The sequence below is a fragment of the Patagioenas fasciata genome, chromosome 4 (assembly GCF_037038585.1).
Source record: "Patagioenas fasciata isolate bPatFas1 chromosome 4, bPatFas1.hap1, whole genome shotgun sequence".
NCBI lineage: Eukaryota > Metazoa > Chordata > Aves > Columbiformes > Columbidae > Patagioenas > Patagioenas fasciata.
In genome coordinates, this window is record NC_092523.1 from 38239998 (window position 1) to 38384176 (window position 144179).

Sequence of the window (144179 nt, forward strand, 5' to 3'; positions counted from 1 at the left end):
TGGGAAATCCTCTATTTCTTAGATGTTTCTCCTGTTTTGAAGAACATCTGTCCCATTCCTTGCTATGGAAAGGCCCCTCTAATATTAGTTGTCCCAGTCTCCTCTGGAACAAGTGTGTTCATTATTCCTGCTGAGCAGATCCCAATAAAAGTGGTTGCTTTGTAGACAGTCTTTTACTTTTCTTACTGACTTACACCCAATACACTGAAAAAGATTTATTTTTATTCTTCCAGTTAGCTGCATTATAGGCAGTTATTAAAATGTTTTATAATACAGAATTGCATGTGGGCTGCACCACTGGCACTCAAAACAAGATCTAAAATAACTACCCAAGTAGCTGATAGCAGCCTTACAAAGGATCAAGCTTACCTCACTGTAACATGATAAGCAGGCATTTAGCAAAATGTTGTCAAACTGAATAGCCATTTCCTTCAGACACTCACAGAAACTGATTCCAAAAGATATATTTGAGTTCTACACAAATTTAATAAGTATCACAGTACCTAAAAAAAACACTGTAAGACTATTTTCTCATTTAAAAATGTTTATTTGAAAGAAAAGGAGATCTATACCCAGATCATCAGGAGAAAAAACAAAACCAAATTCCTCAGTTTTCCCCCCAAAACCATTACACTGCAATTTACCTTTCCCTTAAGTTTCAGCCTCAATGATTAAAAAAAACAAAAACAAAAAACAAAAACACCACCCTAACCTTTCATTTCCTTTTCCTATGCTGTTAGACCTGAGGAAATTAAGTACCTTTCACTGAAGGGTTGCATGGGATGTGAGAAGAACCGACAATAAAATTTATTCACAATATACAGGTATAAAAATATCTTGCTTAGGATTCAGTATTATAAGTTAATAACTTTTTGGTGTTTCATAGGTATCTGGGAAAGGTACAGACACATGTCCTGATCCTGTTACAAGAGGTAGAATGCCAGCATTTGGTACAACATTCCAGGAGAGAGTCAAAGTAATGTTCCTGTTTCCCCTGCAAAAAACAATAAAGACTATCAGCACAAATACTCAAGTTAACCGATTTAATGAATAATAAATATTAAATAAATTAGGATAAAAATTGTTTTCCTGATCCAGAAGTATTTTCAGATAAGATTTTTTTTTTTTTTTTTTACTGTTACCTAACTTTGGAGTTGAATGCATCACAGAACAAATTCTATACAGACAAGAATAATAGAAACAGAAACCCAGAAGCCTGTTACTTGTATTAGCAGTGCATCTTCTAATCTACAGAAGAACCAGGATATTTTGTATCCCAAAGTCATCTTCTAAGAATCAAACTACAAAGATGCAACAGACTGTCAGAGTATCAGATAGAATGTAAGTACTTTATCACAGCAATAAACATACATATAAAATCCAAAGTATGCAACTGAAAACAAGGCACCATTAATAAGAACAACACAAAAGGATTTACTTACTTCAGACCATTTCCATCATCAAAGAAAAAGTACTTTGTCTTCATGTCTTTTAACAACAGCCTTGGGTTATCTCCTCTCAACATGATCTTGTCCCAAAGGACCACCTGGTTTAGAGCCTAAAAATACAATTGTAATTTAAGTCAGCAAGGTACCTTGCAAGACCATATTCAGTCACTGGAATTTTGTATCATTATTCATCTAAAAACCCTGAAGTACATACTTGCAATCCACAACTCATTTAACAAAACCATGCTTTGCAGGGAGGGAAACTAGTACTACTACACACAGAGAGTGGCACAGAATAAACAGAAACAACATTTCAGTAAAACAGGAGAAAGCCATTTTTTAAAAAGTCGTAAGCTTTCAAAGACTTAAAAAGTATGATGGGTTTTCCTTTTGAATTGTAAAGGTAACTCACTTTTTAAAGCCGTATTTAGACTTTGTTTCAAATAAAGAACTTAAATTGAGCTATCATGACACTGCCTAGGTATTTAACATTTTTTCAGCTTCAGTGGAAAAAAAATCTCTACTTGAATTGCAAGTGTCACCCCAAAAATTGTATGCACAATTCAAAAGATGGATCCTAAATTCTTAAGTATTTGAAACTTCATACTGTTCTTTTAAGTAGTAAGGTCCTAAACAGTCTTACTTAGTACCTTATAGAACAATTTAGAAAATAATTTCTCAGTATTTGTGAGAACTAGTGATCTATGTCAAAAAAACAACTAAAAGGTAAAACAAGACAGTGAAGTCCCAGGCCCTAATCGAGAACCCTAAAAACCATGCAGTAGATACACAATGTCCAACAGCACGTATAAAGTAACTGGTATTTAAAAACCCTAGCAAGATAGTTTTCTGCAGCACGTTAAGAAAAAACTCCAAGCCTTCACTATATCCTTGCATTATGACCATAGTAGCTTGAACTAGAATTCAGTGGTACCATGACAGCAAGGTGTTTCACTATTTCCATAAACTGTTCCACACAGCTCCTAACAGACTAGTAAAAAAAGCCTTCAGCTATCCAAAGTGAAATATCAGCAGCAACCAATTTAAAGGAAGCAGCAAGGCCAATCACTTTGAGAAGTATGACAAGATAACATAAATGTATTATGAGGCCACAGCAACTGCTACAGGCAAACACTTCTGTGATCTATGAACAAAGATCAACCACACCTTGCCAGACCAAAAGCCACTACATCTTGTTTCTAACAGCAACCAACTGCAGAACGCTAGGAAAAGTAAAACAGACTGAGCAAATAGGTGAAAACACTATTTTACATACCACTATTGTACATGAAAAACAAGGCATGTGTTACTTTTCTCCCACTCTACTGGGCACATATCAAGATTCCTCAAAGTGAACATCCCACCCTGCAGTTAAACTGTCACGAAAATAACAACCATGAAGGCCACTAAAAACAGTCCGGGATAGTAGGAAATGCTGGTCCCCAAACTGTTCCCAGCAGAACTTCAGAATGTTAAAAATAGCTGCGGAATACAATCGGTAATTGCTTCAACTTTCTTTTTGATACTTACATTCTTTCTCGTTGAATATTCTGCAGTCAAATATAGAAACAATTGTTTAACATTCCAGTCAAATATACTCTGCAGATGTATGTGAGTTAAGAATAATATCATACTGTACTTACATAACCTCATTTTATTTTTACTAGATCTAAATAGACTATGATAATTACAGTGAGATCTTATATATCAACATATCTCATCTTATTTATAAATCTGCACTTCCAGGAGTTCTAACATAGATTTTAATCATAATGAAGCAACAGGTTTTTAGTTGGTGTGTATGGGTGGGTTTTTTTTGTTTACTTATTTACAAAATCTAACAGCTATTTCCTCCATTGATTTAAGAGTTCTATATTTGACAATGCAAGCTAGTAACCACAACCTGCTGCTAGGCAATCTATTAGAAAACCTTCAACATAAAAAGCAAGACTGAATTCTTCAGTAAATATCATCAAAGCAATTATTTATACTATCAAAGAATCTGGTATCCAACTGTGGATTGAGATACAATAGCACTAAACAATATATAAATACAAAATTGGCAGAGTGTAGAGTTCAAAGAGCCTGTAACACCCACATCAGAGAAATTAGCAGGTGGGAAGTATTTCATATTGGAAGTGACACCAGGCATTAGCAGATTTAATTACCTGCTGACTACAAAGAAAACCAGCTTATTAGACTGGAACAAAACTGCTCAGATTTTTGATCAACAGTAAAGAACTGATGACTGCCATTTGAGACTGTCAGTATAATAAAGCTGATATTCTAAATACTTGTCTGTTGTTTATTTAGCAATAAAATATATCATGTGTGACTGCTAAGGAAAAGACCTCTTAACTCACAATAAAGATCAGTTGCAACCTGTTATCTCACAGTTCTCTTTTGATTCTACTTGCCAGTATCTCAAAAAATAAAGAGATTCCGCAATCAGACTAAAATCTGTTCTACGTTGTTCCACTCATCCCAGGACAGAATCATGTTTTTAAGCCTCTAATTAAAAGGTCAAGTAAGGAACAATTTAAATAATTGACTGCTGTTGCTGCAAGAATAGCTGGAGCTATTTTACTTGAACATTTTTTGTCATCTAACTCAAAACAAGATTCAGAAGATCTCCTTTGTGGGATTTCTTCATGCTTGATAAAGTTAGCCATGAATTAAGTAAGTTAAAAGGAGTCCTCGAAAACTGCCTCCTTCCCTTTCCCTAGCTGCTTTTTCTAACTGTCATTTTATTTTATCTTCCTAGGACTAACTTTTTTTTTCCCCATCAGTTAAGAAAGCCTATGTACCAGTACCTCTTTACAAATTCTGTCAAAAAAACCCTACTGGAAAGTTGTATTTTACAACTCTACACACTGCAAGATTTACACCAGGCACGAAAGATTAAGTCAGTTCGCATTAAAAAAAAAAAAAACCACAAAAACCAAAACCAACAACAAACCAACAAAGACCCAAAAAACCCCTCCTCCTACTATTAAAAGTCACTAAAACATAAAATCTTTATGTCCACATACTGTGAACTAATCCTCACATAACAATATTTCTTTCAGAGGTCCTGTCCTGCCTTGCTCTACTTCTATTCTCACTCTATACACACTCTATACAATTCAACTCATCTACTTACTGAATTTTAGTCTCTGGTTTTAATATGTAAAACCATTTCAGAGGTAAAACTCAGACTTGGGAGTTTACTTCTCCTGCCTCCAGCTGATAAAAATAATCCCTCTTATCCTGTGCAACACACACCTGCAAAAACCTGATTAACATGTTTATCTGGTGTTCACATGCATTCAAGATTTGCATTTTGTTTGGCTTGCTTACACAATGTAGTATTCTCCAAAAGAGGGAAACCAAAAAGCAGAGGTAATCAATGTCTTGCCTAACAGAGTGACAAAAAACAGCAGACAGAAAAATCCCAGGAATCTCAGCCTCGCTGCAAAGCAAGGCAAAGTGTAATCACCTGAGGTAAAGCATGCTGCCTCATATTTGGTATCAACTTCTGTAGAAAAACACTGAATATTTTTCATGTCAAGACCCTAAATCGTAAGAATGATTCCCTTCTGTTGTTCAAAAAGCAATGCAGAACAAAATGAAACAAAAACATTCACACCAATCCTCTTTCCCCAATGAAAACTAGACTAACAGGGAAGCAGGGAAATGCAAGTGCAAAGTTTCAAAAAGGTAACAGCAAAGAGAAAGATGCCAAAGTAATGTGATAAATGTTGTGGTACCTCATATGCTTCCCAAGGAATTTCATACTATTCAGTGTTGAAGATTCAATAGTTAAACATCTAAACAAGTAAAGGATCACAATGTCTTTTTATTTCTAAAGGAAGACAGGTACTTCTACGACCTATTATGTTGACAGAACTTTGAAAGCCTCTCAACAAAGGGAGTTTGAAAGGTGCCAAGAGTTTCTAGATTTAGTATGATGGTCAAAATAGTATGTTATATAAACTCTGTAATTCATTTCAACTTGCTCTATATCATCTACTAGAGACAAAATAGCTATTCCTAGTTTTATTTTACTGCCCTAACTATGTAAAATACTACTTTTCACTGCTTTAAATTTAGATTTGAAAGACAAATTCCTACTTTTCCTCAAGTTCTGAGTATCTGAAGATTATAAGGTAACAAAAATAGATGTCAAGATGCTGTTATTTCACAATGCTTGCAAACCATTTTTTCCATTAAGGATATCTGCAGTAATGTCAAATGTGATGAATCCCAGATCACTTCTCTCTCTAGGTCCAGTGAAATCTTCTACATTTTTTCTAAGACAAAACAAAACAAAACACAAGATTATCCTTTCTCATTTTTTTCTCTCATGCATTAGATAAGTTATTATTCTTGATACATATTTCTGCCATCCATTTTCTGTACTTTCTTTGAAATACTTTTGGCTAAAGTATAAAAACCATTACAAAATAAAACCTGTCTTCCAGAGATTATGGAGCCCTAGTTCCGAATGACAGGCCTTGCCACCACAGTAGTCTAAGTTATACAAAAATCTGTAACCGTACATAAAATGCACTACATTTCTCTTCAGTAAAATATGTGTCAGCCATACCCAAATATATAAAGCTGCCTGGAACACCAGAAGCACAGCTGTCTGCTGGCAACCATTTTCAATATTTTTTTTTTTTTTCTGATGGAAAGTTGGAAAAAAGCTTCTAGTGCTCAGTCTCCAACCATTCTGATAAAACAGAGTTTAAGTTTGCGGTTCACGCAACTTACAAGATTTCTCCCTGGAATGTATTTAAGTAGCAGTATAAAGAAAATGCTTGTTTTCTTCTATATACGGAAAATCATAATATTTTGGAAGACTTTATTACACACCCATATTTGGAGGAATGGTTGACATAGCCGCACTTACACCATATTAGAAAAAAGAAACTGGAAAATAACACAGATACAGCAGATATTTTCATAGGTTTATCAATTTACCAAACCTGCCCTCTACAAAAAAGAATACCATAAGCAAGTTAGCAATCAGCTAGGAACCTTAATCTTCAGGCAACAAAAAAAAAATTATCAGCTTCTTAGTTATGTTTATTCCATTTTGAAAATTAGTCTATTAAAATATCATTTCATTAAAACTAAGCTTGTTAATCTCAAAGAAAAAAACCACATATTTTTAAGTAGAATCCCTTATCTAGTACTTCATTTCTGAATCAGTCCATCTGGTGTACTAACAGGCCTTAAGCCTGGGGTCTGCAGAACTCCTCAGAACTTCCAGAGATGCAATTAAGGTATGACACTTCTCATTAATACCAGACATGTGCATCACTGAAGGGACTGGCAGTACAAATTTCATCATAATTAGGCATTAGTATGCTACCTCATATATGTCAAGCTCATTTGAACAGTCAAAAATATGCTTTTAGGCCACTTTGATGCTGTTTGAAAGCCTCAATCTAGTGTAAATAGGTTTATTTTCTCCAAGGTATGAAAGCAATCCAAAAAGAGATGGCAGTTCCTACTCTTCATTTGCACTCATCTTCCCTTTCAAATGCTGCTGCCAGCCATCCACTCCTGTCCCTTATCTCAGGGTGGCCCCAAAGCTCCATGAGCTCCTTTATTTCACTAATGTGGCCAAAACCAAATCAAACTCATCAGTGAGTTCAAGTAAAACATCCTATGAGCCTCATTCCCCCGTGCAGCTCTGGTAAAGCACCATGTAGATCGAAGCAGAAGCAAACACCTCTGCTTTCTGGTGACAGTAGCAGCAGCTGCTCAACAGCTTCTGAAACTACAGGGCTCCACCATCCTATGTACTTGACAGTTTCCCCTTTTTTTTTTTTTTTTTGGGAGGTGGGGTGGGGGGAGAAACCCAAAGTCACAACAAAATTGGAAAAAGGTTCCCCTGGCACAAGTTGGCATCAGTGCACTGTGTGTGGGCAACACTCTTTTCCCTTTATGTATTGCACACCTGGCGCATTTCACGGGAAGGTAAGCCTCCTCAGTCTACTGTCACAGGCCTCAAAAAAACCCAAGAAAAATGTGTTACCAGTGAAAAAGTTTAAGGGAACTACTAATTAAAAAAAAAGCTACTAGAGAAATAAAGCGTGTTCATTTAGGTCCTTGCATGCCCAAAACTCAGAAAAGCACTTCGCTCGACTCCCTTGTAAGTCGCTTTCCCGTTACACAGAACGCACCCAGTGCAATCCAGCCCGTCCCGACACACCGGCCGGACAGTGGCACGGAACCGCCCCACACCGGCGGCACCGCCCCAGCTCCCGCCCGGCCGGGCCGCCAGGCGGCGGAGCGCCGTCGTGGGGCTCCCTCATTGGCCCAGGCGTGCAGCGGGCAGGAAGCGGAGCTGCGGCGGCCCCGGCCGGTGCAGCCGCCGGAACGGCAGCGGTGCGGCCCCGCGCGCCCCTGCGCCCGCCTGCAGCCGGGCGTTGCCGGCCCCTCGCGCGTCCCGGCCGTTACCCGCCCCGCAGCGGCTCCCCGGCGGGCAGCCACTGCCCGGCCCGGCCCTCCTCCGCCACTCCCTCCTCTTTCCCACCCACACTCACATCGATACCCGGGAGACGGTGATGCCGACGGGCACGCTGCGTTCCTTGAAGGCGGTGGTGATGAAGCAGCCGAAGGTGAGCGCCGCCATCACGCTCAAACAGAAGGCGAAGAGCGAGTTAGCCCGAGACAGGACCGTGTTCATCTCCCCGCTCGGCCGGCCGGCCCGCCCGCCGCGCCGTGCACGCTGCAGCCGCTGCTCCGGGGGGCGGGGGGAGCGGCGGCTCCTAGGGGCCCGGCGGCGCTGGGACGCGGCAGGAAGCGGGCGGCGGAGGAAGGGGCGCGCGCACGGGCGGCGGGGAGGGGGCGCGGCCTCCCCGAGAGCCCGCCCAACCGAGGCGGGGCCCACGCACCTCCCGCACCGCGGCTGCGTCGGCGCTTCCGCCAGGAGTTGGGCGGTGCCGCGGTGTCCCTCGCGGCCGCGACGTGGGGGGAGGCGGAACTGGCAGCCCAGTTACTTAGCGGGAGTTCCCCTGCAACCCCTCGTGTCTGCTCCTACAGGCCAGGCGCTAGCTTTGCGCCGCGATGCCTTTTGAGACCCGCACTCTCTCCGGCACATTCCAAATGTGGGAGTCTGGAGAAAGAAACATGTCGTGCCCCTGTGGCTGTCGCTTATCAAAGGTGACTGACTTTCATAAAGCAGCCTATGCGGTGTTTCTTGTGCGTCCGTCTGGTTTATAGGAGAAAAAAAAAAACAAAACAACAATCTGCAGACATGACGTGCCCGCTCGGTTGTGTCCTGTTCAGCTAGGGGTGGCTTGTCGCTCCCGTGTGTAGCCGTCGGATGGTCCCTGGTGCCCACTCACAGCCGTGACCCTGCAGAGCAGCGTGGGGTGGAGGTGCATCTGTGCCCTTGGGAACGGCCTCCGACGGAGAGCTGCTTGGGGTTGCTGTGTGGGATTCTCACCATCACTACTAGCAGGAGATATTCTTGTCCTAGTTCCTTCATAACTTAAGAGGAAAAAAGAGTTTTTAAGCATTAGGGTGTTTTTTGTGAATTGTTTGCCAACTGCTATGTTTCTAAGGCATTCCTTTTTAAAGGGAACTTGGTATTTGCAGCTGTGGTGGGTTTTTGTGTTTATATAATAAAATGTAAATAACATTTGAAGTCAGGTTTTGGTTTTTTTTTTCACTTGATGTCTGTACCTGCTTTCACTGGTACTGTGCCTTGACATTCACTACCTTGTTTCCTGTAGGATGTTCAGTTCCACTTTATTACAAACATATTCAGCATGTGAATTGTCTTGTCTAGAAACTTCGTTTAGTAACTTGGCATGGACCTCTTGGAGAGGGTTCAGAGGAGGCCATAAAAATGATCAGAGGGCTGTAACACTTCTCCTATGAGGACAGGCTGAGAGAGTTGGGGTTGTTCAGCCTGGAGAAGAGAAGGCTCCAGGGAGACCTTATTGCAGCCTTTCAGTACATAAAAAGGGGCCTTATGAGAAAGATGGTGACAGACTTTCTAGCAGGGCCTGTTGCAGTAAGACAAGGGGTAATGGTTTTAAACTAAAGAAGAAGAGATTCAGACTAGACATGAGGAAGAAATTTTTTACAATGAGGGTAGTGAAACACATCCAAACTATTCTGTGTCATTGGAATCCTTTTTCTTTACCAGATGGCTCAGTGATCCTACACAGTTTGCAGGGTGGGGCAGTCTTTCCCCTTACTCCTCTGAGTTGGTCAAAATTTCACTTCAAATTGGTGCTAGCGAAGCTTAGCTTATGTGGTGTGGTGGTTTCTAGCTCCTGTTCTCTGGCCCCTGCTTGGCACCCATTCCTGCTCCCTGGACCAGCAACATTATGTGTCTTGGAACCAGGGGGAGAGAGAGTTTCTACAATGTGGTGGGTGGTAGGGATGTTTGTTCGTTTTTTAAATATATTTCACTGTATTAAGCACTCTAGGCCTGATTAACATAGATTTCTCGGGATGGACAGCAGGTGTCAGCAGTAGCTCAGTTATATTTAACTTCCTTGTGTTATCGTGTCTTTTTAAGACAAGTGAATAAATATGGCTGTTGCTCATGTAGTTTGGGATTTATTTTAGTACAGCCCTTAAATAAATATCACTTAAAAGCACATTATGCAGGGGAAGACAGATGATATAGTTTATTCAAGGGCCGATCCATTAATGTTTCAGAACAAAGGAACCTTTTGTGTCTTTTTAATTACTGAAATCTTGCAAAATCAAAAGAGGACAAAAATATTCATGTGAAGGAGCCCATTGTGAAGGAAGAAGGGAAGAAGGTTATTCACAATAGATGTTTGCTGGTAAGTTCCAAATTGTTCTGTGGAAAACATAAGATATGTTCTTTTTTAAAGAATAGTGGTATAATATTCATGTCAGAAGTCACTGTCAGCTAAGTAAGTTGTGTTAGTCTGAATGGAGCAAATATTATAATTATGAAAAAAAAATTATAGAATCCTGGGGAGGCAGAAATGTTTGGGACGCCATTTCCAAGATGTGGTGGTGAAAGCTATTCAGGATACCTGAGCAGCGTATTCAGGTCCAGACCAGCAGAGCGCCTAAGCCATGGCAGTGCTCAGGCTGGTTCTTATTTCAAGAAAATTTGTAGTTTTTCGTTACAAACTGTTTGAACAAAAGACAGAGATGGGATTGGGAGCAGGTCTGAAACGTAGAATTCTCCCTTCTTCTGTATTTCCCCAGAATTATCTGTCTTTGGTGGTGTGTTCTTATGCACTCTTTGATCAATTAATCATATGTTCTTTTTTATAGTGTCGGCACTTCAACAGGATTGATGCCAGTCAGCAGCTGATGATTAGAGTAGTCTTCTGAGAGAGAGCAGCATTTCTTTCTTTGGTTGATGTATTTCTACTCTGATGTTCAAGCTGGTGAGTGATTCCTTTAATCATCTATGAACAAAATGGCAAGTGTTGACATTGACCATCCACAGAGATTGCCATGAGTTGTTTGTTTTCCCATTGAAGGTAGATTGGTTCTAAGATTGGTTCTAACATGATACACATACATAGGACCCTCGAGATGGCTGACAGTTTGGGGTGTATGGCTTGTGAATTCCAGGTGAAGGGGAGGTGTTAACTTCAGCTGAGGTGGTAGCACCTTCATTCTTCTTGGAGCTTAAGCTTCTAACTAAATTTACAGGTGAAAGTTTAAGTGCCTGTGGCATCTTTGGTTCCTAGCTAGTTAGATGAGGACTGTATAGATAACTTTTTTTTTAATCTAGAACCTTGTCTATACTTCCTAAATTTTACCATAAATGTCTAAATCCTTTATTGAATTTGTCTTCTATTAATTATTGAAATGTTAACTCTTTAAGAGACAGTAGCAACACACAGCCTTTTAGGCAGCTCTGGGTATTCAGATGAAGATAAATGTGACCATATGCAACTTGGAGAATATTTGTCTCTATTGGAAGAGACCCCTTTCAGTTAGCACTTCTTCTGGGTGGGCTATTTTTACAATTTGTGGAAAGGCTGTGGTCAAGAGAAGTAGACTTTCTGGATTGCACTGAAGGGGTTTTGCTTCTAATCTTCTTCTCACCTCCATTTATTTGCTTTGGATCTACAAAGTATGGAGAATAAGAAGATAAGCAAACAGGAATTTTCACTTGCCTCTGTATTCTTATTGCTAGTCCTCCAGTAAGAAAAACTCAGGGAGTTTTAAATTTCTGATTTTGGAATTAACATGATATTTTACAACAGCGTCTCATTTAGCAACATAAGAATGCTGCATTGGAGATGGAGCCAAGTATTCTTGGCCCCCAAACCAGATCTAAGTATGTTTTGGAGCCAACACAGTTCATTTTTGGCTCCTGGCAGATTTTCTATTGCCCATTCCATGGCATATGAAGACATGTTAGGTAAAGTCCTCTCATACATCACTGGTATAGCTGGAGCTTTCACACTTGATTGTGCTTTGCATTCTGTGGCAAGAAGCCTGTGTGCTAGGGATCCACTTCATTCCCCAAATCAGTTTCAAGTTCTTCCTCACAAAGTATTTTTATGTCTCTTGTAAAAGCACCAAGCAGACACTGTCATGCCTCGGCTTGAGGAAAAGAATGTTTTGTTAGCTCTGTCATGATGATATCACTTAACTGATGCCAATTTTAGTGGATGCAAAAACCTTTCTGATATGACTACCAGCCATGAGAGTCCACATACAGTGACATCTGCTTGCAGAATAATTTAACTCTGATACCTACCAAGTGATGAGACTAACTTTGTAATTTCCTTTTACTAATACCATTTATAGGCACCAAAATATACCTTACCCATAAAGGAGGCAAATCACTTTTACTTAGTCTAGAAGAAAATCTGGCAAAACTTTGAAGAAAGGGGATATAAAGTTAAAGGAAACAGGTGATTCCACTGTTTTTAGAAACAGTTTCTAATAACCATTTAACCAAATGGTTTTTTCTTTAGAAAAAAAATAAAAGCCAGACTATAATGTGGAATAAAATCAGTTTTGAAAGAAATTCAAATTGGTGACAGAAAACATTCACAACTCAGAGATAGTATTTCAAGGAAACATGTCACCTTAGACTAACTGACAATCATCCCATCTTGATGACATAAATTAAAGGCCTTACACATAAATAAAAAATCACCATGGATCCAAAATAATGTCATAAGTTCATGTATTAATTCAAACAGCTGAAGAGGTCTGTCCATGTTTCAGAATGGCAGAGAAGTATTAGTTACAGGTGCAAATCTGGTCTTTCGAAAACTGTTAGTTGAAACAAACTTTCTGTCAAGTTCATTTCTCATGTACTATCCGTGTATGTGATGAAAACCAGATCTGCACATCATGGCTCTTCTGGGATTTATTTATTTATTTATAGACAGTTATTTAATAAGAAAATATGACATTTTTGCAGTGCATTAAAGAAAATATTAAGTGTAAAAACTGCAAAAATACCAGGTTCGGTTACATTAATTTAGATTAACAGGGTGTTTTCACCACCTACTAGAGAAATGAGAAATTGCAAAGTTACTTCTCTCAAGCAAGTTCAAATATCAGAATCATAGTAGCTGTAGTACCACATACCTAAGGAAGAGGGTGAGTTAGTTGCTTAAGAAGGAACCTGTGAAGTTCTAGACGTGGTCAGTGATGAAAACTTTTGGACCCAAGAAATGAACTATACAAAGGGAAAGAGATGCAAAATAAGGAGGGTCTTCAAAGTTTCACTGATACAGCCATATTAGTCTATTGAGCCATCAAAAATTACAGCTAAATACCTGTATTAAGAGGCAGCTTGTATGTGCATTTTGACATTACTCTTCCCTCATAATTTGCTACAACTTTTTAACAGGAGGTTACTATCTCTGTAGTAGAATGGATGGTAGAGGGAGTGGTTTTTTTCAATGTGAAGTCCAGCAGGTCAAACTCATTAACAGTTTAAATTACCAGATTTTGAACCGAAGTGGCTGAATACTCATCGACATTCCTTTCTGCTGATTTCTGGGAAGGAGAAGGAGGGTCAGGAACCTTTAGCTGAGGAATGGAATGGGCAGCTGGGGGTGGTAACTTTTTGAACTCCTGGGGGACAAGACTAGCTAGAGTTTGTCTGTCAGCAGGCAGTGTGTGCCTGCTGTCTGACACGTTTCTGGTTTTAGTAATGTCTCCAAGTACACACATGACGTATTTTGGAATCTTCTTCTATAATGCTCTTAATGATTGGGTTGTGTTAGGTATCCAAAGGGACCGCAATAAATACTATAGGACAAACTTATTATGTTTCTTAGCATAACTTAGGTTGAATTTACTTGTAAGCAGGTCAGTTATAACTGCTTCCCTTCTGTACAGAACTTTACTGTCAGTGATTATTAGATGGTCTGGTTAAGCAGATCAAGCGTGCTCATATGATAATATTGCTGATAGCAGGAATTGTTTGATACTAAACTTGTAGTTGAAATGGAGTCTATCACCATTGTGAGAAGCAGCTACCCAGTGGCTGTATAACAAAGTGATACAGCTTTAATATTTCTGGGTGTTCTTTCAAAGAACTGAGAAAGTTAGAAAACTGGAATTTCGTAATCGCTTAAATATCTGAGTTACTTTTTATACTTTTAAATACGTGTTACAGAGAGTGCCCGATATGTCTGGAGATACTGATTGATATTTAAGTCCTTGACCAGTAATTCCATTTGCTGGAAATCCAGATATACAAGTCTGTATATTAGAACTGTGTTCTAAGATAGGAGTGGTATTTTCAACAAGCAAGAAAGACAAAACACCTTAATAAAAACAATTTAAATTCATTAAAAGTTAGCAGTAGAATTAGCAAACTCTCCATGATGTTACAAATGAAGGGTTGCATCATTCATGTACCAGAAGAATTTGATTTGCATAGAACCTAAACTATATCAGAGCACTGATCTTAATACAGTGGAGGAAAAAAAAGTACTACTGTATCCAGCCAAAAGCCTTAACTTGGACTTTCTGGACCAATTTGAAAACTGATGGAAATAATGTGCTACACCAAAATACAGACAGAAACTACATATGTAACAAAATTTGTATAAGATAAATACTTGTGTGTTAAAGCTTTCTAAATGAACTGGAGTGTTTCATAGTGTTAGAAGAGTAATTGTGTCAAAATACATAGCTGCTCAGTAGTGTCAAAAGTCAAAGCATGACTACTAAGAGGAGGAAGGTGACATATTTTACAGTAATTATTCTGATTTTCCTTGTTACTGGAGCATGTCCAAAGAAGGGCACCAAAGCTGGTGAAGGGTCTGGAGCACAAGTCTTATGAGTGGAATCCGAGGGATCTGAGGCTGTGTAGCCTGGAGAAAAGGAGACAGAGGGGAGACCTTATTGCTGTCTACAGCTACCTGAAAGGAGGTTGCAGTGAGGTGGGTGTTTGTCTCTTCTCCCAAGTAACAAGCAATAGGATGAGAGGAAATGGCCTCAAGTTGTGCCAGGGGAGATTTAGATTGGATATTAGGAAAAATTGCTTCACTAAAGGGGTTGTCAGGCATTGGAACAGGCTGCCCAGGGAAGTGGTTGGGTCACCATCCCTGGAGTTGTTTAAAAGATACATAGATGAGGTTCTTAGGGACATGGATTAGTGGTGGACTTGGCAGTGTCAGTTTAATGGTTGGACTTGATGATCTTAACAGTCTTTTCCAACCTAAATGTTCCTGTGATTCTATGACACTTAAGATGTCATTGCATTGCATTTTGAAATAGATTTTTAGTTGAAGTCTTTAGCTGGGTGATCAGGAGACTAGCACAAATTAAGAGAACTGCAGAAAACTGAATGAAACATAACTTTGGATATCAGTTATAACTCCATGCTGCTTTGTTTGTGTAGATTCTGGATAGACATGGCATTAAGGTACTTCAGGAAGAAAAGCTGCAAAAAGGAGATGTAGGCCTTATTAACAATGTTGTGTTTGCTTCAATTGGGCAACACAACTTTTGGGTTTTTGTGCTGAGAATGTGGCTTTGACATGTGGTTGCTGTCGAGGGTTAAGATTGCGGGGTGACAATCAAACCCTGGCAGATGTATTGTTAACCTCCTTTCCCCCCCACTTCCCCCTTTTGCCCCTCCCTCTCCCCACTTCCCACTCAGGACAGGCGATCGGGAGGGAAAGAAGGACAGAGAGAAGAGAGTTGGAAAAGTTAAAGATGTTTTACTAATGCTACTAATAAGAATAGAGAAAATAATACAAAATATACAAAACCAATCTTGTAAGTCTCAGCAACTGCAGAGCCAGCACCCAAAGTCCTGGATTATATTCTGTAGCCAACCGGAGCTGGATTTAGTCTCTCACTAGGCCTCAATTTGCTTGGACAGCTAGCAAAGCCCTCTCCTAATGTTGGCCATAAGCAGAAGGGAAAAGGAAAAAAGGATGAGATCCTCGTGATCTCCCACTTCTATATGAAGTATTCGCGTGGATGGAATGTTATAGACAGTTGGTCAGTTTCTTGGTCACCGGTTTCTCGTTGCCCCTTTCGTGAGATGTCCATCCATACTTATCAATATAAGTTTGCATTCCATTGCTAGGTTTACCAAAACATGTATCTGGTTCTCCAGGAAAATGCAGCTAATATGAAGGTTTTAGCTGACAGGCAAAATTCACTAGAAGAGAAACTTGGTTTTTAACAAAACCAGGACAGTTGCATAAGCCTGTAGAATTTTTAAGGACAGCAGCAGGGTGCAGTGAAAAAGCAGTTCAGATCTGAACCAGGCCTGGTCATTTCTGGACCAAAGTTTGTGTTCTCTCACTTTTCTTCTTTTCATTCCCCTAAAACAGTAGCACAAGGTCTGTACTTTTGCCATGTCTTCTCTTCATACTTTGCAAAGAAAGAGTAGTGTCTGGGTTGTGCTAATGGACTTGAGTTCCTGTTTGGAAAAGGACTCAGCAGTTTTTGAATGTCTTCCAGTAACTCCAGTTTCTTAATTTCTTGTAGCTATGAGGTAAATATGATTTGTTTCTTTTACTATGCCTAAGCATAAATGCATAATATTCTTATGAAGGATATTATTTAAAAGAATATTTAATATTTTTTGAAGATTGTTTTATGGTATGTCTGTCTTTTTTTGACTAACCTTCAACATTAACTTAAGGTAACATTTTGCATAACAATGTAAATGAGCAAATGCATTTTAAAATAGTTGCTCTATGTCTAGATTTATTCAGTTCAAATGTTTTGAACAGGAAATAGTAGAAAAAATAAATTAATATATGTCAAAGAGAAAATGCCATAGCATTCATTAACTTCAGATGAGTCAAATAAAATCTTAAGTATGGAGAGTTAGCATCTCATGTACCTACTAAAATACAAGTCAGCAGGTCACTAAGCGGCTCATTTTTCATGCTGAATTAAGACATTGTCTTTTTAGTAGTTCAGACTTCTCAGCATTTTTGAGTCCTTCAACAAGCATTACATGCTTACATCAGAAACTTGCTGCTAGAACTAGTGGCTTCTTACTGTTTTTATTTTAAATTCTTTCTGTTTTGAAGTCATTGTTTTAGAAGTTTCTGCTGGTGGGTTGTCTATAATGCATAAAATAAGGTAATCTTCAAAGCACCAAGGAGTTCCTGTTCTTCTGCCTGGCAGCCTATGTCATTAAATTATATTCTATTTGTTATTAGCCAGAAGTTTGAAACCCAGGATGACTGTCTTAACTTCTTGTGTATTTTTAGCCAATTCTCTTATATGTGGAGAAAGACTTGCAGGTGAGGTGTCATACAAATAATTCCTTATACTGTATTGCATATCTTGTCTTTAAAAAGACATTTTCAGTTTCAGACGTTTAGGTGCATGTCCAAAATACTCACTTAAGTTGTGGGTGAATTGCACTAGATTTCACAGATTGGATTAGTGTAAACAGGTGCCACTGCTGAATACTTTCTTTCTGCACTTGGCCACTCCATAGTAAGGCATTAAAAGGCAGCTGCTTTGAGCACTGGTGTTTGAAATAATCCACTTTTATAGTAATTATAAATGTCAATATTGCTATCTTGACTATACTGGTTGTGTTCTTTAGAAATGATAACTGACCAAGCTAACTTAAAAAGAAATTTAAGACCATAAACTCCAGCGTTTGAAAAATTTTAAATGGGTTTAAAATTAAAATAGTTAATTGGCATAAATGGGGAAAACATGCCAGAGAAATTATTACATTGTTCTTGTTTTATTTGCTGGGAATATCTCAGTAGGTCAAGCTAGGGGAATCCTTGTCTGTTGCAGTATTACTAGGTTCTTAAAAAAACAAATGAACAAACAAACAAAAACAAACCAAAAAGCCTAATATTATTTATCTGCAGCGTAGGTTCATGCTGTTTTCCTGTGTGCTGTGATAAAACCTTAAATGTTATAATAATTTTACATACTATCCTTTCTGTAACCATTAAGTGAATGAACACTCGGTATTTCATTTTATTTAGGTTTGCTATGCAAACTTTGTATTAAAAAAATATTAGATAGCTAATTGGTTTCAATATTGTTTTCACCAGAATATCTGAGTGTTTAGTTATCAGCAATTAAATAATCTGCAGAATACTCCTCTTGATTGAACCTTTTTTACACTCTTTCATGGCATCACATTGACTTTATTCATTTACTTAAGCTTCTGCCTTCTGCTTTCAGTTACAACATCTGTAGCTTTCCATTCCTGGATCTACCATCCTGCCTCAGCTTACTCTCAGCTATTTTATCTTCAAGTCTCAGTATTCACATTGTTGAGTCTTCTAAAATGCCGTGTGAGCATTAACATCGGAACAATTGTTCTGTTTTCATGACTGGGTGCCTTGTAGCATGGATTTGCCAACAAGCTGTAACGACAATTTCTGTAGAGCTTTAATAGCAATAGGTTTGGATAAACTTGGTTTTTCTGAGCAGCTGGGGGAGTTTCCAGTTAAGCTGGCACATACAAGCTATAGAGCTTTAAAAAAAGAAGGAATATTATTAGGAGAGTAATTCTGCCAGCTTCTTATGGCAATGTGTGAATGGAAATTCTCAAAACTCAATATTTCTTTCATTTTTATGTAGTTTTATGTATGTTTAGGTAGTTTTATGGCTGAGGAGGAACATTTTTGAGAGGATAGAAGACAAGTTTTGATACAAGAATAACCCCCCTGCTCAGTTTTCTTTTTGTTTCTAAAAGCAAAAATGTTACAGATCAGTGAGGATTTTTGAAAGATCACTTACAAAACATTACATGCACCCAAAGCCTTATTCTTGAAAAGGTTTTTGTTATCTTTTTGACTCTTTATGGAAAAATTGAACCTGAAGAAGACAACTAAAAATTGAGAAATTTCTTTTCAGTGATTTATCTACTGCAGGTAGAAGAAGCAGAAAACAGTATTGTAAGGGAAAGATTAACTCTGAGCGGTGCTGTGAACTCCAGCTGTTATTTATAGTAATTGCTACTTGGATTTTTGCCTGTACAAAGAGAGGCTATTTTGTCAATTAACGAAACAGGGGAGAAGTTCAGATGAGAAAGCACAGTTACTAGATGATGCAATGTGGAGCTAGGAAAAAAAGGGGTCAGGTAAAATACTGTAAAGAAGAAAAAGTTTTAGCATGAGATAATTATGATTCTTCCTTATTCTGCGTGGTAAATTTGCCAAACAGGTACTTAAGGTGGCTGAAGAATTCTGCAGACTGATGGAGTTAAGCTTAATAATACTAGTAGAAATATGGAAGAAGAAATTCCAATACTGGATGTGTTACTAAGGAAAATATCAGTTCTATTAATGATTGAAACGGAAATTGGCAGTGTCTCTCAGAACATAATGCCTATTTATCCTTATGGAAAACATGACACCTCAATTCAGTGTCAGATAACAATGTGCCAAATATAAAAAGGGATTTTCATTTGGCATTTTAAGTACTCACTCCTGCTTCTAACTATGGTATGAGGAGAGCAGTTCCTATTCTGGCTGGATGAGAAAATGTCTATAAATGAAATTTAGGAGAAAATGCATGGTTTTTTTTCACAGAGTAATATAGTTTACAATATAAACTGCTTTTTAGTTGCCTTTTCTGTTTACTGTTTTAACTTTTATGTGGATTTGTTTTTTTTTCAAAGAAAAAAACTGAATTTCTGTTTCTCTTAAGATAAACACAATTCAGTTCCTGTCTGTTAAAAATCTTGATATTTATTTTCAAGTACACATCCTTTTATGACTGTTTTTCTTCATTTGTATAGGTTTATTTGAATGTAGTTTCCAGAAAACATTATCGTTTCTTACACTCCTGGAGCCAAATGATAAGAGGTTCTTTATTTTGCCACGTTCCTTTAAGAAATATGATTTTGTATCATATCCTTCATGGCTGCTGTGCTGTTCGTTGAAGTCTGGGGATCTGTTCCTGATGGACAGTTGCCAACATTCTAAAATTTTTGGGTGCTTTTTGTTTGTTTGTTTTTGTTTTTTTCTGACTGTCAAACAAGAGAATTCAGGGAAGAAAAGAAAGGGTGTTTCAGTTTAAGATTACTGTGGGTAGAGTATTTTAAACTATAGTTGAGATGCTATTTCTTTTATTTAAAAGGAAATATAAACATTTAGAACAGGACCCTTTCCTGTGCTGCTGTGACTTTTTATTTTAGGGTTATAGCTTACTGAGGAATCTAGTTCTGTCCTGCAGCTCCTCAGTTTGTATCATGTTGTGACACCATTAGGTACTCAGCAATTAATCACACTAATGGAACAACTTGTGCGTAACTGCTGATGACTGTGAGTAATAACTTTATGGCATATAAGCAAATTAATTCTTAAAAAATCTGAGGAATTTAGATTCCCCTCTCTAAAACTGACCAAGAAATAAAGCCTGTCATGTTATTGGCTTAAAAGAATACAATGCAGCACAAAGAAATGTGTATCATAAGCATTAGAAATTTTTCATGTCTTATATTTAACATTGTGTTTATTTTATTTTAATTACGTTTTAATCAGTTTAAATGTAGGTGATCCAGGATCTTATTTATAAAAATATTTAGCAGTTTGATTCTTAAAATCTGCTCTGATTACTGTTTATTGTATACTGAATATTCTCATTCAGCCTGAATAAAATAATAAGAAACTGTCAAAACAGGTATATATTAAATCTCTGTTTCCTTATTAGTATGTATTTAAGGCATTTACTGATGTGGTTTTAGTTTTGTAAGAAAAAAAAAAATACTAGTCTGGCATAAAATGAAGTAGCAAAAAAGAGAAATTGTACTTAAGAAGCAGGAGAACTTATTTTAGCAAAAAATGGTTACCTGAGTTACCTGGTTTAGTACATGAAATTGTAGTTCTTAATAATAATACTTTTGGCACTGTATTTTTAAATGTGTATTAATAGGGTAAATAAATGAATTAGAAAAGCAGAATTTGGAATGAAACAGACCTTTTAAGTGGAACAAATACAATCCAGGGTCTTGGAACCTGTGTCTGTTATATTCCATCTCACTTGAATATCAGCAGGCTAGCAGGAGTGGTAGTGAACTCAATACTATGTACAGTATAAATAATCGTCATATTTTGAGCAGCAAGCATCATGACCAGCTGATATTTTCGTTCCTCAGGACCAGTTGTTCCCAAGACTGCGTGGCTAGAGCCATATGATCTTATCAACACATTTGAGAGCCCGACCCAAACACTGAGAGAGATTTTGCTGCAGCAATGACTGTCATAGAAGAAAGTCGCCCTTTTGCCCAGCAGCTATCCAATGTCTACTTTACTATACTTTCACTTTTTTGTTTTAAGCTTTTTGTGAAGATCAGCCTCGCTATACTTAGTCATTTCTACATTGTGAAAGGAAACCGTAAGGAAGCAGCAAGGATAGCTGCTGAATTTTACGGAGTTCCTCAAGGACAAGGTATATTTGTACTTACTATCTTATCACTACTCTTTGGGATTTTTGTTGTTACTGGGTTTTATCCAGGTAATTACTTATCTGCTAGCCTCATTTGTTTTCAGTTTGTGAAATGATATGTGGAAGTGTTTCTTTAACAAAAAAATATCTGAAGAAATGTTGTTAGATTATTTAAGCTTTGTGGGTTTTTTTTGTTTGTTTTGTTTATGTTTGTTTGTTTGTTTGGGTTCTTTTGGTTAGTTGGTTTTTTCATTGGTTCTCTTTTTTGTTTTGTTTGTTTTATTGTTGTTGTTTATTTTTATTTGTTGTTGTTTTGGTTTGGTTTTTTGTTAACGCTAAGTTCAAAATAAAACTGAAGTATTAGAGCAAATATCCTGTTAGGAGAGAGGCCTTACTTAAGATGACTGTATTTCAGATTGCTGAATGCTTCCCAATCTAACAAACACTATTTTCCCTATTGCTTCTAAGGTTCCCCAGCTTACTGATGCAGGGTTGAATTTTTCCATGCTTGGCATGTGATTATTTTGCAACTAGTCCAAATATTTCTGAGAATTATTTCTTGCTTAAGTTAAAATTTTCTAAAATAAGTTATTTGAGAAGATATAGACCTTCTGTACTTCAAAGTTAGTGTCTTGGCACATAGCAAGAAGCTTATGGTTTGTCAGGGTGAGCTTTTGAGCATCTGTGTGGAAACCCATCAACTTTCACTAGGTTGAAAACTCTTGTGAAAATTCCTTTTTCTGTTTGCTCAAACAGAACTTTGGTAGAGCTGGGCACTACTGTTCCCCCGACTCATCTGGGTTGAGCCAGGACCATTTTCATTCAAGCATTTTGGGTCACAGAGCTCAGAAATCTCTCTTCTCAAGTGTGGTATCCTAGTGCATGGCTGAGCCGTGCTTGTGCTCAGCTTGGGATCTCTGCTGCCTCACCTGTCTTTATTGTTGTTCCTTGTATTCTGGGAGGAAATCACATTTGTGGTAGGCAATGGAACAGGAAGACTTGTCTTGCCTCTTATCGCCTTCACCACTCATCCCCAGGGACCATGAACGAGAAGTAATAACACAAGTTAAATAAAAAAAAAGAGAAAATATAGAAGCAAACCAGAAATGGTTTCAAACCTGAAGATCTTTTCTGTCTTCAATGTTGGGACAAAAGCTAGACATTTTCTGGGTATGTGTTTAAATTTGTCAACCAGAGAGGCTTACATCCCAAAGCAGGAATTAGCTTGCTTTGCTGAAGATTTACTTGAGGTGGATTTATATCATGTGTTCTCTGCACAATTTAGAAAGTTCTGAAACCTGGTGTTTTTACATCTGAATGTGTTAATGGCATCATTTGAACTACTATGCTTGTGTGTTCATGTGTGAGTATCTGTACAGATACATATATATGTGGGGGTGTGTATATGTATGTACTCATTACAGTAGGTCAGCAAGGACTGACTGTCTCGCTGGCAAAAGTACTCATACAGAATGTGTTAGCTCTCTCTTGAAACCAAGAATTTTTTGTCAGAAACTGCTGGCTGCCTCTAAGGTGGCTCATTCTGGGAAGAATTATGCAGAATCTGAGTAAGGAAGGAAGAAGACTGAGGAAAAGCTAGAGGGAAAGGAATAACATGCATCAGGTTGAAAAGCAAGAGAGTCCCTAAAATGTTACCTGTTGCTGAATCCAGGAGACTTTAGTTTGGTCATTTGTCAAATGTCTTAGCTATTATATCTAAATAAATGTATGTTCAGCATTCTAGTAGCTGGGCCATGCAAAACATGAAAATATATCACTCTTGCAGGTTACTGTTTTTCTCAGGTAGCAGAGGTTGATATTGATTTAAAGGCTCAAACATATGGTAGAGTTTCTGGTTTTCTGCTTGGTTTATTAAAAGAAAATAGCTAATGCAGCTGTTTTATGCTTAAACTGTACTTTCTCCAAATCAGCACCAGTGTGTCTTAATTTTTCTCTGTCCAACTCACAATGTTTGGGTCTGGATCTATAACAGTCTTAAGCACATGTTCAGCTAGTGTTACATAATCTGCAAATCCAGCCATTTTCTTGTGATTAACAGGACCAATCTTTGCTCTTTGGGATGCAAATAATACTCCTCAAAATTACTGTTTTATCTTTTCTATATCTTTGTTCTATGTTTGTAGGAGGGGGCAATTTACTGTCTGAACTCACACCATGTTGTGAGATTTGGTTTATGTTTGTGAAATACAGCACAGAGGTACCTCAGTAGAGTGTATACAATCCATGTAGCAAAATATCATGTTCAAAGCATTATCTAGAAGACGTACAATAAGCAATGTGAAGCTACATTTTGAAACCTTAAATACTGAGTATCCTCTTAATTAGTGATCCTATCTGTGTTTTTTCTTAAGCAATGGAGAAATCTCAGCAGAAAAAAAAAACAACCCCAAAACAGAAAATCAGCCTATTATTGCCTAACTGAGGTTTATAGCATTTCAATAAGTAATTCAAATTAGAGGAAATGCTAGTTTTCATTTTCTAGTTTTAACCTGATTATGTACTCTTAAAATTCTGTTAATGCTGGTATTTTCAGTTTGCTTGTAGTAGTACAAAATTATTTTTTTGCTATTACAGTGGCTTGCTAGGATAGAGTGCTATAATTTGGAAGAAGGAAAAGAGCCTTTGGGAATAATGTGCCGCTAGGCACCGGCATTATTCCACGTTTACTGAATTGAGCTATTGACTTAAAATAAGCCTTTCTTTTACAAAACCTGCATAATTGAGGACATTTTAGGTGCTGAGCAGTAGTAAGGTGCACAGGTCAGTACAGGGTTAGAGGCGCAGGGATCACACGTTTTGTGTCTGACTTCCTTTGGTTTGTGGCTTATTCCTTGTTGAATACGAGGAGACAGCTTGGCCTGGCTCATCTGCCTCCTGTGGTCTTGTTGCTATGTATTAATAGTGAAACAGGTCATATTTTGTTTCTTAATGTTTCAGGAATATTTTCTCTCCAGTTTGGATAGTCCTTTGGATCTTGTGTGTATGTGAACAGCTGGATAGGGATAGTGTCTTAATAACTAATTAGAAATTACTATACCGTGTATGTGGCATTAAAATATAAGAACTAGATCAGTACTCAGCATCAGCTAAGACCAGAAAAGTGCTTATAGATGTTTTACTAATCATAAGTCACATTAATTTGTTTATGGAGATGAAGTCTGAGTAAAACTGAAAGGCACCTTTGGGGGTAATTTGGACACTCTAGGATCAAAAATACATGGTTTACCTGGCAAATGTTTGCCTAACTTGTTTTTAAAATGCTTAGTAATAGTGATTGCTGCAGTGTCCTTATGCAACCAATTACAGTTTCTACTGTTCTCATCACTAGAATGCTTCCCACTCTCCTCAAGACATACCTAAGTCTTTGTTTCTGCAAACTAGATACATAAAATATGATTAAGGTATTTAACAGTTTTTCTCCATCTATGAAAAGTAATCAATTTAAATGTTATTATCACGTGTCTTCCTACTTGCACTATTTTTGGCTTTTTCTAGAGCAAAGAGAAAAGGATTTAACTTAGTCTGTCCTCCTAAGTCTTGTTTTCTGGACCTGAATTACTGTAGTTTCTCTCCTTTGGACTTGTGCCAGTTCATATACAGTTCACAGACATCTTTACTGATGTCTAATTCCCCATGTTAAACAGAGTGCTCTAACTGAGACTGTATTAGTGCAACCAGTGGAACTATTTGTTGTATAAAAGTGGAACAGTTATGTCATGTGCCATATATATGATATGCTATGTAATACCTCCTGGAATTGTGCTTTTTTTTTTTTTTTTCCCCCAACAGTTAAGTATTAAGGATACAGTCTATAGCATTTAAACCCCCCATTAAAACAGAGTCAATGTATTACGCATTTGCTTTTTCCTAAGTGTAATACTTTGTACTGGCCTTCAGGTAGCTTCATACACTTGACATCAGACAGTTTCTCCATTTTACTCAAATCTGTTTTGAACTGTTTCCCTCTGAGCAGTTACAGCACCTGCAGTTTAGTGTCATTTACTAATTTTATAAAAATACATACAATAGTCTATCATCCATAATACTGCAGCACTGAATAGCAACAAATGCAAGATGGAACTCTGCAGTTTTTTACATTTGTTTAAAGTGATTTAAAGACCTGTGTCTTAATAAACTGTCAGAATTTAAGTATTTTTTTCAGTGAAGTCAATGGTATTACTACCATAAAAGAGTTAAATGAAAAAGGGATCAGTTCTATTATAAAGGTCCCATTTACTGGATTATTTTTAACTTTGGCACTAATTTTGTAAACACTCATGTACACATGCTTGCCCCATTGAATTGAAAGGGACTGATAGTTGTTCAGAGCTAAGTGCTTTGCAATCAGGGACTGTAGCTGTGTTGTCAATAGATTACAGTGCCTAACTTTCCTTTTTTTATTGTGTTGAAGTGAACGTGTATTTATCCATTACACTAGAAAATTCACAAAAGTCATGATTTTATTCCTTCTCTATGGAAAAAGTCATAGCACATATGTGTTTATTCAATTTCAAAATACTGTGCCCTACAAAACTGACCTAGTCAATGAACTTATTTGCAAATTAACCAGATATAATTAGCTCTGTAGCAGGCAATCTGCAGTGACAGTGATCTGCACAGTAAGATTTTTTCTCTCACTGTATTTCCAGAGCTCTGAAGCATTAATGATTCTAAAGAATTTGTATTTGTATTTGAGTACAGCTTCTCAAAATATATTATACTGTTTTTACAGAACTGGAGAGGTGAATATGTCCTGATTTCTTCTAAGTTTTCAAAAAAAAGTCTATTCTTGAATGAATACAACAAGTTCTAAGCCAGCCATCTTTGTTCTATCTGCCTTGGCCAGGCATGGTAGGAATGCTCAGTGCACTTGTTATTCCTAAATTAAGCTGTCCATGGGATTGTGGTAGTTCAAGTCTGGAGTCCCTATCTCCTTTCAGGGTTATGAGGCTTGTAAATAGTACGAAGCCTTCTGTTTCCTTCTTTTTCTTAAACGCTGAGTGCTGCTTGGATGGACCCAAGAAATTGGTCCATTAAATGCAACTCATAAATAGGAAATACTGTTATGTTTCACTGTTAGAGATCTGCTGTTTGAAACACTTGACTACATTTTTGAACTCTAGTGAATAATTAGAGCACAGTTTTCCTATTATTTTATTTGAACAAGTTGCAATTGATAATGTCACTCAGCAACAGTTGTTAGGTAGAGAAGATAGGCATGAAGCATTTTCTCAACTTGCATTCCACAGAGATCACAGTTCTATTAATAAAAGCCATATAAGACCTCTACTAGCTTCCTGGATACAATAGAGATTCATTTAGTCATGACAAGAACATTGTATGGCATACCTATTGACCATTACACTTGGTGTAAGACACCACATTTAGCATTTGTTTTTCATATGCAGAACATAAGCTAATGGTGTCGAAGTGTTTAAGATAGTGTGAATGATCTTTTTTGAAAGTTCAGAAGGGAGTTTCTTTCATGGAACTCATCAGCTTCTCTTGTATGTTAAAATCTTTGCCTGGTATGACAAGCAGCTCTCAAATAAATCTCAAGAACTAAGCAAATGACACCACATATCAGCACAGTACCAGAACCATTCTCCTCTGAAGAATACAATCTACCTTCAGGGGATTTTGGTGACAGTTATAGGATGTAACCAGACTGGCATGGCCAGGGCCCTGACCTCTTTGAAGCAACAAAAACCAAGCACATCTGCTGGCAAACATTGACTCTTCCCTCACCTTAAAGAAAATATGCGAGGCTACAGAAGCTTCTAGTGAATATATCTGCTGGAAACGCCTATCCGTATTTCTATATCAGAACCTCTTTGAGAATAACGTCACCACAAGCTGTATTTTATGGTCAGTATTATTAATGTATGCCTCTGGAAATGTGTCTTTCCTGAAGATGGACCTTAACTTGTCACCAGCCTAGGTCCTATTGGCTTGCTTGATGTGCACACTCTCTATCTCACATGGAAATGCCATCATCCACTGATTATTTTTGTGGGTGAAATGAATAACAAGGTTTTGAACTACAAATGAGTACAGAATGGAACATTATGAACTCTGATGTTGCTTAAAACTTGGGGTTTTCAAGGTGCACAGCAATCAGACTGAAAGATAATCCTGGGGCAATCTACCTGTAAGGCTTTAAAAACAACTGTTGTTAAGGAGAGCTGTTAGGACACTTCAGTACTGGACTGGGGCAAGCTGAAACTCACCATCAGCATTGGTCTTTTTTTGCAGCAGTGAGGTGTAAGGCACCAGGGGCAGACCAAAATAGCATAGCTCCCTGAAGGTGATGTTCCTTCCCTCAGCCATGGACTTGTTATGGCCAGGGTTCTGCTATTTGCCCTCCTCTCTTGTAGAGGATGTTCTCAAGCATTTGCAATGCAGGCAAGTGGCGAGTGAACTTCTGCCAGGGTGAGATAATGATGGCTTTGGGGGAATGCATTGCGTGCCTAAGTACTGAGCTCTAGGCATGATTGCAGCAATGCTGGCTGCTTGGTCATAAATCCATGATGGCATGCTGCATCTGTTGCACTAGTGGATGTTACTCTTTGCTATGTCTAGAGTCTTTCTGGCAATTTATGTGATCTTTCTCTTTATGGCTGTTCTCAGATGGTAACTGGCTGAAGATTCATTCTGTGGTGCTCTATACCACTGCGACTACTAGTCTCATGACTTGTGTCTTTCTTCTCTGTCAATATCTAAAGCTCAGGCCTGCTTGGTAACTGATATGGCTAGATCATCAGCATGACTGCTGTGAATTGTTTTACTTTAGCCCACATATGAGCAAATATTCTGTGTTACCACTGCATGAAGGGGTCTGGGGGGTACACACTGCAAATCCATTAGCCAAGAAATGTAGTATATGTGTTGTTGTTCCATATTTGACTTCTCTGGGGGCTGAGACAGAGCCTTTATCATACCAGAACTTTTAATCTTTTCTCAGCCTTCCATTCTGATTCCCAGCATCCAAGGATACAAGGCCTAACAGGGAAAGAGGTATGGAAGTTGCTAGCCATCCATGCTTTTGCTATCTCATAATAACAATAATAATATGGATTCCCGGGTAAAAGATAGTGTTGATACTGTATCAAGAGCAAGAGGTTGTAATCAGCTTTTTTAGTGCTTGTAGTGCCATAGAGAAATGTCATTTTATGCTTATATAACTAATGACCACTCAAGTATTATCTGCATATCCACTGACATTTGTCAGGACTGACTGGTGACACCTGGGTAAAGTCTGAGCTTCTGGTTGACTGCTAATGACTTATTGTATCAGCCATGAAGTATGGCTTGATGCAAGAACCTGTTTTTTAAAAAATGTTCTTCAAGTCCTTTCCCTGTGCTGCTGTTGGATCTTTTATCAGTGTACTTTTATGGTGCATTTAAGTTTCTTGGCATTGAGCTGGCACTGCAGGCTGTAACAGTGGTCACTGTGGCCTTTTAGGATGCTATGTTTTTGTCAGTGACCATGCTTCTATAATTACTACTAAAGCTTGCTTCGTCTTAGCTTCTCCTACAGGAAGGAATGTTCAGGATCTCTGCTGGTTCATTTCTGACAATGTCAAATGACAGGCAGCTCTTGGGGTACTGGCACTGAGGATCCAGGGAGCCTATCTTATAATTTCAGCTTCATGGTTGCAGTCTGTGGATCACATCAGCAGGATGTTCCAGAATTTTATGTGGCAGGTTCCGTGCAGTCACTGTGACCCCGTAATAGTCTTGGTTATAAAAGCAGGGTGAATCTGAAAGTACAGAATGGTTTGGGAAGTGAGGTGGCTCATCAGCCGGCTAGCATGAGGAGGATTGCACACAAAACACTGATCTGTGACATTTGAAAATAGTGCAATTTTGTCCATTTTTTCCCTGAGATAAATTGTTTTTATTGGAGTTTGGACTGTATTGCATTTAGCTGCATCATGTGTTGAAAGGTGTGGGAGCCTTTTTGTCATAGTTATTTTTGTTAACACTTTTTTTCTTCTTTGCATATTATCACAATTGCATCTTTATTGCCTTAAGAACAATAGTTCTTAATAATAAGAATAATTAATTTTTAATTAATAAGAATAGAATGAGTTCTGCATCGAAATGGAGGAACAAAAATTTCTTTCTGTTTAGATTCCCACCTGTTAAGGACTGTTGCCCATGTAGATTAAACTCAGAGCTATTTTCTGACATGTTGAAACTGTACTGACATAAAAATCTGAATAAAAAAGATTGTGAAGAAAATCACTTGGAAGTTTCCTTTAACAGTTCTTCTCCTCAGTTATAGAAGTTGAATAGAACTGATTATTAGTGAAATGCAACATAGTGGTTTATTTAAAGCTTGCCTGCTAAATTAAGTCAGAATTCCAAACTCATCAGTAAAATTCTCCAGTTTCCTTATTCTCAGAGTGTAGTGTCTGCTCCTTCCTCTGGCTGCTTTTTTTGCAGGTAGCTGCATTGCTTCCATGATTAACTATAACTTAATACTGTCCCTAATTGCTTGTGTGCCAAGGCAGGGAAAATAATGGCCTGCTGTATTTTCTTCATACTTGGATATCCACTTAGATTTCTGTTATAGGTTTTCTGTTGGATTTTGGAAGTGTTTGAATGTGTTCTGTAGAGAAAAATCTGAAGAACAGAATCTGAGTACCAAGCCTAGGTAGTTTCAATTACTAATAATTTTATTACCTAATGAAGTAAAGAGATACTGATTTTTGTTATGTAGCTAATGTAACCCAGTGCATGGATGGCTGACTTCAGGAAGTTCACATGTCAATTCTGTGTCAGAGGAGTAAGTGAATAGCGAGTTCTTCAGTTTTACTCTGCAATTTTAACAGTATGTTCATCCCCTCTTTATATCAACATCTCAAGTATGTTTTGAATACATTTTCAGTTGATTTCTGATGTCGTTCTAGCTTTCGTTAAGAAACAAAAACAAACAAACCTCACTTTTGTTTATGTGCCAGTTTAGTAGGACTTTTTGATGGCTTTTGCCCAGAGGATGAATGTTTGTGCCTAGCAGAATTTAGAAAGTTCCTTCTAGAGTCCTGAATCATATAAGTTTTGCTTTCTTAAAAGCATGAAAAAAGTGCATATTTTTCATACATTGCATTCTGATGTCCTCCAAAGTATTCAAAATAGGTTAACAAAATGAGTGGCAACTGTCTATGGAATAGAGATAGTTTTTCTAGTACCCTTGCCTTGAAGGCAGCAGATCTTTGAACTGGTCTAGCTCCATTGGTAGCTCAGTGCTTCCTATGCAGGTCTCTGGAAGTGAATGAGCAGGTGCTCCTGACTCCCCTTCGAAGCCATGGCAGCTGCCTGTGTATCTACTGGTTCCCTCCCTCCTCCTTCACACCTTTGAGACCAGTAAGAGAGAATGGGGAATGGAATATCTGTGGAAAGCAAGTTGTATGAACTACTTCCAGGTTTGTACTACTCTTCTAGAAGGACCCAGCTTCATTCTCAGCTGACAGCCTCACCCACGAAACTCCTACAAAAACATGTAGGTCTTGTCTTCCCAGCCCACTGTTAATCCCTGCCCAACAGTGGCAGATGCTTTGCTTGATCTTGATCCTTACCACCTTCTCCTGAAAGTCATGAGATTCCATTCCAAATGGAAAGGAAGTGTGAAGATGAGATGAGCCTCAGAGCTGTAGCAAGTACAGAAATTGTCACTGGTTATTTTTCACCTGCAGAATTGTGCTGATATCATCCTGAGACAGACACATAGACACATCCTTAGTAAGTTTTCCTGTTAATTCATCTTCCAGTATTTATTTACTTGAAGAAAACACTACAATTTAACGAGTAATTCTAGTGTCACAGTGAGATATTTATAAAGTGCCCTTTTCTAATGAGCCCTTCTGTGAAAGCTCTGTTGAAGACTTACTTGCAGAGTCAGATTGGATGTAGAAGTGTTTATTTCAGTCTGTGAGATATTCGGGTTCATTCAGCTGGATAAAACCTGAGGAAAACAACTTTCTGAAAGCAGTATAACATCTGGGAGAATGCAGTTTTGTTCTCTCTTGTGAGAATAGTAGTAGCCCACCTGCTTCTGTTCTATAAAGAGTGTCGTGCCATTCCAGTTGGGTAGTTCTCATGTGCTGTAATTTCAAGGTGAAATTTGCAGCTGCTCCTTTTCCCCCTTCCCCTACCTAACTATAATCTTGCCTCTGATTTTCTCTTAAAGAAAGACAAGACTGATATAGAAAATTTCATTAAATACATGTGTATTATTTCAATATCTTACTGATTAATTTTTGTCAGGTACCTACCTGAAGAGGAGTGGTATTAATGAAGACCAGTAATCTTAATTTCTTTTTAAAAAGTTTATAAATGGCTAGTTTTTATATGAGTAGAGGAGGGTAGTGAGGAACTACTAGAGGAAGTGGCAGGGAGCTAAATGTGGCATCTTAGCATGTTATTAGCACAGAGAAATCACTGTCCTCTTTATCCATGCTGGAATTTTATCATGGACTGCTTGTCCCTGCAGATTTCTGTTGTTGAATATCAGCATGATACATAGTAACAAACAAAAAATTTCTACTAGTAGTTGGTTGCCCTTGTTTTTGTTATAATGAAAAAAAAAATATTGACTTGTGCTACTTCTAACAATACTACAGCCTTACTTTCATAACAGAATCAGACTTTCAAAATAAGAAGTGTTTTTTTTTTTCCAATCAACCCATGATGTATTTATTCAGGATGTAGTTTCTAGTTGACAGCTGTAGGATGTCTTGTCCCCATTTAAAAAATAAAAACAAGGACAAAACCAAACAAACAAAACACCCACAGACTGCAGTGCTTCATAGTTTCATGGATTCTTCTGAATTCCAAAATCTCTCTTACCTGCAAGTTACGGATGAGTAAAGCCTCATGCAGTAATAATTGTTGTTTCTTTTATTAAAATTATCATCATTATGATAGAACAGTTATAGTTTTTCTGGTTTAGGTTGCCTGTTATTCAAGCAACAAAGCATTGAATACTTACGCTTTAAGAATCTGTTTCTTTTTTTGGTTAAATGCTTAAAAAATTGACACCTTCTTTCCATTTAAATCATGTAAATAGTTAAGACTCATGCTGTAGCTAAGCTGATTCTTTCTCTGTTTTAAAAATAGAAAATGCTGGAGCAGTCTTTCCCTTCCCCCACTATGTACTCACTAGTCCAAGCTAGTAAATGTTGCTGAATGGATTTCAGTGTTGTAGCCATTCTACAGTAAGTACAGCGAGATCTCTGTGAAAAAGCGAAAGGAGGAAAAAAGGTACTAGCAATCCATTTGCGGGCATTCGTCAGACCAGAGCACCTGCACCAATGACAGACAGGCTTTCCTCGAGAAACAAGTAATGACAACAAACACGGCTGTTCAGAGGAGGCAGAATCTCCCCAAAAGACGCCTAGAAAGTGTAGGGGAGTGTCCTGTGAAACGAAAAGCTAGCTGGGGTATTCTGACCAGCCAAGGTTAGTATAGCAGCCATTTCAGAAACCTTGTACTGAAATACGCTAAGCTGACCCAATTTGTCATGTTCTAGCTCTAAACTGTTTTTTCTTTCTAGCTGTAATATAAATGCATGCTTATGTTAGTGGCACTTTATTGTCTTGCATGGGTTAACACAAGGGTGATGAAGCTATTTTTGGTCTTTCTGCACTCTTATCAGCTGATCTAAAATATCTTTTCTTCTTTATCTGCCCTATTTGTTTTATGCAAGCGTTTAAGGCTTGACTTACCAGTCTTTTGCTGTCCTGTCACAAGGTAACTGGATACCGAAGGCTAATTGTTTACAACAGGGAACTGGGCACTGAAAGGAGGGGGAGAAGTAAACTTCGCATACAACTTCATATGTAAAGAGAACTTTATAGGTAGCTGAAATAGGAGGTGATGGAGGAACTACAGATGACAGAATTATTGTCCTGTGCTAAGATACTAAAGACAAAGATATAATTGTAAGGATTTGTATAGAGAAATACTTAGGAGGTATTTAAGTTGCTTGACACTGACAATTTCAGTGATGAGGAGCAAACTATTATAAAAGAAGTGTTTAGGACTGCTGTTGTCTGTGCCAGATTTTCCTAATTTTTTCGTAATGCAAGTGTGTGAAAGGGAGATTTTTGTAATTGTGAGAGTCTAATAGGAATTTTTTAAAAGAGTGATCATAATTCCAATTAATATCGACCATAGCATAAAGCTTAGAGTGAAATAAAAATGAAAATAAGGAAATCAAACTTCAAATTCTTGATAATATCACATAAAATTAAAACCTGGAGGTGTTAAAATAGTCAGAGAAATGAGGAGACGGGGAAGAGAGATTTGATATATTGTGCATAAAATAATTATTAATTTACTATGAAAAACACAGTTATATATTATAGGAATCAGAATTACTCTTAAAATACCTTTGTTAATTTCCAGTACTGCCAGTTATAGAATTAAGCAGTATTAAAGAATTTAAGCAACAGTTACTATAGCTGAATGCAGTGGCACTGTAAGGTTTTATTTGTTCATCAGTTTTAATATGCACTGTATCCCTCATATTATTCCATGCTTGGGCTAACATTTCCTAATCTATAGTAACTTCTATTTATGAACATTTCAGCTAGTTATGTCAGTAGTTCCCAAAAAGAGAGGACATTCTCCCTCAGACTGAAAAGAAATTTTACAAAAGTTTATCAATGTTAGCACTACCCACTCCTTGATATGGTTCAGGGTTAGGCTCTTTTGTTGTTCTTTTAAAGAAATAACCACAGTTAGTCCTAAGTTTTGAAATTTTCAAAATCACAGTTAAATATGGAAAGTAATTTTTCCTGAAGAATCCATCTTATTATGGTCTTGCAGCCTCTTTGTGATTGCTAAACTGAGTGTATGTATTTGTTGATGGACATCTTGAAGTACTGAGAGACTTCTTTTGCAATTCAGGCTTCTGGTTGTTGTAGTTCACTTGAATGACAGGTATATCCAATACCAAATCTGAAGGAGACTCTTCCCTGTCTGTTCCCATTCCTGGAGGTATCCAAACCTGACTTTGTTCTTCAGGCTGCCTTGAAGAGCAAAGGAAGAGAAAGTCAGACTGTGATGCAGTATGTAATTAAATATGCATATTGGAAAATGGAGTAAAAGTGATGGGGAGGGTGAAATATATCATGGTAAGGTTTGGTAAAAGGGCGAAAGGGTAGAGTCAGGCTATAGGAAAAGGTCTTCAGCCTACTGGCATGAGGGTCCACAACCAGCAATCAGTATACTGGGCCCAGCTTTGCTGACCAGCTGGGTACTGCCCGTAAGGCCAGGGATTAAAACTTGTGCTGCATTCACACCCTGGCAGGCTGGGAAAACACTGAGAATTCTGAGCACAACTTGGGGAAAATTTCTTGCAGCCTGGATTAAGGCTGAGACTGCATTTGAGGAGTACAATTATTCCAGGCAGAAGTCCTCCAAAGTCTGAACTCAGCTCAGAATGTCTGTATGCCTTTTTTGTCACCTTCTAGTTGGAAGGCCACTGAAAACCCCTTACTTTGTTTTAGTGAATTGACTAAGGAAATAATAACAGCCTAAGACTGCTACCAACTGCTTCACATACCAAAATTGAATATGATGTGGGTCTAACATATTACTGAATTTAGAGGCTGATGTGATTTTGCACCTTGTCACTCTAGCTACAGCGCACAGTTTTCAAGATACTTTAGGCTAGAAAAATATCCAGCTGCTCGTTGATCCTTCAAGAAGATGGAAAAAACCAGCCTGTGCACGAACAGTGGACAGGGGAGTTGTTGCTGTGCTTTTATGAGACAGGGGAGGGGGCCTGATGCTCTTTTTGCTGTGTGTGCCAGGCCCGGCACAGAGCCACAGCAACAACTGCTGCTGCCATCATCATTGCTGTCGCGTTCACCTCCCGTAGTGCTGCTTCTGTTGGGAAATACACGAGTCACATTTGGATAATGCTGTTGTGGGCATTTTAGGGTTTCTAATGTGGTTCAGTGGCTTGTGTTTCTGTGTGAAAAGTATGTTAAATTGCAATGCCAAAGCACTTAAAATTTAGGAATTGTTAAAAGGAACATTGCCTGTGACTTGCTCATTTGACCCTCTAATGCATTATAACCCAGTATTTGACAACACAGTCACATACTGTACTTTTCCACAAAGCCCCTGCTCTCTTGGATGTGCAAGATGGATGACATTCTGAGAATGCATTAGGTTAATACTCAGAAAAAATAGACCTTGTATTTTCCTGTATGTTGCAAAGGTTAGAAGATATATAGTGAAGGGTAGGGAAAAAGGGGCAAAGGTTTTCATGTCCCTAAAAGCAAATTATTTTCTTGTCTTTGCTGTGACACCTGTGTGTTTTAAGACAAATCATCTAACCTAAAGGCTTCTTGACTGATCATGGTTATTATTATCTAAGGCTGAAATTCCAGAAGCTCAAAGCTGTCATAACCATGATTAAACTATGCTTTCAGTGTACACTCTAATGCTTAAGTACTCTGGAAAAAATAAACTATTAGATTGGTTTTATAATTTAAGCATTAAAATTCTCGCTCTTTTGGTTCTTTAGTTATAAAATAGTATGAATGAATGATGTTATGAAGATAGATTCAACAAGGGTTTTTAAGTATTCTTTCATTACTGGGAGAATACCATGAAAAACTATAAAATGGAATACCATGAAAAATGTAAAATTAACAGTGTTATAGTCAGTTTATAGTTTGGATAGCATGTCTTAAAGAGCAAGAGGTCATACTAGATATGGAGATACAAAATAATTTGAATGCTCACACATTTGCTGAATACAACACTGGAATGGCAAAACTCATGTGTGGTCCTGTAATGTGAGTGCATCATAAACAGAACTGTGTGGGAAAATAAATTTGCATGGTTTTCAAGAGTAGGAAATAATTGGCATTTGTATTTGGGTTGAAATCCCCAAGTTTTGAAAGTCTACATGATGGTAAACACTGTAAAGTGTATTGATTTGAACCAGTCAAGTTTTCATCTTTTGTATGCATATGTTTATATACTTATGTGTATATATGTATATATTGTTATAAATTATTATCTATTTTTCAGTCAAATGAAAACAAAGATTATTTTAAATATTGAAATGAAATATTTAAATGCAACTTGGACTATATATTCTCTCTCAGACATATTTTAACCATCTATAGCCTAAATTCAGATTATTTTTGAGTCCTTCAGTGTTGATTGATGGAATTTCATCAGTTAAAAAGAAGTGGCTTGTGTTTTGCTGGTCTTATCTACTCATAGTAGTTAAGCACCACAGATGCATTCCTTAACTTTCAAACCCTTGGCCTTTCAAGAGTTTTTAACATCAAATATCAATTAAGTGCTTGAAACACTTTTTTATCTTGCAAGGGCTTTAGACAAATGGGGAATTTTATAGTGCCACAGTAAAAATATCAGGCAGTTTTAACAACTGGAGTGAACTGAATCTGTTACCTTGGGACTATGTTACAGAGTTTTTCTGTTACAGTTATTGATCCTGTCACTTTCATTGCTACAAACTGAAACATTCAGAATACATCTTAAAGAATAAAAGATAACAGTGATGAACTCAAGACATAGCATTTGTTAGTTTTGCAGACATAAATATAAGCTACAACACTTTCCAAATAGTCTGCGTTGGGCTTCTATTTTCAGTTCTTTTCTGATGATACCGCTTCTCTGAGGACTGGTCACCATCTATTTACCCTTAGAGCAGTATTTTTTTAAATTGCTGAACCCTGGCATAAACCTTTGGCCGGTGAAGTTGGTGAGAAGACTTTCATTCACTTCCAGTCCTCCTTGGTTTGAAAATCCAGCTTTCTAATATACTTTTTATATTGTTTTTGTTTGTTTGTTGACTACACAATTTTTTAGAATTAAAAACGAATTGAATGAGTAGAGTTAATGACTTTTACAAAAATATTTTAACTTAGTATTTTACTTCTATGATCATAAATACAAGAATGACTTACAGGTTATTGCAGGTACATATAAAGGAGTGAAGTCCATGTGAAAATGTGAAGAAAATAACATTGATGACTTAGAAATGCATCAAAGCTAGAATTGCAAATCCCTGTTTTGGGGGATTTTCACTGCTGAGAACAGTTATCCAAACCCCAATTTCACAACCAAATAATTGTTCAGAAGATAACTAAAGCAATAGTGAATGGCTACAAGAAAAAAACAGTTCAGCATACAGATCAAATAGCATTTGAAACATAATCAGGATATCTTTATGTATTTATTTTCTCAGTATATTATGAGTAAGTAGTAAAATAACACATGAATATTTGGCAGTGCTTCCCTTACAAATCTATGTACTAATACTGATTTTAGAGGAAACAAAACTATATGTCTCATTGTATGAGATTAAAAAAGGAGGAGTTTGTCCTGCAGATCTTTTTCTTCTCAGGGTTCTCTTAATTTCACTGTGAGTTTCTCTTGCATTGAAATTCCACTTAACCTGTATTGGAAGGCAAGTGCACACATATTGACACTTTGAAAAGATGTTAAAGAAAAAGAAATGTGAAAAATGAACAAAAAGAGCCATAGTCCTTTAGCATAAGAAAAGAAACTGGCAACTTGTGTATGCTGGTATCGTCAAAGCTGTATTTACTGAAGGGTGAAAGTTCATATTACAGTGAGCTGCTGATCTCTTTCCAAACATAGCTGGAGTGTATTAAGAACAGGCCTAATTAGCAAGAGCAAATTTTTTTTTTTATTATTTTTTTTTTTCCAGATTGAAAGCAATGAGTAGGATTTATAATTGCAATTGGCTGGAAGTGCCATGGGGAGATGGAGATTTAGGTATTGTATGATACTTTGTAATTTGTTTTTTATCTTCACCTGTTAATATAGTGAATATATTTATTCTTTCTTGTTAGTGTTTACAAAGCAATGCCTTTCCTGGTAAATTATACACCAGAGAACTTGGAACTAATGTGGCTTCTAAATATAGTTAGACATACTTTGTCTTCAGCATCTGTCAGAGACGACATCAGTAGGGAATTAATGCATTAACAGGTTTGGAATAGACCGTGTTTGCTAGTACTGCTGTTACAGACAACAATGGATGAAAAATGTCTTCATTTATATTCTTATTAATGCTTTCTAAGTGAGAGACATAACAAGTTTGTAGATTAGCAGAAGGTAGGAATCTAGCCAAAGAATTTATTTTAAGACAACTTTGAAGTTAATTTATGATACGTATTTATTTTGAACATATTATTGTCCCTGTGGTTTTTATGTTTACTGATATGTTTACTGATAAATCAGTTGGAATTGGAAGGCTTTTTTCCAAACTTAATTTGCACAAAATGTTTTTGCCGCATTTTGCTTATAAATTTTACTTCCAGTAGAAGTGATACAAGCATTTTGCTTTTAATGGATTTAGCAGAAACAGAGAACTGCTGCATTTCTCTACATGAAGACAGGGATATAAGGTGGGTCTAGGTGCAAAACAGAGCTCGCAATGGGATCTGGCATCATTTGTATCTCAAATGTCGCTGGAGTTATGACATTAACAGACATTCTTCTGACCAATTCAAGACGGAAGGAGGTGAAGGAAAGAAAACTGGAAAAAGTGTTGCTTTCAGATCCTACCTGCATCTTTGTCCTGAGTTATACATGCCTACAAGAATGTCCAAAGTATGAGCATAAAAACCTCATGATACTACAATTTTATTAGATTTTTTTTTTTCCATATAATAGTTGTGTCTTTTTCTCTTTTCTTTTTCCCCATATTAATTTAGGAGTAAAATAAATGCTTGAGAGAGATGATTCTCATCTGTAGAGACTGGGGCAATATTTCAAAAGCAGCCTCTAAATACAGCTTTTAATTATTTTTGAGGAATTCTCCGCAGCTGCCAGCAGGAGAACTTAATGGATTTAATAATTTGAATTAGAATTACTTGAGTGCTGGTTCAGTTACTACTACAGAAGAAGGAAAACATTGGTCAAAATTCTTATAGTAACTGCACACATCCAACCTACAACAGGATAAACACAGGATAAATACATCTGAGCTTATTGGGATGACAGAGAAAATATTGATATTTTCTCAAAATCAGGTCCCTTTAATATTTCTGAGGTCAGATTTTGTGGTATAATACCCCTTAAAATCCCAGTCACTTTGTGTATGGGATGGTGGGTTGTCCCTTTGTTGTTTTTTTTTTTCAGCTGTTCTGACTAGCAATAAGAATTGCAAAATCATGCATTTAATAAACCTAAAGTAAAAAGTATAGGCAACGATCTACGTGCATGTACATACACATGCACAGACAGCTGATCAGAGTTTAGTGCAAATAATTCTGGAAGAGTATTGGAAGCTGGTTCTCGCCTATGGTACATCTGCTCCCACAGATGGAAGACTACAAGAAGCTTCAAAGATACCGGATACTCTGACATGACAGAAATCTCCATGCTTTTTCAAGATCAGGTTTAATCTCCTATATTTTTTAACTTCTGTTATCAGCTTTGTATAGTCTTATGATAATTTCAATACTCAGCTGTACTTTTGTTTTGCTAAGATTTTGATTTGAATAACATGCAGTAGCACTGAGTTCCACAGTGTAGTCTTATATTCTGTGAGAATATACAGTCTTAGATCTGAGTAAGTTTTAGTTTTATCTCAATTTCCGTATTGTACACTATTTCATATGTTTTTAACTCTTCTCCGATTTCTTTTCAGGTTGAGCAGTCTTAATCTTTTCAGATATTCTTCATGTTATTTGAGGGAGTTGTTTATTGGAACCCAAAGTGTACTTTCTGAAACAGGCTAGTGGACAGGAGGAGTCCAACAGGAAACAGAAACAGGGTCTATTTCTAGTGCGTAGTTACCTGAGAGCTTAGACACATGATTGGCAGTGACTGAGCAATAACCGTCTCATTTAAAATTCATGGCCTTGGCACTGAGATGCAGTAACTGGCTCTGCAGGCGGTCACGCTCCATCGCAAGGGACATGGCCACATGCTTTCATGCGTTGGAAATTCATCTGCTTTTGTTATCGAATCATCCCACATGGCTAATTCTCCCTACATTTCTTCAGGGATTTTGGGGGGACTGAGTGACTGTATTAGCATTTTATAGTCCCAGTGATTTTCTTCTTACAGGAATAAATACCAATAATTCATGATATATTTTGAAGATGGTTCTTCCTTGCACAATCTCTCAAAACTTGATTTGCAGAATTCAGACAATAAGTTGGTATCAGCTGTGCTTGCAACCCTGTGTGGCCAGAAGGGACCTGTTGGTGGCCACTTGTCTAGAGGAAAGGGCAGGTTCTTCATCTGGAGCCATAGGATGACTCTGGGACCTGGACTGGGAATTGCAGGGGTTTATGTGTGTGATGGCAGAGTGGTTGTTTGGTTCCTTTTTTTTTTTTTTCCCTTTTCCTTTTTGGAGGTGGTAAATAAATGAAAATAAATGCCAAACCTTTACATTAAGCATATCTATTTTTAGCCCTAATAGTCTATTAGAATGACAACTTAGTCTTAATATCATATTTCTACTATAGCAATTTTTTTAGTGCGATTCTCATGGTATTTCTCTCCTTGCACTTGTGTAGTAGTTGCAGATTAATCTAATGATACATAAGGATTTCCATATTAATTTTCATATACATCAGCTTTTTCAGGACTTTTCAGGCAAGTTTATGTCTGGCTTAAGTTCAAATATCAGTTTGTTGAAGTTATAAGTTTTTATATGCCAGCTGCACAAGTAAGTTATTATTTAAAAAAAATCAACAATGCAAAAATAGAAGTGGGAAATATGGCAATTAATTTATTACATCAGATTACTGAAATCAATATATCAATATTTTGTCCTCTGTACCACATAATTTTTTATTAAAGATTTTTACAGTTAATAATAGAGCAGTTTTTATTGTCTAGAAACTGATAATTTTAAATACAGGCTCTAAAGACGAAAAAAAATCATAGGATAGTTGACTTCATTTTGTGCATTATATTTTTTGCTTTGCTCTGTACATTACAAAATCCTTCTAATTCATGTGGTTTACTAAATAAATGTTGTTATTATATAGGTTCTTGGGCAGATCGCTCACCTCTGCATGAGGCAGCCAGTCAAGGACGTCTTCTTTCGCTAAAGACTTTATTGTCACAGGTGAAGGCTGTATTCTTAAAATTACTTTCATTTTAAATGTTACTTTATTTCTCAGCATAGATTATTAATGCAGATTTAGTATGCTTTGCTTCTTTCACTTGAACCTTTCCGAGCAATACACATTTCAAAAATTTTTATATAAGATACAAGTTAATATTTAAAATATTTCTTCTGTATGTTTTAAAACTTCCCCCAAAATTATTTTTACCAAAGTTGCATCTAAATGTATGGAAGTCTTCCTCTCTTGCATAGTGTAAGTCAATGTAGTTCCACTGCTTGAAGCCCTCAGGTGAATTGAGCTAGTCATAATGAAGACACTTGTTAAGGGCAGGAATCACTGAAAGGTTCTGGTTTTTGCATAGTTGTAATTTTAAAAAATACATGTATATATAGGTAACAGCAAAGGGTGAGACTGTAAACTGCTGAATTTTAATATTCTAGTATTGTCATATTAGCTACCACAATACTGAAGATATATACTATAGAATACATTTGATGAAAGCCAATAGATGCAATTATTAGTTCTTAAGAATTAAAAGACATCTACTGCAGAAAATATCAAAGGCTTGATGATTTTATCAGTCCAAGAAGTGTTCACATTGCTAAAATTCAGATATATCAGACCTGAAGCCAGAGAATCATAGAATCACAGGACAGTTTAGACTCAGGGCCTTGTTGAGTTTTGAAGATCACCGGGAGCTGAGATGCACTAACCTCTCTGGACCCCTGCTTCAGGGTTTCACTGTCCCCACAGTGAATTTTTTTTTTCCATGTAATTCATTGGAATTCAACATGTTCCGACTCATATCTGTTGCCTTTTCTCCTATCACTGTGCATCTCAACAGTCTGTTTCCATCTTCTTCACATCCTTTTATTCTGTTAGATACACTGATTGATGAAATATTCTTTTTATGCTCATGGAAGATTTATTTATTACAAGCAGAGTTTTAGGCCTATTTAGAGTGTTGTAAACTATTCATTTGAACTACTCTTAACAGCTTATGTATTATATTTATATGTCATTCATGTCTTGTTTAGGGGTACAATGTTGACACACTAACAATTGACCAAGTAACTCCACTTCATGAAGCCTGCCTGGGAGATCATGTAGGATGTGCAAGAATCCTTCTTGAAGCAGGAGCAAATGTAATGTGTTGTTGTGGTTTTTTTTCTTTTTGTATATGAAGTCCAATGCTAACCTTGATTTAACTGCAAAGGATATAGTCCTTGATTTTTTTTTTTCTCCGTAGTCACCCTATTGATTGCATTCATATCATTTAATTACAATAAGCCACCATCTGAAAGCTAGCAAGGGAAAGTGATGGGTCAAAAAAACATCATTACAGAGATGTTAGGTTCAAAGTAAACCAGCCAACCAAACCACATAATTATATGTGTAAGAGTAGATGTCAAACTGAAGAACAGTAAAAGGGAAAATAGATGGGAGTTGAACAGACACTGAGACAGAATCACAGAATGTTAGGAGCTATGAATTGAAGATAATCTGCTAGCAGTATGTCACCAGCCTTATTTCTTTTGTGAATTTCATTACATTATTTCTCTTAAAAAATATGGAATGTGTCCCTCTCCTTTACTGGTTTCCTATTGCTTCGAGTGGCTTGCAGGAGACTCTTCTTTTAGTTTCCAGAAGGTCTTTGGTCACACGGTACCCATGTGCTCTTAAGATCCTGTGGTCTGAGTAGAAAAAAAGCTCTAGTGTTTTTCTGTTCTCCTGTCACAGGCCATCTGTCATCCAGAAACAAAAATGGGACTTTACAGACCACTTTCACAACAATCTCTGCTGATATCAGAGTTCAAATGTGTAGTTTCCCAAATCTCTGATCTTTGTGATAGGAATATTTATTGTCCTTAGTATTCATTTTTAAGAACCATGTAGAATATGTCTGTGTTAATACAGAAAAAGAAAAAATAAGTTTCCCAAACAAATTCCACTCCATTTCAGCTAGCACAAGGATCCTAAAGATACAAAACTGTAGATACTATGGACAAAACTAGAAGAACAAATTTGATTTTTATATCTGATTTTTTTTAGTACTTTTAATTGTTTTGATGGGTTTGGGGGGTGCATGGAAAAAGATAGTCCAGAGTCTTGGTAGAAACCCTTTCCTAATACTGGTGCTCCTTCCTGTAGTATTATCAGCCCTCACAAATTTGCCTAGTTCCTCTCATTTTCTCACACTGGGAATATTCAGTTAACCAGTGAGGTGGTGAGGTTGGTATTAAAACAGCGAGCCTGTGCTATTAGCTTTGTCTCTATCCTGTGAAATAGCACCCCAACCTGGAGATTAAAACCACAGAAGACAATGGCAAATAATTCTCGTATTTAATACAGAGTTTGCATTCTTGACAGAGCTGCAGAGAGAAGGTTCCCATTTTCCCGTTACTACACAAAATGTAGATTTTCTGTATCAATGAAACAAGCTAAGTACAATAACTTTTGAAAATTATTTATTGCGCAAATGTTAATGTGTGATCTTTAGTATTCCAGGTGTATTTTGCTTTATTCAAAATAGTTTAATAAGAATAATAATAAACTAATTTCAACTGAGAGATGTGGTGAGAGGAAGACAGTAGCACAGGGACTGATCAGTTAAGCTGTGCTATTCTAATCAGTAATTTTGTGTTTGAATGCAATTTCTAACTATATATCCTGTTTAAAAATCTACCTTTATTTCAATTCTGTTCTTAAATAGACTTTATATATTCCAGGTAAACGCTACAACAATTGATGGAGTGACACCTTTATTTAACGCATGTTCAAGAGGCAGTGCGGCATGTGCTGAGCTCCTGTTGGAGTATGGTGCCAAAGCTCAGTGGGAGTCCTGTCTCCCATCACCAACTCATGAAGCAGCCAGCAGAGGTAGGAAATTACCTGCTGAACTAACAGGGAGCAGCTGACGAATGTCTCAGTAATAGTGCAAAGAAACATGTATGGTTTTGTCTGTGAGACAGCTTACAGAAATCAAACACACTGTCATGCTTTGTTCTTCCAGGGCACAGTGACTGTCTGGAGGTGCTGATCTCCTGGGGTATAGATGTTGACCAAGATCTTCCACATTTAGGAACACCTCTGTATGTAGCATGTGTTTCACAGCAGATCCATTGTATTCGAAAGCTTCTATATGCAGGTATGTCATGATTTAAATAAAAAAATATTACTAGTTGTTAAAATAAGCACACTGAAGTGAGTCAATGAAACTAGAACGCTTGCTTGCAAGGCTCTGCTTCTAAGTTTATTCTGTGATGCATGTTTTCTTATAATAACTTACTGTGTCTTTCATATTTTTCGTGGCATAGCAAGCATAGGAGGGGAAAAAGGAAGGAAGACCAATAAGAATATATGTTTGAAATTTTTAGCCTCTACTTCAGTTTTGTAGATGTTCATTTTCTGTAGGAAAAACAAAGGTAAAACATCAGCTTTGAAAAAGGAATTTTATATAGTAATCATTGAGCTTTCAACAGAACTTTTTTAGCAACATAGTCCTGCCCTTTTTCATTCTCCAGTCTGTTCTAACTGATCTTTTTACAAGGCAGAGAGGCTGAATTGCAGAGACAAGAGGTAAGGTTAAAGGCATTTGACCCTGAATTTCCCATTATTCATTTGATCAACGGGAAAGATACATTGTTTCAGCACAAGTCTGGGGACACAGTCAGCATAGCTAAAGGATCATTTGCTGTGTTTCAGGTGATGACATACAGGGCTTTTGTGTCCTGCAGCCCAATGAATGAAAATGTATAGATGAATAATTACAGACTTGCCATCACTGCACTGGAATTTTTTTTCTAGTTAATTGCAGGTTACTTAGAACTTAAACAAGCAGTTAAGTTGTTTCTCATTAATTCAGTCTCCTTATATGATTGATTATCCTATGTTATGATTTTTATGTTTAAGAACCCCAGCAGTATAATTAGCATATTTTGGGCTTCAAATACTATCATACATTAAAAACAGTAACAGAAGGGCATGTTCTACATTTGTTGGTGCCATGAAGTAGAAAAGGGTATGTAAATTGAGAATATAAGTAACTACTTATGTCAGTCTGAATTTTTCATATTTTTTCAGTTTATGAGAATGTATTAGAAGTTGAAAAGCAAATAGACAATGAAATAGGCAAGCGAATGATGCTGTGGAAGTATTCTCAGATTGTTAATACTGAGAACACTGAATTATTCAGACTTCCAATTTAATTGCTAGGCCTCTGATATTATTGTATTATTTTACTCCAATGAGAATCAAAAAGGCAAAAAACATTGATTCAGAGAGCAAGCTTGGTACAGAAGCCAATTTTTGATCTCACAGATCAGTAAAGCTCTCTTAAGAAGACTGAGTTGTTCGTCTCCTAGAATAATCTAGAAAACCGTTGGGGCAAACCCAGTTTTCAGGGGACTAACAGCTTCACTGTAAGGGAAGCTTCCATACTAGCTAGTGTTGTTTAACTCTTGTATGAATAAGTTTTTCTTGAATAGGAATGCCTTATTGCAAATTAATTTAGCCCATTTTAATTTAAAATAAATTAGCAAATCATTATTAATACAAAAGGGTAGTAATTAGAATCCTGTGGACTGGGAGAATTAATGGATTGGACTTTTTTTCCCTATTAGCTTTCCCATCTGTGTACCCCACCTTAATTAGAAAAATTCTTGATAAAGGTTGGATGGGGTGGGAATCTATTTCAAACCCTTTGCCAGCTTCAACACATGAAAAACTATCAAGCGTCCAAGTTAGATTTCTTCTTGAGTTGGTGTATTTACAGAAACATAACTACTAAACTTCAGTTTAGTGATACTTTCTAAAGACTTAAACAAGGAAAGCATATTTTTATGTAGTGCAAATTTTCTTAAACATGTACAAAATGTACTTCTTTTATAACAAGATCAACAATGATGCTCATATGACCTAATTTCATTTATTTTCCTTCTTTTTATAAAGTATTTTCCTTTAAAATGTAGTAGTGCTTAGGTAATAAAACCTGGGATAAGTGTATGCGTTCAAAAAATCTTACTGATATGATTAGCTGTAGTGCTATGCAATAAAACTAATAAAGTTGCTAAAGTCACTGTGGCATTCTAGGACAGTGGGGTTTTTTTGCTTGTTTTGTATAACAACATCATCTTTACTCAATGACAATTTAATTAAATATCTTTTTACATCTCTTTATGTGCATCTACTGACCAGGTGCCAATGTACAGAAAGGAAAGCATTTGGAAACTCCACTCCATGCTGCTGCCCAGCATTCTAGTACAGAGATTGTAAACTTACTCCTTGAATTTGGGGCAGACATAAATGCCAAAAATACAGATTTTGAGAGGCCTGTGGATTTAGCTGCTCCAAGCAGTTTAGTGGAGAGACTGCTGCTCCTCCATGAAGGTAAGTTTCACATGTGTGCGTTTACAACCGTAACTTGTATTCTTAAAAAAAAACCCAAAAAACCAACAAAACAAAAACAACCTAACCAGCCCTCCAAAGAACCCCAACAGCCCAAACGATCCATGTTACAGAAGCTAACATTGTGCTTTATAAAATGAATATTTTAACATTCAGGTAAATTCATGTCTAACTATAAAAATACCCAGTAATATCATCTTCTCTTTATTGGGTGTTTGCACAATTAGACATTAAAGCTACATTTTTATTGGCTGTTACAGACCTTGTTAAAAAGAAACAAAATATTTCAGTTTCAGATTTGAGATATGTTTAGTTTTGGCCAGCTGTTCCAATATTTAAAAAATATATTTTAAGTGCATATAAAGCACTTTATTTTGATTGTAAGCAAAAAGTATAATAAGTTTAATTTTCTACATTTTCTCTACTGAATTATAAGTACCTGAGAAATAGGAGTCAACACTTAAGAGTCTCTTAAAACTCTTAAAGATCTTTTGCCTTAGAGAGAGAGAGAGAGAGAATATCCCACAGGGAACTGGATTTGTTCAGACTGGCCTATGTACAGTGTAAAAATAAACCACAAGACAAAGGTGGGAAATAAGCAGAGAAACTATTGCAATAACCATGGGCATCTCTTTAGAGGTGAACTGTTAACTACATTGATTAGTGTTTTCCTCCAGAAAACATCTCTCTAGTCAGAATGCTGATAAAAAAACCCTCTAAAACCAGTCAGTTACCACAAAGTTACCCAGGCTAGTAGGATTTTTAAAAGCCACAGCAAAGACAAAAAAAAAAAAAAAGAATTGGCATGAAATGCACGTGGTTTTATTGCCCAAAGAGAGGAATGTGTTCATTGTGAGGTGTGGGGGCGGGGGGTGCACAGGGACAAAGATGTCACCTTGAGCTGGTAAGACCACTTAAACATGATCCAGGACCTGGGTATTTTGCCAGCTTATTCTTGTTGCAGAGATGCATTGGTAGTGCAGCTTGTAGTGGTGTAGCATGTATCTCACCTGTCCTATGTTTTTTAAAAAAAAATAAATACTGCGGTTTTTAAAGTTGTGGATATCAGATGTTTTCTAGGAGCAGGTTTTTATTTTAAAAACACATAGTATTTGCTGATTTGAACTTGTTTTTAAGTATTTCCCTGACTATTAATAAGGCTTCAGTAGCCCCAGTCTTTATCTTTGAGGGCAAAAGGCAATGAAGGAAAAGGATATATTTGCAAAATGTGAACATTTTTTCCAGAAATCCCGTTACTGTGCAAGACTGTTGTAAAGCAAAGTACTGGCTTTTATAGTTGTATAATTAAACTCCTTTTTCGTTTGCAGCCACACCACCTTCTCTTTGTCAGCTCTGCCGACTACGTATCCGAAATTATCTAGGAAGAGCTAGACTGCATCTTGTTCCACAACTCCAGTTGCCAACGATACTGAAGAATTTCTTACAGTATAGATAACATAGTAATTAACCTTTAGAAACTTGAATAACATATATTTTTTCTTCTGTTTATTCTACATTTTATCTAAAGAACTGCTGGGCGGAAAAAAAAAAAGCCTTTTGCATATTACTTAAAAAAATAAATGTATCTTTGACACCTGGTGTTAGTATGTAATAATAACTGGGAGCCATTCAGCAACTGGTACCAAGGTGCTAATAAGGCTGAATTGAATAAGTGTGCTGATACTCTGGGAAATGATTGTGTAGCTTTAGCTTAACACTTACTAAATAGCTTTAGTGCTGTTAATTTTAATTGTATTTATACTTTAAAATCTGTTTGACACACCCGAACAACAACGGGTTTCTTCATTATTATTTGTTAAGTTTGTCCATTTGGAGTCATTATTTTATGTGTTTTTAAATTTCTATTGTTTATGTACGTAGAAATACTTGGTGATAGGTGCACTATATACACTGATAAAAATAAAACAAATATATGTCAATTTTTCTTCTTTTTCTTTGTATGGACAATTGATTAATGACAGTAAGGAACTTCTTTTATTGTTCCTCACTGTCTGTGCTGTGAATTGGAATTATGCTGCTGCGAATATAATCACAACTTTTTCAGCTATGCACAGTTTACATTGATTTTCTGGTTTTTAGTACAATTAGTAACTTTAAAAGCTCCAGAGGAATATTCCTCAAAAGCCTTAATGCCGAGAAACTTTTGGTCTCCTCTTGTGAAACAGAATTATCTGGGGTCTTTTCATAACAATTCTGTAGCACAGCTCATGGGCATCTTGAATGATTCTTTGCCTCAGAGAAAGGCATATATTATTGTGTAGTATCTGTGAGGTTTCTGAAGGCATATCATGGAGATGTGGATACTGAATCTTCAGCCTCAGGTTCTGGAGGTGGATTTAAGGCTCGAGAAATAAATCAGTTCCCTGTATCAGAATAGATATCACTCTGAAAAAGGACATTATTACTCTTGCTGTCTAGTTTATGAACAATTACCCAGCTCCAAAGATCATGTTGCAGAATCCCAGAAAACTCCAACAGGAATTTCTGTGATCAGGCTGAAATGTTACTGCTGAACTCTCTAGCCAGAGGAGTGCTGACACGCCCAAGAGACATTAGAAAAGCCAAAGGATTTCTGCCTCGCTCATGCCCTTGCATGGTGATGATTGCCAGTCACATCAAAAAAAGGTGATCTGACTGCTTCATCGAAATGCAGCCCTCTTTCTCTCAGTCTTTTCATCTGGCCTTCCTCTGAGAACAGGTTACTGCCTCAGTGACTGATGCTCAATTCCTGCAAACCAAAGCATGAGACAGCTGAAAATTTACCACTTGCCCTCGGTGATTCATCCTCTTCCATTCTTTTTCAGTGACTCCTTCCAGTATTTATGTTCCTACTGGAAAGATGCTGATTGAGGAACTAACTATAGAGGAAGTATTCACAAAGAAGAATGCTTACTCAGTTGCTAAATAATATCCACCTAGTAAAATGCAGCTCTCTGGCACTTGCCCTTGTTAAAAGTGATCTTGATTTGCTTTGGTTTCCTGCAAAAACTCTAGTGAGGGCCTCTTCTGGAGTCCCTGTAAAGTCAGATGCAAGTAAGAGGAACTGCTTAGGAGGCCATAATGTACATACTCTGTAGTGGAGCAAGCTGGATGGTTTTGGTTTTCATCCAGACACTAATAATTTGTATTTTTATGTTCAATACCATGGCTCTGTATTACTTCAAGAAACAAGGAAGTGCTAAAACAACTATGGCACTGCTGCACTTCTCTGTGTTGAATGAGATCATTTAGACCCTCACCTTCAGGTGGGCATAGCGCTTTTCAAGATTGACTCAGGAGACATGTAATTGAAAAAAAAGCTCTCTCATTCTATACAAGATTAGTTTTCAGGAAGCGTGGTTATTCTGCAAAACATCTGTTTGAAACAAAACTAGATGACAGATATTTTGCTGAGAGTCACATCAGAATCCAAGCCATCATCTCATCACAAATGGGTGGTGTTCATACTCTCGTGGCATTTGCAATGTCTGTTCCCACTGATCCTTGCTGTCATCCAAAGAGCAAACAAGACTGTCAGAGTTCACAGGTATTTGGTATTACTTTTTAGTTCTATAGAATGGTAGACTAGCCAGAAGAGTAATCCAGAACTAGCTGCCAGCAATATTATTACTTCAGTCTTGGGCAATATGCAATGCTCTACATAATCTCTTATCTTTTGCTACCAGATAATTATATGAAAATAGAGTCACTTTGGCAAGCTGAGCCGGTTGGATGGGCATCACTTCTGTTACTATGTAACAGGAACAAACAAAATAATAGGTAATGGATGTTGTTGCTGGGGTAGGACTAAGTACTGGAACAGGTCTCTGGCAGGTCAGACATGCTAATGCCACATACCGAAAACATATACTAATGAAATACCTGACATTAGTGTTTCATAAAATTATTTTTTAAAAAATGATCCCTTCTTTAGCAAGAAATGAAACAGATTTGTTCTTGTTCCCATTATGTGGTGTCCCCACTACAATGTAGCTATGATGGGTTGAATTCTTAGTATGAAATGGAACAAAATATTGGGAACCAGGATCTGAAATACACCTTGAAACATGTCAGAGCACTGTTAAAGACTACTACAGCACACCCACTTTTAGAAGGAGCCTTCTTTACTGGCTGAAATATCTCGTTATATGATTTATTATTATACCAGCAAAAACGTGGCTTTAAAGTGCCTTTAAGACATTTTTCGGGGTGGGGAGTGTAAGTTGCAGTGTAATATCTCAAAGAAATTCAACTGTGAAATCCTGCAGGCTTGCTGAAAAATAAAGCACCCAACAGACGCACACAGGACACGGCACCGCCGCCTTAGAGAGCACACGCAACACGAGATTTTCCGCGCCTTTACCGCCGGTCTGGCACCGACACCGCCATGACGGCCCCGCAGGCGGGGCCGGGCTGCGCCGGGGAGCGGGAGCCGGTGCCAGCGCTCGCTTGTGCTGTCTGTGTCTCGGCGGGGACACCTCCCGTCGTGTCCGGAGCCGAGGGCCCTGTGGCGCTGCTGCCCCCTCACCGCCGAGATCGCGGCGGCTCCCCGCGGCGTTGCGCGCGAACCGGCCGTTAGAGCGGCCGTTGAGGCGGGGCCGCGGTGCCGGTCTAAATTCCGTCATTTTGAGTTCCCACGCCACAGGGATGACATACAGAAAACGCACACACACAAGCTAAAAGTGCTTGCTTTTGGCAACATTTGTCATATTTTTGTATTTGTACAACTTAGATCTTAGTACTGTCAGTCTCTGCGGGTGACTTAAAGGGTTTTGGTGGGGTCAACAAGAAATCTCAGTGTGGGTAACAAAACCATCCAGACATCTCCTTCACCCCTGCCCGTGCTCAAAACCTTTTTCTTTTTTCCTGTTGCATAAAGTTTTTTTTCAAACCCGCAGCTGAAGCTCCATGAGAGGCAGGAGCAGCAGGAGTGCTGGCACAGGCTCGTGCACAGTGCCAACTGAGGGAGGGCAAGTCAGTGGTGCCCATGGGCAGTTTTGTCCCTGTTCATCACTACAGCTGGCCTGTTACTCAGTATCTTTCATATCTTGCCCTAATTTGGCAAGAAGTAGCACAGATAAAAGTGAAAAACGTGTTTTAAAGGGAAATCTGACTGGAAGACAAGTTTCAGAAGCTTTAACCTAGTGATAGTGCTCACAGGCCTGGATATCAACTGTTGTTCAACTTCCTTCAGCTTGACCAAATAGCTTTGGTCAAGCTATTTAAAATGATTATATATTGGTTTCCCTGGTTTCAAGATGAAATTAATTATATGTTATAGAACTGTAAAAATGAATTACTACTATTTTTTTATTTTTATTTTTTTAAAATTATTTAATCAATTCCCGAACACGTTTTTCTTCAGAATTAAAAAACTTCAAGACAGGGAGGTTGATTTTACAGACTACTCTTATCAGGCAGAGTTAGCCATGGTTACCAGATGACCAGCTCCAAAGGCTAGCAAGAGTAACATCAGTTTCACAAAAATAACCATGGAACCCAGTACTGACAAAAACAGTACTGACAGAAGGTTGATGCCATCATTAACATGCACATGAAAATGAGAGTGCAAGAGAAAGAAGAGAATCCATGTGAGTGTTTTGAATGTTTGCTTTTGTTTTCTTAAAAAGCAGAAGAGTAGGACCAGAGCTTGGGACAGTCGTATTTTACCACAGCAGGGGTGCTAGGTTTCAGAATGACAAGTGAAGGCAGAGAGGAGCCTTCCGCTGCCTTTGTCATGTGTGACTAAACATGGTTGAGGAGTGCCATGAAAACCCTACGGGCGAGAACATGAACTGGGGCATGAGTACAGTCTTCTGAATTTTTCCCAGTGTTTGATGACTACTGTGTGGCTACACTCAACATTCCCTGGGGTAGTGTATCAGTGTTATGCTACTGGAGTAAAATGTAATTAAATAGCAGATCAATTTTTGGGGTTTTTGTATATATTTTTCCCTTTTCTTCCCATCAACAATGGTCTACACTGGTTCAAATAATCATAGCCTCAGAAGATGGTAGTGCTTCTACTTTGTGTACACATGCAGGGGTAAAATGCTGCCTTCCTAAGTGAAGACAAGGCCTTATTTCACTGTTTAAATATAAAATTGTACACTAAACTAAAAGATGATTTAAACAGCATTGTCACTTTTAAGTTACTTGGAATCTTCAAAGCCACTGTTTCTTTTAATATAGTTTTCCAGTTCCACCCCCTCCCCCCTTGCATCTAGATTCCTCAGAAACAAGAGGCAAAACAGGTCCTCACTTTAAAGAAAACCAGGCAAAACAAGCTGACAGATCCTGGTACGATGGAATTTTGGTACCTCCCAGGAGACCACTGAGCAGGTCACCCAGGGAATGGAACTTTGGAACACAAAGCCCATTCTGACAACAGTAGTGTTGACTGTGTAATCAACAAAAAGAAATTTAAGTTTACTGTCCATTAGGAAGCAATTCTGTTTTAAGCAAATAAATCAAAACCCTCTTTGAAATCATCACATTCTAAAATACAGCTTTTGTTATTATTTCTTAATATCTGCAATACAGTAATTTACTTGTTTTTATAGCATTGCCTAGCTTCCTTTTTGGCTTCATTTCTTCCTAGAACTGGCTTACTGTTTTATCAGTGAATTTTTCTGACACAAATATTACTGATACAACATTAGAAGCTACAAACTATAATTGTTGTATTAGTAATTTTCACTAGGTCTCAAAGCATACTTCATTTCTTCATATTTTGACCTATTGTGCAAATGCATACTGGTCTTCACAACTGCTTTTCTAAATCTATTCCCTACTCCATGTTTTTAGTAAGTTTTATCTTGAGCAAAGATGATCTGGGATTTAATTTCACTCCTACATAAATGTAAAAGCTTCAAGGTTTTTTTTTTTTAAAACTAATGCCTATTCTAGAAAAGGTATCTAGACTCAGTTTAGTTTTGTTTTCTGTGTAAAGAATGAATGGATTTTCTTGCATTAGTGTAATCTTAAGCTGTTGTAATTCTGGATTTAAATTATTTTACCCAATGAAGAAATTAAGTAATGTGGATTTAAAGTGTCACATCTCATTTTAAAGGCAGTCTTTGCAATGGGAACAGCTTATAGCGTGACAGAATTTTTTGTATTGTTTTGGAACCCACCTGAGGAAGTCTCACATGTGACTGCAGCCTGTGAAGCTTACAAACATCAGTAATGTTGGCCAGATTCTTTCGATAGATCAATTAATTTAATTTGGTGGGGATAAAGTGATGTTACACTTAACTGAGATTTAAGAGTAATTGGAAAGCACTAGCTGTTCAGTTTGATAAATTTCTTCATTCAAACAGAGGTATGACATTTACAAAAGAGTCAAACAAACATTTACAGACAAAGAATTCTTTAATATTAAGGGGAAATATCTGTTTTTGACTAGCTGTGGCAGACAATGAAGTCACACATCAGCAAACAATCTGAAAGTATTTTTGAAAAGGATGAATGTATATTTTAACAGTTGCGACCACAGTTTTAGCAATAACACAAGTGCAATCCCTTTTGCACATTCCCCTCACCACATGGGGTACAACCACCTTACAGAAAATGCAACCTCATGTTATTCACAATGACTGTTACCTGATGGATTCCCAATGTAACAAGCACCCTTTGACTTAATTTTTGTATTTGAGCAATGAAAGAGTTCTTAACCCTCACTCTCTTATTTAAAGAGGGAGTCGATTTGTCTAAGATTCCAAGTAAGGCACAATTCATGAGCAACAAATCAATGCAGTTATACTACATAGCATATGATATTTAAACCATGAAATATTGGTAAAAATCCTTAGGATAGAGCAAAAAATTGGAAATATAGTAGAGTGGCAGTTGAGTCAGTCCTTCAGATCCCAATCATTGGTCATAGGGCTGCATACTCAGGTTTTGCCTTTGCTCTTCAACTTGATATAAACAACTTTTACATACAAGGTTGTATAATTTATGTGCTAAAACATCTCTAGTCTTTCATTTGACATTTCATTGAAACCCAACTCTCATTCCCCAAATTCCACAGGGTTAAACAAAGGAAAACATTTCTCTGAACACCACCTGCAAAAAGTAAAACATTCTGTTCCAACATCCAAATAAGTACAAAAATGTTTTGTATAGGTTAGAAAACAACTCAACTTTCCCCGCACCAAATATATTCTTACACCAGAGACTCTGTAGTAATACTCTAGAACACTGACAAAATGAAATTTTAACTTTTTAAAGAGGGGGAAGCGGGGGAGGAAGGGGTGGGGAAGATAGACAGGAATTTTTTTATGTCTGATCTCCATCACAGGTTTCCAGCATGGTAGCATTGTTATTTCTAGTTAAATGAGGGCACTGCTTGCCTGTATATTGAGGATTTTGTTGGATAGGTTCCGCTAAAAGAGACCTTGTGTTATTTCCAGTTTTGCAACAGTTTCTCTTGAAATAGTTCTGACAATTTTTAATGGTAACTTCTTCACATTTTATGTAACTATCGGGATTTTAAAATTTTAAAGCAACGGCAAAAAATATAACAACAGATCATGTAGGTTTCTGCTTGTGTGCCACCAATGAAGCTAATAAAGAATATTATAACTAAGGCATCTTTTCCACAGGTGAGTAATTCTGATTATAAGAATTATTAATAAGAATAATTATTAACAAGAATAGGTATAAGATTTGCCTTATGGTTAAATTCCATACTATACACAGCTTTAAAATTTAAATATGCTCTAGTATTCTATTGCCATACTTTTCTTTCCACTTGAGCACAGCTTTAGTAAATAAAAATATATGCACAAGTATTTACTTCTAATCTGTCATACTAATATGCATATTTATAACTAATACAAAATTTAAAAAGAAAACAAGTATTTTAAATGTACATAACATAATGAAATAATTTCAATACATTTGCTGTTTGTTCCATACAAACCCTTTGTTTAAAAAAAAGAAAAAAAAAGTTTTATAAATACATTTAGCTTCCAGAGAAACTATAAGGGGGACAGCTGTTAAAGATGAACTTATGAGAAAATAGAATTTTATAATCTAGATATTCAAACCTATCTAAACAAAACATTAGTAAACAACTTTGTACTGCTATTAAAGTACAATAACTAACTGATGAAAAAATAATATAAGCACTTTTAAAATTTTACTTTTGCTATAGAATCCTGTGTGTAAAAATTAGTTAAAATTAAAAAGGGGGACACAATGTGTGAAAGAGCCACAGGATTCCAGTTATTGTAAAAATGAGTTGCAGTGGCTATCAATAAAGTAATTCGTTGACTACGTATTTGAAACTATGTTTATGGATTTCACAGTTTGCTATCATTATTTTGATAATGTGCAGATAGTAGCTTACTTCCTTTACAAGGCATCTGTTTACACAGAGTTGACTGAAGTATGTCTGTATTGTCTGACAACACTATTCTATCTAAAAAAGACATGGCTGTCTATGAAGTTAGGACTTTGTTTTTCTTTGGATCCTCAAATAACTTTTTCTTTGGATTATCAACAAACATTTGTATAGAAATCCTTTTCTTGTTCGTATTTTACAATTTTTAAAGTCCCTTCCAGAGGAGTCAACTGACATCTTTCCGCCCTTTAAAAATCAAGGTTAAATCAGCATTAACCCCCCAGAGTGTTAATTTAAGCACTACGAAGTACACAGGAAAATGCCTCATCAAAATGGGTTCAGTCGTATTCCTGTTCCTAGCGGTGAAAAAGGATTCACTTTGGCCCACATCAAAGCATCATTCAGCGAAATCGCAGATTTTCCATCTTCAAGGAAGAACACTGGACCCTGTACAGCAAAAGTGTTTGGGGAGGGAAAAGAAAAAAGTTCACGTGTTGTGTAAAGGCTACCACAACAGACAACACAGTTTGTTTTATCTCAGAAGGACGTGAAAACCTGATTTATAACTAACATCTATGTTACTGCAAAAATTATGCCCCACTAACTAAGAGCTTTGATAATAGATAAATATTATCAATTGAGTGAACTTGTTACGTTCCACGATCTAGAGACCAAACATTTAATAATCCTTAAATATTTACTTGATTTTTAATAATTGTGGTATCTGGGGCCACATCCAGAGACCATTCGGATGTGGAAGTGTTGGCAGCAAGTTTTTTTAGACTTGATGGTGTGCCATTTTGAATCCTGTTTATCTCAAAAATCCCACCAGCATTTTGCAATCTCCAGTTTCCGATGCAAAACTATCCCTCTTAATTCCTGAACAACCCTTGGGCTCCTTGGGCTGACATCTTGCACTGAACAGAGGAAACAGACTCAGCCTCATATAAGAGAGTAAACTGACACTGAGGCACTGTCTGGACATAGGGGCCTGAGAAGAGTGTTTGAGGCTCAGTCAATTTTCCCTTTATGGAAATAACATTTACCAAAGAGGTGTTATAAGGGCTAGTATGTTTTGCTCATGAAGCTCTATGTGAGTGATGAATAAATATATTTGAATATTTAGTCTTCTAATATCTGGCTTTAATTAACCATGAGTTACAAATTTGATAGCATGCATTTCCATAACGATAAATACTAACAACAGAATAATGTTAGTATGGGGTTGAAGACAATTTTTTGGGTTTTATTCAAGCTGTGTTGAGGTAGTAGGCAATAATTTACATGCACTTCAGACAGAACATTTGACAAAAGAAATCTCTCCCATAGAAATTATAAAGTTTTGGGTTGGGAAACTGAGCAATTATTTAATTGGAAAATCATTCTTTATATAGCCTTTCTTATATAGCAGATGTCAGCATTTGGCCTCTGACTTCTGCTGCTGTGCCAAGAGGAAAAACATTTTTCCTCCCAAATGATGGGAGGGACCTAGTCAGTGCTATCACCAAGAAAGAACACCTTAGCACTCTGAAATCGTACCTGTATCCTTAGCCCTGTCAAACAAGAGATGTGAACATCAGAATGACTAGGAAGATTTGATCCAGTGACATAGTCTGGCCCAACCATCCCTTTCAGAGGCTCCTCTTGCATTCGTGACTCGAGTATTGAGTACACTGTTCTGTGCAATTCCGATGGCGGGGTGCATGGCGATTCATCAGTAGGCCTATGAGCAACAGACACTTGTTTTTCAACTATACATCTTAATTTGTTTTAGAAATTGAGAGCCACAAAGTACTCATTTTTACATTAATATTCAGATTTTACAAAGGAAATAAATACTGTATTTACAACTAAACATTTAAAAACTAATAGTTTCATTCATGGTAATTTTATATTTTTCCACCTACTTGTTCAATTGAGTACAAGCTCTCCATGCATCTAGCTCCTCAGAAAGCTGTTCAATTTTCAAAGGTACAGATACTTCCCGCCTTTTTAAAAGCTGACTGAAAAGGAATGCAAATAAGAAAGTCCAAATTAATTCTAATATTGAGTATTTTCTTACAAGAAAAACAAGATAAGCAATAGTAATATAAAACTATGTTTCACTGGATATGGAAATAACTTTATGGAAATAAATTGATCCTTCAAAATAATCATTATATTAAAATCTTAGAAATATTAAATTACTAGATATAAAGTATATAGTTTCATATAAGTTTGGTTTTAATTATCCCTATTTACACCATCTTATTTAAATTTGCCTTTAATTGGCTCTATCCTTTTTTCTTTGAGACCATTCTGTATTTTAAGGCTACATGCGTTCTTCTTAATAATGACGACTTTGCTAAAATTAATATCCTATTTTGCCTGTATATAGTAGATATGATAAAAATACAGTCAAGAGTGACACAGTTCAATACATTTTCTCGGATAGCCTTGTCTCACCTGGTTACTTGTGGAAAACAGTTTCAAAACCCTTGCAGTGAATGCATTTTTTATTTATCAAAACATAATACAGGGCACAGTTATTACCTAACCTAATGCAGCAAACTTCCACTTGTGTTGGGATGCCTTAAAAATGGCCAACTTAAGTATGTAAGTGTCCAGTTTAAAATCAGATGGAATCTAAAAATCTATGAATCCTGAAAGTACTGGGCAATTTGGAATAAAAAAAAATAAATAGTATTGTTCTGTGTTTTTTAAATCCCAGGAAAATGTAAAGCTTGACAGCCAAAGTATCACAAACTGAGTCTCAAAAATGTCTTGTTACTAGTCTATTAATTTCCATCTCAAAATAGCCCTTCTGTAAAAGCTCATATTTCATCTTGTTGTTTTCCATAGATAAGTCTGGTGGCCCAAAAACAAAAACCAAAACAAAACCAAAAAACAAATCCCCAAAAAACCCCAACAATCAGTTGTTTCCCCTTTTCCCTATGCTCTCACCAAATTTCAGAGATCTGGTTGGCTAACAGGAAAGGAGTGCTCTTGAGGAATCAAAGAAAAGGGGCATAGACACAGATCTAAGACATGCTAAATTTATGTTGTTTAATTATCCTTGGCAGGCAATTCTGATAAAATATCAGGAGGTGTAGGAAAACTCACAATTCTAGTAAGGTGTGAAAGGACCCAGCAACATAAGGCAACATTTTTCCTTGATGAAGAGATAAATGAGCCAATATTGTTATCAAAGCTGCAGTGGTCAGTTAGAACAGCTAGTGGAGCAGTATCAGCTAGAACAGTGCCAATGCAACCATGAAATCAGTGACACCTCGGAGCTGGTCTTGCTACCCCGCAAGTTAGGGGACAAAACCAAATGGGTCTGACAGTCTCAAGTTGTGAGTAAGAAATGGAAATTAGTCAGCTGGATAGCAGTACCATTACCAAATCACACAGGAAGACTAAACAACAGTGGTTATACCTGAGAAAGGAATACTAAAGTATTGTATATAAGCCTGTTTTATTTACCAGATAAGATTATTGATCTTAATCTTTCTTTTAAGTCCAAGTTGGTCAGTTCAAGTCCATGTGGGACAAGTGGGGTCAAGTCAAGTGTACTAAGTGAAATCAAGTAGGGTCAAGTGGGTTGGGCCAAACTGGATTGGGCTGTGTCAAGCCAAGTCAGGTCAAGTCAAGACAAGTCTGGTCAAATCAACTGGGCCAAGTCAGGACACATCAAATGAATCATGTTGAGTCAAGCCAAGTCCAGTCATGTCAAGTGGACCAAGTCCAGTCATGTCAAGTGAGTGAGGTTATGTCAATTGAGTCAGGCTGAGCTGGTTCAAGTCAGTCAAGCCTAGTCAGGTGGGCCCAGTCATGTCAGGTGAAGTTAGGTGAATGGTTGGGGTTGAGCTGTGCCAAGTGAGCAGGACCAGGCCAGGCCAGATCAAATGGGCCAGGTTAGGTGTATTAATGCCTGGGAATATTAGCTCACTGAGAAACAGAAGGTCAAGCCAAGTTTCTTGGTGGGAATCAAGATAGTGCCCAGTTATGAACTTTAAATTCGAAGCTTGTCCTTGTTGCTCTTGGCTCCTTGAGTAGGTCTCGGCAAATGGTCTACACACAGATACAAAATTAGAACTGTCAACATATAATAATGCATGGAGGTAATGCTGAATACTCAGGTACTTCTAAAAATTGTCTTTCCTAGAGAACTAACGAGTTTGACTGAAATTCTGGATTCACAACTTGTTGCATTACTTCAGAAACTCTTATATGTATGATGCATGCAGAAAGTAAAGAAGGTTCTATATACTGGCATGGGTATATCCTTATAACTTTGTAACAGAACTGGGAACTCAGATTTTTTTAAAAATTTTTTTATTTTTTGTAAGGGGGAGGTGGAAATAGGGACAATGTATGGCCTACATCATAAGAGGGACTGAGATTTCTCAGTGTTACTGAAAACATAATATTACCTTGTATACTCATAAAGTGCAGGTACAATGCTATTGTACTGTCTTCTGATAGCAAGTAAAGCACCAATATAACCACACAAAATCAGCAACTCATTCCGAAATCTATAAATGGACAAATATTAATAATGAACAACAAGAAGCATTTGCAAAAACATTAAACAAACTCATATTCAAGCTATAATTTTACAACCTAATTTATATTCTCCACAAAAGATGGAAGGATATGTTTGACTATGCTTACTTCTGTATGATGTAACTTAAAACAGACGCTATTTGCTTTACATTTATCTCAGTTATTAAATTTTAGATAACGTGTACAACGCATAGTTATTGAGCACAATCATATGAAGTTACAAAAACAATGTCACTCAGAGCTTTTAATATGATAAAACTCTAAATGTAAATAAAATCGCCCCAGCTGTTATTGTGAACTTCAATTTTCCCAGGTTTCCCCATACAGCACAGATAATAGTTAGGCTTTTTGCTCCTTTTAGTTCTTCACACATACACCTGTGCAGGCACACAAGCCTACCAACAACCACCTGCCAGGTGAGCTACAGCTATCCAACTATTTCAGAGTTAATTCTGAGAGTGACAGATCACATTTCCTTAACACTTTGACATAAAACCCCTTATTATGTGTGGTATCACTGCTCCTTTTCTTCAGGAAACTAAAACCAGAGCTGATCAAAGTGAGATTCTTCAAATAAGACAAACATTGGTTTACTCATTGTAAATGCCCCACAGAGAAAGAAGCAGCAAGATATCTTTTTTTTTTTCTTGCTAAACCTTGAAAACTTAAGAAAATTCTACACTCTTGTCTCCTGATTGCCGAACTAGCTTGCTTGTTGCAATTTTTTTGTACCCCTCTTCTGGAAAACAAAAAATTGATACTAACAGTGTGCACCTGTATTTTTTTTTTTTTTAATTCCAAGTTTCCTTTAATGAAGCCTCCACTTTTATAAGTAATGAAAATATACTCACTCGCTACATTTATGCAACACTAATCGTTCAGTGCGTATGTAACTTAGAAGATCAAGATATGGACAGACTGAATCTAAAGTCCAATCCGAGCCACAAAGTTGTTCTGTTGAAAAATAGAAACAAGAGATCTCAAGAGGCAAACCATACAAATGCCTTATGTTTTAAAAGGTTTCTTCATCCAAGAACCTACCTTTCACATACTGAATGCCAATAGGAAGAGCCTTTTCAGGTTCTGTGCTTAACAGATAGTACTTTATAGTTTCAAATATATCTCCATCTGCCTGACTTGTTTCTGCCAATCGCATACATTCTTCTACATCAGGAAGATTACACTGGAAAACAAAGATTTTGCCAAAGAATTATTGTAATGTTCAAACAATTCTCTAAGATGTAGAGAAATACTGAAGTTTGCACACAACAACAGGATCAGACTCTCTCTGAAAGAGGAGTAATTGTTTGAAGGACATACCTGCACACAATGCACATTAAGAAAGCCATCTAGACCAGAGAACAACACAGGAGGAGAAGATCCTGTAGCTGTAATTTAAGCAGTATCAGTTTCCATTGCTAATGTGTTTGTGAACTTTTTACTACTGCTCAATAGATGTGCAATATAAGTTGAACGCTAAAGGAGCTAGTGGAGCAGACCCTTCTACTGCTGAGGAGGAAAGGGAGGATTTAAGGAGATTACAGACATAAGGTGTAGAACAATTCAGGTTAGTACAGAAAGCTGTTCTACTAAGATATGATTAGGCTGCACTTCATAGAATGCATCACTTCAGTGATAAGGAGATTATAAATCATACTGACAGGTAATTCTCAAGATGATAAGCTATTTCAGGAAGCAACCGATGTCATGGAAAGACTACACACAGCGTAGAATTAAAGAACTAAAGTTTTTCTTGTGCAATACTGAAAAAAACTCAATGAGGCCTAAAAGAGGTAAAAGGGATATATAACATTTAAAACTGTTAGTGACAAATCAATCCTACAGATTTATTGGACCTTAGGTTTACTGAAATTAGTAAACAAATCAATACATAATCTCTTGCTAGTATTCAGGTAAATTATTTTTCATTGTACCTTTTCATGAAGGTCATTTATTTCTGCTATACATCCAGGATAAAAAGCACACAGTTTCACTAACTGCAGCTTGTTATCAGGAATCATCATAAGAAGATCAGCTGCTAAATCCCTGCACAAACAAAAGATGACATGTAGTTACTCTTGATGGTTTGTAATAGGAGGAAACTGTTTTCTAAAGAAGTTTACTGAAAAAAAAAACTATTTCCAGAGAAGAGCAGAAACAACCTCAGTGTCTAAGATTATTTTGGTGCAACAAATGAGGCTTAATCTATTAATCTTTTCTGGAAAGTCATGTGCTAGTTTTTGCTTGCTTTAGTTGGTTGAATTAAACAGCTGTGTGATCCTAAAGCATCAGAACCACCTCAAAGTGAGATAGATGGATATGTGAGTAGGGAGGAGAAGTGAGAGTAGGACCGAACCAATCTGAAAGAAGATGTCATCCTCAAACTTCCAGGCTTTTAGAGCTCCATGACATCAGCATAAAGCATCTCTTAGTCATCTAGAATAGCTAGTGCTTCTGTGACATTACAAAAGAGAGATCATACAGGGAAAGAATATAATACCTATTTTCATCCTTCTGAAAATTATGTTTTAGCAAACTTACATTCTGAAATATTGCTAATTTTTTAGCATTTGTTACCCCTCCCCTAACACAACAAGCAGTTTGAGGGAACACATGTAAATACTAAGAAATTATTTTGAAACAGTTACTATATTGAGTTTTTAATAAATTATTATTCTGGTTGTTCTGTGACTCTTTTATTCTTTCAGACAATTTCTCCTGTGACTCACAGGAGTGACTTGTGCAAGGTAAAAACTCCTGCCAAGTTGCCCTGGATTTTCAGAATGTAGTACTTGGCTTAACAATGTTCAAGTTAGCTACTGTACAATATTTGCAACTGCTTTCTATCCCACTTTCAAGTATTGATCACAACTAAAAAATTATAACATTTAGTTTAAGCTTGTTTTTACCATTAGCAATGTCACATGCTTTTCATATCTCTTTCTACAAACTAGTAAAATACCTGTATCCAAGTGATGGAAAGCTAAAAGGAAGACATTGAAACAATAATGAATAAAAACCTTATTTTGTATTCTTACTTTACAGAGGAAAAATCTAACAGAAAATAATTAAAATACAACAGCAAATATAAGGGTCAGATTAACCAACTTTAAAAATAAACAAAAAAAAAGCTTTCCAGTGCCTTTAGACAGCATAAAGAAACTAATGCCAAAAGGCCATTGGAAAAACCTATTATACTATTACCATGCAGTAGCCATTTTTTCAAGATACAGAAAGGCTCTTTCAGAATATAGCATATTTTATAAGTTCTTGAACTATTTTCAAGGCAAGTTACTCACAGGTTCTCATCTTCATAGGCAACTTAAACATTTTTAAGAGTCAGCCCAACAACTGAAATAAATTTTTTATTAAAAGAAAATCTAAAGAAGCCCTCATAAAATGACCTCCAAATTGTCTTACCTTGGATTTTTTTCAAGAATCAATCTAAAGCCACTGTCAGTATAACGAAGAATTTCTGGTGGCTGAGTCTGAATACACAGAATTCAGTATTTCAAGTAAAATACCACTAGCCTTCTGAATAGCAGAAGGTTTAGTTTTGACTTTTTTTTGGTTTGATTATGTATTTTAGCACACTTCTAAAGCAAACAAAACAAAGCCAACAAAAACCAATCAAACCAATCAAAACTCAAAAGACATTTCACCAATAACTGATGTCATTACTGACCCATCAAGGTCCTTCCTTATTCCTTGAGGAGTGAAACATTTTCAATTGATGGGTTTCCGAAGTATAACAACCAGTAAAAACAAAAAAGGGAGCCCTTTGAATATCAGAGGCCCCTGAACTCCAGCTTCCCCATATTTGATCTTATATATTCAGTGGACCATGGGGTACTGTGCTGTGCCAGTATCTCTATAATACAAAATATGAAGAGATTCAGGAATCCCTGATCTTTTTCTACAGAATATAAAAATAAGCTGTAATGGCAGCAAATCTGAATCCAGGATTGCAGGGTGTAGCTGTAGGAGGTGTTCAGTACAGCATATGAAACCCACTGACAAATCCAGATATATACTTGGGCAACATGCAGTACACCAATTTAAATTTTTATCATGTATACCCATGTAGACTTCAGTCTACACACGTCATAAATTTGCAGAAGTTTTATGCACATACACATAAATGCCATGCTATTGTAAGTTTTTGCTACAGCACCGAGATCAGAAAAAACTTTTGTTACAGAACTGGAAAAAATATGCAATTTTCTTCTTAACTGTTCATTCAGTGCTTCCTATCAGAGGTTACACAAAAATCACTCTACACAGTGAAGGCAGAGAGATCAGAGAAACAGCTTCAGAGACTTTAAAAGCTGCAGATGGAGTTGTAAAAACACCCCTGTTAGAACTGGTGCAATGCAGACATGCTAAATCATCACAGAACCAGAGAAGTAAGTCATCCATTTCTTTATTTTTTTTCTACAATGCTTCATTGTCTAAGGCAGGCTACATGCTCTGTAGTGAGGAGTCCCACTACATTTTTCTCATGCTACCTCTGGATGCTTAAGCAAATACCAACTGTAGCAGAAAAGTTGATGGTTAATTGCAATATCTGTTTAAGCATGTTTCCTATGAAATGTTAATGCCAAAACATCTGTAGAGCTGCCAAATACACTTTAGGAAGATTTTCTGCTTTCTATTGGTAGACAAATAAAAGACTAAAACTGTATCCTTCAAAGTAAAACCACTGTGAGAAGAAGAAGAAAATTTAGCAAAGTTTCCCCTATATGCAACACAGAAATGATCTACTCATATGTAATTAAACAGTACTCCTGTTTCATCCTTACATCTTGCCAGCTGTCTGGTATTCCCAACACCAATATAAAATAATTCCTCAGCCCCTTAGGTTTTTATATTTTTCAATCAAGTACTTAAAAATCACTTTACAGATCCTACTTAAGCTTCTGTTCCTTTTGACTTTACAATTCAATTGTAGTTTTACTTTGTCTGAAGCAGTGATTTTTACTCAGTACAGACTAGGACTTACTATGCTACCTATTGCCCAAGTATCTAGGTTTCTTTCAGCGGGTTTCATACACTGTTTGACAATGGCTCTTCTCTCATTTACAATGCATATATAATGTATTTTGAGATTAAAGAACATTTGCATGCCCTGTGCTTCAAAGGTCTAATATAGCAATTCTTATTCAAGCAGCAATTCCTATTCTATCTACCCATGGTGGTTCGGTGTCTATGGAAGTTTCAGAATGAAACACCTTTATCGTTTTGTCAGGGGAAAAAAAAAAAAAAAAGAAAAAATCTTCTTTGCATTAAGAAATCTTACCATGTTGTTACTGTCATACATTTTCTTGCTAGTAATTCTAGGGCATAATGTGTTGCTTGTGCTGCACTTTCTCCTAAGACAGTACCCACACTGATTGCCAACTCCAGTTCATTTCCACGAATCAGGTTTGCCATCGCAAGCTTGCTCAATGAAAAAAATTATATCATTAAGGGACACAAACATTTTGGGGGATTCACCATGTTGAGCATATGACATTCATTCATGAGATTGCTTTTTATAGAAGGACAAAATATGCATTGATTAAAGCAACATTATATATAATATGGATCTCTTAAATAAGTAAATAATAATGTAACACATGTTAATTTTTAAAATAACCAAATAGATTTCCTTTGGCAGAATCTTCCTTTATTCAACTAAAGAGATTACATAAATATCTTACCTAAAAAGCACAATAGCAATTACTTCTAGTCTTAAGTAAGGACACTAGCTTTCAGACTACACATTTCCCCTCTCTTTTGATGAAAGGAGACTCAAAAAACCCCACACTCAACCAGGAGGGACTCTCCTGTCCTTACCCTGTCTGAGCAACTCGAGTTGCTGATAGGCATAGCAGAATATTAAACAGTAAGAGACTACACAACAACCTGAAATATGTCTATTTTGAAATATGGCCATCAACTGATTATTGCTTTCTCTCTGAACAGCATATTAAGATGGAACTTTACTCATTTTAAGGCATAGAGGAGGAAGAACATGTTGAGTCAGCAACAACAAAATCCAGAGAGAATGAGGAAAAGAAACAATTTCTAAAACTACAAACAAAATTAAAATCTAATAACACGTTTCCTACATGTCAGCCCTGGTTTTGTACTGAGGGGTAGGGTTGTGGTGTTTTTTTTTCCTATTTACTTCATCAGTTAGACTGAAAATTCTTCAAGGCAGAGATTGCATCTTTTGTAGCACAATGAAGTTCCAGTTCTGAGTGGGTCTTTTGAGTCACCATAAACAGTAAACAGTAATATACATATACACGTAAGTATATACAAGATACCTAAGTATCTTACATTTTCTAATATAACATAATACTGTATATATGAAAATACAATTAAATATTACCATACTACTTGCTGTGCATGAGAGAAATGGAATTTAATAGTGGAATTCTGCTATTAACTTCAATATTTTAAGGGTCAAAGTCTCTACATAAATATATACAAAGCAAATAGCAAATAAAAATAATGCATTTTAGAATGTGGTACATACATTTTAAAAAAACACTTAACATGTGAAGATGTAAAAAGGAAGTTAATGTTGGTCTTTCCATAATTAAAGAGAAAAAAAAAGTTACCTCTATATTTTCAACAGCCAGATGGCAACATGCTGCAAGCACTGCATGGCCATCCTGGAAATACCATTCTGCCAGTTCTCTACTGACATTGTGCAGGAGTCTGCAAGAACAAACCATGAATTCTGCAAAGTCACTTAAAGGCTGGAGTTCTTTGGCTCTTATTTTATGTACAAGTCACCACATTTGCTTCTGTACCCTACAATTTCTATTTGACTTACAAGTAATGATACGACAAACTTTCAAAATGCATTCAGTTTGAGCTTCATCTGTCACTTAAACTGGTGCATATTCAGGTGGGTCAGTTTCCCAAAATCTACATCAGTATGGAAATGTCTCTTCAGATTGGCAGAAGAAAATATCAAATATCTGGATATTCATTCTGTATCTGTGAACACTGCATAAATATCTAATTGCTCAAAAACTGCATATGTAAACCACACAGTCTCCAAGGTTCTTTTGCTATCACACATATAACTTGATAATGTAATTTAGATTTTCGAGCACTGTTCTAAACAAGGAGACATGTACGGTTTCTTCAATGGGCACATACAACTAAAATATGGCCATTAGTGTACATTGTCAGAAACTTCACTGATGCTGAACGGCAACACTTCAGGAGGAGAAGATGCATAAAACAGGGTCTCACAGATACTTGTTAATGCTAAATCTTACTCTACTGGCCAAAAGTTCTAAGTTAATAAGCTACATATTCAAGTGCATAGGAATGCACCTTAAATATCAAGCAAGTGAAAAGAATATTTATAATTATAGTACATACATATGAAAAATCCAGGAGGAGGCATAACAGGGAAACTATTTGGCTAGTTGCCAACTCCATCAATTAAGTATCAGAAGACATAATATTTTGTCAAATTCTAACACTGCTGATACCAAATGAAACCTCTAAGGTTTGTTTCCTTGATGACTTTACATTCTACACTAAAATGAGGCTTTACATATAAACTAGAACAACTTACTCGTTATAATCATCTGTACTGTTTCCACCAGAATTTGAAGATCCACTTGTTGTGGAGAGAGTTGACATCTGTATATTTCCCTCACAAGCTGCCTAGAAGTGAATTAAAAAAAAAAGGATTAATGTACCAATCAAACTAAATATGAAATGTGACTTTTCAACAACAACAAAACAATCTAATATCTATAAAAATCCATCTAAAGCCCAGTTATAATAAAGGAAATGTTTAAACCAACGAACTTATTCATAGCTAAGTCCTGGCCTAGCTTTATCCAGCCATACAAGAAATTCTACAGAAGCAAGAAACCTCTTCCTTCCTACGCAAGTTGTACAGGATTTCCTGAGCATTCGAATATGCTTAAAATGGACAGTGGGGGCTACGACCTTAATTTTTACATCCAAAGCAGCAAGTGTCTGTGAGTGAAGGACAAACTCTGTAGATACTTCTCAGTAGGTATACCAGCAAATCTGGAAAGGTTTATATAGTAGCATAAGCTGAACCTTTTTCATGTCTGGCAACAAATGATTCCTAACATTAAGTGAGAAGATATCAGGGTGGGTTAAAAGGAATTTCTTTCATGTGTTTTAAGATGTAGCTGGAATAATATTAAAATTCAGTGCTCAGCTAAAAGGAAAAGCCCTGGTATTTTATATTGCCTGATTAAACCTCTGAGACAAAGACTATTCTCTGAATTGTAATAAAAGCAATCCCTGCAATGTTTCTCCTTGAAGAAAAAGTAAGATGTTTTTAAAGTTTTAAGGTGCTTTAAGGTTCAAATATTTTGAGTTTTTAAATTATGCCTACATCAAAGCTCCATTCTATGCACTATTCAGCTACTATTAGAAGAACAACATATACAGATAGACAATTTCTAACGGACAAATTCATGCATGAGATACCTTTTGGTGATTTCTGCAGAAAAACTGGTCAATACAATAAGAAAGTAAAGAGTAGGGTGTCATTCAGAAATTTTGCAAAAGTGAACAGAGTGAGCCTTTTCAATATGCTTGTCATCTTTAGAGTTAGAAACAAATAGCTAAATACTTCTCTCACACTGTTATATGTAATACCTGTGCAACAAGCAGAGCCTCTTTAAGCTGGCCTCTTGAGGTAAAGAAAGAAACTAATTTCTTCACATCTCCAATAGCTATACAGTATGGGATGACATCATCATTTTCTTCCTGAATTAACTGATCAGTTCTCCTAATTAAATAAATGAAAAAATAAACAAGAAAGATCTACACATATATCTGGTCATTAAGCTTCTTTCTATGGTGTAGGTGTTAGACGAAGCCATAGAAAGTTCACTGAAACCCATTTACCTTTCCAGACTTCAGAAGACTTACAGACCACAGATATTGTACTAAAGAGTTTCCAGTTAAAGCAGCAATTTATGCTCAACTCCTTAACTTGATTCCTGTACATAAAGTCATTGTTGAAATCCTCCACAGTTCCATCCCAAAGCTTACTCCACAAAAAATAACATAACTAGAATACTGTAAAAAAAGCCAAGTACAACTGACATTAATTGCCATTCTTCCTATTTGTCCGTGTCCTTTTACGAACAGAAGTGACAATTAAACGCATTTTTATTACCTTACCTTTGCATTAGCTTCCTCCAGTAATTCATCGACACGCCAGGTGCAACTGAGAGAGCTTTGTCCCACTAGAAGAAAGCAGCAATACACTTAACCCAATCATTTTATTTTGAGGAACAGCTGTATTTTTGATGAGTTTCATGTTTCTTCTATTAAAAACAAATTTGTCAAGAGGTTAAATAAGGAATAAGCTATGCATTAGACTGCATATGTTAAAAATAATATAATTGGAGCAATATTACCCTTTTCTGGACTTGAAACCCATTTTGTTGCTACCCTGTCTTTGCTAGGGTAGCAGGTTTTCATATTTTATTGTTCAACAATGTTCTGATATTTTACCTCTCCAAGTTCTACCATTAGTTCACAATATCGCTGAATTTGTCCTAATCTTAAATGTATTTCTGCAGCTTCTTTAAGCCTCTCCTCTTTGCTTGGTGCACCAATACCACCTCCGAACTTGGACATTTTTACTGTAGTCAGTTCTTGTGCCTTGGACTAAGGAAAAAAAAAAAGTTAAAAAATATAGTTTTCTATGATGAAAACAAGTTTTCTGAAGAATGAACCAGTGTCAAACATTAAAATGGCATATAAAAGCTATCACTTCAGACAAAAATCCTTTTGAGAAAAGGCTAATTGAAAGAGATTACAGTGAACTCATTAGAGCAGCTTACAATGAGATTACAGTGAGCTATTTATATTGTTAAAATTAACCGTGTTAATGTTTTGTTGCACACACATTTTTCCTCAATTATCTTCTTTAAATCTCTTTTATGTAAGTTTTTAATTCTCAGTCATTTATATAATAGTAATTCACCCAGATGCCCATCTTGATATTTGTGAAATTTCAAAAAAATATTTGTGAACATAAAATACACAGAGCTGGAAATTATATTAATACTTATTACCATTATAATGATATCCACTTAAAGAAAGAATAAAGACAGTAGGCTTAATGTGTGTCCTGATCAGTCATATCCCATTAACCTTATGGCCAATTTATTTTATATTCCCAACCACTGCAATTTTTGTAGTAGTTAAAGAGATAAGACTAAATTTCTCCATCTGGCAGAGTTTGAGAAAAAAGCTGCAACAAGATCACATTTAACATTAAAAAAAAAAAAGCAAAAGAAGCTTCACATTTCAGAATTCTCATTTTAATTCTAACCTCAACGTACATGTGATAGTGTTTGGCTATTCATGGCTCTATATATGAAGAATGGAGAACAAACTTTGAACATTCTTCACCAAAGTAAACTGCAGAAGACCAGTGGCAGTTGCTGATACAGGAAAAGGATCTTGAAAAGGATCTTGTTTGGTTGGTTGGTTGGTTTTGTTTTGTTTTGTTTTTTTTAAAAACCTGTGTTACTCTTTTACTTGGCACTTCTATCTTTGTAATTTTGATGCTGAATTCTCCAATATATCCTCTCTGTTCACTAGAAACAGAAAAGACACACTTGCCCTAGGTCCCTACTTCATTCTGAAATGTCTAGGTACTGTGATGCCATTACCCAGTTTCCTAAGGAAAAAATTGTATCAGCAGCCACATACAAGCAGCTGGCATCACCCTAACCCCTGTTTTCTCTTAAAGCTCTCAAGCAAGTTTCTGAGTCAGCAAAAAGGGGACAAAATGCTTTCAGTTAATGTGAACACTTAATCCAGATCCACAGAATGATCAGCAATTACTGTAGTTAATCTATGTAATCCAAGTTATAAATGCATGAAATCATGTTGCAGGGATAAACGGACTGGTTGCACTGTATGAGTCGAGAATGAATTTCTTCTCATGCTAACTGGCTGAGAAAGCTGCTTTTTGGACACATAGACATGTTCCCCCTCCCCCTGGCCCTTTCACAGTATTAACAGAGCAGTTGCTATTATTACAGTTAATGTCACCAATAAAAACTTCTTTTACTTAAGATTCATAAGGTATGAAGGACACTTTTTAACAGTCTGTGATTTTGCAAAAGAGACAGCCTGCAACAGCAAACACCAGGTGATATCTGGCAGGTATTCAGCCCTGGGGGTGGAAAGTAGGGAGTTATGCATTTCCTGATCCATGCAATAGATATGTCTCCTCTACTTCCAACCCAGTCATTAGAGTATGGGATTTTTCAGTATCCCTAAGAAATCCCTGCTAAAACCATGCATTCCCATAGTCTGTGCAAATTGTATGACTGGTTGTATATTCATATACGCAGCTACTCATAAATTCATGGCCTAGTACTTGAATTTCATGTTCACATCTGAGTCACTCTTCAGTTGCATATCTGTGCTAATGACAGGTTCTTGTTATTGCACTCCTTCTTCCACACAGCTACATGGCATATTTTTCTGACTCTCCTCCATTTTCAGACATGAATTCCTCTGTCTCTGCATCTGAACATAACTAAAACTTCCTGTTTACATACCCAAATAATTTTACTTCACTGAATATAAAAGCACAGCGTACGTAATAGGGAAGACAAACTTCCTTTGTAGCTCAAGCTGTAGTGATGCTTGCTTTGTAATTTTTTTTTCATTATTTTGAAAACTGCTTTTCTAGTTAATAAATGTAACCTAGCACCAGTGAGTGTGCATCAATTCACACAGACTTCCCTATAGATGCTGTTGTTCTAACAGACTAGCATTGCACAGTTAACTGATATTGCACAAATATCTTTAGACATAAAATAGACTGCAATTTTTGTAACACGTTAAATGTTATTTTTAAAGAGTGAAAGACTACGTGGGTTAACAACTATTTCACATACTATTTATGCCTCACTTACCATTCTAAATCTAGTGAGATGTTTCATGTGCATAATACCTTTGCAGTAGTTTTGTGGAAGCAAAGTGTCATCCTGTCCTTTTATTACAGCAACTAAATCCCACAAATTTTTGCTGCCTCCTGGAGGCTAAAATTGTTAGGGAAGAAAAGAGTTGTATTATAGTTATGTTCAACAGAGAAACTTGAATTCATAAAGACACTGGAAAACATGTCAGTCAATTCCAAGAAATACAATTTCAGACCATTTCAATATTAGAAGCTTTACTATGAAGAAATGAATTAGTTTAAGACATTACAACACCTTCAGTCTTCTTGAAGGCTGTGAAGACACAGCAAGATCCATGAACATTAGTATTTGATATGTGTGGACACAGAGGAAGGTTCATGTTTTCCATTTTGCTCCTAAAGGAATACAAGTGATCTGGTGGCTACTGCTGGCATAAAACAACATCCAGCTGCTGGGATGTAGGAGCTGCCCCAGTAATTGTTTAGCATTTTGTGTAAAGCAAAGGTGTGGGCCAGGTAAAAAACAACTTCAAGACTCGAATGTCACAACCTGTTTTACTATTTTAATATTAAATCTTAAAATACCCACAAATGGTATATCTGTATATGCACAAAATCTTGCAGGCTGTCAAGGTTTTGTTTTGTTTTGCTTTGTTTTAAATAATTTTAAGCATTTTTATTGGTTTTACATTTGAATCAATCCTGTAGAACTAGGACAGTGGTTTAACATTCAGTGAGGTCTAGAAGAGACTAATTAAAAGCTTAAAAATAATCATTAGATCTTTGACCTGAAGGAGCTTTTCTAAGAATAACAGGATCACAAATTTAGAAGTCTAATTATTTCTGAGCTGGTAAAAAGCAGAAGATCCTACTAGGAAAAAAAAAAAAAAAAAAAGAGACCATTCCCTCTTTCACAGTCTGTTAAAGCTCTTATACTTGACTCTCCATAGTTTAATCACAACACTTGATTTTCTGGACTCAAAAAATACTGACCACAGTTGATCACAAGAAATTTTTGTCCTTTGAAAATTTTAATATTCTTATAATGGTTCTATCATTGAATTGACATGGGACATCAAAACGTATAACTTCTGTGAAACAAGGAATCTCATAAAAATATCCTTTAATAAACCAGGAAATTTCAAGATTTGTAATTGAGGAATATTGTTTCAGCATTTCTAAATCATAGACTTCAATTTAGCTAGAAATCAAAACTAATATTTCAGATGAACTAGGACTTTGTAGATCAGTGTAGTGACTTGAATTACAACAGTGCTTGAGACAGCTGTGGTTCTTGGTCATTTTTGTCCTTATTCTACCTCAAGTTCAGCTCCTATGCAGGTAAGCACTCACAGGGACCCACTAGTTTATCTTTTTAACTCAACTGCACAGAGATGCTGCAGTGATTTAAGGAAATATTACTGTGCAATGGAGCAAAGGCTCCATTGGGTGGATACTGGAGCATGATTCATCCAGATCTACAGCTCCTAGAAGGTAATACAGCAGTTTTAGCACATGCATTTGGGCAGTTCGAACATCCATCTCTTCGATGGATTAAAATTTAAAACTCCAATGTAGATTGATAAAATACATATTTTAATTTTATTCAATAGAAAATTCTTGTCAAATCAAACTTGCACTATGGAAAATTAAATTATTCCACCTATTGCACTTTGGGAAAAATTTGTGTTCACAACTGACGAACAATTCAGTCATGGACACTTCTACATGTGTAACTGTTAAAGAGGCAGAATTGATTTTTTCATATTTTTGAGCTCCCTTTAAGAGAAAAAAATGGTAGAAAAGAAATTTCAGTTTTGGAGACTGTCTTCAGAAGATAAAGTCATGCACACTGACAACATCCTTACATTTGCAGAATACTTACTGAAAAACATTCTGAAAACCACCTTAGTTTTTTTTCTCGAGGATTTCCTGACAATTTTTCCAGTTCTTGTTTAATATCCCTGGAAACTTTACCACACAGCAAAGGAGGAACACCAGATTCTACAGCACGATCTAAAACACACAGAGGTTTATACATGAAAATTAAAAAACAACAAAAAAAGGTAGCATAATAAAATACAGAAAATTAAAACAACTGTATATACAATTTACTTACCTGTATTACCGATAATCTCATCCCAACATCTATCTGCTAAGATATTTATTTGTACCGGGTTTATAAGAGGTGTCAATGACCAGAGCCTCACAGTGGAGTCACGAGAGCAAGATGCCATAGTAAATGGACGACTGGGATGACAGGTTAATCCTAGCAGAGAGGGCATTTAAAAAACGTAGTCAAATAATTAGGTTTATCTAATAACCAGTTTGATTAAATTATCTTATATTTTAAAAAATATTTTAAAATGGATTTCAATACAGAAGTAAACGAAATTTTAAAATATTACCATATACATCTGCACCATGATCATAAACTGTGTCCAAACATGTTCCATCTCTTGTGTCCCAGACTCGAATTGTATAGTCCCAACTGCCAGATATTAGAAGGTAAGGGATTTCAGGATTCCACAGCAGTCCCCGTACTGGAGCTGTATGTCCACTAAGAACATTTATACACGTATCCTGTGTGTAATCCCATATTCGAACAGTACTGAAACAGGATAAATGAGACCTATGTCCATCAAATCACCCACTGAAATATGATTTATCTCACTTCTTAATATTAATATTAAGCGATATTCTGAACTTAATTTATCAGAATATTTATTTGCAATATGTTGTCAAAACCAACAAAACTGAAATACCTAACACCCTTTAAAAATCTCCACAGATTATACTTATTCTTTTGAAAGACATCAAATAAGAGCAGGCCTTGCACCCATATTTTTAGACATAAGGTAAGCATGTGGTATCCTCCTTGTAGCATTCCTAGGAGTAACATGTATCAGTCACTGACTCTGTTCTTGGGAAAGCATTTGGAAAGTTGCATTGCTACAGCAGTTATGACAATTTTAGGTAATTATCCTGCTGCCCAGCTATATTAAGCTAACAGTAAAGCTACAGCCTCAATTTGAACAAGGCATAGATTTAGATTATTATATTATTCACAGAGTTTTTGAAGGTGTCAGCACTAAAGATCATAAGTTCCTCTAATAATCTCACTTGAGGTTTTAAGTCTTCTAAAAGTTCAGAAATACACACCCATCATCAGAGCCACTGCAGAGGATTCCTTCTCTCAGAGGAGACCACCGTACATGAAACACCTTGGCAGTATGCCCTGTAAAAACTTTCAGTGGCTGATCAGAGTTGGTTGCCAAGTAGTAAACACGAACATTTTTATCCTCACAACCAGTAGCTATCATATCTCTGCAAAACAAAAATAGTAAAATCCTCAGTCTCTGAGATCACAAGTACCTATGTTTAACAATAAATATTACGCTGATTTTGCAATTTACTTTAAAAAACAGCTTAGTTTTGCTCCTCCTTTGTTTTTTTTTTTTTTGAGGTAATTATTGATAAACTAACTAAATGTGCTAAATCAGAAGAAAACCTGATAAAGATCCATTAGTTGCAACAGGGAATAGTATTTGCACTAGTTTGCCCAAGCACCCAACACACGACTATTAAGAGATTAAATTATTGTATAACTGTTTTTTGACTAAAAGCTCTCGTCCTGTTATTAGGAATTATCTGCAAAGTTAACACATATCATGGTGTATTTATAATAGTTGCTTGCTATATCTTCAGCTTAGCAGACATTAACAGAAAGCCAATCTAAAACTTCCTTTCCTGGTACCGAATGTCTGCTTTTTTCCCCCTATTAATATCCAGAGAGATAATTATTTTTTCTCCCATCAATATGAAAATATTCTCTTTTGAAAGTTAAGTAGCCCTTGTTCTACTTCCTACTCCACACATTAACATGATGGCCAATGAAATACAGTACTAGGAATACAGAGCTGCTACAGACATATCCTACTGTGGAAAAGAAACAATATCAGTGCTCTAACATTACAGTAAATATCACATTCTAAATAACACTGTTATTTTATTGGTAAACAATTTAAATAGTAACTATTATCAATTATTTGTGTTGATTTTTACTTACTTGTTGTTTTGGCTCCAGTCACAGCCAAACACTGCAGCTGGATGCTTGTACTTGTGAAGAACCTTGCCATCGATAGTTCGAATAATACTGAAACCAATTACAACATAATACTATGAGGAAAAAAAGCATTCTGAGTAGGCTATCCAAAAGTCAAGTTTGATTCTGTGCAAATAAGTCAGATAGCAAAAAAGCATACAGAAAGAATATGAGATATCTTTACTCCTACAACCCCTCAACTACAAAGCTAACTATATATTTCCCAAGAAAACATGTAATTGGATCATGTTTCCTTGTTCCTTCAGAGGAGCTGTAAAATGTCCACTCTGGTATCTCCCTCCTTGAAAGGATCCCTCACAGCCCAAAAATCTAAGTTGTAGCTATGGCCTTACAGTACAAACTGATCTTTAGGGTTAAAGAAAAAAAAGTTGATCGATTGTTTTCTAAAATTCATGCTCTTGTTATGTTTGAGCTGAAGTAGCATGGGTAGCAAATGAAAAGAATGATTTAAAAATATACTGAAAGACAAATGCAAAATCAGTCTCAATCGGCATTTGCAAGTTTTTACGATTTATATATTTTTACTTCTATGCTCCTGTAATAGTAGAATTGCAATTACTTTTTTTTTTTTTCTAAAATAGTGATTCCTAGTCCTTGAAATAACAAACTTCAAAAATTTTAAAAATTAAGGCAAGTAAAGTGGGATAGCTTTTGTGTCCTCCATATCTACAGAAAAAAAAAACCCTAGAAAAATATTATTGGCTAAATAAAAATCAATATTCAGTTTTACTGTCAGAGTATCTTAGATGTTATTCCTTTTGCAAAAATGTCCTTTTTTTTTTTCTTAAAATCATGAAAAACATATTCTAAAAAATACAGAAGATTAATACAAACCCAGTTTTGGCCAGTAGGAAGAGTGCTAATATTATTCACTGATAGTACTGTCAAAGTTTACTGACTTGAAAAGGGCATTTAGCATTTTGTTTTTCTTCCAATAACACTCACCAAAATCCATCACTGCTGCAGGTTGCTATTCTTTTGGAATCTTTATGACTCCAGGCAATGCAGAAGATTCCATTCTTTCCATGCTTCAAAAAATGCAAAATACCTATCAATAAGAAATAATTCACCCCTTTTTCTCTCATCTATTGACTCATCTTTTTGATTTTATTCTCCTATGGGCTTCAGCCCTTTTCTCCCAGGAAAGTACACTGTAAAAAAACACATTCTAATGAGTCCCCAACATAGCTGGGATATTTGAGAATCCATGTCCAAAAAAACTGGACTGGGGACAGATACAGTAAAACTTCCATAGTGTCCGGGATCCAAGAGACAAAACTGGTTTAAGTTGAAGAATCAGCAACCCATAAGTATATGAACCTGAAGCTTTAATAAAGCTTAGCTACTTGTTGGAATAATGAAGTTAGTGGGCATGAGTAATTGTGGTATGTGAAAACTTAGGTGGAATGTATACCAGGATAAGTGTTTGAGAAAATACGTTTAGTAGCACAAGTGCAAATCTTCTGAGTGTTAGAACTCAGGAACTCCCGAATATATATGAAAATCCATTTTCTGCCCCTCCCTCTTCCACCACCCAGTCCCTATCTTCTTAAAGAGCATACTTTGTCCTCTGATACAGCTGTCACAATTATGTCTGTAGAATCTGAAGATTACAGCTATATACTAAGAATACAGAAAACAGCTCCAATATGTTACTGTTTAAAGACTTGGGAGTGCCTGCACAGATATCAGGTAATACAAGGCATGATGCTAAATAAGGCAAACTGTTTAGTGTGCTGCAAAATTGAGCTTTATTGGTCCAGACTTCAGGGACTGAAACTTTTTTCTGGGCCTTATGTTTGAAAATACATAACATCATTTTACATTTTGATACCCAGTTTAAGTCTATATATCCATACACTTATACACATTTAAGAAAGAAGAAGCTATGCTTTTGCTGTTTGCCACTAAAGGACCAATTTTAAGATAACAAAGACTATCTGGTGCTTCATCATTCTCATGCCATAAACCCAGTCTGAAGAAGTAAAAATACTTCTGCTTCAGAGACAGATTGGCAACCACAGAATTCTTTCTATAGGTTTTCATTTTATAGCACCTTTTAAAAAACATGAACTTTGACCCATCTTTATTTGTTGACATTAGAAGGAACAACTAACTTGCATTTCATATAGACAATAAAGAGAAGTAATCTCATCTTACCTCACTGAATCTGGTTATCATTTTGCCTTTTAGGACATCCCAGATAAAGCCACCATTTCTGGATGTTGCACCTGCTATGCAGTTCAGGTCTCCTTTAGAGAAAGATATTTGTAAGATCACAGTATTTTTTGACGAATATGTTTCTACTTAAATTCAAGAAATGTAATTTAAACAGAAGACATCAATGTCACATAAACAAGAGTTTTTCATAGTTTAAGGCCAGCATTTGATATGAAGTCACAAGCATCAATTTCAACAAAAGCCCAACCTGCTTTTCTACATTCCTGTTTTGAGGAAAGTGTAAAATGAAAGTTGTATTGTTACAAAAAGTATTCTCAATGCCCACTGAAAGTCTTGCAGTTAAGGTAAAAAGAAAATAATATCCATGATGCATACGACTCAAACTGAAAAAGAGATACAATCTCATTGTTCTAAGCTTAAATTTGTAGCCACTAGAAAATTTTCTTTTAAAGTTCACTATGTACTAAAACAAGTCAGGAAGAATGCAACAGAACACACAGCAGTACTTTGTTTTCTTAATCTTGTACCACTGCGGCATCTAAGCCCATCCAGAATGTAGCTGAATTTTTAATCACACTCTACAGAGTGGAAATTATGGACATATGACTCCAGACTGAAAACCTGAAACTGAATACAGGCCTGATCCAAAAGCCATCAAATTCTCCTCAAAGTCACCCTCTGTCACAATACAGCTGTACTTTTTCTAAATAGCTATATGGCACTTTCATACATAAGATTTGACTGCTACTTTATACCATAGTTCAGAGGCAGAAAACGTACTCTATGCAGGACGATGCTAGAAAGGTACATATCTAAGATGGAAAGAAATTCAGGCAGGACGACAGGGAAATTAAAAAAAAAAAAAGAGTAATCACTATGTTCAAAGGTCTTTTGAGACCAAAATCAAATGGTGGCATGAATTGGATTATATGTTAAGAATGAAGACCAATGACAGTACTAGGTAGAGAGGAACTCTCTAGGAGTAAGCAATGTGAAAGAAGCAGGAAAAGTTCTGTCTGGTATGGACATCAATTTTGGACAGGATGGTGAAGAACTGAAATTAAAGCATATGCTTCCAATTATCTTAAATTAACTTCCTAAAAAACCTCAAAACCTTACAGTATAAAACTTGAAAAGCACCCCCACATTGAAAAAAACTGTTTTCTCCATGTGAGATACTACTACAAACTGAATTTAAATTTCAAAACAGAATAACACAAAAACCCCACTGTATTTCATATTGCCATAATTTCCATATAGCAAGACAAATTACCTGTGAAAAGAAACAAAGTGGAAGAGACTCTTTGAAATGAAAAAAAGTGCAAATTCATTTCACATAAGTAAACTACATTAAGCTTCCCACCACAATATTTTTTTCATGTCTGCTGTTATTTCTCAGAGTTTAAAAGCACAGGAAGAGCAATGAGTGGAATTAGTTAGACCTTTTGAAAAATGCACCTACTCTAGAAGGACTAACACGCACAAGAAAGCCTACCTATCATCAACTATTGACATCAGTAACTATCAGAAACGTACTCCCAGGTTCACCTAAGTATGTTGCAGAACAGTTTTAAGGAGAAAATTTCCCACTGACTTCAGTGAGTTCTCTAAGAAAAAAATACATGTTTTGCAGAAAAGGTGTTCCCTATTCTAATAAACTAAAAGTAGAGCTCTTCAGTGATTGGAATTCTACACAAAGAAAGAAGAGTAAGAACTAACCACATATGTTTCACTTTTTCAGCAAAAAATAGAATCTCAATTCCTTTAATAAGCTGCTCCCCAGGCAAAGAAAGTCTTTTGATCGTCTGCTTCATGTAACGCAAGAAAGGCTCTACAGATTTTGTGCCTTCCAATCTGAGCCATTATGAAATGCTGAGATAATTCCTCATAAAGGTGAGCCTCAACAAGGTCTGAAGCATTGAATTCTACAAGTTTCACAGATAATAATTTCATTGTGTTTAAAGTTTATAGGATACACTTCTATCAAACTAATACTTTTATAACACAAATTGCTGCTAGTCAGTGCTAATTCAAAGAACATTTAGACCTAAAGCAAAATATTCTTACCTGGAGCCCAAGAAAGGGAATAAATAACCCCCTCATTACCAGGAGATGTGTAAACTGCTGTTAAAGTATTTACGTCCCAAACTTTTATTGTGCCATCAAATGAAGCTGTAGCAAGAAGATCAGGGTTATCAGGTTTGAATTTGCAATCAAAGATGGTCTCAACATGTCCCTTAAATGAAACAAATATTTAATCCATTTTTATTACATTTGGTCTTTTTCAGAAGTCCAACTGTAGATCAAACTCTGAAATACATTGTATTCTAACCTGTCAGATAAATTATGAGTTCAAAATAACCTGTAGGTTATGGCTCATCAGTTAAAATCAAAAGGCATAAAATAGCTTGGACTATAACACTCCTTTTCAAAGATGTTTATTAAAGACAGGAAATTTCTACCTTGAAACAACAGGATGATGCAATACTACAGACATTTTAGCATTTTCCATTGAAACCTAGTTGCTAACAAATAGAATTAAAAAAAATAAGCTAAAACAACTGAGAATTTTTTTTTTTTTTTAAAAACAGGAATAATTTTGCCCTTTTAGGTAGAAAGCATCCAACTGAAAAAAAAAACTTTGTATGCTGATGATGTTTTACAAGATTTCTAGCATTCCATTCAGTTCTCTATGCTCGAAATACAATCTATACTCTATTGCAGTTTAAACTTCAATCCATTAGAAATTCCACATGTCAATTGCTTGTTTTCCAAGGCATGCATTTTTAGAATTTAACTTGATATATACATGAGAAACAGATCATATGTAGGAAACTTTTTAAGCCTCAGTTGCTTTATGGGACCAAAACCATTAAAAATTTAAAAAGAACACCAACCAGAAGTCTCTACCCAAACACCTGTGGGAGTACAGCTGAAAATTATTCCAGTTTTTCCAATGAAAAGGGATGAGGGAAAGAGGAAAACAGAAGAATCCCCAAGAATAACCAAAAGCCCAGTGAAGAGGTTCACTTAATACGCGATAAACCCAGTTTTGAATTTCTGCTTCAAAGAAGATTTAGTAATTTGTTTTTTGTCATTTTAAACTGCGTGATCTCACCATCTGTGTAGCATAAATTTTTCTCTCTGATATGACTAGAACCTTTATCTGGATTATAGAAAACCTGCGAGGTCATCAAATTAAAATTTCAACTAAAAAAAAAAAAAAACAACAAACCATCAAGCCCTTAAATCTTCATTTCTGGATAAAAACTGCCAGAATACTTCCAACAGGATTCAGTCTTTTTCAATAAAGAATTACTTTCAACTTCAGAACGGTCATTTTGCTTCCTAGAAATCTAGTCTCTTGAATGACAGAAACTGGTTCACAGTGCTGTGAAGACTTCATTCTCCATGTTTTTGCTTTTAGAAGAAAGTATACAAGCCAAATAAACTCTCATTCCAAAGACAGAGATGAAACGTACCACATCTCTAAGGAAATCCCATTTTTTGGCTCCCATGTCATAAAGCCCCACTCCACCATCCATGAAGCAACAGACAGCATGACCAGGAGGAAGAGAAAATGCTTGGTTTTGAGTTAAAGTTGGAGGAGGAACAGCCTCACTTGTTGAGGATGTGTGGCGACTTTTAGTAGGATACTGTGATGAATGTGCTTAAGAACAACAACAACAAAAAAAAGCAAAAGATATTAAAAAAACAAAATATAAAAACTGATAATATTTTTTAAAATTTCATATTAAGTAACAATTATAGAGTAAAATGCTTGTATTCCAATGACATTAAAAACAAAAGTGGAGAAATCCTGTATGAATCCAGGCCCACTAAAGAAGGACTCAGTTTTGTCTAGTCCACTGGCACCAGAGGCTACTTTGTTTAATTAAGAATCACAGAACCAACACAAACTTAAAGAGATCAGCTCAGATATAACAAAATTTACAAACAAGATTTTCTTAACTTGCAGCCACTGCAATGAAAAACAATCAAATTATACTTACACTTTTTCTTTGGAGGAGAACTTAGCACATGCAAACCATGAAAACCAGTTTTCTTCAATTTAAAATTATCTATAGGTGTTGTACGTGAAACATTCCAAATACGTAGCACACCAACCTGAGAATCTGAGGTTTAAAAAAACCCATACAAATCCATTTAAAAAATACATATATATATATATTTTTTTTTTACTGTACACAGAGATATGCAGTTTATCAAAATATAACAATGAATTAAACTTAGAATCCTAAAAAGAATTTCATAAGCAGGTGCCGCCATCTCCATTGTTATATCACTATTAAGAATGATAATCATTAGCATTAGTTTTTTAAACTTCAGTAGATAAACTCAATTGAACCTCTTTCATTATAAAATATTCTCACAGTCTCACTTCCCTTATAAAAAATAGCTTGAAGTCACTTGTTTATGTACCCAACAAAACCAAATAAGAACTGCTTCTGTGTAGTTTTCTTTTTCTTTTTTTTTTTTTTTTCCCTACAGTTCTATGTATCTTTCTTGTACAATGCAGGTATGGTTTTATTTGTACAAATGCTAAGAAACAGAAACGTTAAAGTATCAATTTTGAACACTCATTCCTTTATTTATTACCTTTGTAAAAATCAGGAAGTAAAAAGGCTTACCTCCAGTTACAAACATTCCAGGCGCACTAGAAACCCAGGCTAAACATTGAACAGATGCTGCTGCACTGGGAAAATTAAAAGTTGTGATGCAGGACAGAGATTCAGAATCAACTAGTCGAATACCATTATGTAAATTAGCGACAAGAAGGTAGTCTGTTGACAAAGGGTCCCACTCCAGCGCTGTAACTGGATCCTCTTCATCTGTTCCTTCAAGAGACTCTGGTCTTAGAACATGTTTCTGATTTCTAGAACCTTGAGGAGCACAAGAAAACAGATTGTTTCAAAATGAAACAATGTATAACCTTCCAATAGTTACAAGGTTTGCAAACATCATTGTTGGCTCTCCCTGATATGTGTAGTAGCCTGATCTGCCTGCACCAGTGAAATCAGTGAAGGTGGCTTTGCAATATTTGATTTAAAGTACTTCTGACTCTACCAGATCTGACTTTCTTTTTAACACAGTGGAAAATTGAATCAGCTGTAAGGTTTATTAACATAATTTTAGAATAAAGAAAAGTATGATAAATCATATACATTGTCCTAACAATTTCCATGAGTAAAGGCCTGCAGTACAATCTAAAATACAAGGTATTTGAGTATAAGTAAATCTGCATTCCACAGCAAATACAGGCAAAATAAAAGCAGTATGAACTAGAAATGCAGCAGTCAAAAAAACTATTTATGAACAATTGCCTTTAGATTTTTTCTTCTTCAAAACTGTGTGCAAATATAAAGTGTTCATAGATTCAGAAGCCAAAAGAGGCCATTAAATATCCAATTTGACTCCTGCATAACAAAAGACATATTTCACTTGATGATCCATACTGTAGAAAACCACGATTTTTAACATCATGTTTATTTCCCACTTTTTTTTCCCCCCTCCAGTCTCTTGGTTTTATAAGACAGCGTACGGTTCAAACAAATAATTAACAACACAGATCTGTATTTTTGAAGTTGTGATCTTGTATTAAATAAAGAACCAATTTTAGACCCCTTTTCTAGAAATAATAAATTGACATCTTCCATTATTCAGTTTTTAATCTAATTTTCAATTTTGATGCTGAAGAATCCAAATAATTTGTCATATTATAGAAAATGTCAAGAGATACCTACACTCATGAACAACTTATATAGAACAAAGCCTATTCCAATACACACTAAAATAAAAAGAAACTGAAAAGCTTTTGTTCACCGAGGAACATCCTGAGTACTAAAATAACCCTCATTATGATTTTCTGGAGAAATGCTACTAGTGCACATTGTATCTAGGGTAACTTTATAGATCAGTTACCAGAAATGGAGGAAATAATTTAAGACTGCACAACAATTAATTACATAAACTGATTTCTCCATTCTATTTATGTGTGGTGCAAGTACAACACCTCCCTTCTATTTATGTGCAAAGGCGCACTTGTCTCTTTTGAAGAATCAGGAATGACATCAGAACTGTCATCAGGTAACTTCTCTAAATTTGCCAAAATCTTTGGGATTCTTACCTTCTTTAATAATGTCTCCTACCTACATTTTAGTTCAGAGTTTTTGTTGAGCAAAAATCAACATTCAAATGAAACACAAGAACTGATAACAAAACAGAATTGTAATTTTTCAGATAGCTTTTCAAGAACTGAAGGTAAAAAGCCCTCAAGCGATCAAAGGCAGTGATGTTCAAACACTTCAGTCCCAAGAAAGCACAATTAACCAGTGGGGGAGTATGGCTATCCAGAAGCTATTCAGTTTTACCTGTGCTTCACAAAAGAGTCCAGAAGCAAAGCTCATGGAAACCCTGTTAAATTTTATTTTCCATTAAAAGAAGACATCAGCACTGTGAATCATGCAACTGAGTCACAAGTCATTTAAGGAAGCTGTGCTTATTTTGAGAACAAATGAAAGGTAAACTAGTACAGAACATTTGGCTTTCTGTGACTGCACTGTATTTTTTTTTAAAAAAGAGGGTACTAATCTTAAACCTTGCATATTTTCTCTTCACACTGATTGTACTTCTATATTAATGGATGTTCTGGAGTTAATTAAAAAAATAAAAGTTAAGTACAGGCAGGAGAGAAAAACCTAAGAAGATAACAGTAATGAAAAAAACCAAAGTTGCACAGTCTGCTAATTATGGGGCAGTGACTCACACTTAAGTAGAAAGACTAAAGCCTTCAATGAGCCAATCACATTGAAATTCCAAGCAATTAACAGGAACTTGTAACTTTCAGGTTCTCTTAAGATAGTGTTTTGTAGGATATCCCACAAAAGGTCCGAAACCTTTACAGGTAAAGAACAGGATTTTTGTTTTTAATTGATCTTACTTGATGACAAACTAAGTTCCGGACAACAAGTCATTTCACACATTCTGACATGAGGGAGATGAAGGCTGAACTTTGATCTCAAGGCAAAAAATTAGCTTTCTATTCCTTATTGAAAAGTACCAATTTTCTGTGTGTGTGTACATGTCTATTTTTTTTTTTTTTTAAAGACAGCCTACATTCATCCTATTGACACCACCGTCTACATATTCTTATTTTTTAAAAGCTATCAGTTACAAAATTGAGATTGATTTTGACTACAAATTGCAAACTAGAAATGTGCAGTTTTAAAAATAGATAACTATATTAAGTGGGTGGAAAAGTAATTGCAGTTTCAGATCATGATTTTTAAATCATTATTAACTAGGCTCAAACACATTTTTATTAATCAAAATAAGAACCATCCGATAAACTCTTGGAAAGCATTTTCTGCATCCTGGTCATTGTGGAAGTGTTTTCCCTGCAAAAAGTTATCAAGATGTTTGAAGAAGTGCTAGTCCGTTGGCAAGAGATCAGGTGAATATGGTAGATGAGGCACAACTTCCTAGCACAATTTTCTTCAACTTTTGAAGCATTGGTTGTGCAACATGTGGTTTGGCTTTGTTCTGGAGAAGAATTGAGCCCTTTCTGTTGATTGATGCCAGCTGCAGGCATTGCAGTTTTCAGTGCATCTCATCAATTCGCTGAGCAGCATCCTCAGATGGAATGGTTTTGCTGGGATTCCGAATGCTGCAGTGGACCAGACTGGCAGCAGACCACCAAACAGTGACTGATTTTTTTTGGTGCAGTTTTGGCTTTGGGAACTGCTTTGGAGGTTCTTCTTGCTCTAACCACTGAGCTGGTCATGGCTAATTGTCATATACAATCCACTTTTTCTTCTCACATCACAATGTGATTGAGAAATGGTTCATTGTTGTTGCGTAGAATAAGAGAAGACAACACTTCAAAACGATGCTGTTTTTGATTTTCGGTCAGCTCATGAGGCTCCCAAGTATTGAGCTTTTCCACCTTTCCAATTTGATTTAAATGGTGAACGACCATAGAATGGTTGAGGTTGAGTTTTTCGGCAACTTCTTGTAGTTGGAAGAGAATCAGTTTCGATGACTGCTCCAATTAGTTGTTATCAACTTCCAGTGGCTGGCCACTACGCTCCTCATCTTCAAGGCTCTGATCTCCTTTGTGAAACTTCTTCAGCCACCACTGCACTGTACATTTGTTAGCAGCTCCTGGGCCAAATGCCTTGTTAATGTTGCGAGTTGTCTCCGTTGCTTTACAACCCATTTTGAACTTAAATGAGAAAATTGCTCGAATTTGCTTTTTGTTTAACATCACTTCCATAGTTCAAAGTAGATATAAAATAAAAAGCAAGTAATAACTCAGTAGCAAAAAAACATAAAGCAAGAAAAGCACATTAAAATGATGTATAGCATAACCACATTTATTTACTAATGTATTCCAATAGCCAATGGCAAATTTCAACAATGCAAAAACCGCAATTACTTTCGCACCAACCGCACATCTGAATGTTGATACATATTAAAGTCATTTGTAAAAGTGTAACCACAGTAACGGTACTTACAGTGACACAATCAATTTTTCAATATTAGCTAATTTTGAAACATGTTTTAATGTATTTATCTGTTCACCAAAATTTTCATGATTTATTCATAAACACATCTAAGTTTTTATCTAAACAAATTTTTCATACTTCTCTAATAATGTACGGAAAGCAAGTTAAAAGAAAACTAATACTGGTCTGCATTCTTTCAAAGTAACTATGATTGCTCCAATATTATTGTCTTAATTACAAGAATATAACCCTTTGAACTGAAATATGCAAATTTCTTATTGCATGCAGGTCAGGGCTTTGAACAGCAGCTCTATGGTATTTCAATTAGTGGTGGTTGTTCTTGAATGCATCTGAATTTGTTGTCCTAATTTATCCCACACAGTAAAATTTTCTGCTCAATTCTGACCACTAATCTATAAGCGGACCTCTGCAGATCAGTGATTATTTTGTTACATAAAAATCAAACAAACCCATTTGACTAAAAAGTTTTTTACATGCATTTAATGAAGTGTGATCAGGTTTAAAAAATACTTAATATCATCCAACAGAAAGTGTACTACTTTTCTCGAATAATTTTGAAAAAGTGAAATTCTAAACAGTTTTAAAATAAAAACCTGAAAGGTTCATTTTTAAAAGCCTGAAGTGCAACATTTTCTTTTCAATTCTAAAGATTTTGTTAAGTACAAGTAAACTGCACTACTTAAATCCTGGATTTTCAGTGAAAGTTCTGACAAAAATTTTTACCCAACTGTGTATAAACTTCCAACTCCTTAGTTCTCTTTTGGAAACCAAGAATCTTCTGCAAATTAAGAATGAGAAACAAATTTTATAGTTTATTCTCATTTTTAAATTATCTTAATAAGCATAATATTAGAGTAACAACAAAAACTATCCTAAACAGAGAGAGAGGCAAAATTTCTGTGATAAATTCAATTTTCAAGCTGATGCTAGTAGGTTTTACCCCAGCAGTAATGGATAATTTTCAGTACTCAAATTTTTGATACCAACTTGAGTCACGGTACATACAAAACTGCCACTACTGCTAGCTTTTTAAACCAGTATTATATTTGTGTTTGGAGAATATGACTTTGACATTTTAAATCAATTTTCCATTATTTCTGTTCTAATATTGGAATCATTCTAGACAAATTTCATGAGAAGTCTCAGTTCAGTACATATTTAGAGTTTATGATTTTAAAACTGACTTTCTTTTCCCAATGCCAATACTAATTCAGCCAGCACTACTGAAGCAAGGGAATGTTTTCTCTGTGACATACTGAGTGACGTTGTAGAGTGAACTGAGGGAAAATAAATTTTTCATGGCTGTTGGAGCATAACGGTATGTAAAATTAACACATTTACAGAACAATTTTTATTACAAAGTTGAAAAATCAGTTTTTAATGGAGGAAAAAGTAGTCAAAAAATCTGAAATAGTCCACCTAATGCAGATATCCATATAACTATTTATAAAAGAGAGCTAAATTTTAGCTTCAAGTTAGCCTATGAACAAGATCTCTTCATTAGCAGAGTACAGGACAATTCATAACATATGCACACATATGCTCAATGGATTTCAGACAAACAAATATTGTCCCATATAGTCTTTAACAGAAGAGAATCTCATGAAGATAATATGAAGTGTGACATGATATTCTACCTACAAAAATGAAGAGGACTCTAGAATTTTAAGCAGTAAGACTCCAGAAAAAATGCAAGCACAGTAAGAGCCCAAGTGAAAGATTCAAGACAGTTCATTCAGAAGAACAAATTTGCTGGGAAGTATAATTCAGAAGAAGCCCATTGCTGTTATTATTCCCTAAAAAAACTAGTTTACTGTACTTGTTGAAAATTGTAATGTTATCTTGTCTACAAAAAGAGAAAAGATGCAGAGAAAACGCTCTGTGCTCTGTATCTTAGAAAACATTTTTGTGATAAGGAAGGAATAGGAATACTATAAACTAAGAACAAGTTTTATGTAAGTACACACATTCTAAAGCCCAAATGAAAAAAGTACAGAATTGCACACACATACAGACAAAAATAATATATATTTATAAAAATATTTTACCATATCACTTTTTACCTGGTTGAAAAATAGACAGGCTTCCATCAGTATGTCCAAATACTACTTTTCCTTTTTTCTTTGGATGCCATCTAAACAGACTGATGTCTGACAAGAAACTATGTGCTTCTCTGTGTACAGTTAGCCCGCTGTCAGGTCCTGAGATAGTCCAAATGTTCAATGGACCTCTGTGGGACACAAATGCAACTGCATCACCTGCATTCCAGCACCAGCTAAGTGACGCAGGAATTCCTGAAACATACAGGTAAAACTTATAAGAACCAGGATTTGAAATTCAGTGTATTACTGCTTGACTCCGTATCAGCAACTGCCTTGAAAAGTTGTAGCAATAACTATTCTTCTATACAAAAACTATTAGACTGAAATTTAGATAATTGTGTGAACATCTTATGGTGTAAAAGTAAATTACACATATCCATAGGCAGAAAGTAGAATCATTTTCCACATTATTTTAATGCTACTTTGATGGACTGTATTTTATGATATTTATACTTGAGTAGTGTCAAAGATGATTTCACACATGAAAGAAGTCTGATCCTGTAAACAATACTTTCACCCATTTACAATTCTGTTTACCATTATATTTTACTGTAAGCTATTTGCTACTAAGGTGGAAAAAAATACTGAAAACTTTAAAATGTCTATTTTTGCAAAACACAATGAAATTTAGAGATAAATATAAGAGAGGCAGATATTTATGACAAAACTGGAAAGCTAGCTCTTAAAGAGAACTCTCAATAGCTTCCTTCTGGATATATGCCAGTTTAAATTCAGTTGTCTAACATCTAACTCTAGGCATTTCAGTTTAAGGATTTCAACCTTAACATCTCCAGCTATCATTAACCTCATAATTTAATGGTGTGTCTCTGAAGGAACAAATGACAGTAAGAAAAACTCCTCAAGCTAAGAATTCAAAACTGTTTGTATGTAGACAATTTAATATGATGGTATCAAAGACAGTAAAAGCAGCATTTATAGGAGGTTTACACATATTATCTTAAAAGCAAATCAGCTTTAAAAAAGTTTAATAATAACACATCTTTAACATGTAATTTTTGGCTGAAGTTTTTTTAAACAGGCAATGTACTGAAAAATAAATGTAAGTTTTTATATTAACGCATAATCTGATACAATATTCCTGTTTGAATAGATTGAATCAATGTGTTTTTTACTATTTATTCATTTTGCAGGATATTGAAGATGTACAGAGGTATCCTAAGTGGTCTGGAAAGAACAGTGTAGCAGGTCCTGAAATGTCTTACGATATCCTGAGATACTGGCTGTTCTTGGGTTGTACCTATTTTCCAAGAATGCCAATGTAAGAGTAAAGGACACCTGACAGAGATTGACTGTAAGAAAAGAAATAGGGTTTGACTGAAGGGAATGAATCAGAACTGGGCAGGGAAAGGTGACAGACACAAAATTCTAAACCCTTAGACTTCTATCACAATCTCCTAATCAGCAGTTTCAAGTCCTGAGAGAACATGCAAGTAAACAAGAATTAGGGTATTTAAACAAAAACTGTTTTTCAGCTTCACCAATAATTTATACATCAATCTGTTGAAGGCTACATTTTATTTGCTTTCACTTCCATGAAGTTATCATGAAAACACAGAAGGTTTAAAGCCTAATTATTTATCCTTTTATACAGTGATGTTTTTTCTTTTCCCTTCTCCTTGTTCAACAAGAAGGCAATGGCAAAATCAGTTCACTAATTGGTCAAGTACTTTAGAAAAAAAGAACAACCTCTTTCTTTACCAGTTACTAGATGGTTCAGAGCAATTTACTCAAACATGCCACCATTATTTTCTAAACTGAACTGCAAAAAAATCTGACAAGAATATTGTGTTAGGCAATTGTTTAACCTCTGGCCTATAAACTACTTAGAATTTACTCTATATCAAGTATTTCTGATACCTGTGGATGAAAAAGCTGTATGGATAAAATAGATCAACATGTCTGAAATACCTTTTGTATTGTCCAGCTTGGCCACAACTTTCCGTTCAGTCACATTCCAAATAACCACTAAACTATCTGCACTGGCACTTGCAAACACATCAGGATTGTGCGGACACCAAGATATGGCTGTGATTGTCTTCTTATGCTCAGCCATAATTGCCTGGAGCTTGAATTCATTGTATCGGTGATCCAGCTAAACAAAAAGTAAAATTCCTTTTAGAAATACATGTTTTCTAAACTCACTTTAAGTACTGTTGGGTTGGAGAACAGTCCATATAACAGTTTTAGACTTCGAGATGAATTTGCAGTGGATTTAACAATTGTCAGTACCTGACATCTCAGTAAATTAAATTCTCATACCTTTGACTTGGACAGAAAAGTTGTCAAATATTCAATTGACACAACCAGTATTAACATAATCTATCCTTTTTTTGGTTATTACCTATTATACTCCATTATTAACTGCATTTAAACACAATCTTAAATTGCTTTCTAGGCATGGCAACAATCATTTTGTGACCTGCAAGGGGTTAAACAGGATAGAATACATAAATGAGTTTGAAATCCTCCTAATTGTTTAAATCGCTTAGTAAAATAATATTAAAAAAAAAAACAACAAATGCCCAAACCTGACACAGTAAATTTTGTTTATTTTAGTCTTACTAGTAGTATAACTGATGAGGTTAAAAAAGCACATCCTTTATTTCCTGACATATTTCCCAGTCTGAAAATTCCACAACACAGCACTTCCATTTTTAATTAGGTCTTTATGTATAGCAACTGCCACCTTCATGGTGCTGAGCAGTTCAGAAATGAAGAAATTAATAACTTGTTACAAATCCAGGAAAGGTGGGCCACTGAATCCTCAGCTTGGCACAGGAGACTAAACTACTTCAAAAAGATTACTTTTACACTACAGCTTCAAATAAAACCATGGAACTACTTAATTTCTCTCTCAGAACCTGCTTTCCTATCACTGCATTTCATTCATCTGAAGTGTTTGCTAGATTGAGAGCTTATCTTTCAAGAATAATTCTTGACACATACAACTTCAAACAAAGTTTACATCAATCTTTTGCACTAGCTATAACAAGGAGAAAAAATAACTTGGAAGGAATATCTTGAATGGTAGATTGAGCTTTATAGAGACATCATCTCAGCAGCAACCATACTTTCGAAAGCATTGTAGAAACATTTATTGAAAGGGTTCACAGTGAGACAGGCAACAATGTAAAAATGTAACTAGTCTGTTAAATAAAAATAATTTTACCTGATAAATATAAATAGCAAGGGTAGCACAGTAGGCAAATCTGTCTCCACTAGCAGCACATACATCCTTGTTCCAAGGCTGACATCCAGCAGCTAAAAGTCCCACTTGTTTAACCTGTGACATTTTTGCCTTTAAAACAGAAATTCATTAAACTACAACAAGATGACAGAATGTTAAAGAACAGAATAATACATTTTTGTTCCGATAAATAATGTATACATATGTACCATAAAAATATAGCTAACATTTAAGTTTTAACAGCAACATCTTGTGTTTATGAGGCACAAATGAATGCATGTAAAATAAAGCCAAGCAGATGTTCAGAGGCTTCAGTGCTACACAAGAAAGGGATTTTAATACCATTCACAGGAATCCATTTGGGAGGAAAAAAGGCGAGAACAGCACATGAAAACTTGAATACATCTTGATTTATTCTTGATCACTTTCATTTTCTTCTGGAGTCTTTTTCAACACTTTCTATATTACAGTGCAATGCCCTCTCTGCCCTCTTCTTCCCTTCATCCCCCACAAAGACAGCTGGACAAAATAAAGTATATGCTAATACTTCAAACACAATCAAGTATTTTAAAGGAGCAACTGTTGGTTATGCATTGTAATGCTGTGTAGCAGCTTTAGAGAGATATGTTGGCTACAGATCACTTTCTACCTGCTTGCTATCAACTGTATGGAGGGGGAAATATTTTTCTGAATGCCATTAAGGCGCATTTAGAAAAACTTCGTACAAGTATAGTTACAGTGACCTATAGTATCCAATGGAATCTATCAGTCAATATTGACAAAAATCTTATTATACAAATATTAACGATTTGTTTTAATGCATAAATGCAACGGATGAAATAAAGTCAAATGATCGATTTTATCTTCCACTTTTCTTATGTGCTTGGGAGGTATCTGCTTAGAAGATAAATATTAATGAATAAATATAAGAAGCAACCTCCATGAGAATGTCTCCCTCTTTCACTTTGGAAAGAGTGAAAGAAAAAAAAAAAGCTTATTTTGGATGCTGCTTTAGCAGAAAATCAGGATCAGATCAAATGTTTGGGACCGATCATCTCAAAGGTAACACTGATTGCAGTCATAGTGCTTAAATGTTCTGGGTGAGTTCTAAATGCCTGAAGAAGATGAAACATCCATGGTTACCCTCTGAATGTTTTGGACTGTACAACAACACAACAGAAATGTACAGAAAAACAAGTTGCAAGAGAGAGCTCTGCTGCAGACAAGTGCTTTGGCTTTTAGACTTCCTTTCTGTCTCTGCCAACAATTCTCCTGACTTCAGAAGCAAATTAGAGGTTCTAGAGGGAACAGTTCTATAAATTGCATCACCTTGCAGTTCATCTGCAATCCATTTGATGTCACAAATTATATGAATCCCACAGAAAGAAATTTATCTTTGTATCTAAAGAATCATCATCATCATCACTACCACGTGACAAAAAATAGACTTCAAATTTCTGATTTTGCCATTTAATGTTATTTTACTGTTTAGTAAAAATTGTCTTCTCTTTGGTCTACTTTTACATTAAAGACAAAAGGTAACTTTAATATGTTTTTAGAAGATATCCACCAACAGAAGCCTCGTTCACAAGTTTAATTTAAACCAACCATTGTTTTGACAATGCGATATTTTTCTTAAAGTCTGATATTCAGATGAAAATGTCTCCTAAATAAGATCAACAATTGGACGAAAAATGCTGCTTTGTGATACATCATTATTTCACTGAGTTAATAATCCATGCTTAAGAAGCATTATTAAGCTTTGAGTCTTCATGTAGATTTTTCTATTTAAGCATATGTAAAAAATACATACGTAAAATATTCTGAGCTTTACTAGAGAAAGGAATTTGCACTTCATTTACTAATGTTTGCTGGTTTAAACTTGTTAATATTAAGAAGCATTTGCTTCGAAATGCAGTACAATGGTATCTAGAAGAAGAAATCACAATTCTATGGCATACTGACTGTTATTGTCTTCTAAGCATCATGCATCAAAGCAGTTTCCTGCAGATCTTTTCAGACTCTATAGATTTCTGTTGAACATACTTACGCTACAAGGGAGAAAGCAGCATTCATCAGAATAGTGTGAGTAAAATGGCAGAAAATTAGAAATCCAGTTCAGTATAACTGAATAAATACATATATTTATGATTTCAAACATGTTGCATTTTTATACAATGGACTCTTAAGTATACACTGAAAAAAATTGTGCACGTACAAGACATATACCACATTGGAGAAGGTATCAAAGGACACCCACAGTTTCCAAGGAGATGAAAGGCAGAGGAAGGACAACAGAAACTTTTACTTTTTTTTTTCCTTTCCAATTGGCATGAGGAGCAACATTCAAAGTCCTTCCTTGTTGCTAAATATATAAAAAACCCCAAACAAACAAACAAACCCCCCAAAAAAACATTAAACCGAAATTCTGTATGCCTTAGATTTAATATTATTTAAAAATAATTGAATGGACTAGATACATAGACATGGCTATATATCAATAACTTAATAATCCCTACCTTAGCATAGGTATCATTTTTTGTAAACCACTTAAGGATTCCCACGTTCATTCCAATACCTTGCTGCTCCCAAAAATGCAAAATCACTCTACTTGACAGATGAAAGAACTAAACCTTGATGTTCACAGAATAATACAGTTACTAAAGGATGCAGGAGAAAAGACTGTGTGTGTGGTGCAACACAATGCTCAAATGGCAGCGTCAGTAGCCTGGCAACTGCAGCTCTTTAACAGGCACCATTTTAATTTTTACCTAACTCTTTTTTCTCTGCTTCAGCTACTCAGTGTATTTCATTGTTTGTTGTATTTCCCAACTGTACAACAACAATATTTATTGAATAATAACAGCTTAAAAATCCATCACTTAGCACCCTTTAATTATCAAGAGATCTGCACATCAAGCACAACCAATACCTTCTCAAAAGGAAAAGTAAGTACATCAAAATAATGAGAAGAAATCTAACACTATGAAAACTTTGGCAGCTGTCACAGATTTTTATTAAGCTTCATAGGGAAAAAAAAAATTAGAAACAAAGAAATAGATGGCAGTGTCATATGTCAGTTATAATTTCCTAAGAACCAGATATCTCAATACCAGTTGAGCTACAACCTCTAAACAAAAATTCCTCCTACTTTATGTGGAGTATACCACAAAATTATAAAGAATTTTCAGTTCTTGATGTGGAAAATCAAACCGCAGTTAATAATGCAGGTCTCTAGTCTTACTCAGACTGTACAAACACTCCTGCAAGAAACTGTTTCTGAGCAAAAGATAAGCAAAGACTAACTACATTAATCATGATGGTCACAATGTAGAATAATTATGTAAGTTTATGTAAGTTTTGTAAGTATTGCTCTAGTCAAAGGTTAAGCCCTTCATATTTCTCAGCAGGATTTAACCTAGGTAGCCTACCACTTGTTAAAATGTCAAGTTGGTTGATAGCTTACCACTGAGCAGTATAGACAGAGAGTTTGAATGCTTCTCTGCAAAAATTAGAAAGGATTTTTCCACTTTTGTATCCAATTCACAGCACACAGACCATCTGTGACTTCTGGAGAATCAGAAGACTAATCAGAGGCAAGACGAGACTGCCCTGGACAAGGCTTTGAATTTCAGGAAGATTATTCAAAACCACCAGGAGCTAGACTCTTGTATCCAACATTTGTAAATTACATTTCCGAACTTTCAATAACCTAGCAAGTGTTCAAAATCAGTGCATTCAGTTATCCAGATGCTGATTAGGAACAGAACACTATTATTTGAAAGATCATTTTAAACAAACAAGAGTTAAACCAGAGTTCACAGACATTTTAAACCTCCACAATAAACCCAGAGCCAAATACTACTTGAACTGATTTAATCACAGCATCTCTGGCTTCACAAGGGAAGAAATTCTACAAATGTTGTGGACCTCTGGCTGAAGTTTGGAAAAAGTTTAGATTTGAAATCACAGCCTGAGACTGTATTTTACAGACACTGATATTGTATTGCACAAACACTTATTTGAAATTAAAACAAATATATTAATCCAACATAGACACCCTGCTTAAAGAACCTAAGGCAAACAATGTAACATTACAAAATACTAGAGTTTGAAACAGAGCCCAGGTAAATGCTGGTATTTTTAATAATACATCACCTGGAATATTGAACTACGTACCTAATCAACCCAAGACATCACACATAGCAGTGGTAACAAAACCATAACTTATAGAGCATTGGCTAGTAAAATGCCAGCAGACATCTAGTTTTCAGGTACTGAATGTAATACAAAGAAGTACATACAACCAAGTCTAATCTCAGTGTAAAGCATCCAAGACTCTCCATAAGAATTTCATTCTCATCTTCCAACTCAGTGCTATCACAATCACCTGAAGATTGTTTTTCTGCTGGCAAATTACAGACAACACTTCTGGTTTTGGATGAAGTTACTTCTTGACACATCTCACAACTGAATCCCTGATGAGAAGCTATTGAAAGATATTTCCACCTCTGAAACATTCATGTCATGAGTGACATGTAACATGAGAACAGTGGAAAAGTATTAAAATCTGCTGCTTTTTAACACTTACGAGCATATAACTGGCATTGCCAATATACAATAATATAATTAAAGCAGCTGCTGGCTCTTATGTTTCAGTAGCATCTCCTGCATTCTGATTCTAAAGCTGTGAACATACTATCAAAATGGGAAATAGAAATTACATAAATATATGGTTACATAAAGGAGCTTGTTAAAGTGAAAGAAACGTGACTTAAATACACTTCCCATTATAAATCTATGAAAGCAGTGGCAGCAGATAAAGCTTGCCCAAGGCACGCAGTTAATAAACACTAAAAAAAAAAAAACACAAAACACACAACCACACAACCACACAAGATATCCTGCAAATGTTGCTATAGTAACAACTCCTCCATGGAAAAATGTTAATAAAAATATTCAGGTATCCAAGATACAACTTGGAAATGACCCTAGGTGAATTAATATCTCCCAAATTGTAGTTATTTTAGTTTACTCCATGCACAGTATATTAATTCCTCTTACTACGATAAAATTAAATGCTGGATTTCTATCTCATTACATATTAAAGAACTACCACTAATTACATTATGTAACCTAAAAAATGCAAATAAGTGGCTACTCAACTTTCAATATCCTTTATCCAGGTAGCAACATTAATTTTCAAAAAACTCATTTTAGATGTTCTTATCTATGATTCAAGATCTCATTAAAACTACTAAAAATACCTTCTTAGTACCATTATGGAAATATTACTGTTGGTACTAGTAATATAGTAAACAGCATCTTAAGTAAAATATAAAGGAAGTAAAAGAGACAGTACTAATTTAAACAATTCTTACTCGTTGTTGTCCTTCATACCAATCATCTTCATCAAACCAGTGAGAAATATAAGTCATCCAAGCCATGACAGAAGGCACAGTTGAAATAAAAAACACGGAACCTGAACACATGTAAGTACAATGAGTCCAGTGCTAAAATTTACTCAAAACTACAATAAACTACCCCAAGACCAGATCCAAACTCTATGATATGATTCTACATTAATAATCTTTACATTAATAAATATATAATCTGAAATACTTTCAGCAGCAATTTAAATGCTAAGCAGAAATCAACAGTAAAACAATTCATTACTAGATTATATATTCCAATGTTTTAAATTAAAGCAGGTTAGTGCTTCAAGCACGATTTTACAGTAAGTCTGAGCTCTGAAAATGAGGTGCTGTTAGAGTCATTCTTATTTGTCTCCTAAAAAATTATCTTCCCTTTTTTCAAAGGTACTGTCTTTAAGAAATACAGTTCAGTGCATGAAAGCTTGTATTGAAATGTAAAATACCTTCAGAATCACAGGGAGTGATATGCTCTGGTTAGGTAGGAAGTGGTTTCAACTGGCACAGTAGGAGGGGCCACGATTATTGCCAGTGCCAAACATCTTTCTTTTTTAAAAATCTTTAAAAGTAAAAGTAAAGATCTGTATCTCCATTGTTCACAGCCAGCAGAGCCTGAAGGGCTCAACTACAGCCACCAGCACTGGCTGGGAAATTTCAAAAGCCCAATTTTCACTAATTCATCAGAATGCATCTGCTTCTTTTTTCTCCCTTGTGAGAGTTTTGCATATCTGACTGTATTTATTCCTTCTGCAGCTAATTATCCATTTTTTGTATGCTCCCAAGATTCATGTCAAATTTCATAGTGCATTATACCAATAAAAGCAAGAGGTAAAAAGAGGAATGAAAACCGTATTTCTCACAGCACAATTCAGTACTGCAGCAGCACAATTCATCAGCTGTGCTATACAACTCTTCCCGATTGCATGGTTGCCACAACTATCAAATCCTCAACAGAGATTATGGAGACCTAAAAAGCCCCAGTTTCTTAAGAAATTTAGAACTCTGACAACCTCAGCCTAACCGAGCACAAAAATGTACTGAATTAACAAGCTGTTACAATAAATGCAAAAGCCAGACTGTGAATTCAATTGTTCATTCAAGATATAAACAAAGCAAAGTTTGAAAAGAACAGCTGTAAGTACCAGATATTAAACTGGAGCTAGTGATCAACATTACTTACCATTTCCAAAGAACAATTCAGTGTCACTATCAATCGTACTTTAGCACACATAGTTTCCATTAAGGCTACTGTAAAAGCAAGCTACTTTCTCAAATACACAGCAGGGAAATAAAGAAAAGCAGCAATACTTCTGCTTTCCAACCTCTTACTCAGAAACTATGACACTGCCCTGGTTTCAGCTGGGACAGAGGTTTGTTTTTTTTTTTTTCCTAGTAGTTGCTATAGTGCTGTGTTTGGGATTTAGTAGGAGAAGAACATTGATAACACACTGGTGTTGGGAGGGGGCACAGCTGACCCCAACTGGGTAAAGAGCTATTCCATACCATATGATGTTACATTCAGCATATAAAGCTTGGGGAAGAAAGAAGGGGGTGACCTTCAGAGCGATTCCATTTGTCTTTGCAAAGCATCATTATGCATGACGGGGAATGGCTGAGTACCTGCCTGCCAACAGGAAGTTGTGAATGAATCCCTTGTTTTGCTTTGCTTGAGTGTGTGGCTTCTGCTTTAAAATGTTTTTATTTCAACCCAGGAGTTTTCTCACTTTTACTCTTCTGATTCTCTCCCCCACCCCACTAGGTGGAAGTGAACGAGCAGCTGTATGTTGTTTAACTGCTGTCTGGGGTTAAACCATAACAGATGCCCAAGGGGGTAAAAAAACCCAACCAAACAAAAACAAAACAAAAAAACATGAAACAAAACCACAGACAAAAACGAACAAAAAAATGCAGCCAACCAGAACAAACAAAAAAAACACTCACACAAAAAAATAAATATTTAAATCAAGACAACCACTATATTTATGGGAAGTAGCATTCCCAGATTAGCAGATTTCTTTTTTGTGGTTTGCCCTCTGAGAGTTTGGCTCAAACATAAACAATGCAAGGTACATAGAATTGCATGGTCTCATAAAATATATGGGAAACACAGGATTAATTCCAACATCACACAGAACCACAGAATGTTAGGGATTGGAAGGGACCTCAAAAGATCATCTAGACCAATTCTCCTGCCAGAGCAGGAACACCTAGATGAGGCTACACAGGAATGTGTCCAGGAAGGTTTTGAATGTCTCCAGAGAAGGAGACTCCACAATCTCCTGGGGCAGCCTGTTCCAGTGCTCTGCCACCCTCACTATGAAGAAGTTTCTTCTCATATTTAAGTGGAACCTCCTATGTTCCAGTTTGTACTCATTGCCCCTTGTCTTATCATTGGTCATCACCAAGAAAAGCCTGGCTTCATCCTCTTGACACTCACCCTTTACATATTCATAAACATTAATGAGGTTACCCCTCAGTCTCCTCCAAGCTAAAGAGACCCAGCTCCCTCAGCCTTTCCTCATACAGGAGATGCTCCACTCCCTTAATCATCTTCATGACATCTTGATAAAGCTGAAGAAATGCCCAACCATATCCATGGTCTATGATTAAATAATGAAAATGTTACTGATGTACCACATCTATGAACAAAAACGTTACAATTTGCTAAACAAATCATATCCATGTTATTACTCCTTGTTACAAACCAAAAATCATGATTTTGAATAAATTAATACTAATTAATTCAGGAAAGGCTTTGCTTTCAGGCTGTCCTGTCTCTTTCTAAGGGCAGATAGCATCACCCAGCATCTTGAGCAACATATTACATGTAGTTCAACAGTAAAAAATTTATGTTTCACAACTATAGCTGTTCTACAACATATGTAAACTGAATTTTTTAGTCTCAATACCAACGTGCTAGAATGATGAGTCTTTCAAGAGAGGCTAACACCAAGATTCACATTTAGTTTCAGGATCATCAGGGAAGCACGGGTTAAATCAATATGGATACTGTTTAATGTTTTCAATAAACTTGTGGTATCTTCAGCTCAAAGGTACAGATGTAATCAATATCTTCACAGGATAGTGGACAGAAGTTATACTACTAAAAATTATCTGTCACAATTACCTGTAAATGAAAAAGTTTTATGCTAAACTATACCTGGAAAATAAAAAAAGACTAGTAGCTGCAAACACACCATGGGTTCGTTATATTTATTTGCTTATTATATCATTAATCTCCAACTGCTGGAAAAATTATACTATAGGTATAACAATACACTAGTGGAGGATGAATGAAACTCCATGTCCTAAATATGACAATAAAAATATGAAAAATCTCAAAGTATTCCATCCTTTATTTTTTTGTGATTAAGGTTAATTTTATTAAAGATTTTATAAATAACTTAGTACGTACTTAAGCTAAAGTCCAGTTGGTACATCTATTTAGGAGTTCTTTGTTCTCACTTTTAGGGATAACAAAATGAAATATGGTGTCAGAGTCAAAAAACTGAATTTTTGTTCAAGCATTGAATGTTAGTAATGAATTTTAATAGATCAGACCAAGAGGGATATCTTTAAGGTGTATACAGTCTTACAACAGATCGTCCAATAAATCTATCAGCAATATTCTAGAGGAAACAAAAAGCTAAAACATATTCTATTCATCTCATGCAGAAACAATTGTTCAACTATTGAGCTGACACAAGGAAATGGCATGAAGCTGTGTCAGAGGAAGTTCATATTGGACCTTAGGAAAAGGTTCTTCACCAAGAGGATGGCTGGTCACTGAAACAGGCTGCCCCAAGAACTGGTCACAGCACCAAGCCTGTCACAGTTCGAGGAGCATTTGGATAATGCTCTTAGTCATGGTTTAGTTTTAGGTAGTCCTACAAGGAGCACAAAGTTGGACTCAATGATCCTTATGTGTCCCTTCCAACTCAAGATATTCTATGATTCTATGATCAAGCCTATGCTTCAGACATTTCAAAATCCTCCCTTTGGAAGTAGGTGTTCTCATTTCAGCAAGTGATAGAATCATTTTTTACTTTTCAGGGTCAGGACTTAACTCCTAAAGGGAACAATTCTGGTAAAGTAACTACATTTTAGAAACTCAAGTTGTTATGCATATGTAACAACAAAGATGTAAATAAAGAATATGTCAAGAATAGTATTATCAATGTACATTACAAGTTACAGTACCATAAAATCATTTTGGCTGGAAGAGACCCTCAAGATAAGTCAAAAAGCTTTTTTACATCGCCATGTGCTTTTTAAAAGGCAAGTTATACGAAAAATAAGCGAACTCAAAGCATACAAAAATAGCATTCTAGATTTAATGCTGTTCTTGGTCATTTCACAATGCCTAACACCTCTCGCATCCACAAATCAGACTAGCACATATTCAAGTGCATTGTCCAGGCTGTCCACAGCCCTCATGAAGTCTCGCTGTCATGCTGAGGTTGTGTCTCAGGGATATAAATGAGACAGAATGCTTGGGAGAAGGCCAAATTCTACAACTCCATGGAGGCAGCTGGACAATACAGGACCACGGACTCTGTTCTTTCCCCTTCATATAAATGTGCAGTTTTTATTCCTTATCTCTTATTTTGGATCTGAGGGAGGCTTTCCATTAGGAGTAGGGCTTTTATCTGCCTGCAATAAGACGAACACAGAGCACGACAGAATGAGTCGTGTTGGCCATAAGGATAAAATGGAGGTCGTGTTGTATATTGTGATGCTTTAGGATTGAAACATTACAACGTGTGGTTAGAGTTCAGTGCTACAAAGGTCAAGAACTAAAAAAACAAAACAAACATTAAAAAACCAAACAACAAAAACAAACAAAACCCCCCAAACCTCATAAAACCCCACAAAACCAAAACACAACAACAAAATCAATGTTTATCTTCTACTAGTATTTTATATGAAAGTTGATGTTACTTCTTCAAACTTGATCTTACTTATGGATGCTTCAGTGCAGGTATATTTTTATTATGAAAGTAAGCTACTGCCTTTCTCTCTACAAATACATGACCTTAAAAGAGTCTGAACAGATACGCTGAAGGGTATAGTGGCCGCAATGTCAACACACTAAAACATATTCCTAAATATAAGATACATATGTAGTTTACCTAGAAAACAAAGTATAAAAGATTACCTCTAAAAATAATGATTTATATGCCACTGGAATGAACAAGCTGATACTCTTATGTAGAGAAATACTTAGACATCTGTCTGTATCATTTTTGTAAAAAGACAGGTTTGATGTATTCTTGCCATGTATCAGTAGTATTAAGCATGGTTCAAAATTAAGAATGATTTTCAATCAATTGACTATATCTACATTTCATAGAAACTGGTAGTTTAGTAAGCTTGTCTCCAGATTCACTGCACCCAGTTCTATGACAAAATTCATTCTCTATCGATCCATGTAGACATTATTTCATAACATATCCCATCATAATACTAAAAATTGTCTACCAAATTACTACATGCTAAAGATTAAGATGCTATAACTTTGTATTTTCTCTTTTGACACATTTTGAAGCCACAAAATTAATTATAGAAATTAATGTCTTAACAAAATTAATACCATGACAAAAAACCCCACATAACAAAAAATCCCAAGAACAAAATACTTTTTATACTCCTGTGACTTAAGGAGTTTTTAAATTTATTACTTTCATAATGGCATTATGTACATTCATTACATCAATATCTATAGTAAAGAAACCGGTTAAAATGCCTCAGGTTTTATTTACTAATTAGTGCTTTAAGAACCTTTACTTTGAGAATGTATAGCATGTAAATATCCTAAATATCCTAAAAAAACCCCTAAAATACAATGTTTACAGTAAGGCTGTGCAATAAGCAATCATATGATAATGCCAGAGCAAACTCATGTCTCAGTGATCTTATGTCATATGAGGTCTGATAAGAATGAGATTTCCCCTACTCCTCCCAAACTAAGAAACATAAGCAGGGCTCTAAATGGTTGTCCTTTTTATTTTTCCCCTCATTTTCTCTTTCCCAACAAGTTACACAGATTTATCAGGAGAAGATCACATACAGGGTAGCCAGACCACCTCACAGTGATTAGGATAAAGTGTTAGTAACAGATATGCATCATCATCATCACCAGATCTGCACTGAGATGAGACTTTAGGGCAACCTTCCCATAAGAGCACAAGGACACAAGTATAGCTACTTTTAAGACTGAGCTGTATCAGGAGAAGATTAGGCTCTAGCTGCCAACAATAGCAGTGGATTGAACTTGATCACGTATCTTCCTAAGGATAATCCATAATCAGATCCTAAAAAATAAATTCAGTGAAACTTTCATAGTCTTTTTTTCTTTTTTAAGAAAATAACTTTAACATCTCTTAAGAAAAAAATAAGTATGTTTCTACATATACAGCACCACTGTTACTATGGCTTAGCAAATGCTTCCATTCAAATTCTGTGAAGAATACATACAACATTTAAGAAAAGGGAAAATAAAATACTACTTTGATTTTCAAATTCCTTAGTCAAAAAAGACAAAAATGGCACACTACATATGCATAGAGAAAAATTACAATCTTATTCATAAAGCTATTCCTATACTGAAATGCTTGGCTCAGTTTCATAATCACTACATGTATAAAATCAGGATGTACTCAAACGTGAAATGCCCCAGTTTCTGTAAAAAAAAGACTGTTCAGTCTGCCAGCAAACAGTTAATATGGCAAGAAAGATGCTGCATGGTTTTTTTTTGGTATCACACTTATAGGATTTATCTGTGCTAGCTAGACTGTAAGTCACTTCTTCAGAAGCACGTTAGATTATAATGAATGAATCTGTGTTGTAATATTGTAAACCCCTATTTGCAATGATAATTAATTCATTTTGAAGTACACACTTTAATAATATTTTTAAACTATATTTTGCTGATTTGGATGTTAAGATAATAGTACTTGTTATTTAATTTATATTTTAGTACATTTCTATGGCAGATATAAGAAATAACAAAAGCACATCCTCAGTCTATTTAGCTCAACATACCAAGGACTTTCCTTTGCAGAAAAAAGCTTTAGCACCTGAAACACAAACAAGCCCACAGAAAATATAACTTGAAAGTAGGCAAATAGACAAATAAACAACAAAAACCACACACAAAAAAATGACCCAAGAAACACACAACACCAGAAGAAATAATTCTCTCCACGTGTGAAGCTCAAGGTAATAGTTAAAATTGCTCTGATTTTGGTCACGTCTCTGTGCTGTTCATCATCTGTATGTATTTGTGAATGGATTTGGTGAGCTAGGAGAGGTTGAATAGCCAAAGTCATTATTGTAAAAACAGATTAAATCTTGAATAGTTTCTCTCCCAGATAATGTTCTAAAACATGGAGATTTTTCTGCCCTAAGAATTTTTACAGAGCAGTCAATTTAACAGTTTTGCTCAGACACTTCAAGGGCCACTTGTGTTCCAATAACCACAAAAGCAAAAAGAAACCGAAAAAAACCATACACCACAACCACTTTTAATAAAAGAAACCTCTTTAACTTCATCAAGATTGTACTCCACTCTCCAGAAATGTGAATGGGATACCCCTATGTGCATGTTAGTATAACAAATGTTCTGGAGGTTGTTAACAAATGACTACAGAGCTCTTCCCAACACTAACCTCACACTTGGAAGTGGAAGTCTTAATTTTTCTTTCTCGGCATTGAAATTGGTCTATGGGATCTGACATATCATCTTTCATTGCATCAGTATCAGTCTCCCACTACAAGTATTTTCAGAAAATAGGTAACAACTTGAAAAGGAAGCTAAGAGAATTAAAATAGTAGTAGTATTAGTGCTCTTAGACCTTGATTTGCCCATAGGGATGAGGGGGTGGGGTGGTGGAAATAAACTCATGAAAACTCCAAATGATTCTTTAACCAGACTGCAAAAGAGAATACAGAAAGTCAAAATCAAAGAGATTAGGGTTCAGACTATCAATACACTAGTCAATTTATGACTCATTAAGAAAGAGGTTATGGAGTAAGAAGCAAAAGTAGGTTGTCTAATGTGGAAAGTAAATACAAACAGTTATGTCTAAGACTGAAACAAAATAGAAGAACTCAAAACATATGCACTGAAGGGATGAGATAAACCTGCAAGTAAAGATGGTTGGTTTCAAGAGACTATGAAATTGAGTAAAAAATACACAACTCTAGCACAACAACAAGAGAAAGAGGAACAAATCCTTACAAAATCAAACACTGAGTGTGATAAACCATGGGAAAAGTATGAACCATCAGTGGGATGTGGCCATGAGGAAATGTACAGTATGTTAGGAAAGCTATTTTCAACACACAAAGAAGCTTAACACCATTATACCAGGCACTCATGCACTACTTCTGGTTAGTGTTTTCAAGAGAAATGGATTTAAACATTTTAAATACAGTATTTTAAAAATGATGGAAGGAGCTAGTGATTACTAGAGATATAGAAGTGGTATTTAAATCAATATACCATACAGGCTAAGTAGCTGATTTCAAATTGGCTGCATAGACTGGAAAGTAGATGAAGGCTCCTGTGCGTGAACCAAATTTCTAGTCAGCAGAAGCATCAAGGAAAAAAAAAAAAAAAAAGAGAGGTAGGGAAAAGGCATTATTAACTTCACCAAATATAGAGCTCAAGAAAAAAAGATGACATTAATACTTTTTGACTCAAACAACTACTTCCATGAGCTGGGGATCCCCCATCATCAAATAGAAATTAGACACTGGACACCAAATAGATTCATCACTGATGAAGATTTTAGATGCAAATTATTATCAGCTTGTCTGCTTACACACAGCTTCCCACATAAAACTGAAAAAAGTAGCCTAAATGAAAAAAAAAATCTTAGCAGGAGCCTTAGCAGGGACAACAGTACAGTCTAGGTCATCACCACAAATGAAAACACCAACAAATGACAGAAAGAACTGGAAGAGACAAGTTCCCACACTTCATGACCATACTGCCTTGAGAGCTAGTATAGGATAGTGTTAAATAACATTTTAAAAAGTCAGCAAAACTGTACAGACCTTTAATGCTAATCTAATGAATACCACACATAGCAGCAAAACCAAGTTCTCCAACCTGTGCTAGTACAGGGTGATGAAAAAATGACCCCAGCGGCTTCACCCAAGGTATATTTATTATGTAACTTAAATGAAGAAAAAAAAACTGCACAAAGCTTCCATCCTTCCCCAGTGCCCAGAATACAGCTCAGCTGCTACCATAAAAAATTGCTAGCCTGAAGAACACTCTGTCACTGAGTTGCCCATACCCTACTGCAAATTCTCAGTTCTCATAGCCAGTTGCTATAATACAAATGTTAAATTGATATTTACTTCTTGTGCTATGTATCTTTTGCCTTACATATCAAACTAGTGAATTACATGATATCTTCACCAGGATTTGCTGAACTAACTCTTAGTGTCCACATCAACTCTGACTCACAGACTGCAGAGGAGGAAGTACAGCCTTCCCTAAGTTATCATCTCTTATTACCACTGTGAGAAATAAAATACTGGCCCACCGAGTTAAACGGACCATTAGTCAAACCCACTGAAGACTTCCTTATGTTGTTCTTGCTATGTGGAAATTTTCCTCATAGCAGATGACCAAATTACAAATTTATCATGTGTTATAGGTCCTTTAAATAGCCAGAGCTACCACATGAATCAAAGATTTGGCATAACAGAATTCATAGAATGACACTTTTGTTGAAACAGAGATGGAAGAAGGCAGCAGATATCTCATCAAGGGGAATAATAAGTTAAAAAAAAATCAGCAAGTAAAACAATACTTCTAAAATATTTTAATGCAAACATTTTATCTGTATTACTCCACACACACTCCATATGCAAGTTCTTTAGATCACCATGTCTCATACGGGTTACAACAATTAGCCAAAGATTGCTACAGTATTAACTGAAGCTTTTAAACAGTTCTGATATGCAAAACACAAATAACAACACCACAAAGTTAATTTGACTGATTTGAGCAAGGCACTTGTTCTTTAACAGAAACTGTAAAATATATCAGTAACCTATACAGTTGTCCCCTTAATCAGGAAAGGCTTTATTTGCAAATGGCATAATCTAAGTGAATTTCCCCTATTTTAGGACTACAGAAAAACTAGGAAATGAAAAGGTTAGCAACTTGAACTTAAATTAAAATAATGGGAAATATGTCTTACCATGAATAACTCAAGTAAAATACTACTTTGCTAAAGTTTGACAAACATCTGATTGTTTATTATATGTGTTTATTTACCTGTATTTTTCCCCCTAAATGCTCTTCTAAACAGCAGGAAACTGCATAATGTAATTAAAAGATTTTTAAATGAGGCATAAAACCAGAAAGCTCTACACTTCTAACATAAAAGAGACTTAAACTCTAGAATTAGTTAGGAAGAGACACAACGGACTCCCTAGCCCAGGACATTTTTGAAGACTGAGTGCATGGCCCTCAGAAAGATAAAAATATTCTTGAAACAAACAGGGGTTTGAAATGGAAGTTTCCAAGTATTTACATTCTATATCACACAGTGGTTAAGTCAATTATTAAAAACACTATGGTCTTAATTGACTTTAAAATCCAGGATTATATTTACTACAGCATTCCAAGTAATTAATAATCTCTCTCAGACTTTGATTCAATGTCTGCCATGATTCAAGCCTTCTAAAATAGTTTCTCAAATTGTCGTGTGACTATTTCTATGTAAAGCGACATCTCTGAAGATATCAGAGGAATTTATTTAACAAAAAGAACTTTAAATACTTAGTTCTTCATTTGTGCCGTCTGCTGTCTTAAATTTGTTTTCATAAGCTTTGTTTGCTCAGCCTGTAGTTTGCTTTTGTACTTGAACATTTTTTAAAATTCTCTAAGCTCGCTTTTGCTCCCTCCTTCCACACTCGTCCCAGCTGGGAAAAGCCTAAGAAGCATAAACAAGCCCAAAGCTCTGCCTCCCTACGGAGAGAAAGCGTTTTCCATGCAAATTGCCTCTTTTAAAGGCTGCTGCTGCCGCCGCATTCACTCAATTTTATGTTTCCACACAAGCACGTTTGTACAGAGATATGCACACAGTAGAAATGTCCCCAAATCAGTGTAAAACCTCAACAATACCGTCAGCCCACTCTTGGACACTCGGACAACCGCCCAGACCCCGTAAGCTCCCCAGCGCCGCCCCATCCCCAGACCGCAGGTGGGCGCAGGGCGAAGAACAACCGGGCTCAACCGCCCAAGCCGGGCCGCCGTTCGCCGGCGGGCAGACCTCCTGTCCTGTCCTGTCCTGTCCTGCTCGGCCCAGCTGCCGAGCTCGCGACCCGCTCCCCGGCGGCGGCCGCCAGCCCTCACCTGTCCTCCCGCCGCACCGACAGCGCATCCGCCCCCGCCGCCGCGCAGGGAAACCAGCCCCGTCTCCCGGGCAACCTGGCGGGCCCGCCCCCGCCGCGCGCTCACGAGAGGGAGACGCGGGCGGGCGGAAGCCGGGGCTGCGTTACTTAGCAACAGGCCGGGCGGTGCCGGCCCCGTCTAAGAGCGATCGGCGCGTGTCGCTCCGCGGCCTTGTGGGACCCGTTAACGGCCTCGCCAGCGTGACCTGAGCGGAAGAAGCCCGGCCCCTGCTCTGCTCTTTCGTGCGGGTTTCGACTGCGTCGGTAGTTGGTAGAGGAGAAGTTTTCCAGAGGCAGCAATCTGCCTTCCCCGTTACCGTGAGAGGACCAGAAATCAGTGTCGGGAGGGAAGGGCAGTTTTTACGTGATTCGAGGATCTCCGCAGAGCGCTGGCCTCATACCCGCAGACGACGCTGTTGTTAAGGCAAGCATTTTGAAGATGACATGAATCTTGAGCCATTTAGCTGGAGCTGTGCCTCAGTTGTAGAGACCGTTGCTCCACGCTGAGGGACTGAAAAGAACTGCAGACTATCATGGCACATGCCGACTGAGCCCGTCAGATAGGAGTCACAACACGCATTCCGCTGGATCCAACTCCACCAACCTGGAGTCATCAGGTGCATCATGTGGGCTTTCAGTCCACTGACATTTACTGGACAATTATCTTTCTCTTCTGCTTCTTACCTCCTCTGATTGTCTGTGCAGCTGTAAGGTGACTTGCAGCATGGAAAATTGTCTACTGAACAACTAATTTTCCTTTAATTATTTTTGCAGACAGAACAATTTCCTGATTCAACTCACTTCATCACTGTCACTGTGTTTGTGTCAATGCAATGTCGGGAAGTAGCCCAAGAATTGCGGAACTTCAACTCCATTAAACTAACTTCATTAAAACTAACTACATCCACTGTAGCTGGTATCTGTGAATGCTCAAATAAGAAAAAAATGTCTTCTTACTCAGTTTTTTGGATAAAAATAATCTATTGTTTGAGGAGATCAGTCCTACAATGTAATTCCTGACCTTACCAATAGATTCTTCTTTAGTAGAAGGAGTTGGGAAGAGGTGGAGAGAGTGACACTTTGTACATGATTTAGTGAGCAGAAAGTGTACAGCTCCAACACACACCACCTGTCCATGAAAATTTTTGCTGAATTTGCTTCCTTCCTTAGAAACCTATGCCAAGTTTTAATCTATGTGATCTTGAATGATAACAAAGATACTTGGTCATACCAGAATTCCCAAACACTGTATGCCAAAGCCAGTACAAGAAGCGGGTGCAGAGAGGGTAAGGAACAGAGCCATGCATCCATTTCCTCTTTACAATATGCCTTTTAACAATCATGAATTAGGGACTTGGTCATACAAATGGTCCCACCAGCACTACATTCCATCTCCAGCAAAAGGTTTTAGTGAAGGTAGGTGCAAAGAATATAAGGTGAAAAAAAATATTCTTCCCCTCTTGATGTTATATGTTTTGAGAATTATAAACTACAAGATTATTGTACTAAATATTACATTCAGATCATGGATATGTACCCCTGGCATTTATCTGTCCCCCTAAACATTTGGTCTCCAGAATATCCCACCACACTGAATTCTGTTTTTAAAGTCCTGCAGAAAAGCGTGTGCATTTATAGAATCATCAAATCATAGAATCATTGTGGTTGGAAGAGATCCTTGAGAACATTAAGTCCAGCTACAACCTAACTCTGACGCTATACCATGTCCCTAGGAACCTCATCTACACGTCTTTTAAACACCTCCAGTGATGGTGACTCAGCCATTCCCCTGGGCAGCCTGTCCCAATGCCTGACAACCCTTTCTGTGAAGAGATTTTTTCCTAATATCCTATGTTATTGTGTATCATATTTCCATATATATATTTATTATTTTAAAAACATCTATCTAGTGATCCATGTCCTCTTTTATTCTGTGTGTTATTCATGCTTTCATAGCTCTTTCCAACCATCACTTTCATAGGCTGAAGAGATCTAGCATATTTTGTCTCTTAGGTAAGACCTAATCTATAAATTCGAATGACCATCCTTGTTACCCTTCTCTTTATCTTTTCTAGTCCTACTTCATTCTTTTGAGATAGGGTGACTGGAACTGCCTGAGGATTATTCCTGGAAAAGAGATGGTCTGTGGGTCATAGGACAGGTTCATAGGATCTTAAGGTAGTACAAGGGGATGATTCAGATTAGAAGGAGCCTTCTGAGACAATCAGGGTGAGCAGAGTGAACTATGAGGTCAGACCAGGCTGCTCAGTGTTTTATCTTGGTGGTCTTCTGCTGAACTTGCTCCATTTTGTTGATGCTTTTTTTGCATTGGGGGCCCAAAACTGGATGTCGTATTACAGATGTGGTCTAAGAAGTGCTGAGTGGAGAAAAAAAAGTTAAATATGTATAATAGAAAACGTTTTAATAATCTTTCGTATGTTAATATCGAAACCTGATGAGGGCATAAAGTTGTAATTTTCTCTGGATTCTGAAATTGTATTTAGCACTGCAATCTCTGTTGTGTTTTATTTTAGTTTTTCAGAAAAAGTAATAAAACTTTTACTAACCACTAGGAGTCTTGATTAATCTAGGCATATGTAATAACTCTCATGGTGAAATGTGCTAGCTTATTGCCATCCACATCCATCATACACAGAATTATCTAGAGCATTATTATACTTACCAGTCTTTAAAGTTTTTACAGACCTGTTTCTTGTTCTTCCTCAATCGCTGAAAGCTAAATTGGAGTTTATTCAGCTAAATGTTTCTTTTTCTTACCAGAAACCTGTATTTTCTCACGTTATTAAAGCAAGATACATTTATCCCAACTATGAATAATAAAACAAGTAGAAGTAGAACTTTAAATTGGGTCAAAAAAAGAGTTTCAACTTCCATTAAATGTAGAATCAATGAGTACTTAGAATTTTGGTAACTCATTCCTATTCCAGTAGGTATATAAACTGCCATTGCCATTAATCCCTCACAGGAATCCCACAAGATCTTTCAGAGTCTCTCATAGAGCAGCTTGGTTTACTAGAGACTAGGTGTTAAGGGTAAAAAGAATTGTTTCCTGGGAACTGTTGTCATATTAATTAGATCATTATTGACTATAACAGGAAATCTGGGCACTTAAATTTAGGTCATCTGAATCTCTTTCCAGATATTTACTAGCAACAGACATTTAGCCTAGGCAATGCATATCACGAAGATACTGGCCCACGTAACATTGAACCTGAGAAGATGCAGTCCCATGCTGTACTGTGCTGTGCTGCACTTCCCTCTGAGCCAGCCCTCTGCTCTGTTGTGCTGCATGTGTCCTGTGGCCAAGGGACAAACTCAGCCAGCTCATGGTAACAGAGGAGCCTGTGGGCTGATCCCATTTAGTACTGGCGATTGTCCAAACTGCCTGGACTTGCATTTTTTCTAAAAGTGCAGCAAGAAGTTCTCTGTGAATATCCTTCCTGTTTAACAGTAGAAATGATAGAGTTTTCGTGTAAGAAAATCCTACAGCCACTCAAATGACCAACATGGGATAACCCTTTCTCCAGGCAGGGTCTTCATAGCATGCTTTTATGCTCATCAGAGGCCCATTTGATGCTGCACAGCTTAGGGCTCCCACCATCTGAAGGGAAATACGATTATCAGTACTATTCTCTTTTTTCTGGATGGTGTTAGCTCTAATAAATAACAGTTAAAATGATACTTTACAGAGTCTGAGTGCCTTTCTAACTGGAATCATCATGAAACAACATGTTCTGGTGTGAAAGACCTCCTTTTTTTTTTTTTTTTTTTCAGAAACACTGGTGGAATTTCTACCCTACTGCAAAAAAGTATCTTTACAGGCATATTGATGCTAGTTAAAACAAATAGTTTAGAATCCAAAAAAGTGTTGAGGCTGATTTTGTTCCCTTCTCCAGCTGTTCCCTCCAGCTCCAGCTGTCTTGACAGAATTCCTTCCAGGCAGAAAAAGCAAAGAGCTGGCAAATGTAATTTTGTGTTACTCCTTGTATTATAGACCAGAATAGATAAATTTCAGACCGGAATAGAGGTTCACTGAGAGCATTATGCTCTTACACATCTGGATAGGAATGAGCTCTTACAAACAGCACATACAACTTGTTTTGCTAAAGGCAGTGTGTACAAATGTCATGATATGTACTCAGGTTGTATATCAGTAACACATGTCCGTGTATGGGTCTCTACAACCAAGACCTATGATTATAATGTTGAGATTCTGCTTGAAATCATTATCTCCTTGTTACAGTGTCTTCTGCAGTGGTCCACTACAGCATTTTGCATCATTAAATATCAAATCCAAAACCAGAAGATGATAAACCTGAGAACTAACATTTCTAAGTCTCCTGAATGTTACAAAATGTACTCAATGGACCCACTGATTTAAAAGTACATTGTATTCTCCCTCTTGCTTCCTTCCTCTCCTCCATGGCCTCCTTCAGAGAGATGAGAGATGGATACTAGCTGTCCTATCATTCAATACCACTAAACAACACCTCTTATTTCAGAGGTAGCAATCCTATTTTCTCTCAAATTATTTATTTAATATACTTTGAATTAAATTTGAAGCAATTATTCTTATCTCACATTTAGCATTAAATCCTGTAAAATAGATTGCCTTTTTTCTGAATGTCTTGGCACTAATTTGAACAAATGGAAACATTTGTGTTGAGTCAGAAGCTATGTGTTATGAGTTGCTTATATTTTATAATGACTAGACACTCAATTTTTTTAGTTTTAGATAACTGTAGAAACTAGAAGTAATTTCAGGTCTTCAACGATAGACAACTACTGATTTTCAGTAACTCTTCTCCCAGTGTTTAAATCTACCTTATTGTATCCTTTCCTTGGCAGTTGTCCCTGCTTTTCTTTCACCTTCTCTTATTGTTATCTCTTGATTACAAGTTAAAAGCTGACAGCTTTTAAGTGGTGGTAACTTAGTCAATACTTAGTAACATGATATCAAGCTGTGACAGTGCTGTTAAAGAATTTTAAAAAGTTCAGTTCACACCCTCTTCTTGTCTGCAGTAAGATGTTATGAGTATTAGTTTTTTGTCTGCAGAAAATGGAAGACTAAAGAACAACTCAATTTTAATTCACATTTCTTTCCATCTTCTTCCCTGCCCCTGGCTCCACCTTGGTGCCACTCAGACCTTTCAGTTTTCATTGACTAAAATAGGGTTTCATATTTCTTGTCAGGTGCTTTCATGCAGGTATAATTTCTTCATGCTTGCTTACTTATCTCTGGAGGCTAGCTAAATCAGTGACTTTCAGGAGAGCAACATAGTGTATGTAACTGGAATGGGATCAAGTCCAGAACTGAGATCTTGTTTTCAGATTTGAAAAATTATGACATCGATGTAAAACAAAGAGTAACATAACTGTTTTTATAGAAGCAATGCTTTTAAAACCCCTGCCTTTTAGAGAACTTTGTGGTAGTAAGATCCAGGGGTAATATATCCTGCCCTTCATTTTATCAAGAGAGTTTTGTCACTGATTTCAATGGGGGAGAGATTTCACCTGGGTGTACTTGAAACAGAGAGATAAGGTCAGTTTTTAGGGCACTGTCACTATTCAGAATTTACTGAAACATCAAACATACTCTTAGGAAAGTACAGCAGAACTACTGTGGTAGATGCATTGTACCATTTTGACTTTAAAAATGTTGGAAAGAAATGTCCATTTTTGAGCTCTAATTAATGATCTCTACTTTTGAGAACTGCTGAAGTGCTCAGATTTATAATAATCTAGGCAAATATGTCTGGTGGTATCACTATTTTGACTTGTCATGCTATTGTTTATATCTTAACCAAAGCAGAGGAAGGAAAACACAATTTTTTTTCAGAACTTGTTTGACACAAGCTAGTTGCTGAATATGTATATTTAATTTCTTATCTTTTGAATAGTTTTAGTTGTGTATAAGTATGCCCTTGGTTGGTGTATGGCAAAGTTAGAGGAATTGTTAATAGCTTGATTTTGAGCATTGTATAGCTGCATTAATTTCCTTTGTGTAGTCATCATAAGTTCTTGGGTTTTTTGGGTGCAGTGCTAAACTACTGAAGAATGTGATTCTAAATTACTGAAGTAAAAGGCAAGAGAGAAATACATGATGACAGTTCAGACTGACACATTAATCATCAATGTTAAAGATGATCTTTTAACTTCCCGCTAACTCTCATAAAAAATCTGAAATCTTCAAAAGCACAGGAAGCCTAGATTCCTTCTTTTATGTAGAACTTTTGCAAGAGAAAAAAGAACACATCTGCTTCTAGACTTCTATGGTTTTGCAGTGAAATGTTGCTTTTGTCTGAAATATTTTATTTAAATGAGGAAACAAAAATCAGTTGATCATAGAATTTATGTGTCTTGTGTCTCCCTAGTCATATCTACAAAGTCAATCTTATTCATTTATTGGTATAAGTAAAAAGGACAGTTAATGTACTGGGGATAGACTGAGTTTTAAAAATATTTTGTTTGAGATCCTGATTAAAATTAGTTGGCATTAGATCTTGATTTAATATCTGGATTTAATATTATGGCAAGAATGCGAATTTATTTCAGTTTGTGCATGATTCTTCATTCATGAAGCATGAGTTTTGATTTTACTCCTTTTGAGCTGCTTATTTCTTTACACTTTATAACTTCAGCATCTATATGTATTTCTGTTTTGAGTAATCTTTTCTAGTACTTATAGCTTCAAGTAAAATTATATTGCCAGGAAGAATGACCAAGTTAGATAATAAAACAGCTAGTTTCAACATAAAATGGATAGTGGAAGGGAAAGAATTGCACTTGTTTTCTGTTAACTTCCTCTCTTAACTGGAACAAGGACAAATAATCCTTGTCCCTCTTGTCCCTGGGAAAGCTGCAGATGTGATTGTCCTAACTATAGGCCTTTGGATATTAATCCTGGTCTAACCTCTTTGGGAAATAAACAGAAGCAAAATAGAACATGTGTGCAATTATCAAGTGACAATCACTTAACGGTGAGTTTTAGAGCTGATACACGTCTATTGTATTTGAAAAATAAATTATTTCATGATTTATTAAAATTATCAATATACTAATTCATAATAACAACTATATTAGAAATTCTACTACCATCACATGCTGGTATATGCCAATATTTCAGAGCAAGAGGTTGATAACTGTTGTAGTTAAAAACTCCTTGGTAGCATTAAGAATTTTTCTGGGGACTGGAAGGCTGTTCAATTTGTTTTGTTCTTGGTGTTTCATACTGTCTTCTGTCAAGGGGGCTAATAGAAGAAGTGATCATGGGCAGTGAATTCTCATCAGATGCCTTACAACTAGATGTCCCATGTTATAAAATATCAGTTTTTAATAATCTTCTGCAATGACAAAAGCAAGCATCTGATTTTGGTGAAACACATGAAACTGAATATCTCTGACAGTAAAATAGCCCCCTACCATAAAGCACTTTTTAATGGAAACGCTATATTTTTTTTCACTAGTTGAATTTGTATTGTAAAATCTTGAAGGCTTACTTGGAATATTTAATGAATAACACCTACCTATTGCTGCCATTTAGTAAAAAACAAAACCAAAAACCTATCAATTTTGCACTAGCTAGTGACATACGTTTTTTGGGAGCTGACCGGTTTTTGGACTAATTATTCTAGCTAGTATTTTAATCTGCGGGTGAATGCTAATTCTTCATATCATTTACCATCTTAAATAGGTTAGTACAATAATGGAAATCTGCTTTTTTAGGCAATTAGAAAACTTACGTGCTACAGATGAAGGATAACAGTACTTTTCTGTAGCCTATAGTAGGTAGATTTGATTTGCCTGGTATGCTGTAAACAGATTTCTAACCTTTCAGTTGGCAGCCTATTAGCTCTGAAGACATCTTTTATATTCTGCATCTGGGTCTTGCTCAGGTTGTTGAAGTGTTTAAAAAATCACAGTGATCTGCATACGTTCTGGAATTTATAAGAAAGAAAATGTATTTGTGTAAATACAAGCATTTGAAAGGCAACAATAGGACTTTTTTTAAACAATTGCTGGTGAAACGCAAAATATGCAATACTGAAAAATGGTCAAAACCATCTTTTTGGTCTGTTGCACTTGTTAAAGAATGACAGATATCTGCTTGACTTGCCTGAGTGAGTAATATTCTCTTCAACAAAATAACCAATCTTATCTTTCACAATGTTGAACATTTCATAGTCCAGTGTCAGTGGATACTCCATTGCTTTCAACAGAAACCAACTCTGGTACTTATTCTGTACCAGATGATTTATGGACTTGGGGATCATTATAATGTGCCTTTTGTGGCATAACTGAAGCTTAGGAGGCAAGTTAGGGCAACATTCTAATTTTCCTATTTCTCTTGAAGTAGTTAAGGGTATTAAGGATTGTTTTTATTATTATTATTATTATTATTATTATTTTAAAAAAAATTTTCTCTCTTTTATTTTTTTCCCTCCACCCCTGCTTTTCCCCTCACTTTTTCTTTCCTCTCTTATTCTGTGTGATTTTTTTTACCTGTATCTCAGGTAAAAGGTAAGCCAAGTGAGTTTTCCTCCCTGTTAACCTCACAGCTTTCAGATCATTCGTCTCCACTAACAGCCTCACAGCTTTTGCCTTGTTTGCTGCGAGACCCTGCCTTTATAAGCTCTGCTTGTTGCGTTTGGTGGTTTCACTCAGCACTACTGAGAAATGTTGCAAGTAGCAGGGTTGGCTTAGTGGATGGAGATGATCGGAGCCAGCGCAGCGAGAGCCAGAGCCGGCGAGGTTCAGTCGACTACGAGGTTTAGCCGAGATTAGAAAGCCCAGAGGGAAACGTACAGGGACAGCGTGACTCCCCGCGGTCCCGATCCCCCCGAAGCCCCGGTAGCCATTGCGAGAGAGCGGCTGACGTGGCGGGGGGCGTTCCCACGGTGACGGCGACCACACCTCCTCCCCTTGCCTTGAAAAAACCTTTGGGAGGGCAGCGAGTCGCTGCCCACCAGGTGCAGAGAGGAGCAACTAGCTAGCGCAGCGGGTGTGGCAGCTAGCGCAGCGGGTGTGGCAGGTAGCGCAGCGGGGTGCAGAGAGCACTTGTTGTTTGTCATTCCCACCGACTTATTGCCAGCGTCCCAGACCGCTGATGACCATGGTCGCCTCCAGAAGGAGAGCATGTCTCAAAAAGACTGTGGCAACGCAGACTGAAGTTCTGTCCCAAACGGTGGCTGTTCAGGTCTCCGGCTGCAAGGAGTGCCAGAGCCTGCTGCTGCCGGAGGAGGGAGGCCAGCACTCCACTTGTGTGAGGTGTGAGCAGGTGCAAGATCTGCTCGACATGGTTGTGAAGCTTAAGGAGGAGGTTGACACGCTGAGGTCCATCAGAGAGTGCGAAAGCGAGATCGACTGGTGGAGTAACACCCTTACGTGCCGGTCGGAAAGGCCCCAGGGAGGTACCCCCGAAAAGGAGATGGACCTCCTGCCCTCCCGGACAGAGGCGGAGGTCCTGAGACAGCCCCACCCTTGTCGCTGTCGGGCAGAGGTAAATGACCTGAAAGAAGATGAGGGTTGGAAGCTTATTCCAGTTCGGCATCACGGGCAGCCCCCCTCCCTGCCTGATTTGCCTCCCCAGGTGCCCCTCCGTAATAGGTTTGAGGCCCTGGATCTTGAAGAAGAGGTAGGTGAGGAGGTGGTGCCAAGCCTGCCTACAAGATCACATAGGAAGAGGCGGTTGACTACACAACTGAAGACTACCTCTGATAAGAAAGATAGAAGGGTGATTGTAATAGGAAATTCCATTCTGAAAGGAACAGAGGGCCCAATATGCAGGGTTGACCCTCATCTTAGGGAAGTCTGTAGTCTACCTGGAGCCCGGATCAAGGATATTGCTAGAGAGCTCCCCAGACTGGTGCACCCGACAGACTACTACCCGCTGTTGGTCTTCCAGACAGATGGGGAGGAAGTTGCTTCCTGTAGTCTGAGGGGAATGAAGAATGACTTCAAGGTCTTGGGAAGGATGGTGAAAGATTCAGGGGCTCAAGTGATCTTCTCTTCACTCCTTCCCTCTTGAAGTGACGATGTGGGGTGGAATGGGAAAATTCAATCTCTAAATGGTTGGCTCCAAGACTCGTGCTACAGGCAGGGCTTTGGTTTTTTTGATAATGGCTGGTTTTATAAGACTCCAGTCCGGACAGTGTTACGCAGGAAAGGCTTATCTCGCAGAGGCAAGAGGATGCTGGGGCAGGAATTAGCTGGGCTCATTTGGAGAGCTTTAAACTAGGCTCGAAGGGGGATGGGGTTGTAGTTGGGCTTGCCCCAGTGGGGCAGCATTCTAAAACAGATGAGGACCGGGTGGCCTCCTGTGCCCCTAGGGAGAAATTGGTGTGCTCTGCTCGCTCCCTGAAATGCCTGTACACCAATGCGCGCAGCATGGGGAATAAGCAGGAGGAGTTAGAATCCTATGTTCGGTCGGGAGATTATGATCTGGTGGCAATTACAGAAACGTGGTGGGACAGTTCACATGACTGGAATGTGGTCATGGATGGCTATGCCCTTTTCAGGAAAGACAGGCCAGCCAGGCGTGGTGGTGGAGTTGCTCTCTATGTGAGAGAGCAACTGCAATGTACTAAATTCTGCCCAGGAGCGGATGAGGAACGAGTTGAGAGTGTATGGGTCAGGATCAAGGGACAGGCTGGCAGGGGTGATACTGTTGTAGGTGTCTATTACAGGCCACCAGATCAGACTGAGGAAGTTGATGAGGCCTTCTATGCGCAGCTGAGAGTGGCCTCACAGTCACAGGCCCTGGTTGTTGTGGGTGATTTTAACTTCCCTGATGTTTGCTGGAAGGACCATTCAGCCAGCCAGCCACAGTCCAGGAGGTTCCTCCAGTGCATTGATGATAACTTCCTCATGCAGATGGTGGAGGAGCCCACCAGGAGAGGTGCACTGCTGGATCTCATCCTCACTAACAAAGAGGGTCTGGTCGAAGCAGTAAAGGTCGAGGGCTGCCTGGGTTGCAGTAACCACGAGATGGTGGAGTTCAGCATCTCGTGTGGCAGGAACAGAATAGCAAGTAGAATTGCAACCCTGGACTTTGGCAGGGCTAATTTCGGCCTTTTCAAGCAGTTGCTGTGGGAAATCCCATGGGCAAGACTGCTTGAAGGAAAAGGGGCCCAAGAGAGCTGGATTGCATTCAGAGATTGCTTCTTCCATGCTCAGGATTAGAGCATCCCCACACGCAGGAAGTCGAGGAAGGGAGCCAGAAGGCCTGCGTGGTTGAATAGGGATCTGTTGGGTAAGCTCAAGCAGAAGAGGTGAGTTTACAGGTCATGGAAGCAGGGACTGGCCACTTGGGAGGAATATAAGGCTGCTGTTAGAGGATGCAGGAAGGCAGCTAGGGTAGCCAAGGCCTCCTTAGAATTACAGCTGGCGAGAGGGGTCAAGGACAGCAAGAAGAACTTTTTCAAATACATAGCAGATAAAACTAATACCAGAGGCAATGTAGGCCCACTGATGAATGAGGTGGGTGCCCTGGTGGCAGAAGACACAGAGAAGGCAGAATTGCTGAATGCCTTCTTTGTCTCTGTCTACTCCGCTGGAGGCTGTCCTGGGGAACCCTGTACCCCTGAGACCCCGGATGAAGCCAGGTTAATGGAGGAGTTTGCTTTAGTCGATGAGGACTGGGTTAGGGAACAATTAAGTAGTCTGGACGTCCATAAATCCATGGGTCCAGATGGAATGCATCCGCGGGTGCTGAGGGAGCTGGCTGAAGTCATTGCTAGACCGCTATCCATCATTTTTGCCAAGTCTTGGGAAACGGGAGAGGTGCCCGAGGATTGGAGGAAAGCAAATGTCACTCCAGTCTTTAAAAAGGGCAAGAAGGAGGACCCGGGTAATTATAGACCGGTCAGCCTCACCTCTGTCCCTGGGAAAGTAATGGAACAGCTTATCCTTGGTGCCATCTCAAGGCACATCAGGGATAAGAGGGTCATTAGGGGCAGTCAGCATGGCTTTACCAAGGGTAAGTCATGCTTGACCAACCTCATAGCCTTTTATGAGAATGTAACAAGGTGGATGGATGATGGCAGAGCGGTGGATGTGGTCTACCTTGACTTCAGTAAAGCCTTTGACACAGTCCCTCACAGCATCCTCACAGCTAAATTGAGGAGGTGTGGTCTCGACAATAGAGTAGTGAGGTGGGTTGCAAACTGGCTTAAAGAGAGAAGCCAGAGCGTGGTGGTCAATGGTGCGGAGTCCAGTTGGAGGCCAGTATCTAGTGGAGTGCCTCAGGGGTCAGTACTGGGGCCAATATTATTCAATATATTCATTAATGATTTAGACGAGGGAATTGAGTGTACTATCGGCAAGTTTGCTGATGACACTAAGCTGGGAGGAGTGGCTGACACGCCAGAAGGCTGTGCCGCCATCCAGCGGGACCTGGACAGGCTGGAGAGTTGGGCGGGGGATAACCTGATGGAATTTAACAAGGGAAAGTGTAGAGTCCTGCATCTGGGCAGGAACAATCCCAAGTTCCAGTATAGGTTGGGGCATGACCTATTAGAGAGCAGTGTAGGGGAAAGGGACCTGGGAGTCCTGGTGGACAACAGGATGACCATGAGCCAGCACTGTGCCCTTGTGGCCAGGAAGGCTAATGGCATCCTTGGGTGTATTACAAGGGGGGTGGTCAGTATCACACAGTATCACAGTATGTTTGGGATTGGAAGGGACCTCAAAAGATCATCTAGTCCAATCCCCCTGCTGGAGCAGGAACGCCTAGGTGAGGTCGCACAGGAATGTGTCCAGGCGGGCTTTGAATGTCTCCAGGGAAGGAGACTCCACAACCTCCCTGGGTAGCCTGTTCCAGTGCTCTGTTACCCTCACTGAGAAGAAGTTCTTTCTCAAATTTAAGTGGAACCTCTTGTGTTCCAGCTTGATCCCATTGCCCCTTGTCCTATCATTGTTTGCCACTGAGAAGAGCCTGACTCCATCCTCGTGGCACTCACCCTTTATATATTTATAAACATTAATAAGGTCACCCCTCAGTCTCCTCTTCTCCAAACTAAAGAGCCCCAGCTCCCTCAGCCTTTCTTCATAAGGGAGATGCTCCACTCCCTTAATCATCTTTGTTGCCCTACGCTGGACTCTCTCCAGCAGTTCCCTGTCCTTCTTGAACGGAGGGGCCCAGAACTGGATCGAGAGAGGTCCTCCTTCCCCTCTACTCCGCCCTGGTGAGACCCCATCTGGAATATTGTGTCCAGTTCTGGGCCCCTCAGTTCAAGAAGGACAGGGAACTGCTGGAGAGGGTCCAGCGTAGGGCAACAAAGATGATTAAGGGAGTGGAGCATCTCCCTTATGAAGAAAGGCTGAGGGAGCTGGGGCTCTTTAGTTTGGAGAAGAGGAGACTGAGGGGTGACCTTATTAATGTTTATAAATATATAAAGGGTGAGTGCCACGAGGATGGAGCCAGGCTCTTCTCAGTGGCAAACAATGATAGGACAGGGGGCAATGGGATCAAGCTGGAACACAAGAGGTTCCACTTAAATTTGAGAAAGAACTTCTTCTCAGTGAGGGTAACAGAGCACTGGAACAGGCTACCCAGGGAGGTTGTGGAATCTCCTTCCCTGGAGACATTCAAAGCCCGCCTGGACACATTCCTGTGCGACCTCACCTAGGCGTTCCTGCTCCAGCAGGGGGATTGGACTAGATGATCTTTTGAGGTCCCTTCCAATCCCAAACATACTGTGATACTGTGTTTTTTCAGGAGTATTTGACTGGGGAATATTGAAGATTAATGTAAAAGATACTGACTTTGACTTGGTGTTGGCAGAGGAATCAGTGTACCAATGAGAATTGTGGGGTGGTTTTGGAGTTTTTTGTGTTTTGGTTGTTTTTTTTTTTTTAATATAACTGCTCTTGTTACCTTCATGGCAGGATGCTGTGGCTTTCTGTGTCATGGTACTTGATAGAGTAAAACACAGGAGAGTGGTAGTGTTGCTGACTGCATGAGCAACTCTGTACCTCATTCAGTCTTGTTTATTTATTGCACAACATAGAAATAATTTACATTTGGTTTTCAGTGTATACTAGTGGCATCTCCCATTTGGCAGTGCTGACTAACATGAGCTGATGATTGTGCAATGGGGAGTGTTGATTTAAGGCCTTCTATACAATCTTGTAATGTTTTGTTGCATAAAAATGAATAATAAAATTTGTCAGAGCAGCTATTTCAAAGCTGTACCAAAAAACCCCCAAACAAACAGGGTGAAAGCCTGTTGAAATATTTGTTCTTTATGAACAGCGGTAGATAGGGGCTGCTTCTACGCTGTGATAGCTGCGTAAACCTGTGGTCAAAAACCATCCCTGCAAACATGGGAATGTGGCAAGTGCTTTTGTCTGCTGTGCGTCCCTCTAAGGTTTATGAGACTCCTTCATGCATTGAGCGGGCTCAGAGCGCTGTCTGGGAAGCCTTGCGCTGAGTCACCGCTGATTTCGGCATCCTGCCGAGCAGCCAGGCAGCGCAGATAGCAGCTCCCTTTTTCACAACAGCAACTGTCCAAAAATGAGTGGCCCTTCGGAGCCACTCATTACTAATACAATCCCTGTATATTTTCTCTGCAACAGCTGATTTCGTATTTCAAGTACTCATAAATAGAGCCCCACGTCCTGCTGCTAGTGCGGGTGTCATAGAGCCCGTTTCCCGGAGGGCTGTGCCGGCTCCTAGCGCCGCGGCGGGCGTGGGCCCAGTAGGGGGCGCTGCGTCGCCGCAGGCCGCCGGTAGCCGGAGGGAGGATGCTCCTGGTTTGGATCTGTAAACGCTTTGGTCAACTGTTTCCCGTCACTTCCAATCTGCTTTTCGTTGTGACTTTTCTTCGCTGAGAATTCATGAGGAGCAGAGCACAATTTTTAACTAGAGAATATTTAAAATCAGTGGAAGAGAATAAAAGTGAGAACAGGATCTGGAATAATTTTATCTCTTAGCAACCTGCTTTTTCTTTATTTAATTCTGTCTTTCCCTTTCCAGTAGCCTGTGGTAGTTACTTCTGTTCTATAAAAAACAACAATGACTATGTCATCTGTTTTTAAAGTGAGTGGAAATCCCTTTTATCTGAGGAGAAGAGTGAATCTAGGTTGATAATGTTTTTCTCCCAGCAGGACATGCTGAATGTGTTTGCCTCTGCCTGCCTGCAGATGGAGAACTGAAGGATGAGGTCTGATAGAGAGCACACGTCATGGGGGAGGACACAGACGACAATGCAGTTCCTAATCTTAGACAGGAATTTCTTGAAGTCAAATTTGTTGATCTTGATTCAAGTCACTGTCCCATCATAAAACTAACCACTTTTTTTCTGCTTTATTAGAGTTGGTTTGGTTCACAGAGGAGTGTATTAATATTTAGACCTATAGATAGGGATCATTCAAAGGATTTGTGAATGATCCTGAATGATGTGTTCTGTCCATTGGTTGTTTTTATAAGTTGCTCTTTATTAAATTCTGCATTTCAGGAGGGGAAAAAGATCTGGAGGGATTGTTGTAGAATCTGTGCCAAGGAACAGAGACCTTCTATATAGTTTTCTACCCTTTTTGAAAACATTTTGCGGTCTTTATCCAGAACTTGTTTTACCAAGACTGCAAACAGTTATCCAAATACTTCAGATATTGTGAAATGGCATATTATCTCTTAGTAGACCTCATCAAGTTCCTTGTTATGTCCTTCTGTTCAACTTCCCTTATTTTCCACCAAGTTTTTTGAAGCACCTCAGGTTCTCAGTTTCAGTCCCACTGAAAACCTCAAGGAGGAATACTTTTCTTTTTCGCTTGGTCTTGAGGTGAGCATGCTTATACACAGGTACAGGCTTAGGAAACCTTTACAGTATCACGCTTGGAAAAAAAAAAAAAAAGTAGGGAAATGTAAGAAAGAAATTTAGGGAATTTTTATTCAAGGGATGTTAGCTGTGGTACAACATGAGGCTGTGATGCAGATTGCTATCTGGTAATCAACCTGGGTAAAAATATGAAGTTTTGATAAATGGGTGAGGATTTCCAATCAAGGTATTGCTGATTTCAGTTTGTTTTGGAAATGCCGTGTTGTAAGCTGGAGCTTGTAAACTGTAGTCTGGAATAGCTCATATACCTGCACAAGATAACAGAGTGAAAAATTTCTCTTCCTCTCAGTCAGAGCCCTTGAACACCACTCTTCTAAAGAAAATAATGTGTAATAGTACATGATATAATAGTTCTTCCTGTTCTGAAATTCTTCCCTTTCAAAGAAGGAAAAGCAAATATGTTACTGATGTCACAAATGGGCTTTTTCTAGTTTCAAGTGTTTTTTATTGTGTTCTCTGCTTCTCAAACTAAAATCTTATGAAGTGATTTCTTTCATGTAGGTCTGTTAGTGCCACCACCAGCCAGCATGCACTGAAAGGTGCAAAATGCCAGTATGTACTCTCTAGTTATTTCATAAAAGTAGAAGTAATTTACGCTGTGCTTTTAACTTAAACAGAGATCTGTTAAATTGTGTATGTTTCTGTATCAGTCATCATGCTCTGCATATAGGATGATAATCGTGTGTAGGTTTTTAAATTACCATTTATATAATATTAATTTTCCTTTATTTAGTAATTTACTTGCCAATAGAGCTGTTCTTAGTAAAAACAGAGCCATGGTAAGGGTGACACAAATCTTACTGGTGATACTGGCTATTGTGGCTCAGGGCTGGTTGCAGGTAAATAGTAATGACTGATAGTAGATGCCAGTGGCATCACACCAACTGACCTGGATTATTGCCAAGAGGAATATTTGTTTAGTCCTGGTAGGTGATTGTTTCTGCCCTTCTAAGCATATGAAGCAGTCCCGCTGTTGCGTCAGATTTTGGTGAGGCGGGTAGACAGTGGCTCAACAAAGTTGCAGTAATCAATTTTCTGTTAAAGAAAACAAAATAATATATACTGCTAGTAGTGAGTGGGAGGGAGCATGTTGGAGAAAGCTGATTTCAAAATGTTGCTTGTGAAATATGCAACATTTTGGTGATATTTGAAAATAGAAATGCTGTTGAGTGTGACAAAAAACCCCACCCTTTCTGGGATATCTTCTGGAGTAATTTTGACTTTTGATGAGAATCCTCTTGCTAATAGTGAAACTGGTCAGGATATTGTCAGATATGCTTTCATACTGTATGAGAAAGCCAGTGCAATCACTGAAGTTATTAGTGTGGGGAAAGAGGATGATAATAGCATAAATGAAAGAAGGGACTGATACTGTTGCAGTTGCTATTGACTGTTGTGTTTAAGACTTCTCAGTGTTATTAACAGAACAGGTAAAATTTAACAGTTATCCTAGCTAGGTATGATTTCTTCATCCTGGATACTAATTTATTTTACCAAATATTTTTTGTTTCCTTTTCTCTCCAAAACCACTTAAATTCATTGACAACATCCTAGCACTCTGAGAGGTAAAAATTTTCAACTGATATCCAAAACTATAATCATACAATAGCATAGTAAATATAATAATTGGAGATTTTACTCATCTTTCAGTGCAATATTTGTATAAGTTGTGAGAACTGGACATGGCAAATCAGCATTATTTATTTATTTATTTATTTATTTTTATTATTTTCACATTCTCTTCTCTTTCAGTAATAAAAATACAGTTGCAAAACCAAACCCAAACCCTGTTTTACTTTTGTAACCTCTTATTTTCCAGTGTTTGGAAGAAATTATTACCTGTCTCTACTGAGGAATGTGTGACTTCAAATGCAGAAAAATATATTGGATGTAGTCACTGTGCAGGTCACAGATATTGAATTTAAAGGTGAATAGAACAGCAGTTTTCCTTACTCTAGTGCTGGTATGATGAACATTGATAAGGTCCTTTTCTTCCTTTAGCACAGAGATACAGAGCTGTTAGCCCCTATGAAGTAGTGGAGATAAAAGAGTAGGAAACGCTTTTTGAAGAAAAGCAGGCAGAAGTAGCAGGAAAAAAATGATGTCTGGGTCCTTCAAAGTGTTGCTCTGCATATTTTGTTTTATGAATATTTGCACTGGTGATGGGAGGCAGCAGAAGGAACAGCCCAGGAAAGTGCTTAAGTGAAAATGATGAAATTTAACTTTTTGCACCAAGTGCTTTCCTGAAAAGACACTTGGAAGCATAAGAATCTATCTGCTGTTGTATTTATTATTTTGGCAGTCAGGAAAAAAAAAAAAAATTAGGTTGTTCTATGTAATTTTTTCATTTCAAACCATCATCCCAATCAACAATGAAATCTTTTCTGACCATGTCAACGTCAGACCTTTTATACCAGAAAACTGTTTAAGTCTGTCTGAAGGTACTGATTCAAACATCATATTTGAAATATTCATTCATCATTTGTCACAGCATGGAGAATGGCATACATTTGGACCAGGTCCCTGGTCTTCTTCTGAGAAAAGTTTGTTTTCTGAACAGCTCTCTTACATTAATGGCCAAAAATGTACCAAATACCAGCACAGAGTGGCATAAGTTGTCTCTTTGTAAAGACAGCTACAGTTTATGAATCTGTAATATAGCTAGTATACCTAATATTTTCCATTTTAAGATTAGAAATTCTTAAAGTGCTCTCTTTGGGCCTCTGATCAGTAGTCTTCTAGACCTCTGTGCCTACTGGGAGAGTTTGGACAAGAGAAATGCTATCTCTGCTAGAGCAAGATTGAGTTAGAGTCCATGTAAGCAAACTGAGACTGCTGGATGCACACCTAATGTTGCTGTTATTGTGAGGGGGCTATTCCCCATATTTTTTTGAAAGCTTGTGGTGATTATGAGAAGCCTCTCATGAGTAGAGAAATGTAAATAACATGCCCACTTTCAAGAGGGAAGAGAAGTATCTCCAGGGAGCTGTACACAGGACAGTTTCTTATCAGTTCCTGGGAATACTGTGGAATAAATCTTCCTCGAAGCCATTGCCAGTCACAGGGAGGTAAATAAAGTGGTTGAGAACAGCCAGAGTAGCTTTACCAAGGACAAATTATGTCTGACTAACCTGATTACATTCTGTAATGAGGCAGCTGGCTCTGTGGATGAGAGGAGAACAGGTAAACAATAATGTCTACCTTGACTTAATCAAGTGTTTTGACATGGTTTCTTACAGCATTATAGGCTTGTGACCACAGCATGGGTGGGAAAGCAGCTGCGCTGTATGTCTCAAAGAGCAGAGGTGAACAGCTTGCAGCCTAATTAGTGACTGCAAACAAGCGATGCACTTCAGAGGCTGATGCTAGTGTGACTATTGCTTAACATTTTCATTATTGACCTGGATGATGGGATGGAAGGTGCCCTTATGTTTGTGAATGACAGTGAAACAGGGGTGGAGTTTATATGCTGTGCTATACGCAGGGCTAGCATTCAAAGGGACCTCAACTAGCTGCAGGAGTAGACCAAAAAATATCTGGTGAAATTCAGTAAGAACAGCCATGAAGTCCTGCAGCTGGGCTGGCATAACCCCATGCAACAGCATAAGCTGGTGAGTGACTGGCCATGAAACAGCTCCTTAGTAAAGAACCTGAGGGTAAATGAAAATTTAAATGCTCCAGCACTGTGTGGTAAAAGCTGTCTGCACGCTTGATGGTCACACTACATGCAGCCAGCATACCAAGGGTTCTTCCCCTTCATTCGGCACCTGAGATTGCATCACGTAAGTACCGTGTGGAGATAGGTCCATCCTTCCCCCCACCTATAAGGAGATTGCTAAACTGGAATATATTCAGCAGATGGCTCTCAGAATGGTTAAGGAGAGGCAGCACAGTGGAGGTTTTACACTCTTGAAACCACAGAGTTCTCATTTTACAAAGGGATAAATATATACAATTATTTAATACAAAATAGGTGATTAAAAATTGTGTGCTTTTAACTCCCAAGATCATGTAGGGTAAGAAGTTCTGATGTGAAAATAAAATCTGTTACCTTTGCAAGGAAGCAGTTTGGAAAGAATACTGTTCTTTCCAAACATACAACGGCTAAGAAAACTAAAGTAATATCTACCCTTAGTATCCCAATTTGCATAATGAAAAAAGATTGAAAATAAACAGATTAAAGGGGATTTCTGATTGGTTTATTCCATATTTTCCTTTTTACACTTATTCTAGTCTGTTTCGGTTGCCATAGCTACTAGTTTAATCATGATGCAGAGAACTACTTCTAATTACAGTATATGCCAGCATAAAATTAATTCTTTGAGTATCTTAAGTAACAAACAGCTTGCAGCTTGTTCTTTGGCATTTTATTACAACAAATCCTAAAGTGGCACATTAGCACATGATAGTTAATCTGTTCAATTTTATTAAAAAGAAAATAAGTCTTTAAATATATACCTGTTTAGATCTGTGTCAAGGAAGACATATTAAAGAAGTAATGTATTTTACCCAAGGTTGATGCATTCATTTCAAATTAAATAGCACTTATAAATAATCAGTCACTCTTACAGAAATTATCTGGCATACTGAATATCCAACACAATCTGTTTTTGTGCTCTAGCTTTTATCAATGTGAAGTCTCTGATGTCTTTAAATTCTTCCTAGGTAAGTATATGTTTTTCCTTCCAAAATAAAGGGACGGAATTAGATATATCTTCTCTCCTGAAGAACCTGCTGTATGCAGGACTCAAGTTCTACAACTCAGTGCAGGTGAAACAGACATGTAGTTCAGTGAGAAGTTATACAAGTGTAGTGACTGCCGGATAAGTCAAAAATGAAAAAAAGGTGGATTTTCCAAGAAGTACTAAACAGTGGCAGCTGATGATCAGTACTGTCAAAAACCATGACAAGACCTACTGATATTCGTTTTCTAAGTGAAACAGACATTTGTCTTCTTATTTTACCTTATTAGCGTACAATCTTCTCTTACGTCAAATATTTATATTTTAGTTTGTTATTCAACTGTCTTCCACCTCTGAAGCCCTGGCTATACTAATGCATTATCCTCCCAAATACGTTCCTGCAGTGTAAAATAAAATGAAGAGAATCAGAACTTTTTACATTGTGATTGTTGTCTGACAATAACAGCATGCTTACTTAAAACGTCTTCTCTGTACTTCTGACTTAATAATCTCTTCTGTCAGGAATCCAAAATAGACTTCCTGTAAATGTTTAGGATGAAGGTAGAAATTTGCAGATTTGTAGAGATATGAACTGGAGCTAAAATGCAAGGTTTTTTGAAACACAGAACTTTGAAATATGTATAAGCAAAACTATTTTATGAATATTGCTATACAGGTCATCCATTTACCAAATGTGCAGCTAAGTGTGAAATACAGACTTCCTGTTTGCTATGTGGAGAGTGTTCTGTCACTTCACTACTTTTTATATTGTTTCATTGGCTCATCTAACCAGTGAAGTAGTATGCATTAGGAAATACAGTGCATACGAAGAGCTAATATAAATAATTCTGAAATTATTGAGATAATTATCATTCAAACTGATGTAAAGGCGATCAATTGAATGTATGTACTTAATACACTTTTTTACACTTGTTTCTGACTTGAAATGAACATAGCTCTTTCTCCTGAGCTTCTAATTAGCAGAAAAAATCTCTGTTAGGGGTGAAATTTTGCTTCCTGTGTGAAAAATATCAATAAACCTTGTTTAAAACTTGAGCTGCTACACAATGAATGCTTTTGATATTAATATTTCCTTTGACTTCAGTAAAAGGCTTTCTGTGAGCAAAGAATATGAATTGGAATCTGAATACATTTGTAAATAAGATCTAGAATTTTAAACTATTAAAGACAACACACTGACTTTGCTTCATATATAGGTATTAAGTATCTTTAATGAGTATGGAAATTTATGCTCATTTGAGTACCTTTTAAAACATACTTATCTTCAACGTTATTTAGACTATGGAACAGACAGAAAGTCCGGTGCCTCTCCTTTTTGCTTCTTCCATAAACATCCTTTCTATATTGTGTAGTGAACTTTTTCTTTTTTTGTAATGTACATTATATGCTTGCAATTCTTAAAGAACCTTGCCAACCTTCACTGAACTTCCCTAGAACCCGTACTAGCAGAAGTTTATAATTCAATCAATTCTGGGTTAGTTTTCACATGTGTATCAGAAGTTGCTACACTCATTGTAAGACAATAATTATTGCCTCGTAATTCACTTGGAAAATTATTTGCAGACTGACATTTTTCCTGAGTTTTTTAATGTTAAATCTGTCTTGCTTCATTTTTAGTCCTTATCTCTGAACTTTCTAAGATATCTTATGTAGAAATCTACCTGCGTAAGATGACTTATCCACTAAACTTTAAAGGTATTTTTTTTACATTTTGAAATATATGCTCTTTTTCAGGGACCATATTTCTGGTCATGTATTACAACAAATTGCAATATACGTTTAAGTGTAAAACGTAAAAGTGTTTCACCTTCTCATCTGTAAAGTATTCTTTAAGAAGGTGAAATATTAATGGGGTTAAAATGCAGTTCTGTGAGCACTGTGTAAAAAATTCTGTTTCACCACTACTGGTAGAGCTACTAATTGACCTGTCAATAAAAGAATCAAAGTTAAAAGAAACAGAAACAAAAGCATAAGTAAATAAATACTAAACAAAAACAAAAACCAAACCAAACAAAACAAAAAACAAAACAAAACAAAAAATAACACAACCCCACCAAACTAAAAAAGTAAGTTTGCTAAGTTTGATGCAGAATACTTGGAATGTTTCTTTTTATGCTCTCTCAGCTGTTGGTCACTCCCATCATATTATTATCAAAAAGTACTGTTGTAATTGGAGAGAGTAATCAACAAAAGGTGGCCTATAGCACAGTACACTCAAACATAATCCAATCTAAAAAGTCCCAACATTCTTTATATTCTCATATATTCCCATGAACACTGTTCTAAAAGCTCAAGTAAATAGGCAAATATTGTTACCAGAAACTATGGGGCTGTACTAACAGCACATAATCACTTGCTTCTCTCATCAGAATTAACTGTGAAATTACTTGTAGAATTTCCAAATGGCTTGTGGATTCTTGCTTCAAAATGTGTTGACATTTTCAAGTAAATTGGCATCTTATTTGAATAGAGTGGTTGGTCATTTATTATGGGCAGATGGAAGTGACATCACTGTGTTATGGTTTATAGTCAACTCAAACCTTTTTCTGTCCTGATTTTTGAAGCCTAATTGATATAGCGTAGAGGACTGCTTACATCCATTCATTTGAAATATATTGTCAATTTACTATTTTATTGCACTGTTTAAATGATCTTGTAGTGATCCTAGTATGTTTGAATAACCAAATAATTGCTAGCTACTTCTCTGGTAAACTGAGGAGGGAGAAAACAAAAACATACAAAAGATGCAAAAACGGATGGATCACATAAGAATGTAGTTTGATTTTTCCTCATATTTGGTGATAAATTGTGAACTGAGCCTACAAACTTAAAGAAGTTAATGTTACCCAGTTCAGAGTTCAAATGACATTGCTTATTTTAAAGTTGGCTGAATCCGATGAACTTCCTACATGCAAGGTGTCAGCTTTTCTGTTCCCAGACAGTCTGTAGCGAGGTTACTTCCCAGAGGGCCCATACATATACACACACAAACACACACTACAGGCATAGCCAGCCTTTGTGGGCACCTACATAAACACATGGTGCTCATAAGCATGAATAACTTGAGCCAGACAAGCATATTGACCAATAGCTTGCTTACATGTGTCAGGTCTCCTTTATTCCTTGACTCCTCTCTGTTTTGCTGGTCTTGTTTCTTGTTAATCAACCTTGATCCCTCCTTATCCACTCATGTCTTCCCAAAATTAACAGCTTGCATATAACTACTTCTACTTCATAGCTCCCAGTTGTGCTCCCAGTAGCACCATCGTCTTTGCAAGGGTCTGCTCCCCAAAAGGTCCCTATTGCACCCCTTTAATTATCCACAAGGTTTATCCATCTCTGCCCTGACTCTCCCTTAACTATCTGTGAAATCGGGCCATTCCTCTCAGCCTGATTTGCAACTTTTGTCAGATTCTCACTCTGTTATTCAATATGTCCAGCAATTTCTATCATGTTCAATAGTCATGTTGTGTTCAGACAGCTAAACCCAACACCAGTGCCTTAACAACTTACCTTAACAACTCAAAGAAACCCACAAAACAAGCAAACAGACATCTGTTGATGAAATATTGCAATGTATTTTTCATGGACAATTCAATATAGTGCCCTATTTAGTAAGTACAACTTCCAGGCTTTTTTTTTCTCCTGAGGCAGTGGGTTGGTTTGTCTTTTTTTTTTTTTTTTTTTTAAACATCCCAGCACCTCTGTACACATGTGACAGAACTGAGATTCTTCAAAATCATTTTCAAGTTCACCTATGCTGTTTCTTTGCACAGGTGTTTTGTACATACAAAAGCCCTGCATGTATCAAGGAACAGGTGTATGAAAATTGCGCCTGCATGAAGGGAGATTTTATTTACTAAAGCTGTACTTAGGTGGCTGCATCCTTGTTAGATTTGTAGGAAATCAGGAGTCCTGGGAAGCAAAGGCTTATTTGTTCAAGACCACTTTTGAAAGAAAAAACAATCATTAAGAAAAGTGTGGCCTCGTGATGTGATAGAAATGTTACAGCCTTGCTCTGCTCTGTCTCAGAAAACATGGTGCTACTGGGGCAGAATAAGATGTTCTTGAACAGAAGATAGAAGAGCAGAAAGAATCAGTTTGACTATGACTTTTCCTGGTGCTATTAGGATGATTTTCAAATAAACTCATGATTAAATTCTTGTGGTTTAGATTGAAGTTATCATCAACAACAGCAATGGAAAGCAAACTCTGAGCTATAACAATGAAATAACTTAGGAGATGCTGCTTATATTTCAAGTTATATAAAAATGGTTACTAAAAACATATCAAAACTTATGAAGACTTCTTGACTATCTATAGCTATCTATAGTTCTTGTCTAGGAGGCATTTTACAGACTTCTAGACATGTTTATATTTCTGGGAAAGGGGTAGTATACTGTATATTATAATTAAGGTAATTTGTTCTGTCACAGAATACCTATTGTCTTACTGTCAGTGAAGTCAAATATATTTTTTAAAATTTATGAGACTATAGTGCTTTATAAGGAGGTTTGTATTTTCATAGGGTGTATGTGACTTCAGTGTTAGGGTACTCCAGGCTAGTCACTGTTGAAAATGTATTAATGTGGATTTGATTTGGAAATACCTTTGATCGGAAAATGGCTGTACAAGTGGCATAGTTTCCATCTGCGCTATGAGCTGTATTGTAATAACACTTTACTCTCTTCAGTAAACTAAGGACATTCAGTTCATCTAACCTAGCCAACTATTCATATTATTTTGTCTAAAATGTTCTGTATATTGGTGTTGTTGATAGTTGGAGGAAATAAGCATTTGCCTTGACAATGGAAACAGATTTTGCTAATAACAGGATTGTTTATAATATTTTAGTTAGTGTTGTATAAGAGCTTCAATGTGAAACGTTGATTAAAAATCTTACTTCATTCTAAAAAGGTTAAAAATATTCTGTGTGACTCATTTATGGTTTGTGGTTTTGTTATCAATATAAACAATAGTAGTGTGATTTTTTGTAGTATCTATTGGCTTTGGAGTTTAGGGTATACTTTATAAGCAAATACATTTTTGCTGGTTAAAAAGCATGAAATTCAGATGTTTAACATTATATGAAGTGCTTATTTTGACAGGAAGAATGTTCTGATGGGCTATGATGCAGACATTTAGATTTCATAATTGTTTTTCAGAGTGACTGGTAATGGAACTGAAAAAAATAGCAGTATCTCTTGATTTCAGCCTAGTTTGAGATGCAGTTATGAAAAGAGTAGTTCTATGATGAGTTTTATACATATGGTAATGGCAATACAGTTAAATTCAAAATATTTGTATGAGTAATCCACCCATTCAGTTTAGTAGTGGTTATGTAAAATATGATTTTATTTATTTATTTATTTATTTTTAATGAGGGAATTAAAAGAGACAAACAAATAGTTAAAATGATCACAAATAGCAGGGAATTTTTGAGAGCACAAGGGAAAAAGAAGTTCCTAAGCAGATTCTTGTTGGAAGTAAAAAGATATTATTTAGAGAGATTATTTTTACAAGTCAAAATTGTATCTAAACATAGAAAAGAGCAAAAACTCAGGAATAATATTGCAGTACTGTATTTAAGTCAAATGAAAACAGGTTTGAGCAGCAACTTAGTGTGGACACAATCCCTCCTCAAAACTTATTCATGTCATGGAGGTGCCACCAGAGGGGAACTAATAGACCAATGAGGTATAAAATTTGAATGCAAGAAAGACACAGCCATAATACATGAAGTTAAACCATTGTGATCATTACTCACTGCATTGTTATTCAGTATACAGGAGCTAGATACCACCTAAGGAGGAGTAAACCTAATGCATATGATGTTTAGTAGAAGAGGTATTTAATCAGGAAGATAGTAATCGATTACCAGAATCTAATAGAACTCATCTGAGACTATTGAAAGAAACCTGAATTTGGTTAATTGGTAACTTCAGTGTTTCATCTACAAATAAAACGAGGCTTGGTATTAGGTAAGCAGCAGATAGCAAAGGAATGTGTTTCTTATTTATTTTTTTTTTTCAATCCCCTAGCCCCTTTCCCCCTACCCTATTTCTTTAAAAGAAGGCAAGAGGGCTCCTAGAAATTTCATAGGGTGCTACAGACTAAATTTTTTTTAAATAATCAGACTGTATTGTATAAAAAGTATATTGCCCATTTTACTTCTAAAAGTGTCTATTAATTAACACTTTTTTTGAAAGCTGACTATTGGACTAGTGTGATGTTTCTGTCTGGTCCTCTAGGGCTATTTTAAGTGGTCTTGTGTCTTTTTATGCTGGTGAAATTTTAACTACGTTTTTCTGTTCATGTGTGGAAAGGTCTTTCCAAGATTGAAAGAGGCTATTAAAAGTTAGACTAGCAAGGGATGTGTCTAATTTCATGTAAAATGTACCCACTAACTGCTAATGAATTAATAATACATCGTTGTTACCAGCATGTATATATAGTACTTCAGAAGGTCCTTTATGGTCTGTATGATAGCTTAATAGGACTTGTGAAAGAATATTAAAATTTGTGAAGAAGAAAACTAATTGCTAGTTTGAGTTCTTAAGTGTTAAAAGTAGCAAAGAAAAATGATGTTTAAAACTGTAATTTTACAATCCATTGGATGGATGTAAGAGAAAAGGAACAGAAAATAACTGAATTGATTTGGCCAAAGAGAGCACAATAGGGGATCATTGAGTATAGAGTGTCAAAAGCACAGCAATTGAGGCATTGATCTACTTGGGGAAAAGCCAGAGGGCAGAGGCCAGAATTAGCTTTGAGTATTTAGTAGGTTTTGAAGTGGGATGTTTTGTTATTTTCTTAGCATTAGGTGGGAGGAATGAGAAGGTCCTATCCAGAGAAGGCTATAATTTGATGATGAGGATGCATCATCGAAACTGTATTTAAATTGTCTCAGACAGAAAAGGCAAGTGAATTTACATCTTCCATTTCACAGGTGAGTGTTCCTGGATTGTACTTTGGTGTAAAATAGGTTTTCTTTCTTCTCCAACTGTATTCTACAACAGAATCATTACCTCCTAGTTACTGAAAGAAAAGCAGTTGGCACTTACACTCATTCTGACACCTGCTTTACTGAAGGTATACCAGGCAAGTGATGTTTTTTTATATATTTTGCTTTTTCTTAGTCTTCCTGTTGGATATTCCTAGGCAACTTCCCAACTGGTGTGCAAGATATTTTTTGTACCTTTTAAAATGTCTAGCTTTGTCCTTGGAGTCCTGTCAGAAGTTCCTAACTTTCAGACTTCAGACTAAGCAGCTAAAATTTAAAATGAAAAGTAACTCGTAGATATACAAGGCTTTTACTACAACTAATCCTTCTCAAACTATTGAAAATATCTGAAAACATACATGAAAATTTAACTGCACACTGATGTCAAATCAGCAAGGAGTTGAGACATGGGAGTTAATTGCGTAAATAGTTTTTTTCTTATTCTAGTGCTGTTCTCTGGGAATCTATTCAAGTCTCAAAGAAAGAACAGTTTAATAAGAATCCTTTGGTTGCAATGACCAGTGAGGACTTGCACTTTCATGGATTAACTTCCTAACTGGGCCAGTTTTTTTCCTATTCTATTTTATTTTATTTTATTTTATTTTATTTTATTTTATTTTATTTTATTTTATTTTATTTTATTTTATTTAAATGAATCTTTTAATCAAATGTATTTAGGTGTTATGACAGGATGTTGAATAATTCCTAGAAAATCAATCCTCATCTATTAGATCTAGATGAGATCTATTTGATCCTCAACCAATTATCAGAGCTTTTAACTGCTGTCGTATCCCTTGCTTGGACTAGAAAATGTGGAACTTGCTTCTGAGTCATTTCTGCACAGAGCATATCAAGGCTATCATGCTGAAAACACACCAACCATCTGACTGAGAAGTCTGATATGTCGTTTGTCTTGAATCATACCTTGCTTTTTTCTGCAACAAAGAAAATAGATTTGCAACAGCTAGGAGCATAGCAAACCTCAGTGGTTTTCTAAATATTTTTGAGACAGACATTGCAGTAAGCTCTTTAAAGGAGTAGGAAAGTTAAAGCTTATCCTGGCTTGTGCCAGGAGATTTAGGCTGTATTCCCAGTCCTTTTTTCTGTCTTTTTACTTTATATGCAGGGACAACTTATCCTCCCTGCTTGTTTCGCACACATTGCTGATGTGTCTGTGCTTTTGGCTGCATAATTGAGATATTGCTTATGTATTAGGTGATCTGTGAATCTGAGTTACAAAAGATGCATGATCATTGCAGTTTATAGTACAAAACTTACCTGAGTTACAGATTTTTTTTTTCCCCTAACCTCTGGGAAACAATAGATCCTGGTCTCCACTGTCTTTGTAGGCAAGTTCTGGGGTGTTCCCTGGGTTAACAGGGATACTGTCCAGAGTGTCTAGTTCTGACATACCTTAGAAAAAGTGCTTAGCTGTTTTAAAGGGGGAATAGTCTGTAGCTATTACTATAAATATATAACAGTTAAAATAAGGTCTGTAACAACAGCTTTAGGTAACTTTAAAAATCTCTTTGTAGACATGCTTTCTGTTTTTTCTTTTAATTGAAAGACTAAAAAGTTTTTACAATCCTAATTGGTTCATTCTTTAAAGAGAGATTTTTGAAAAATAATATTCCTGTCACTAGGACAGTATTGTAAACAGAAAGTATTCATACTGCCAAGTGACAGAGAATGCAAGAGTTGCTTTTGAACTGAATGGAGTTCTTTTGATCTAGTTTATACTGTGAAATGTTTTTAAATGTTATGTACTTTTCCACACTATACAAATAGAAAAAAGAGTATGTAAAAATATACAGCTTTAAAATAAGTAGTATGTTTACTTGCAGATTTTCCTTTGTATGCCCCAGAGTGCAAAGATTTCTTTTTTAACCTAGTGAAATTCAACAAGTGTTGAATTGAAATTGTATTTATAGTAGAAAACCTATTTCAGAAACTACTTGCCTCAAAAGAATAAGCATGTTAATTTTAACTAGTCACAGTCAGCTAATTTATTACAAAAGTAAAACAGAAATGTTAGTTTATTAATGTACTATCTGCTGCCTTCCAGGCAAACGAAAATAGTTTTGTTCTCTCCTAGTACATCTATTTTGGAATTGCCACTGCCATTGCATTCTGAATTCTAACAAAGTCTACAGAGAGGTTTACTCTAAGACCAATTCATCCACTATTTGAAAATATTGATATATATATTTATGCTATGTTAAGGAACAAAGATGAATTTGTTTTATCATGCAGTGGTTCGTAGTATGGCCTAACAGTCTGTTTTCAGAATGTGCAACTTTCAGGCTATGCTCTGTTCACTGTCATTACTGGCTGTATGTGATAAGGACAGCTTAAAATAGGCACTGAAGTAGTTGAAAAATATAGAACTTTGTTGTAAGAGTAGTATGGAGAAGGTACTGGGTGCTGATGGGCATTCAGTAGTGGTGGTGTAGAAAACTGAAGTGGAGCAGGTAAAATATCACAATCTGCTGAGGCTTCTCAATACAGACATTCTTATGAGTTTTGACAATGCTGTTAAACAAAACCTGTCCTGCTTCAAGCTGGATGTCTAATTATGATTTTGGCAAAGGGTGGGAGCCAAATCACTGAGTTGAGCTTCTTTGTCCTGATTTTTTTTTTCCTTGCATTAATAGTTTGCTTTTTTTTATTATTTTCCTGTCTCCATGGAGCGGGGATACAACACTCTCTTCTATGAAATTTCTTAATTCCTAGTTCTATGCTATAGTGTAATAAGAACCATAAAGCTATTGCATATCGACCTCTTTCTTATAAATCTGAGATACACGCAGTTACCAAAAGAAGACAGTAAAATTTTATATTCTACTTTAGATATCTTTTACATTCAAATAATGATTAAAAATCATAAGCAAAACCCTGACAGTCTCCAAACCCCTTCTGCTAAGAAAAGCTCATTTGTAACATAAGGCAGACTAACTTTTGTCTTCATTGCTTGACTGGAGTTTTAGCATCTGTATCATTGGCCTGAAGGCCTTATCCTTTCCAGGAACAGTCTTCAGACTCTAGCTGCTTTATGTAGCTGGATTAGGATGAAACAGATGGCTGGTTGCAAAAGAGAAAATAAAAATGCATAGAAATATTCTAAATGCTCTACTGCTTCTTGTCTTTTTTAACATAGGTCATTTTGTGATTTTTCCTATCCAAATCCTTGCTGAAGATAAAAATGTGCTGTTGGTTGTAAAACTCTTAATTCCCCACCCTTAATGGCCTGATGAAAGATTGATTAATCCTTATGCAAGTTACAACATTAACATGAAGTCCACAGAGGCAGAAGGAAACCAGAAAAACCTAAAAAAGGAAGATCAACAACTTCTGATTAAACAACATGTTTTTTTAATTTTGTCTTGACTTAGTAGATGAGTTCAAATCGCTGGATTTCAAATAAAATCTCTGCCACACAGTTCATGTAGCAAATGTCTGATGCAAGTTGATATTCAGCATAGAGGTTTATTGTCCCAGGGAGCTGTTTACTAGTTTGAGGTGACCCAGCTCTTTTGATCCTTAAGGGATAGAGTTCTTATTTTTAATGAGCTTGAAGATCTTTATGCTTAATTGATTAGGTAGATTTTTAAAGTATACTGCATGAATTGCTTAGCTTGAAAAGTTACTTCTGTCTGTGGTCCAGGATGTTTTCCAGTATAACCATGAAGGATGCAGAACTTTGTTGTCTGATAGTGTTTTCTTTTTTCGCTTTTCTTCTGATTACCATCTCCTGTTTTATCCCTGGGCCTTCTGATCCATTTTTATTTTAAAATATTAATTTGATGGATTATTTACATGCCAGATTATCAATTCAAAAGGTGAGTCGATAGAAGACTGATGAACCTGGTCCTGCACTGAATATACTAAAAGACATTTTCTACATAGTCGTATTTATTCATGATTACCAGGTAGTGTGCTTACCATCTCATCTTCTAAGATCTCCTGATATATGCAGGTGAGAATACTTTGCTGTCTGTGGTTTTCCACAATATTGGTATTTTGTTTTGAAGACTGTGGTACTTGCATTAACAGTATGTATTAGACTTCTACTGTTCCTTGGGAAATGGAAAATGATGCAAAATGAAGAACTTTCACTGTGGCTGATTTCACTGTTTTGGAGGTCAGCTGGCTCCCAGATTTGAATTTATATTTGAAACTTAAGATAGCAAATATTGATATTTTGCTCTGTGGTCCAGGGGATAAAGCAAAATGGTTGGGTCTTATCTGAGCTGCTCCAGGTCAATCATGACTAATCCTGCTGAAATCAATGAGGTTAGAGTAGTATAAAATCAGTGCTGAGTGTGTCTCGGAGTAACAACACTCTTTAGAACTGAACACTGTTGGTGGTATTTCTGCAGCCTAGTATTTTATCTTCTGCTGTGACCTGGAGCATCACTGCAGTCTCTGCACACCCCTGTGTAGGAGCTCTATACCTGGGTAAATACTAACTAAATCATTTTGAAAAGTAGTTGACAGAAGGCCTTGTTCATAACCCTTATACCACTGTGCTATAACCAGAGATATAAATAACCCACCTCCTCTCTGACTGCCTGCTGGAATGTTTGGAGAAGCAGACTTTCCCTTTCTTTTTCTTAACAAGCATAATTTCTTGTATGTAATGTGGATAATGAAGGTGAGGATATTAAGCTTTATTTGAAATAATTACTGTTAGTTAACATTTTAACTGTTTTAGATTTCTACAATGGTATAAATTTGATAAAATTTCTCTTAAACAGCAGATAAGTGGTCATGCTGCTTCAAAATAATTTTTTTTGCTTAGAAATAAATATTTCTAAGAGAAGAACTGTCACCTAAAAGCTACATTGCCAGCAAGATCATCTCAATAGGCACTAAAACATTATTGAGACTTGTTCAAGATCGTGGTTTAATCCTGTATTTATTTATTTTATTTTGATCCTAGAAATTACAAAGCAGAGTTTACAGAGAGCTCTTAGAGGGCCTGGATTGGTAGATTAAATGCCAACCTAGGCAATGCTTTCCAAGAAGTTTCAAGGAGTGGATCAAATAATGTCCTTTGTGCTTGTGAGACTGCTGTTTGAGTTTATAGTTTCATCGAGCTAATACTGCTCTAGAATATAACTGTCCCTTTTAGCAGAGAAAAAGAGGTCACTTTCTCAGAGCCTATGGACAATTTCCCTGTTGCAAAACATTTATTCCACTTGAAAATCTGCTAGATGCTCTGCAAAAGGTAGTTTGAAGATTTTGAGTGTTAAAAGAACTCATGCTTTCTTGGGATTTAATTTTTGAAAATCTGTCAAGATATCTGTGACCTTTATAGAAAACTCTAAAGGTCAACCCATCCTGACTCATTTTATGTACAACAACTGATATTGTAGGTTAACATGCGTACCTATTCTGAAAGAACTCAAGATTAACTCAAGAAACACACGGTAGCTCCAGTGTATCTTGTAACCTCCAGGCTTGATATGTGTACCATTGTTTTTTTACTTCCGTAAATCCTTATTTTTTTTACATATGATATCAAAAGCCTTCCAAATACCAATTTCTTAATGGTTTGAGAAAGTATATTGAAGGGAGACTAGTTGCTTCAGCTCATTGAGAAGGTTATAGAAAAACATTTCTGTCTTGTCAAATGTCACATTTTCCATCACAATGTTTTCATGATGAAAATATCTTTTACATGTCCCATGAAAATAACATGGTTCTAAGGATCTTGGTAAATTAAATCCAGTCTTTCATTTCCAATGTTGTGATCAAACAGTTGCTGTTGTTTCCACCTGAAATTGATGAAATTGGGTTTTAATTAATGAAGTTAACTCTAGTAAGGCAGAGATAGAGATGCTTGTGCATATCAGTAAAGCTCCTGGCATGTTAGGAGAAGACAAGGACTGTAACACCCCTGAATGAGAGGACAAGTTGATTTTCTGGCAGTCCCTAAATGGAAGCTCCTTCCCAAAGATGTGTTAAATTGCAATGTATGCCTTCAAGATGAGAATCCTTACTGGTATATAACTCTTTCAGGCATATCTGCATATTCACATAGTTGCTATAGGAACATGATTTTAGAGAATAAACTGAGAACTTAATTTACAGTACTTCCTGATGAATGAGATGTACTTTAATGCTTCACATCTTGATGCCATCTGGACTATAGTTCATTATTATTCCACTATGCCATATAGGTGTCTTCTAAAATATACTTTTAATTATGCTTCAGCAATAAATACTGAGTACAATAAACTATTTGAGTGCTGAAGGAAGTGCTGCTCTGCAGAGGATGGGTCATTCACAGCAATAAGTAGAAGGCTTAGTAATGGGTCTCTCAATTTCTGCAAAAATCCATAAGCATGAATGCAATTTACATAAAACTTCAAATAAGAATTCTGGGAATTGACTGTACCAAATTCTATTTTAAGCATAATAGCCTTTTTAATTTAGGCTTCTGGTGGAAGATGATGCCTGACTGCAGTGTTGTTTCAAAGTTGATGAACCTTTCCTTTGCTTATATTGCCTGAGAAATGTCAGCAATGACTCTAGTCCCTGGTGTTCAAATAGTACTCCTGTTGTTCAAACGTAATTGCTGATACTGAGAAATGCTGAACCAGTTAGTCATCAAGAGGATGATTTGGGATTACATATTTAGATAGAGGAAAAAAAAAATAGGCAAAGAAGACTAATTCAGTGAAAGATGTAAGGTGAGAGTAATGATAGATTTAATGAACTGAGAAGTTAATAGGCTTTAGAAAAACACAGTAAAAACTTAGAAGTGAAATGCACCAAAATGTTAATGTTTTTTTTTGTTACAAAGAAATGTTCTCTAGGTGATACAGACTGCTACCAAAGCTTTATGTTAGTTTCCTCTAAGCATCACTGCCTCATTGCATTCTTTTTGTTTTGTGTTGTT

At 36.7% G+C, this 144179-nt stretch overlaps 3 protein-coding genes across 12 annotated transcripts; 1 reads left to right on the top strand and 2 right to left on the bottom strand.

Moving 5' to 3' along the window:
- Positions 1–526: 526 nt before the first annotated feature.
- Positions 527–8260, bottom strand: SPCS3 (signal peptidase complex subunit 3). The gene is made up of 5 exons (XM_065836458.2): positions 7988–8260; positions 5665–5740; positions 2979–3053; positions 1443–1558; positions 527–994 (listed from the first exon to the last, which is right to left on the bottom strand). Exons 1-5 carry the CDS (start codon positions 8128–8130, stop codon positions 862–864), a joined length of 543 nt encoding a protein of 180 aa, XP_065692530.1. The 5' UTR covers positions 8131–8260; the 3' UTR covers positions 527–861.
- Positions 7811–48768, top strand: ASB5 (ankyrin repeat and SOCS box containing 5). 7 transcript variants are annotated; one of them, XM_071807686.1, is made up of 11 exons: positions 7811–8062; positions 10122–10252; positions 10719–10834; positions 14666–14821; positions 20992–21284; positions 41342–41421; positions 42460–42567; positions 44152–44302; positions 44436–44570; positions 46619–46810; positions 48157–48768. In XM_071807686.1, the coding sequence occupies exons 5-11, from the start codon at positions 21089–21091 to the stop codon at positions 48282–48284; spliced, it is 990 nt and encodes a 329-aa protein (XP_071663787.1). In that variant the 5' UTR covers positions 7811–8062; positions 10122–10252; positions 10719–10834; positions 14666–14821; positions 20992–21088; the 3' UTR covers positions 48285–48768. The 7 variants fall into 7 exon arrangements, with proteins under 7 accessions (XP_071663787.1, XP_065692523.1, XP_065692524.1 ...); XM_065836451.2 differs by lacking the exon at positions 14666–14821 and having other exon boundaries at positions 7812–8062; XM_065836452.2 differs by lacking the exons at positions 14666–14821; positions 20992–21284 and adding an exon at positions 38038–38105 and having other exon boundaries at positions 7818–8062.
- Positions 48769–54183: 5415 nt separating this feature from the next.
- On the bottom strand, positions 54184–109748 carry WDR17 (WD repeat domain 17). 4 transcript variants are annotated; one of them, XM_071807690.1, is made up of 30 exons: positions 109669–109748; positions 92836–92987; positions 91575–91758; positions 89607–89837; positions 83647–83898; positions 83008–83130; positions 82477–82664; positions 81062–81230; positions 78974–79065; positions 77759–77841; positions 76757–76843; positions 75850–76014; positions 75096–75298; positions 74807–74956; positions 74573–74703; positions 72683–72808; positions 70254–70409; positions 69918–69982; positions 69387–69519; positions 68317–68408; positions 67340–67439; positions 66028–66167; positions 63691–63711; positions 62663–62774; positions 61770–61911; positions 61580–61682; positions 60596–60697; positions 58088–58183; positions 57720–57903; positions 54184–56627 (listed from the first exon to the last, which is right to left on the bottom strand). In XM_071807690.1, the coding sequence occupies exons 2-30, from the start codon at positions 92956–92958 to the stop codon at positions 56508–56510; spliced, it is 3873 nt and encodes a 1290-aa protein (XP_071663791.1). In that variant the 5' UTR covers positions 92959–92987; positions 109669–109748; the 3' UTR covers positions 54184–56507. The 4 variants fall into 4 exon arrangements, with proteins under 4 accessions (XP_071663791.1, XP_065693791.2, XP_071663789.1 ...); XM_065837719.2 differs by having other exon boundaries at positions 92836–92964; positions 109669–109731; XM_071807688.1 differs by lacking the exon at positions 109669–109748 and adding an exon at positions 98235–98493 and having other exon boundaries at positions 92836–92964.
- Between the last annotated feature and the right edge of the window lie 34431 nt (positions 109749–144179).

What these genes read in the sequence shown, in the direction of transcription:
- ASB5 (XM_071807686.1), top strand. Translation starts at nt 21,089, where the DNA reads ATGACTGTCATAGAAGAAAGTCGCCCTTTTGCCCAGCAGCTATCCAAT. An exon ending in CGGAGTTCCTCAAGGACAAG is followed by an intron (nt 21,285 to 41,341) that starts GTATATTTGTAC and finishes GTTATTATATAG; the next exon opens with GTTCTTGGGCAGATCGCTCA. An exon ending in TCATGAAGCAGCCAGCAGAG is followed by an intron (nt 44,303 to 44,435) that starts GTAGGAAATTAC and finishes TTGTTCTTCCAG; the next exon opens with GGCACAGTGACTGTCTGGAG.
- SPCS3 (XM_065836458.2), bottom strand. Translation starts at nt 8,130, where the DNA reads ATGAACACGGTCCTGTCTCGGGCTAACTCGCTCTTCGCCTTCTGTTTG. An exon ending in ACCGTCTCCCGGGTATCGAT is followed by an intron (nt 5,741 to 7,987) that starts GTGAGTGTGGGT and finishes GTTTTGTCTTAG; the next exon opens with AAAAAATGTAGAAGATTTCA. An exon ending in AATATTCAACGAGAAAGAAT is followed by an intron (nt 1,559 to 2,978) that starts GTAAGTATCAAA and finishes TTGTATTTTTAG; the next exon opens with GCTCTAAACCAGGTGGTCCT.
- WDR17 (XM_071807688.1), bottom strand. Translation starts at nt 98,345, where the DNA reads ATGTGTTCAGGTTCCGTGTTTTTTATTTCAACTGTGCCTTCTGTCATG. An exon ending in TGCAGCAGTGATGGATTTTG is followed by an intron (nt 76,844 to 77,758) that starts GTGAGTGTTATT and finishes AATTGGTTTCAG; the next exon opens with TATTATTCGAACTATCGATG. An exon ending in TGACAGGGCTAAGGATACAG is followed by an intron (nt 56,628 to 57,719) that starts GTACGATTTCAG and finishes TTTGCTGTACAG; the next exon opens with GGTCCAGTGTTCTTCCTTGA.